General features: G+C 46.1%; 1 protein-coding gene across 1 annotated transcript; it reads right to left on the bottom strand.

Moving 5' to 3' along the window:
- Window positions 1–47016: 47016 nt before the first annotated feature.
- LRRN1 (leucine rich repeat neuronal 1) lies at window positions 47017–112003 on the bottom strand. The gene is made up of 2 exons (XM_078661660.1): window positions 111740–112003; window positions 47017–50486 (listed from the first exon to the last, which is right to left on the bottom strand). Exon 2 carries the CDS (start codon window positions 50256–50258, stop codon window positions 48108–48110), a length of 2151 nt encoding a protein of 716 aa, XP_078517786.1. The 5' UTR covers window positions 50259–50486; window positions 111740–112003; the 3' UTR covers window positions 47017–48107.
- Window positions 112004–144179: the final 32176 nt, after the last annotated feature.

Below are 144179 nucleotides of genomic sequence, written 5' to 3'. Positions count from 1 at the left end.
ATAGACACAAGGTATCCCCCAACAAGTTACAGTACTGCCTATCTGAAGTGCAGTATCTGGGTCACAGAATAGAGAAGGGAAAGAGAAAGGTGTCGCCTGACAGGATTGAGACGATCATGAGAATGACGGTGCCTTCGACCCAGAGAGAGGTCAGGATGTTCCTAGGCATGGTTGGCTACTGCCGACAGTGGATTGCTAACTTTTCTCTGAAGGCGAAACCATTGCAGAAACTGACGCACAAGGACGTGAGTGATCTGGTACCATGGGACACAGATTGTATGATGGCCTTTCTCGAGCTGAGAGAGGACTTGTGTCGCGCTCCGGCTCTGGGAATGCCCGATTACACCAAATCATTTGCATTATTCTGCAGTGAGAGAGAGGGGTGTGCTTTGGCAGTCCTAGTGCAGGATCATGGAGGAGTCCATAGACCAGTTGCATACTTCTCGGCTACCTTAGATCCAGTAGCCGCAGCGTTGCCCGGATGTCTCAAATCCGTTGCTGCAACAGGTGTCAGCATTGAAAGATGTGAAAGTATTGTGATGGGATATCCACTGACAGTGCATGTACCCCATTCTGTGGAATTGTTGATGACCAGGACCAAGACGCAGCACTTGACCAACAATAGGCTCACACGCTACGAGCAGGTTATACTTGCTGCGGAGAATGTGACTCTCAGGAGGTGCTCTGTCTTGAATCCTGCTACTTTGTTGCCATTACCAAAGGATATAGAAGATGATTGGGAAGACCATGATTGCCTTGATGTGACTGAACTATGCACCAAACCTAGACCGGATATTGTTGATGAGCCATTGACGGACCCTGATGAAATTTACTTTGTAGATGGCTCATGTGTAAGAGACAATACTGGTCAGTTGAGAGCAGCGTTTGCTGTCTGTACTATTTCTGGAATAATGGAAGCAGCCTGCCTGGAAGGAGTACACTCCGCGCAGGTGGCTGAGATAATTGCGTTGACGCGTGCCTGCCTGGCAGCCAACGGGATTCGGATCACCATATTCACTGACAGCCAATATGGATGTGGGGTGGTTCATGACTTCGGTCAATTGTGGTCTCAAAGGGGCTACATGACATCATCGGGCTCCCCAATCAGGAATGGCGAATTTATCAGGTTATTGCTGGAGGCCTTGCAAGGTCCTGCCGAGATAGCCGTGGTAAAATGCACAGCCCATACCAAAGGTACAGATTTTGTGACAATGGGGAATCGTTATGCTGATGAAGTTGCACGATATTGTGCGGAGCAGGGATACTCCTTTACTGAACAAACAATTGAGGGACCAAAGGAAAGAACCGAACTAAGCATGATGCTTGAGGTGGCAGACACATGGGAAGAGTTGAGAGACATGCAGGGACAGACGTCAGACTATGAAAGGAGGGTGTGGGAATCGGCTGGTTGTGTTAAAGGAGACTTGGACATGTGGGTTTCGGCTGACGGAAGAGCTGTGTTGCCGAATGAGTTGGTGAGTGCCATGGCACGACAGATACATGGGCCTGTGCATCTGGGAAGGGATGCGATGATGCGTGTGTTCAGGCAAACGTGGTACAATCCGAAATTTAGACAGGCTGCGGAAGCAGTATGTCAGAGATGTGTAACCTGTCAGCAGATGAATGTTGGGAAAAGAACACCAGTTACATTGAGTCACATTGGGAGGTCCGGAGGACCTTTCTATAGGATGCAACTGGATTTCATTGAGATGCCGAGGTGTAACCGCCTCAGATACGTCTTAGTGATTGTGTGTGTGTTCTCTAGATGGGTTGAGGCATATCCCACTCGTAAGTGCGATACACTCACAGTAGCGAAACTATTGTTGAGGGAATTGGTGCCACGATTCGGGGTACCGACCTCTTTGGAATCGGACAGAGGAAAGCACTTTAATAGCGAAGTTGTGAAGATGCTCTGCTCTGCCCTGAACATTGACCAGAGACTGCATTGTAGCTACCGCCCAGAGGCTTCTGGCATAGTGGAGCATATAAACGGAACTCTCAAGGCCCGAATGGCAAAAGTGTGCTCATCCACATCTCTGAAGTGGCCCGATGCATTGCCGTTGGTACTAATGAGTATGCGTAGTACCCCAGACAGGAGGACAGGGCTCTCACCTCATGAAGTACTGATGGGGAGGGCTATGCGACTGCCATCTATTCCTACAACTGCCTTGCTGAATATCACAGATGATCTGATTCTTGATTACTGCAGGGGACTTTCTGATGCCATCCGTTCTGTGTCCCTTCAGGTGCAGGCTGCTGAAATCCCGGCTTCTAGCGACCTTTGTCACGACCTGTGCCCGGGTGACTGGGTCCTGGTGCGGAAACACGTTCTGAAAAGTTGCCTGGATGTGCGTTGGAGAGGACCTTTCCAAGTTATTCTGGTAACAACCACTGCTGTGAAGTGTGGCGGATTGCCAAACTGGATCCATGCTTCTCATACCCGACGAGTCCCAGCACCCCTGGAAGGAACAGCTCCTCTAGAAGAGAGAAATTCTGACGAGGAAGAAGATCCACAAGAGGGGTCGAGTCAAGCTGTGGGGGTGCCAGTGGAAATTGGGGACTCCCCTAATCAAGCTGAAAGTGACCACCACAACAGTGACACTGAGTCTGCCTCAGAAAGGGGAAGTGGCGACGAAGGTGATCTGAGCGCAGAAGAGGCTGACAGTGGGGACGAACAGGGTGTGCAAACGAGAAGCAGAAGAGCCAGAAGTGCAGAGGCTCATTGGCCCGAGAGACGGAGGCTTCCGAGAGAGATCTTGCTCCGGTGTCCGAAGAATCAGATCCGGAAGAGGGAGAACAAGAATCAGAGCAAAGGGGTCCGAGAAGGTCAAGGAGGGTAAGAGTACCTATACGAAGATACGCCACTCCTGAGTGGACCTACCCTTTTACAAATGCCAGGTGTACTGAGGTCCGGGAGGGTGAGGTCAGTGGCTGTGACCAGTACGATCCCAAACGTTAAGCTGGAAGTGATACTGTTGGTACCTGGACTTGAAATTGAAGGCGTACTGACACTCACAATTCCTAATCCCCCTCTCCTAAGCAAGATACGTGATTTACTCCTGGATAGACTGATTTTTCCTACATTTGGTCCGGACGTACCATCTTATGACGCAGTTGTGCTCCGCATGGAACTTTTAGACTATGTGCTGCAGGCAATTGGAGCAAGTGTGATCATAGACTATTAAAGACTTTGTAAATAGCTGTTTAACCTAACCTAGAGCCAAGTGAAAGAAGAACAAATTAAGGGACTTTCCACAGAGGACGGAGAAGGGTTAGGGTTGTCTGCTGTTGAAACAAAAGAAGAACTGAAACGGGAATTTCTACTTTCCGAGGTGGTTCAAGAGACTCAAATAACAAAGAAAGAGACTTTTGGGTGCTTTCCGAGAGCGAACTACTTTGTGCTGAGACCATGGCGCCTGGAAACCCGAATCGTAGAGCCAAGTGCATAGTAGGAACTCTTTTAGGAGGAGTGATACTCCTTATAGCTATAGTAGTTTTAGTTTCCTATTTTGCACCACACGAACAGGTAGAGAAGGCTGAGGGGACACGACACCTACCACCCCTAGCCAGAAAGAAGACAGAGCAAGAAGAGAGAAAGCTTTGCTGGCTGCAGAAAGTCGCAGGCTACATACAGATCTGTCTAAGGGAAACTTTAGACAGAATGCATATGCAAAGTTGTTATTTGAGTACATTGATGCAATGGATGCGAAGGACTGTTATGTGTGTATGCAACTGCCAGCTTCAGTAGATGAGGGCATTAGATACCATCACCTTCCATTGACATATGGAATTTCATGTAGTTTACTGATCAGTATACTTTATGGGCAAAATCATTTTGAATATTTCTTTTCGAATTATGATGCTGTGTTGCCGGAAGTCCCGAATTACAAGCACTTGAACAAATGGGATTATTATCAGTCAGAGGACAGACTTGGATATTTTTTCATTCCCACACAAGAGCTAGACACCCCGTATGCACACCGACACAACTTGACCTGCTCATTATCTGAGACGGAGAAGAAGTTCATTGAACAGGTGGAAGACAGGTACACGAAGCAAAAACAGCTGCGAGATTCAGGGCAAGGCAAAGTAGATTGGACGGAAGAAGAGAAGCAGCATAAGTCAAGAGGGAGTTATGGTCCAATAGCTCTAGATGAAGTGCAGAAAGGGAAGTTGTGCCTTCACCGACCACAGACGTATTATGAAAATGTGTATGTGGGTCATACTACATGTGAACACACCTTCACATTGGAATATTACACGAAAGATTTCTTGAAGAGCGTGGTGCAGTGATTCCTACTGTGTATTTTGTTTGCGGAAATAATGCGTATGTGAGATTGCCAGAGAAGTGGTATGGAACATGCTATCTAGCCATTATTTTTCCCAAGATTTATCATACTGAAGATTTTGCGCTCTTAGAGGGAGAGCCTCAAAGGAGGGTAAAGCGAGGGGGAAGTGCTGGAGCAATTGTGGGAGATGTGTTTGGAGCAGCAATACCTATGTTGGGAGTCATTTTGAATGATGTGAAAATACGGCGATTGGCAACTGTGGTGGACGAATTGTCAATGAATACAGCTAAGTCACTAGTGTTGGTTGAGGGAGAGATGTTGTCGATCAGGACGATGGTTTTACAGAACCGTCTTGCGCTAGACGTCATCCTAGCGAAAGAGGGAGGAGTCTATAAACGATTGAAGATTCAGGAATGTTGCACTTATATCCCAGACAACTCTAAGGATCTGGAGAAATATATAAGCAACATTACGGCAATCCATTACGAAATAGAGGATTTGACTCAAGAGAATGTGTGGGAGACAGTTGGCAAGGGGTTTGGAAAAGTTGGAAACTGGTTTGCAAGTTTAGGGAGAGGTTTCCTTGGGTTTGTACTGAAACCCCTCATCATAGCGGTGGCATGTGTGATTGGATTGTGGGGTTTAGTGAGATTGTACAAGTGGTACAGGTCAACCAGATTGGCGAGATCAATGAGAGCGCAAGAGATACGAATGGAGAGGCTGCAGGACAGTCAATACCGCAGCTTGAGGGCGTTGGAAATGCTTAAGTGAGGGAAAGTGGCCACAAGCTCGGTTTAGATCGGTTCTTACCCCGAGGAAGGTGTAAGGGTGGTGATGACACGGGTCATCAAAGGGGGGAACTGAGAGAGCGCCATTTACAGTGAAATTTGTAGGGGTGCATCATATGTACAAGTAGTCAGCACCCGTATATATAGAGGACTTTAATCATGTTTAGATGCCATGTGGGATGGAGAACTAGAGTAACTGGTATTAGAAATCTGAAGAGCCAAGGTTATGAATTACATCCACATTTGCTGTTTAACATAGAGATGTAGTTGAAATGAAATCTTTCACTAATGAGAAGCGTGTTTAAACAAGCACTTTCGTGCATTCAGATTTGCTTATTGAAATGTATAACTGTGTCATTTATACTCGATAACTAGCAAAAATAGAAAATGCATTAGCTATGAAGGTTAGAGGCCTAGGGAACCAAGGGATTGCTCATGCAAAATGTTGGGCCTATAAATCAAGTCGAGGCCTAGTCTATGAAACTCGTGCAGGCCTGTTTGAAAAAGTCTTGCTTAGCATTTAGCTGTGGAAATGTTTTATAAAGATGCTTTTAGAAAACTTTGCAACATTTATGGAATGTGAGCCGAATTGTATGTATTCCTTTGCAGGTGCACCACTGTGTAGGCATCAGAGTAGAAGGGCCCATTGTGTATGAGAGTTAGAAATGCTAGACTCAGACATGGAGGAGTAGACCAGGAATTTGAAGATACAACTTGAAGCGACGGAGAGTCTGAGACCCAAGGACGTTTTAACGGACAAGGATGGAAGAATGCCATAGTGGAAAACTTTGGAAACCAACACCTTCGAGAGGGGCGTACCGAAAGGCGTGTCGTTCACATTTTGGGGTTTCGTATTAGGGACAGCACCCCGAGGGTGGAGGCAGAGCAGATGGGCTGAGGAGTTAGAGAGAGCAGTTGGCTTGGCAGGGAGCTTAGCTAGGATTGATGATTCTCTAGTCTAAGAGAGAAAGTGAGTGAACTTCTTGGGAAGTCACCACTGCTGACACCTTTGGTTAGGTCAGGCCATTGCTGAGTAGGAATGTCACTTAAGCATAGTGTAGGGACAGACTAATCTGAATTTATGTCTATTATTCCAATGAGTACCAGAACACAGGTTATAGCAATCTTGTTTAGTCTGATGATTCTGGAATTGGTTCTCGTATTATTCATCAGTCGCCTGAGACTTTTCCGTAGAATTATGTTTGTATTAGTACCAGTGTATCTTTTGAACCTCTTGCTGAGGTGCTTGTACCTTCAATTGTTCTTGGTTATGTAATAAACCTTCAAATGTAGTCCTTAGTCAGTGGTTCTTTGGGGGAAGCAATTGGGAATCTTGGAATTAAATTGAAAATTGTGAACAGGTTGCTTTAATCACTCTATGACAGGTAAAAAGGTTCAGTCGACCTGTGACGGGATTCTGGAGAATGGTAAGCAGGCTCCAGAGTTGAAATCCCGCCTTTCCAGTTGTACCAGGGAAATACATCATTGGGATATTTCGGAATATTAGTGGCTGTGCATAAGCGTTGTGCTCCTGCTCCCACCAACCTGAGACACCCCCTCACTGCTCAACATCCTTGGTGTGTTACTGGTGAGGTGTTTTATATGAAATATTTTGCATTAATAAACATATAACACTTAGACACACCAATGTTACTTATAAAGAGAACTTATGTTTAGATTGACTGTAGTTAAAGTTGGCCTGAATTTTAAAATATCTAACGTTAAATGCCATTTTTGCTTAGCAACACGTAAACATTTTATTTCCAGGTGAGCTGAAGTTCTAATTATAGAATGAAGTGTTCTTTTGCCTTCTTTCCCATGTGAAGAAATGGTTCCTTTTCTTTGTGATAATTATGGACTATTTTAATGAATAGCGCATTCAAAATACATCAGGAAAGTACACCTATATACTTGTATCTCATCTCATATACTAATAGTGTAAGTTTGAAGGACGCATAACACAAATGTTTGTCTTGTTAAAACCTTGGGAACCTAGCAAGCACATAATTGTATTATCTTGGTTTAACCTGATTGAATAACCTTATGAGAATAACGTGTAGGTGAGACAAATGGTAGAATTGTGTTTTAATATAGTGAAGATTTGAATCGGCTAGCCAGTCTTTGACTTAGAATTCGAATAGAACAGAGCTGAGCAGAAGATTTTAGAGTGCTCTTCCAAGTGAGAGAACTGACTTTACTTTGTGTTTCCCTTTGAGGTGAAACTAGGCTGGTTTATTCCCTGAATTTAAGATTCAGATTTACTTTGAATTGAATATTAATTGAGGCATACAGAATTTGATTGTTAACTGATGCTAACCTGTTTTTGCTGTCTGTAAATCATTAGCATTTAATAAACCTTCACAGTTTGAAAACAAAATTATTCTCGGTACTTCTTGTAGGATTTAATGTGCTTCACATCAATTAAATGTACTGACTTGTTGGCCAAGCTCAGTTGTGAAACTTAATACATTTAATAGTGCTTAAGGTTTCCTGAAAGTTGAACAAGAAATGTGCTAACATAATCTGGTAGTAAATGATGGTTTCCAGCTGAGGCTTGGTTGATTTAAAATTGACTCCCAAACTTAAAATTTTACCTTGATTTAATCTGTGTTCTCGATCTGCCATGGTCCTATTGGGATTATTGAGGGCATTATAGTGTTCCTGAATGCAGTGTAGTATAATCAGCGTGTGAGTATAAGTAGGGTTATTGTCTTTTTGATTGAGAGTCTGGGTGTTTGTGATTTTGATGATTTGTCTTTATTTTGAGCTGCAGTGTCCCACGATGTTGAAGACGTCTGTGTGCTGAGTTGCAGATTTGAGTGTCGTTTAACGTGTATCACTTGTGCTTTAGGTTTAGGTCATCGGATGAGTCAAAGTCCAGGATCCCAGGATAGATATATTTAACTGGTATTTCACTTGACTGTTAAGGTTGAGGTGTTGGACTGTGAAGCACCATGGCCACACCAATGATAGAGACTTATTAAACTTCTGTGTGAAATTGTACTAACTGAGAGTGATGTTCAATTGATCCTTCACGTGCAGGAGTAGACCACACCAGTCAGAGTGAGTTTCCACAGGCCGAGAACTCGAGTGTGTTTGATTGTACTAGGGGAGTACTCTTTGATTATTTTCCCACAGTGATTGCCAATTCTATATTTCTTTAGGTGAGCAGACAAGGATAGTTTATGCGAAGCAAATAGAAATGTAGTAAGAATTGGTGTATACTGTGAGCCAAGTCATTAGGTGTTGCTCTGAAATTGTTGTTTAGCTTATGCGACGCAGTGGGATTGGTCATTACGTTATTTAGTGTTGCACTGCAATAGGTTGGTTCTGTGGAGTCGCGCTGGGATTGGGTGTTCTGCAAGAAGCTGAGGGTCATTTACGCTGAGACTGACAATTTCTGTTTATTTAATGTGTGCAGCGAAGACGAAGGTCTTTAAGAAAATAAGAGCTATGTTGAAAAACGAAGATGTACCTGTGTGACAGGATGAAGACAGTCCTCAGGAGGGCATGCCAGCATATGATATGGCCACTAATGTTGGACTTCACAAATATGTTTGGATCTAAAAATGGAAGAAGATCACATCAAAAAGTTAGATGTCTGCAATTTTCCCTGAATGTTACAGTCAAAGTGAGAACATTTGAAAATCTGAGAAGAGTGAGGTATGAGATGAACCCTCACCTGGGCCTTACAGTTTCAAGTGTTCAATGCATGGTAAAATGCTGCGCATGAAAAGGAAAACCAGAAACATAAAACACAAATGAGAAATAGAGTCAGTAACTTGATGGAGTGAAGATGGAATGTGAGACAACAGGGTATGTTGTGAGAGTGTGCTTGGTTGGGGGTGTGTGAGTACTTCTGCAATTGTAAAAGAAGAGACAGAGGCGAAAAGGTCAGGAAAGGGAGGTGGGGGTGACAAGATAGAGCATGAGAGTGACAGTGGTAGGAATTATGATTTCTTGGATGAGTTGCTGAATTCCTGACTACCTCCATACAATGTTGTCCCTCACCCTGGCGTGCAATCTCCACCACAGTTGGAGGTCATAGGAAATGGGAAAACCTCTGTAGGAAGTGCGAGTGACCCAGCTAAGCAGGGCAAGGTGAAAAGGAGGTTTAACCCCTGGGTCTCTGGAGATCATTAGTACACATCTGGCCACTGCAGTTTTAGTTGCACAATCCCAATCTCTAGATGGCCCTATTACATCTGTTGCCACTACAGCCACAGTTGCAGAATTGCCATCTACAGATGGGATGTATGACGTTTCAACGCATGCTTTTACCACGCATGCCTTTACAATGCAGGTTTTACAACGCAAGTCGTTACAACGACTTGCGTTGGGGGGCGCTGGATAGTGAATAGTTTAATTTACTATTCCAACTCAAGTCCCCGTGGATAGTAGGGAAGGTGTTGGATAGTAAATTAAACTATTCCCTATCCTAGAGTGCCCCCCAGCGCAATGTGTTGTAATAACTTGCGTTGTAAAAGTTGAATCGTAATGGTAGTGCGTGGTAAAAGTTGCGTTGTAAAGGATGTTCCCCCTACAGATGTCCTTGCTACACCTGTCGCCACCACAGCTTTAGTTACAGAACCACAATCTTGATCAGAAGGAGATAGATATAAAAAGATTAAGAGCACAATTTGAAGAGCTTGTAAAGGAGACTCTTAAACTGTACTTCATAAACATACAATGAGGCTCATCTTTTGTTTTTGAGTAGAGAGACTGCAAGATTCACCAGTGAGCTGCATGTTAGGTTGGAAGAGTTGGCTACAGTCCCGGGTCGCACAGGTAAACGGGACAGCGAGAAGAAGATAAATAAATAAATAAAACCACTTACCATGCGCTACACCCCCAGCCCTCCCCGCCTTTTCCTCACCGCTCCACTGCATTTACCTGTGCGAGCTGCAACTGGTTGGCTGAGGATTTTTTGATTGATTTGAATGTAAAAAATAACTTGTGGAAGAATTTTAGGAAGATGATGATGGACGCTGAATTAAAGAAAATGAGATTGCCAGGTTTGAAAGTTCATTTTAAAGAATTGATGGAATTCACTGAGGGAGGGAAAGTACAACAATATAAGCGCCGATGGTTAAAGCATGAAGGGGAAAAAATACAAAGAAAGAAGGCACAGGAGGCACAGGAGGAAAGGAAGAGCGACCATGTGTCAGTGCATCAGTAGCTGGTGAATTCTCATTGAGAGAGGTGTCCAAAGAAGCGTACATTCATGTACCCTGGAGTCATGGTAATCCCTTGTCATTCACAAATCAGTTTACAAAGTTGAGGGAGAATCCTGACAAGTAATACACTGAGGCGGACAAGATTGTGAAAATCTCGAAAGTGCTTTAGGTATATTTGAATACATTTTTCAAAATTGTGGTCCTCAAGGATTTGTGTTACATTTTGATTAATACTCTGGTCTTGAGCTATTAGGCAAATCTGCTGCGGCAAATTTAACTATTGTCACAGACGACGTGAAGTCACAAGGTCACAGGGGCTGCTGGCCCACCTCTATCCTGCCAGCATGACATCCCTAAGCCCTGACTTGGAAAAGATTGGTGCGTGTTCCACCCCTGACGTCTCATTTGAAGATACATGCTCTGATTGGTTACCCAGTGTCACATCACTGACCAACCTTGAGAAAAGTAGAACTTGTCACAGTGGATCAATTACCATGTCCCTTATCATTTGTGGGTTTTTGGGTCATTTGTTTACCTAATTTAAGTCCAATGAGTACAAAGCTTTTTTACTTTGCCCTTTTCTGCATTCATTCTTTATCCTGAAAATTGCGTTTGCTTCACACATCAATAATTAAATAATCTAGTCAGTCCCCAAAAGGCAGCGATGCACCAAAATATATAATTATCTCTGTTCTGCTTATTTACTCTTAATTAATATTGTGCATAATTTTTTCATCTTTGCCTTGCTAGTTCATTCAAAGATTGCATCCAATTAATTTTTTATATTTTAGTCTTCCGAAGGAAAATTTCAGTACTTAGGAGACAGTTAAGTTACTATGACTCTAACTATAGGAATTCCTGGTAAAGTAGCTCAGTAGGCTGTGTTTATTATTGAGATTATTTGCACCTTGAAGAAATTCCTGGTTTGCTTGCTTGTATTAAGTGGAGATATGATCACAAAGGTAACTTATGCTTTTGAGTAATTTTACACTTTTGAGTAAGGTTACTACTTTTCGGTATCCAGAAACTTCACTTTTGAAGAAACTTACACTTTTGTAGTAGGTCCAGCCCTACACATAGCCAACCACTGGTAGTGCAGCACCCTCCCATAAAAATAATGGAGTTACAGACTTACTACAAAAGTGTAAATTACTACAAAGTGTAGGTTACTACAAAAGTGCAATTTGTAAATCATGATAAGTAGCAAATGTATTCAAAAGTGTAAGTTGCTACAAAAATGCAGTTCGCGAATAGCACTTCATAGTAGGTTTTGTAGTACTACTGGAGTACTACAAAATGCAGTTGTGAATCAAGCAGATAGTGTAAAGGAAAAGAGAGTTGTGACTCGCAAGGAGGCATGACATCGTAGCAGACAGATGTGTGCAGTGGTAGAAGACGTTTCAGCATAGCAGGAGACTGGTGCAGTGTGATGGCAGCAGTGGTAAGAATGTTGTAAAAGCAGAAGATGTAGGCCCATGTTTAGACTCTGGCAGAGCGAGAGAACTGCAGTAACTTGGCAGTATACAGTATCATCAAACTTGAGTCAAGGAAAGTCACTCAATGTCCCTCCCATTAGCCCCTATACCAGGTGTGGAAGACATGGGAGGGGAAATATTTAGCCATACAATAAAGTGTGCTGAACAGGCGCTTTAAACATGGTACCCACTTGGCAAACCTTCAGTGCTGTGAATAGAGCTGCTGTAGCCATAGTACTGCCGTGGCCACCAGCGGGGGAATATTGTGTGTCCTGGCCCAAGTTGACCAGAGAATCATTCCACCTGTTGCGTTAAAGGTTGTAAATCTGGCCATCTTTGGCTGGAAGTCATGAGCTCCAAGTCAGCTGCAGGAAGTTGTGCAGGAGATCTGGGACAGTGCCCACTGTAACTTTATGGCCCTGAGTTGTTTGCAGAAACACCATGTTCCTTGCATACTAAGGAGGGTCTTTCTTAGTTGTTGAGGGATTGCAGGGGCTCAGCTACAGGATGAATACTGAGCAGCATTGAAAGTGGCGTTCTGCCTGCCACTGCTGAGGAGTGTGCCGTGCTGTAACAGCCACATACTCTGAGTGATGTCACTTTAGGATGTAGAACAGCATGATGCCTTACACTATAATAACGTTATGGTGTTTTCTCCTCCACTCTGTCCTCTGAGCCATCTATGCCTTCTCCTTTAAACATGCTATTGTCCTGCCTCTACTAAAGAAACTTAATGCTGACTCGACATCTAATAACTACTTTACTTCTCCCAGATGCTGGAATGACAGGAGTTCCAATTCTTCCTAATATTTATCTATTTATTTTGAGTTTTGGTCCACATCGTGGGCTGTGGGCGTGTGCTGGGGGCGTGACAAACGCTGGGGGCATGACAAACGCTGGGGACGTGTGTCCGTCCTTCGTGCCATGTGAGTCGTACATACAAGCGCCAATTACGTTGCTGCACAGCATCAAGGGGCATGCTGGGGGCGTGACACGCTGGGGGCGTGAGAAACGCTGGGGGGTGTGTCCGGACTTCATGCCATGTGAACGCAATTGTGCCGCATCAAGGGGTACGCTGGGGGCGTGAGAAACGCTGGGGGCGTGTGCTACGTTCCGCCCTTCATGCCATGTGGGTCATACATTAATACAATAATTACACGCGCCTGATAACATCAACCAGGGCTGCAGCTGGGCCTCAAGCGGGGGAACACACGCCTGCTAACATCAAACAGGCCTGCATCTGGGCCTCAAGCGGGGGAACACACAAATGAGCGTGTCTGCAGGGACAATTACTGCAGCCTCTCCTACTCGCTGTCACTCAACTCTCTCATTAAACGGATTTACCCGCGGCTGATAACTCTCTCATTCAACGACATTACACGCGCCTGCTAACATCAACCAGGGCTGTAGCCGGGCTCAGGCGGCGGATCACTGTACCAATTACACGCGCCTGCTAACATCAACCAGAGCTGCAGCTGGGCCTTCTCCGTCCCTATTCTAATGAAACAAAAAATGTTGTCTACCGCGAGATTTTAAAAAAAATTGCGCTTGCCAAATACACACATTACACACATTCTATTTCATACCCGGACAACGTCGGGACGGGCTGCTAGTATATTATAAAAAAGGTAATCATTTCACTTTCTAGGATTTTACATTATAACTAACATTGTTGTTGGCTCTTCTTGTGCACTTGTATTTTCTACTTCTTGTGACGCATGTAATAATAGTAAAGACTGTTAGATCTGTGAATTTATGTGTGCATTACATGTGCTCACACTGTTATTTAACTTGAACTAATACATCTTTGCTCCTATTCATTTCCATAGACTGGGTGTTCATTAGCTTTTGACAGGATGGGTAAGTCATAGTACTCACTGGACATCCCCCTCCATTTTTATTCATTCTTACCTTGGGCTACTGTAATGATAACAAAAAATTGGGTCTACCCACAAAGTAATTTTAACTATCCAGTATTACCTAATTAGGCACTCCCACCAGAAGGAGGCCGAGTCCATCCCGGTAGTATTGTCTAACCAGGACTGGGTAGGATTAACTATGATGAAGCATGCCACCAAAGAGTGGGTGACATTTCCTTATCAAGAGAAACTTGTTTGAGCGGGACAGTGCTAGTGCCCTATTGGTATAGTCTGCTGCACTGGTTGTGAGATATTATCTGTTTGCTTCCACCAATGCAGTGCGTTGCGTAAAGCATTTTTGTAGAATGTCTCTAATGTCCATGTAGGATGTGAGACTTACAGGGAGGCGACAACAAGAAGAGAGAGAGGAAAAAAAGAGAGAGAGAGAAAGAGAGAGAGAGAGGGAGAGAAGGAGCTAGAAATAAGATGAGAAGCAATAGTCCTCTTATAAACAAGTTATTATGGAAGAGTGTCTAGAAAACAATGAACTGAGTCTAACTACCTCAACATGAAGGTTTCTCGAGGCACATGCTGGCGAGGAAAATAGTTTAAATAGAAGCTTATCATCCCCTAAAGGGAATAAGGGGCTTTGCAGTGGCTTATCTTTCCTGTGCATGTTGTCCCTAGTGAGGTCACTATTGTGTGCTCTTGTCTCACTCCTCGGCAGGTCTGCAGTTAGATAAGCTGTCCACGGTCAGATCCCGTTGAACTGAAAGAGAAGCCGGGGACCTGTCTCCTGAGTGATACTACCGAGAAGAGAGGGAAGTCAGGTCTCTTATGAGTGAATGTCTTGTGCACTGTCTTTACAATTAAACAGATAGGGCCATATTATCAAGCAAGAGCGATACATTATCGCCGCGTTTATCGGCAGGAAACTGCCGCTAAAGCGGCGATAATGGGCTCGATAGCCCAGGTTAACACCAGAACCTGGGCTTCTATGGGAATTCACAAGGGCATATTATCAAGCCCATTATCGCCGCTTTAGCGTCAGTTTCCTGCCGATAATAGCGGCGATAATGTATCGCCCTTGCTTGATAATATGGCCCATTATCTTTTAACTGCTTGCATGAGTGTGCATCAGTACTTACCAGTGTTGGTTAAGTAAGACCGATGCTGCCATCATAACAGAGTGTTTCTGTTTTCCGATTTATTTTTACACATAAATACAGACAGAAACAATGTGTTTCCTGTCTGTATCTATTTTTAAAAGCAGAAAAATACTGAAAATGGTGCTTCTTGTGAGAGAGACTCCATGCTGTCTTTCGTGAATTCCAGGCAACAGTTGAGCAGCTAAACAGCATGGGGAGTTAAAAAACACGTATAACATAGGTTGAGATTTCCTTAAATACAGGCAGATGTCAACGTATATTTGTAGTATAACGCTAATATGTACATGAGTGTAGTTTGTTAAACGTGGATGCTTAATTTGCTAAAACGTGATAGGTATCCATGTATGAGTGCACATCCAAGAATTAAATAAATGTAGAAATATACCATTTTACAGATCCATTTATTCTGTAAACACAAAATAAATAAGGATAAATACCAATAAGAGGGGCAAAAAATAAATATGGATAAATAGAGAGGGAAAAGTAAAAAAAAAAAAATACCATAAAACCAGGGGCCCAAATTATAATGATGCAAAAAATCTAACGACTGTGTGTGCAGCCACATACCCCTTATTTATTCTAGAATACAAAGTGCTGCAGACTTCTTTGATGCCCACTGCAGTGCTTGTTCTTAGATTTACTACTCAGTGTAAGAAACTGATGCACATTATCTACAAGCGCATGCACTAAAGCATTACATTAACACGAGTTCATTTTTCAGTGTATCAGAAAATACCATCCAATGTATTTTTCTAGGATCGCAAATGGTAGTAGGAAATAATAATGCAGTAGACGTTGGGGTTTTAAGTCCTTCTGTATCGGAAATATTTTTTAAATTTTTTTTTAAATGAATGAATGTTTCTAAAAATATTGTTTTCATGCTTTGCCAAATGCCAACTTACATTGAGGAGATTTTGACACTTTCATTTAGATGGCTACAAGTTGTCACACATGCTGCCAGTCTCTTATTATCTTGCCTTTAAACATAGTATACTTGCTTATAGGGATCTTTATTCAACCTCTTCATCCATTAGTCTGTTACTATGTCAGTCACATTTTTCATCTTCCCCCACTACAGCCATTGGCTAACTTCACAGTGAGTGACTGCATTGTGTCCTTTCACAAAGAGCACCTCCACACACACAAAGTAGTTCCCTTCTGTGCCAGAGGCTATAATAGAAGTGAGTGTGTTTTGAAACCCAAAAATATTTTTGTTGTCAAACACAGTTTTTGTTTTTAGATTGACGAAGCCCCACACCTTGCTCAACAATAATGTTTTGCAAAACCCATGAACAAACAAAACAGACCTATGGGTATATTTACAAGGACTTAACACCACCAGAGTGTAATTTTATTGATGCTGTGGTTGCATTTTTTTGCCGCCTTATTTACAAAGTGTCTCAAAACCCCTTTAGCGGCATTTTTCCACAGTTTGCTCCTATTTTCAACAACGCAGTTCGGCTAGCATAACTTACCGAAAATGATATGCATGGTAGGCGTTCCAATGGCAAAACACCCACTAAACCCACTACGCCATATGTACAAGGAATTTCAGCTACGCCGCTAAGTAGCACAAACTGCTGCTAAGTCCGATCAGCAGCAGTTTTCTACCACTAGAAATTACCCGGTCTTAAAAATTACGCTAACACACTTGTATTAAAATTGAACAGACCCAAATCACCTTGGCAAGCTCAGCTACACCATGTATCTCCTGCTACTTCTGCTAGGAGCACCAAGGAAACGACTACCACCCCCAGCACCACCACAGAGGCAACTCCAGAGAAGGGAGCGGATATACCATCAGAGGATTACCCTCATTGACCTCAGGCAAGAGGAGTTCATTGCCCATTACAAGCACAAGAGGGGCGTCCATTGTCCACCTCCTGAACAAGATTGAGCCAAGGCTGCAGCCCACATCCCAGCCCTGCACCAACATCCCTCCGCAGGTCAAGCTACTCGCTGTCCTCCACATGCTGGTGTCAGGAACTTTTCAACCCACATCCTCCAGAGTGGCAGGAGTATCCCAGGCATCCTTTTCCAGGTCCCTCCCCATCTTCCTGGATGCCATCATTAACCTCACGCCATAATACCTCTACTTCCCCAACACTGCTCAGCAACAACAGGACAACAAGAAGGCTTCAATGCCATTGCTAGGTTTCTGCATGTGTTAGGAGCTACGGACTGCACACATGTGCAACTTGTGCCACCTGCAGAAATATTACACATATACTGCAACAGGAAGCACACCTATTCAATTAATGTGCATGTAATCGTATAACATCTGGGCCTATTCATTAATGTACTAGCAAAGTAACCTGGCAGTGCGCAAGACTCCTCCGTCTTCCGGAAATCTGTCATTAAGAAGCGTTTCGAGAATGGGACCTATGGTAACAGCCTGCTTGTCTGTAACGACATCTCAAGCACACAACTGACCAAAGGCACTCAATCATCTAGGAAGAAAATGTCAAAAAGGCCTTGTGTTGAATTCTACTGTGCATACGTTGTAGCTGTGCCACCATAAATATGTTCACACATAAAAAGGCAAAAGTACAATATAGATTTTACAAGTTTCAGATGTTGACAATAATTAAGCACATGTGGGCCACAATAAATCAATCAACCAATCAATCAGGATTCTTGTACAGTGCGACTACTCACATGTGAGGGTCTCAAGGCACTGGGGGGGTGGGGGGGGGGGGTCTGTAGTTTAGTAGAAGAGCCAGGTCTTGAAGTCATTCCTGAATTGCGGCAGTGATGTTGATTGCCTGATATGCAGAGGTAGAGAGTTCCAGGTCATTTCAGTGAGGTAGTGGAAGGTTCTTCCTCTAGCTGTGGACTTGTTAATCTGTGGGATCGTGACCAGGGCCAAGTGGGTGGAGCAGAGATGTCTGGGGAAGTGTAGGAGGAGAGGAGGTGGTTGAGCAGAGCAGGTCTGGCATTGTGGAGGGCTTAGTAGGCATGTGTGAGGAGCTTAAAGGTAATCCCTTTGTTGATATCCAGTGAAGGTCTATCAGGTGGCTGGTGATGTGGCTGCATGTGGGATATGCAAGATGAGTCTGGTGGAGGCTTTCTGGATGGACTACAGTTACTTTTGAAGCTTCTGGGTGGTGCTGGTATAGAGTGTGTTGCTGTAGTTGAGTCTACTGCTGATGAGCATGTGGGTGAAAGTTTTCCAGGACCGGGTGGGGATACACTTGAAGATATTGTGGAGAAGTGTGGCTCAGGGGTTAGAGGCAGCAGACCCGGAAGCTGAGATCGGTCCTGGACCAGGGTTCAATTCCCCGCCTCGGCGGGTCTTGGGCTAAAAATTCCACGGACTCGATAATTCTCGCTCCGGTGCCTCCTCGACTCACGGGTTCACACTCTGCGACTCTGGGCAATAGCTTGCTTAATCTCCACAACGGCCCCTCGCGGCGGGATGCCTGACTTTCACCTTGTGGATACCCTGCTATCTCACAGGGGAATACCAGGAAGGGTTCCCTAAGCAAGCGCCGGGAAACCCACTGCGGGTAGCTGTGCGCTATATAAGCTCAACTACATTTACATTTTATTGTAAAGCAGGCGGAGTGTGTGGGAGCAGGAGGATGAAACACCGTTGATGTGGTGGTTCATTGACAGCGAAGAGTCCAGGATGATGCTGAGGTTGCATGAGTGGTCCGGGATTTCCGAGCGCTGCAGGCCACCAAGTCATCCCAGGAAGAGTTGGTGGAGGCCAGGATGAGGACTACGACCTTGTCTGAGTAAAGCTTGAGGCAGCTGTCCTTCATCCAGGTGGTGACTGCCTCCATCCCTTTGTGGAAATTGCTCTTGACGGCTGTGTGTTCATTGGTGAGAGAGAAAATTAGCTGGGTATCATTGGCGTAGTAGACAAAATTGGGTCACTGGCTTCAGACGATGGCTGGAAGCGGAGCATGAACATGTTGAAGACTGTGTGGCACAGGGAGGATCCCTGAGGCACTCCGCAGCTGATCTCTGTGGGTTCTGAGTTTAAAGGTGGAAGCCTGACTCTCTGTGTCCGGCTGGTGAAGAAGACCAGATCCATTCTAGGGCTTTGTCGCGGATGCTGGCATCATGGAGTCTTGCACAGAGGGGATGGTGGGAGACGGTGTTGAAGGCAGCTGAGAGGTCCAGGAGGATGAGGGCAACATTTTTGTCTCAGTCAAGGAGGTTGTGGATGTCATCTGTAGCAGCAAGGAGAGTGGTCTTGGTGCTGTGGTTGCTTCTCAAACCCTATTGGGAGAGGTCCAAGATGTGGTTTGTCTTGATGAACTTGGAGATTTGAGGGCTTTCTCGATGACTTTGGCTGGGAATGGGAGCAGGGAGATAGATAAGTAGTTCTTGAGGACTGTTGAGTTGGCAGAGGGTTTCCTAATCATGGGGCTGATCTCTGTGTGTTTCCAGTCTTCCAGGAAGGTGGGCATCTCTACGGAGCATTTGATGGTGTGGCAGAGGTTGTGTGCGATGGAGGTGCCAGCTCTGCTGAAGATGTGGTGAGGGCAGGGATCAGAGGGCACTCCAGAATGGATCGGTGTCATCAGGGGTGAGGGTGGTCCAGTTGGCCAAGGTCTGCTGGGCTCTGGAGCCATTGGGTGCAGTGTTTTCGTGGGGTGGGTGGGTTTTGGATAGCTAACCTTTTTTTAGATATTCTTGATCTTGCGGTGCCCCTAGAAGCACAAACTATATCCCCTATGACAACTAACAACTATGTTTCCAGGGACATATTATGAGTAGTATTTGGAAAAGCTGCACTGTATCTACTAGCGCAAACAGACAATGAAATGATAATGATTATAGAGTAAGCTACGGCCTACACTTTACTTTTGATCATTTGCATAGCAGTGCACGTAGTACACTGGTTAAACTGTCATGATCAACATAACAATAAATCTACTAACTTCTGTATACTGTCCTCACAGTGGGTTCTGTGTATTAATATGTGTAGTTAAAAATGTCACAAGTACACAGTAATCCACTTACGTTTCTGACACATAGAAAAAGGAAGATGCAATGAAAAAGGTAGAATTGCTGTTTGGCACAAGTAAGATACTCCAACAGCTACTGTAAATTGTCATGTATTACAAAATATCAAAAACAAATTAAGGAACGGTACAAATACGTCTACACAATCAAAGCTTGTCAGACAATAGCCTAATCAATGGGATCGAGCTCCTTCTGGGGTGGTGGACTCCCACCTCCGGTCTGCAGTGCTGCCTGTCGATTGCTTGCCAGATTCTGCTTAGTTTTGCCCTTGGCATCGTGCCAGCGCTTCTTGCCTTCTGTCACTGTCCTCTTGACTTCTGTGATGGAGTTCACCTTGTTCACTATTTATTTATTTATTTATTTATTTAAGCAGTTTTATAACGCGCTCTATTACTACCAGAGTATCCTGGCGCGAGAAAAAAGAGAAGAACAAGCATGTGGCCAAAAAAGACAGAAAGTGGTCAGAGAACTAAAATGTAGATCTAAAAAGGTGCTTTTTCAAAGCTTTCTTAAAAGAGACAAAGTTCTGCATCGATCTCAAGAACAGCGGCAGAGTGTTCCATGGACTATGGACTGTCATATAGCGTTTTTGACTCCCAATGACACCTTAGAGTTGACGAAGAGCTGCTGTTAGATCTCATTCTCTTCGTGACTGAATCTGCATTTCCTCTTCCTCTTCCCCTTGTACTCTAGCTGGTCATACTGGCTGTGGGTTTGGGGGGGGTTGATGTCCTTTGCGAGTTTGGTCCTGGCTGCTCCATTCTGCACAAACAAAAATTAGGGCTACTGTTCTTAAAGAGAAAGAGGAGATATCGACAGGTTATGCAGTACTGGGGCATATGCACGCTGGCAGTCAGAAGGACTGTTTCATTTTGCCCTCACACATCCCAAAGAGATATAATGCTTCATCATAGGGCTATTGCTGCTCATTGGGCCGGCCCTGCAATGCCCAACAGGTCCCCGGACTGGCCGTAGTGGGCACTAGGCATTTCCATGGGGGCTGCCAGGGTGGGGACTGGTTAGGGGCCCCAGGGGGCCATTTTTGTTACCGGGAGCTGCCAATATAGTCCCCCTTTAACAAAATCGCCCAAAACCGACCCTTGCAAACCAGCCGCGGTCGGCAGTAGGAGTTCCTGCAGGGTGGTGACGTGGGGAGGGGGAGGGGCAGGGTGTGGGATAGTAATGTATGGATTACGGAGTTTAACAGGTAAGTAAACATATAAATAAATAAAACCAATTTTGTTGCATGCACTGCATCACCAATGCGATGCAGTGCAGGCAACGAAATCTGCCCTGCAGGAACTCCTACTGCCGAATGCGGCTGTTCCAAACAGCTCAGGAGCATCCCCTCCGGGGGACAGCCGAGCATTTAGCCAGGGCCAGTTTCGGTTTTCAGTCCGGCCCTGCCGGAAGGTCACTTTGGCGGAGATCTTTTAATGGTATGCCATATGATGAATGCAAGGTAGAGTCCTTGTCTTCATTTGTAACCTCCCATTAGTACTGACCCTTTTACTTCTGTTGTTACATGGTAGGTCTTATTTAGTCTGTAAGCACCATTTTCCTTAATAGTTTTTCCTGCTGCAAGCACAACATGCTTTCCGGCAACATTCAACGCGCCATGCAGCTTTCACTTTCCAAACAGCCCAGATCAATGGTGGGCGCTTCTTTGAAATGCAATAGGTCGTGCATTTACAGGAGTTTGAGCTATTGGCATTGTATATGACCAGGGCTGGACTGGCCGTAGCGGGCACCGGGCAATCCCCCGGTGCGCAGCACGGGTGGGGGCCGGTTTTCGGCCCCTGTAACAAAAACGGCCTTTTTTTACGGCCGAAAACCAGCCCTGGCAAAGAGCTCAGCGGCACCCCTAACCCCCCGGTGGGGAGGGGGGCTGGCCGAGCACTTTGCCAGGGCCGGTTTTGGTTCCCAGTCCGGCCCAGTAAATGACGATGCCTTTTATTTATGTATTAATTATCAAAACAGATAAATAAAATGCATTTTCATTTACAATGCCAATGGCTTTAAACTCTAGCAAATGCGAGACCTATTGAATTGTAAATGCATTTTGCTTTAGTGGGGACGTATTTCTAAATGCATGTTTTTTAGGATTTGCTCGTGTCTGCTGTGTAACTGTGAGTATGTGTGTATTTTTAGCGTGTCTGTGTGTGCCCTGCGTGTTTACGCACGCTTGTGTTCGCCTGCGCGCGCACCTGCCTGCACTTTATCAGAACAGAGCCTGTGTTGCTGTAGTAATGACCCCACATCAATGGCCTCTCTCGGCTCCTGCCCTGTGGGCTGGCGCTGCTGGGTTCCCAAGGACGCTGAAAGCTGCTAGTCGCCTCCTGGGGATCCGGGAAATAAAAGGCTGTTTAGTCGACTGTTTGAAATTATCCAATTATTCCAAGCAGAAAAAATATCTTTAAGGAGGTCAGCTGCAAAGCAGAAAACAGGAGCATTTGCAAATGTATTTAAGAGCTCCGGCGCCAGGGAAGCTGTGGGCGCATCAACAAAGAGCCCACATGGTGGAGGATGCTCTGAATGTCACGATGACATCATCCTGGCAATAGCAATGCATTTATTCTGATTTATGAAGAATGTCATAATAATAGAACAATGAACACGAAACAACACATAATAATTCCTGTTGAAAGCCCCAGAGAAGATTTCAGATCAAAGGGCATGGTGATCGTCTGTTCAAAGTGTCACTGTAAATTCCATCTGCTTAATTCCTGTGGGTGCAAGCCCTGGGCATTCCGCCACCATGTATAAACAAAATGATTCTACCCAATTTTTATTTTAGTGTTTTTTGTGATGCACAAGCTAGTGAGTGTTGCAGATCCCTGAAATGTCAGGGAGAAGCACTAGATGTTTTTAAAATACCCCTCACACACTAAGAATCCCATAGTGTCATGCTTCATCATAGGGGTCTTCCCGTCCCTCTACGGTGCGGGGCGTGCTTCATACTATGGATACGCGGGAGCACTTGATTTTATGTAAATAGGCTATGTGTGGTGTTGGTAGCGTGAGTGGTAGGGAGTGTGAATAATACAAAAATGGGGGTTTTCCTTAAAAATGTCCTGGCTAGTGGAAAAAACACATTTTATATATTTCCCTAGCTGGAAACGTTAAAAAGGGGAAGTATATTAGAGGGTATGTATTACGCCCTATTCCGTCACCATCTGAGCTACTTATTAATAGGCAAGGGGCAACTAGACCGCAATTTCGAGGGGTAGGAGCTGACATTTCAAACACTGGAGGTGTGTGTGATCCCGTTATTTATTTTGCAGTGTTTATATAGCGCAAACTTGTCCTGAAGGTATTGGAGCGCTTTACAAGATTTACATTTCTTTTTTTTTTGAGACATTGAGCTATTAAAGGCCACATTTACCATATATTCATGCAATGCAGCGACCCACCTTGCTGCACTGCCGTGCGTGAAATGGCAGGAATGCACCTTATTAAACATTGTATGGTGCAGTCCTGGCCTTTCCTAGCGTTGGCGTACTTTTGGCTGTCTAGCGCCAACGCAGGCACCCTTGCGCCATGGTGCAAGGGTGCTTGCGCTGTCGGCAGGATTGTTTTTGTGCAGGAAGGGGCATCTACCGGCACAAAAACAATCCTCAGAGGCATTTTCCTCTATCTATGTGGGCTTCATAATGCAGCACATGTAGAAAGAGGAAAAACAAAGAGGAGAAATAAACGTATTTCTCCTTGTTACGTTTCCTCTGGAGTCACGTAGGATTTTGACACAAAAATGGTAAATCTGAATATTGCTTGATAAAAATTCTTTTGAAGCTCACATGAGCTAAATCAATAAGTTTCACAATTGTTTTATATGGAAAAAATAAAGCGGCGTTCTCACAGTGAACCGCATTAGCAACAGTGCGCAGAGGTTAAGTGTTCCTCACACTTAAGATAAGTTCTTCAAGTTCAGGCACGGTCAGGACAAACGTGTCACCTCGGCAGCACGCATGAAAAAAGACTGATAAAGTTTTGTAAATCAAAATCAAGAATAAGTTTTAAAAAAAGTCTGTATAAATTCGAGTGCTCCTCTCATCCTTTGATACAAATCTGGGAATGTGCCAAAATACATGGGTGGATGCATGAGGATGCCCATGCTCCACGTGTGTAACGCCTCCCTGGGGGACAGTAACGCAGGAAAGTGATTTGCGCTGACTTGCGTTACTCCACATTTACCATGCCACGTCGGGCCGCGCAAGATGGCCTTTTGTGGCTTTGGAAATATCAATCAAGGTTTTGCATCGCCCTTGTGCCCCCTTGCAAGAGTGAAAGTGGCCAAGCCCCAACAGGCAACTTGGGCTCACACTAGCACAGCATTAAGGGTTAACATATATATCAACAGTTCTCTATATGCTTAACACAATTTACAAATGCAAGAGTACAGCGGTTACTTCATGCAATTTTAATCATTGCATCAGAATTAATTTAGCTTTTTTTCTTAAGCATAATCAGAAGAAACAATAGAGATACTTATTTCAAATTAAGTGCAAACAGTCGAAATACATTCAAATCAATGTACAAAAATAAGACACAAAGCCCAATGCATTTCGGGACTCCTGTCCAGTCGTCAGGGGCAAATCTGAAAAAATATTAAGACATGAATCATTGATATACATTCAACGCACAGAGAAAAGAATAAACATCAAACAACCGCAAATACACTTGTACTAGCGATGTTCAGGTTAAAAGCAGACCACGTGGTGGCCCATGCTGGGGGATAGGTGTGCCCACCAACAGGACAAACAATCCCTGTCATACAACTAACTAGACACGATAGCCCGTGGTACTAGTCCTTGCAAAAGTGACATGAAATATAAATATGGGCAAAGTGATTTGCCCAGATTCACAGGATGTTGATCGGATGCCGAGATTTGAACCTGGTTCCCCAACGCCTAAATCGGCAGCTCTGGCCTTATTACCGCATCCTCTCCTCGTTATAGTTATTGTAGTAATTATGCGTATAGGAGTGATTTTGTGGCAAATACATGGCAGATAGTGTATTTTAAAGCACACTGGGCCTCTAACAAATTTTACTGGAAGATTAGGCCTGTCATTCAAGGAATTTTAGTAGAACAAATTGTAACTGTTGTATTTTACTACACATTAAACACGTTTAGCTAGAATATTGTGGCAACCCTGGTTCTAATTCTAGTTTCATCAACAATTAGTGACGAATGGTAACACTCAGGGCCGGTCCTAGGCCTTCTGAGGCCCCGGGCGAAAGGGAAGATGCGAGGCCCCCCTTGTTGCATATTGCGTCACAAGAAGTGACATCACAGAAAGCGACATCGCAGTACTATTGATCTTATTTGGCATCACTGAAGCTAACTAATGTGGATATCAGTAACATGGACAAAAAGTAGAGGGGATTGAAAACACGTGAGCAAATATCAATTTATTATAAAAAGTAGATAAAATTAAATATTGCAATGAAACAAGGTTGAGAGAATGAACACAATGCTTGTTGCAAAATGCAGTGAGGTCACAAACTCCAAACCAGATCGCTTGTAACCACAAAAATGTTTGAACATCTGGCCCATGGCTCTTCTAGCTGACAAGTTAAAACTTTTTGATTCTGCTGGTTTTAGTTTGAAAGTGAAAATTACATAGATTGGTCCAAAGATCGCCGACCTTGCACCAGGAAGCTTAGCACCTACAACAGTGATTACTCAGGATCAGGCACGTTGCCCATTGGGCTCAAAGGGCTTCAGCATCTTTTTAATTGAGATTTTTCAAACAAAGAGTACAGGCACAGTATAGAAGAAAGAGGAGCAATCGCATAGTGGGGTATGAGGACTGTGAGACGGAACAGCATGCTTTGCTATCAAGTTGTAGAGTCAAGGTACCATCATGACGTAACATAACATAGTAACATTTAATCTTAGTATCCTAGGTCATAGGTGCTTGAGATGAGTAAGGAGCTATAAGAGGACTGGCGAGTGTTGAAGCACAGAGAATTCTAGAGGAGGCCACCTCACCTACCGGTAGTGAACAGCAATGTAGAGCAGACTTTTTGTGCAGTGGCGAGCGTTACTATTACGTAATCTTTAAGGGTGTGTAATATACCGACCTTGGAAGGTTAAAAGTGTTAGCTTGCCTAGGCACGATTTACGTGTAGGAACCGCAGGTCAGGAGTGAGCATCTGATTTACTGACACATCTTGCCAGTAACGCATAAAGAGCATCTTCTGGTCTATGCCGTAGTTCAGGACTAGAGGATAAAATGCATTTTGAAGCAATATGGTTGAGATGTGATAGCATGGCCATCGAAATGATCACTGCAAGAAGTCACTCAGCACCACCATAGCACCACTCAGCACCACCACAGCATCACTCAGCGCCACCCCTGCATCACTCAGCGCCACCCCAGCATCACTCAGCACCACCACATTATCACTCAGCACCACCACATTATAACTCAGCACCACCACAGCACCACTCAGCACCACCACAGCACCACTCAGCACCACCACAGCACCACTCAGCACCACCACAGCACCACCACAGCACCACTCTGCACCACCACAGCATCACTCAGCGCCACCACAGCATCACTCAGCGCCACCACAGCATCACTCAGCGCCACCACAGCATCACTCAGCGCCACCACAGCATCACTCAGCACCACCACAGCACCACTCAGCACCACCACAGCACCACTCAGCACCACCACATCACCACTCAGCATCACCACATCACCACTCAGCACCACCACAGCACCACTCAGCACCACCACAGCACCACTCAGCACCACCACAGCATCACTCAGCGCCTCCACAGCATCACTCACGACCTCCACAGCATCACTCACGGCCTCCACAGCATGACTCAGCACCACTCAGCACCACCACATTATCACTCAGCACCACCACAGCACCACTCAGCACCACCACAGCATCACTCAGCACCACCACAGCATCACTCAGCACCATTCAGCACCACCACAGCACCACTCAGCACCACCACAGCATCACTCAGCACCACCACAGCATCACTCAGCACCACCACAGCACCACTCAGCGCCACCATAGCATCACTCAGCACCACCACAGCATCACTCAGCACCACCACGGCACCACTCAGCACCACCACAGCACCACTCAGCACCACCACAGCACCACTCAGCACCACCACAGTACCACTCAGCACCACCACAGCACCACTCAGCACCACCACAGCATCACTCAGCGCCACCACAGCATCACTCAGCGCCACCACAGCATCACTCAGCGCCACCACATTTTCACTCAGCACCACCACAGCACCACTCAGCACCACTCAGCACCACCACAGCATCACTCAGCACCACCACAGCATCACTCAGCACCACTCAGCACCACCACAGCATCACTCAGCACCACCACAGCATCACTCAGCACCACTCAGCACCACCACAGCATCACTCAGCACCACCACAGCATCACTCAGCACCACCACAGCATCACTCAGCACCACCACAGCATCACTCAGCACCACCACAGCACCACTCAGCACCACCACATTATCACTCAGCACCACCACAGCACCACTCAGCACCACCACAGCATCACTCAGCGCCATCACATTATCACTCAGCACCACCACAGCACCACTCAGCACCACCACAGCACCACTCAGCACCACCACAGCATCACTCACGGCCTCCACAGCATCACTCAGGGCCACCACAGCATCACTCATGGGCACCACAACATCACTATGCGCTACCATAGCATCACTGAAAGCCACAGCATCACTCGTCGCCACCACATCACTCCGCGCCATCACAGCATCAATATGTGCAACCATTCAACAACAACTGGTTCAAATACATTCTCTCAATGTTTCAAGCTTTATTACAAATGTCACAAAACGATGTTAATATTTCACTTCTGTTCTTGGATTTTCTTCACAATAAAATACACTGAACATAATCTTCACAAAAGTTATTTACAAAAGTTTAAGCTGTTGCCATTATAAATTACAATCACTTTTATTTAAGTATTAATTAATTAAAAAATTAAAAGCCATTGTTATTTGTAATATCAATACATCTAAGTCACGTAAATACAAAACATGTTGCTTTACAAATGCTATAGGTGTCACATTTGCGAAAGTTATAACTATTGGCATTGTAAATGACAAAGCTATTAATTTAGCTATTTTCAAAACCAACACATAAATAATAAAATTGTCATTTACAAGACCAATAGCTCAAACTTTCCTAATGCGAGACCTATTGCATTGCAAATGCTTGTTTAAAAGGTCCACTATACTTAAACGGCAAGGTGCTGTTCTACTAGTAATTTATGAACGTGGTTTCCACTGCAACTGATTTTGCTTCACTTACTTTTTCACGTCTCTGCTTCCTGCCCAATAGCCACCGATGGCTACAATGCCCACATTACAAAGATGATAACAATTTTGTAGTCCAGGACAGGCTCATTGGAGGCATACATTGCCACCTTCACTAACTTGCCAAATGTATCACCAATATATAAATGAGTCCTGCTTAAAACCTACACTCTTTCTGCGCTTTCTGAAACAGACACCGAAGGCTACAAGGCCCAGGGAAGGGGGCCCCCACACCATGACCTTCCAGCTCGACACAGTGCTATGAGGCCCTGGGAGGGGGCCCCCCTCCCCTGGGCCTTCAAACCGTAACAAGGCACTTCCCAAGACACTGCAGAGAGCTCATCAGAGAGCAAAAAAAAAATAAAAAACTGAAGGGGTGTGCTTCAATTGTAGCTGTACCTAGCTTAGATGGCAACAGTAAATATATTTTCGATGTGTATGTAATATTGCCCCCCCTGTCAGATCAGTACAAGTCAAATATTGCTTATGCATAAATTTTAAGATACAAGACACTGCCCTACCAAGATTCGAAGTATAACAAAAGCCAGTTGATCTGGCTGCTCCCTCCTCCCCTCACCCACCTTCTCTTACCTGTGTCCGGCTGGTGCTCGAAAGAAACAAAGGGGCCTCTGTTGCTTGGATACAAAATGCCCAAACAGAGCCGAGAATGGCCGGTACTTAACCAAGGCGCCCGAGGCGCTGCCGGGGGCCCTGAAGTGAGCTGTGAAAGTGTGACCTTTCACAGGGGCGCGAGGCCCCCTGTGTTTTGCTGAGCGCGAGGCCCTGGGCGGCTGCCCACACTGCCCATGCCTAGCGCCGGCCCTGGTAACACTTAACACTTCCTAGTCTGTCAGCACGCATCCTGATTTCTCTTAATTTTCTCTATAACAGTCCACGTAGGCTCACAGTCCCCTGAAAAGCTTCATCTTGCAGCTCTGCCTCCCTCAGTTTCCATGTGGGAATGCTCATGGGCAACATACCACAGGCTAGAGTAACGAGGAGCAGGCAGGGGTCTGATATTGTTTGCCTCAGTGCTCAGCGACAGCCACTAGTCTTATCTGCAGTGACATTTCCAGGCATTACTGTGTCACCACCAATAGCCAATGAGCTGTCTCCTGAATTACTGTGCCAGTCAAGCTCAAGGATTAATGGAGTGCGACCACTGCTGCAGCATCCCTCGCTGCTTGTGGGGAGCAGAGGATGGTCTGCCAAGTAACTGCAGTTTTCTCCTTCATTGTGATCATAATCTAGGCCTGTAATGAGATTAGTGGGATGTATGTCGTTACAACGCATGCTTTTTCCATGCATGCCTTTACAACGCAGGTGGGGGGCGCTGGATAGTGAATAGTTTAATATACTATTCCAACTCCAGTCCCCGTGGATAGTAGGGAAGGTTTTGGATAGTAAATTAAACTATTCCCTATCCTACAGCGCCGTCCAGCGCAAGTCGTTGTAACAACTTGCGTTGTAATTCCTGCGTTGTAAAGGTACTGCGTGGGAAAAGTTTCCTAAAGGATGTTTCCCAGATTAGTGCACAGGTCTTCCACAGTTTGTCAGTGCTCCAGCCCATGTCCACTCTACTGATGCATCAGAGAAAAAGTGAGATTTCCTATTGTGCAGGACTTTCAGGTCTGCTGGGAATGATAACATATACTTGAGGCCTGATTAAAGGAGTCATTTCTTAACTTCCAGAAACATTGGGGCATATTTACAAGGAGTCAACGCCACCAGAACATTGCTTTTTTCGACGTCCTGGTGGCATTAAGTCCTTTGCCTTATATCAAGGCGGCATCTTAATGTGGCTTAACGCAGCCTTGTAAATAATGTCCCTATTCAGTTAGCGTGAAAGGGGCGTGCAATGGGTGTTTCAGTGGGCGCTCTGCTGCAATACCAATTGCTTTTTGATGTTGCCCCATAGTTAGAAGGTATGGGTCAGCACCAACAATACCGCCTGGGAATACCTGGTCTTAAGCAGTTGATACGAGGAGAAATGTTTAATTTCTCCTCGTATTTTGCTCTTTCCATGTGTGCTGCATTATGCAGCACTCATAAAAACATCAAACCACTTGTAAAGATTGTTTATGTGCAGAAAGGTGTCCCTTCCTGCACATAAACAATCACCCCTGCAGCACAGGCACCCTTGCAACATGGCGCAAGGGTGCCTACACTGGTGCTAGGTATCTTCTTTAGAGCCAGCGCTAGGGGAAACCCAGAGGTGCGCCACATTCTTGTCAATATGGCGCATCTCTGTGTTTTGAAACTGACGGAGCGCGGTGTTACCACTTTTGGCATAACACCGTACTGCACCAGTTTTTAGTAAATATGCTTCATTCTCTTTTATGATTGCATCACCAGACAGTTATCAGGAAAAATTAGTGCTTCTGAATCACGAATTGTCTAAGCAATCCAGGCTAGTTAGAAGCTTTTGTGGATCCCTAGAAAAACTAGTTGTGATGCCCTGACCAATGGTTCCCAGCTTGACCAAACTGTGTGACCCTGAAAATTGCTTTTCTTCATTGTTACTCCTATTCCATTATTATCACATTTAAGAGCACCTTGAGATAATTCAGTTCAGGATGCACACTGTACAAAGTCCTTTCTCGTACATGGTTTAATAGACCAAAATGTTGCTTCCGCTTTAACAACAATAAAGACCTTATATAGGAGGCAGAAGACAACTGGCTTGCCTTTTGGGTCAATATGTCATCAAAGCAGTAGATGAAAAAATGTGATAGCCATGCTGTGCCATAATTGCACAATGTGCAATAATGAAAAACATTTCAATCCCAGCTTCACAGCTTGACAAAATTATGTGAATCTAGGCAATTTATTTTTTTCCCTGGGCCTACTTCTCCATAAGCAAATAAATTAGTTTAGGATGCACATTGTCCAAATATTCCAGTTCTCCCGACTTACGCTGTCTGGTAGTGATGCAGGAGAACCTTTAATGTTGTACGTAAGGCCTAGGCATGCATGGCTCACATATGAGGTGAAAAAAGGGGCTTGGCATCGGACAACCTCTCTGCAACGCAGTCCTGTGGTGCTTACTGTAGATACCTGGTGGGCTAGTTGGCCCGAGGGACCCTCAGGATTCAAGGGAATTAATCCCCCAACTTAAAACCTGTCAGGGGGCGCGTTTGCACAGTGGTGAAGGGAGGGGGCGGGACTGATGTGACATGTTTTAAGTGGTCTGAGGCCACGCCTCTTTTACACCTCTCTGCAACGTAGATCTGTGGCGCTTACTGGAGATACCTGGTGGGCTAATTGGACCCCAGGGACCTTCAGGATTTAAGGGGATCCTGGTTTACAGAGCATGTATCCCCATTTCTTTCCTACCAATCCAAATGTTTACTTTCGAGATCTGGAAAGGTAGCAGTGGTGGTAGAAGTATTTTGACACCTCTTGTTAGCCTTTGACACAATTACCTGAGTTTTATCTAGATTGGATCTGTAGGGAACAACCTGTATTTCTTCTCTATCCTTCGTATCTCAGCTTATACTGTTGATAGAGTTTTAAACACCCACTTTCCTTGATTACGAGTCAGGCCGACCACAAATACCAGGGTGCGGGTACACTGGACCTGCAAAAGCAACCAAGCCCCTGTCCCTGACAAGCATTTTTTCAGCAAGGAGTATGTAATGTTCCCCCTCCAGGGCATCTTTTCTCCTTCTCATCCTTACCCTCCCAACCCCCTACTTCCCTCTCACCTCCACCCCCCAGCCCCCACTCGTTCTTAGAGCTTCTAAGAGTAAAGGTAAGCATAGTTTCCTATAACAGGGAAACTTTTCAGAAGTTTGCCCAGTAGAACAAGATCAGCAAATTTATCCCTGATTCCATGGGGATCGTCTCATAATTCCATGGTACTGGTGAGGTTTTACTGCATAGTAAGTTTAATGTCACACACTGAGTTTGCACATTTGCTGGGGCTGTGCAACTCATAATCATACCTAATTTTATGAGCTGTACTGTTTACAGCAGGAAACATGACCCTTCTTGCTCACCGTCTAGATGAACAGCACATGAATGTGATTCACTCTTAATGACAGGATGAAATAGCAGCATGTTGTCAGGTGGTGAAGGCAGGTTCTAATTCTGGTGACTCATTATATTGTTCATCTGTACAATGCACATTTGATGATGCTGGAGTTGGTCTGATCAGCTCACTTTCTAGATCCTTTCTCTGTTTTTTCTTTCTTGTCTTAGTTGGAATTTGTATTGACTGCATGGCTTTATCAAAAGATTTTTTCTTTTCAAGTATTGCAGTAGTTTTTAACCTGAGATATAATTTTTCTGTGTTAGGTGTTTCAACGTCAACATATGATGACTGCATTTTGGCTGTCGGTGTCAATGTTTCCTCACTGTCATTACCTGCATGATCATCTTTTTTGTTTCTGAGATGGTGTTTTATCTTTTGAGTCTGATCATCTCAGGGCTCAGGGCAGATCAGACAAAGGTGTTCTTGGCTCTGAACAGTTCATGGTCTACAACGTGCTGTGACGTTTCTATATTCAAGAAAACCCATTTGTGTCAGCAAATTGTTCCTCCTATGCCTTTCCTGCTCCTTCGTCATCATCTGGACTTCCCTGTTTCCTACTGAAGACCAATATCCCACCTGGATGTTTCCATCCTCAACCCCAATATTTGGCCAAGTCTTGGCGAGATACCTATTGCTTCACTTAATTTTACAATTTGTTTGGTTTCAGTTTTGAGGGCGGCCCAGACACTTCTCAATTTATGCCCACAAGGAAAACATGCACTATGTTACCTGTGTATGTTAAGCAATGCAAATTTGCAAAAGCAGTTTTGCCAAAACCTCAGTGGTGTTGTCACTGAAACCCTTAAAAAAACCTTTGCAGTGCAATAGGTCTCGCATTTACAAGAGTTTGAGCTATTGGCATTGTAAATGACAATGCTTTTTAGGTTGAGGACCTAAAGGCTGCGCTTGCGCAGTCTGGGGAGATTTAATGATTCTTAGTAGGGCTTTAGAACCCGCCTCCCTGGCCCGTCTCTCCCCCATTGGCTGGCTTCCTAAACGGAGGCCAGCCATTGGAGAAGAGATGCGTCACTCCAATTTAGCCCCGTCTTTTTCGGATTTGGGGGCGTAAGTTTTGCTGTTCTTTAGACAGTGACGTTGTCTGTCACTCAGAACCTCAAAACCACGCCCCCATTCCGAAAAAGTCGGAAGCTTGCGGCCGCCATTTTTTTTTGTCCCGAAGATGAGCTGCAGGACTCCCTTCATCCTCGCCTGTGCTGCCGGGCTCTATTCCGCCTTTTACCAATATCTTATTCACTGTCGGCGGGCGAGCGGGAAGCCAGCTAGGCAGGATCCCCTCAGGAGACAGCCCTAGCCCCCCCCGCCACCTTGCCTGCAGGGCCCCGGGAGGTATCCAGAGTCCCCATAGGATCAGGGCAGTGAGATCAGCGCAGCGGCGATGTCCGCCTCTCCGGGGTTGCTGCGGTCCGTTAAGAGAAAATGGCAGGCTCGCCCGCAAACGGCCAGGAGTCTCCCAGCCCGCGTGTTGCCCGTAAGCCTCCGACAGTTTGCTAAGCCGCCTCACCTCTCGACACCGAAAGGGCCGTCAGCATCAGATCTGCAGTGATGGAGCTCGGGGGCTCAGTCAGGCACCGTAGCTCTCGACCAGGCCGCAGTCCCTGCCTTCCCCGATCCGTGGTGGGTCCACGTTGTGAAGGCCTCCGGTTGCAATCGGGCAGAGCGACAGCGTGCATGCAGCCCTCCGATGCCGTTCTCGAAGTCCCCAGTTCCTGTGCTGCTCCAGCGTGACCCTTAGTGAGCCACTACCCTCCTCCAGGGGGGCTCCGCAGGATACCGACACTGTCCACTCACACCAGGGCCCAGAAGGCCCGATCTCCAAGATGGCAACCACGACCCGGCAGGGCAGCGCGCTCATCCGCTGGGTCCGATCTAGTCACCCCCCGCCGGTTCCGGGGGTCAGCATGGCTCAGCTCCGCCACCCAGGTACTTCCGCCATATGGGCTCCTCTCTCGGATGGACACTGCGGAGGAAGCGCTGTCCTGGGCGGTGGGAAGAGCAGCCTGAGCCCCGCTCTGTCCCGGTCAGCCGCCCAGCCCGTCCAGCCCCACCGCTCTCTGGGCTGCAGCCAGGCTCTACACCTGGGACATGGTGGTTTTCATGGGGAGAAACCTGTCGTTGCTCCTGTCCCTCTTCAAGAGGAGTGAGTACCACTCTGGTTCCGGGCAGTGTAGGCAGCTGCCCTGTCTCTGTGGCCCAGGGACCGGGCCGAGGGGAGCCCAGATCCCGGTCTTATTGTGATGTGCTGTTTGCATTTCCTTATCAATAAAGTTTTACATAGCGCCTCCGTGGCTTCGAAGCTCTGGGAAGGGTGGAATGAAAGGATGGGGTTAAACACAGAATGAGTAGAGTCGGAGAGATCGGGGGTGATCTAAACTTATGGGCGAGGAGGGCAAATGCATTTATGCGCTGCGAGTCTTCAGTGAGTGGGTGAGAGAGGCAGTGGGGTGGGGTATACAGAGGTGAAGAGTGGGAGAGGTAAATGTGGGAGGGCGCAAGACAAGGGGACTTGGGGTTTCGGACCACAGCTGGTGTCTGTGTGAAGGTGGTGAGTGAGAGGACTCCTCACAGGGGGCAGTATAGCGAGGGACTCGGGAGACGTTTGGTTTGGAAGTCGCTGTGCATAGCGCAGTAGATGGACACAGCACCTCTTAGCTCCATCTCATTAATGCTTCTGTTAATGCGGTTACTTGCAGGGTTGGGCCCCAGGACTGCAGCGAGGCGGAGGAGGGGAGAGCTGGAGCTGCCGGGAACCTCTGGGCTTGCGTGAGGGCAGAGGTCGCGAGGGAGGGGGGGCTCTGCAGGATGCCGACACTGTCCACTCACACCAGGGCCCAGAAGGCCCCGATCTCCAAGATGGCAACCACGACCCGGCAGGGCAGCGCGCTCATCCGCTGGGTCCGATCTCGTCACCCCCCGCCGGTTCCGGGGGTCAGCATGGCTCAGCTCCGCCACCCAGGTACTTCCGCCATATGGGGAGCCGAGTCGTGGGCCCCCCGCTGCTATCGAGCTGCTTAAGATCGCTAAAGATGCTGGCGGTGGCCCAGGGCTACCACGACGTGCGTCCTACTGCATTGTCAGTCAGGCCACGCCTCAAAATACTTTTTAAAATTGTGCCTAAGTGTATTATTCTCTTTAATTTTCTACTGTTTTATAGGCTTTGAGCAAAGCCCTTTTGGCGCTTCGTGCAGAAATGACTGCTCACGCTGAACAACCTATCTCACTCTCTCACTTTCACTACCTCACTCTCTCTCTATCACTACCTACCTCACTCACTCTCTCTAACTAACTCACTCTTTCACTCTCACTACCTCACTCTCTCAACATCACTACTCCACTAAATCTATCTCACTAACTCACAACTCACTCTATCAAAGCCTCAATACCTCACTCACTCACTACCTCAATCTCTATCTCACTACCTCACAACTTCACTCTCTCTCTCTAACTCAATACCTCACTCTCTCTTTCTATCTCACTAATTCACTTTCAATATCTCTTTCACTACCTCACTCTCTCTCCAGCTCACTACCTCACAACCTCACTCTCTATTTCTATTACACTACCTCTAACAACACTATCCCTCACAAACTCACTCTTGGACTACCTCACTCTCTCTGTCTCTCACTACCTCACTCTCTATCTACCTCACTCTCTCTCTCACTACCTCACTCTCTCTACCTCACTACTCCACTCTATCAATCTCACTACCTCACTATCTCACAAATTCTCTCTCTCAAAACGTAACTACTTCACTCTCTCACTACCCCACTCTATATCTCACTACGGGGGCAGAGTTAGCACAAGCCACAGAACCGTACACCACGCGGCTCTGCGCTTAAAGAAGCGTCATCCCCGGATGGAGAATCTGGCTTTCCACAAACAGATGATGGAGAGCAGGTTTTCATAACCAAGTGTCAAAAAGCGAACACTTCAACATACTACACAAGTAGAGTGAGTAGAAAATTTCATGTATCTTTAGTCCTGACGAAAGCTCCACAGACCCGTAGGGCCAAAGGGAGCTGAAACATGTCGACAAGCCTATTATAATACTCACAGATCCAGTAACTCGATCTTTTTGAAGTATCAGTATATTTTATGACGGCAGAATCTCACCTCACATTAAAGCATTAGGGTGACTTTCTCTTTTTAACATTTTTCCCTTTTTCCAAGAATTTTGGTTTTACACCTTTTTGTGGGGGGTAACCCTCAATCTCTGGACACTGCATTCTATACCAGAGGTGCCTCTGGATGAGGCTGGCACTTAGCACATATTGGAACATCCAATGATAACTCCCACAACGTCAATGTGGGGCGGATTAAACATATATACCGCTTTTCCAAACAACATTGAGTTTTTGAGGGTGTTTCATCTATTCTACTAACCAATGGTTTAGAATTGTTACAAGTGTCCTGTTTCTGCTTTTGATTAATTTCATTTTATATCTCACTACTTCACAACTTCACTCTCTCTCTCTCTAACTCACTACCTCACTCTCTCTCTATCTCACTACCTCACTCTCTCTCTTTCTATCTCACTAACTCACTTTCACTCTCTCACTACCTAACATCACTCTCTGTTTCTATCCCACTACCTCAAAACATCCCTCTCCCTCACTAACTCACTCTTTCACTACCTCACTCTCTCTCACTACCTCACTCACTATCTACCTCACTCTCTCTCTCACTACCTCACTCTATCTCTATTTCACTACCTCACTCTCTCTCTCTGTCACTACCTCACTCTATCTCTATTTCACTACCTCACTCTCTCTCTGCTAATGCAATAGGTCTCGCATATGCAAGCAAATAAGGTATTGCCAATACAAATGACAATGCCATTTATTTAGGGATACAGAAAAAAAATGAGCAATGCCAATAGCTCTACCTATAATATTGCCAAGACCATTGCATTGTAAATGCTTGTTATTTGTGTGCTGTTTTTAAAACAGGTAAATAAAAGGCATTGTCATTTACAATGCCAATAGCTTAAACTCTCGTAAATGTGAGACCTATTGCTTTGCAAATGCATACCGCGCCCGTGATATAAAGATTTTTTTAAAGCGTTAGGAGAGAACGTGTCATTGCAAATGTGCTTGGCGCTTGTGCTATAATTATTTTTTTAAATCATTAGGAGAGAGCGTGTCCTACCTAATGCTATTTGAGAAAATATTGCTCAAAGGCTGTAATTAAAGCCTACGGAGTAACAACACACGTAACAGGGGGTGTCGCTAAGGTACGTTGCAAAATGAGACAAGGTGATACTAAGGAGGGACTACTAATCCTATTGATCAATGAACAGCCACAGTTTACAGTGGACAGTGACACAAAGCCAATGAATAATATGGATGGAGTGTCAAGTCCCTACCTGAATACTCACAGAGCAGCACATGTGCTGCTCAGGCTTGACCTAAAAAGGACCCCAAAGAACACAGAGAAGGCTAGAAAGCAATAACACAGTAAAAATACATTCTCTGACTAGAACCACCATGGTTGATGACCATGAGAAGACAATGGATTTCTGCTGTCAGTAACTTCAGTGTTGTGCACTTCCAGGATAATAATCAGCTCTCAGATTTTCCCTAAACTTTTAAACTATCAGCATCTCTGATGCTTCCGAAAGCATCCGCAGCAGTAGTCAAAGGCTTGCTATCACAGAGCCAGGTGAGTGTCTGTCATCGAGAACCAGGCTGTTCCCCCACCCACAGAGGGTGGATCTGTAGTCCTGGCTGAGTGACAGCCTCACTGATTTATGGTGGGACACCGCCCGCCAAATTCTAAATGATCGCCACTGTCTTTAGGCCACTCCCCAGTTCCCAATCTGTGGCTAGTCTGCTACCCAGTGGTGGAACCAGCAAGCGTTTGCTCAAAGCTGTTCGTACAGAGCTTTATGAAGGCGGGAGCAGAAATGCATACGTGTGTATACAATGACATGACCACTTTTCTGTTGGGGTATACTTCCTTGCCAGGTCTCTATGAAAAAGGCGTTCATTGGTGTGATATAGTGGCTGTAGGCAGGGAAGTAGATCAGAGTGTGTTAGAATTATCCTAAGCGTAAGAAGTATGTGCATCACCCTAAAGATAACCATTTCCTTCTCTTATATTCTGTTTTTCTTATATTCCCAAACTATGGATAGATTTCACTACAAGAGAATGCAAGCATTGGCAAAGCTAACCGTATGGCCCCAGCAGGCTGGTTTAATAGTTAAAGTTTTGTATAATTTTTATGTTGCAAGCATTTGCCACAATAATAATGAAAAAGATGTGTTACCAAATACACAGAGCAGACAAATACTTGTACTACAATAAATATATATTTAAAATATTAACCATCCCATATCATTTTAGTAGAAACAGTATGGCGTTTCCCTAGTAGGCAGTGTACTTAAATCAGCCGTAGAAACGATTTTCAGTTTTAATGCGTATAAGTGGAAAAATGATTCTTCCTGGCACAAAGAGAATTTTTTTGGGCTGTGAATTACTGGTGCATTAAGTGAATATTGTGAGACCCATATATCATCAAAAATAGAGGATATGACATGTAAAAGTAAGAATATTGTTGTTTTCTTTTTTAATATAGTTGTATGCAATATCACTTATATAAAATGTTATGATTTTAGTGTGTTTTAGGTAATTAATATGTTAACTTTACTTGTTTGTATTTTTTTAGAGGTTGCTTCATTGTTTTAATAATATTTTAAAGTGTTGCTTTCAGTTGATTTTCTGCATTATTGGCATGCTGTTAGGTTTGTAGAGTGGTAGGGTGGGAAGAAATGTATCAATTTAATTTTTTTAAAACTTTTTTACAATAAAAATACATTGGTTAATCTATTTAGTAACTATGTATCATATTTAATTGTTACGTTTTCATTTCTTTTATTCAAAACTATTATTTATGGTACTGCCATACATTGATTGTGTTTTGGGTTCAGGTCCTGGCTCACCTACAGAGACCTAGAGAGGGTACGGGATGGGAAATTCCCTGTACAGATGAGCAATATATCTTGGGATTCCTACCGAAAAATCTGAAAATGAAGATCTGTAGACACTTTGCTGTGCTTGGACTAGTAGTAACGAAGAGACATATAGCCATACATAGGATGGGTGTGCGCCCCCCCTTCCAAGGGGCATGGGTGGCAGAGGTGATGGAGTGGGTGGGAGTGGAGGAGGCACACTTTAGGAATAAGAAGGCTGAGGCGGTCTTGTTGGCTTGGAATACAATGTTAGTGTCCATGACACAGGCCCCCACTCCAACTCCCAGGCTGATCCCCCTGAATAAAAGAGTAATAAAGTGTTCCCAATCGGTTGTACTAGAAATGTGCCGGCATAAGATGTGGACTTAGTAGACTGTGTAGAACTATTACAGGCTCCTATTGTGTTGTTTCTGTGGAGATATGTTGTTGGGTATAGGGAGGAGGGTGGGTATGGGGAGTGACCCCATGACTGGTTGTCTGAGGGGTTCCTAACAATATTATAGGATGCAGTGTGGTATAAATGTCCTTATTGTAGCCTGTGTAGGGACAGTGATAACTGCTGCCCAGTTTGTTTCAGTATTGAATTTTTCTTGGAACTGCTAATAAAGAAGTACATTTAAAAAAAACTATTATTTCATTTTTTAAATTGGTTAGTTATATTTTTTATGTAATTTAATTTATAATTCATTTAATGTTTGTTAGAATTGTTAAATATGTGTTTATAGTTTTAATTTTATTGTTTAATGGTGTCATTATTTAAATGATTTGATTGATTTTATTAAAGCAGTGAAGTGCGGGGGCCTAAGGTATAGTTAGCTCATGTAACTATACCTGTTGAATTTGGCTGGTTTTGTACGAGTGAAATCTGAGCTAAATTATAATGTCCCTGTAACCTTTGCTTTTTCAGTGAATTTCTAAGGTTTTTTAAAATTCTATTTCCTAACTTTAATGTCCCTGTAACCTTTGGTTTCTTAAGATAATGGCTAGGGTTTTTCAAATTCTATCCCCTGGTGCTCCTGGCCTTTTTTCCCCAATATTTGTGAAAGGAGGGTTGGGGACACGTGCCGCCCCTGCCCAGGCCGATTTCGGCCCCCAGGGACTCCATTCCCCAGGGCCCGGAATCTACTGTGGGGACCACAGTGGGAGCCTGAATGCCCCTGCGGTCCCTGCCGGGTGCCCACCTCCTTTGGGAGCCGGCATTGCTTTGACACTCAGGGAGCTGCTAAACATGCAGCTCCCTGTGTGTCAAAGCATGGTCCTCTGTTTCCCTGCCGCCATGCGGGCAGGGAAACAGAGGACGCCTCAGCTCTCAGCAAGCGGGAACAGCAGAGTGTTTGCTCTGACTTGGTAGGAGCTGTCAGAGCTTCCGCCAAGTCAGAGCAAGCTGCTATGATCCGGGGGTGGGCACTCCAGGACATAGCAGGAGCAAACCTGGGGGTGGCTCCAGGAGGGGGGTGGCACGGCTCCCCTCCTTTCACTTTAACAGGCCGCCTCGGGCAAGTGGTGGTACCCGGGGCTGAAAATGGCCTGAGAGGGCGGCATTGCGGCCCTCCTCTGCCTTTAATTAAAAATCTTGCCCCTGTGAGGTGGTGGTACCCCAGCCGTGGGGTGTGTATGTGCTGCACCCTGCTCCATTTATAAGTGAGCCCCAGGGAGGTGGTGGTCCTCAGGGTTCTGGGGTCTGCACAGCCCCCAATTCAGATTTGGCAAATCCCTGGGGAGGTGGTGGTCCCGGGGCACCGGGGGTTCTGTGCGGGCAACCCTGCACAATGTACAACAATATCCCAGGAAAATGGTGGTCTCCGAGGTTTTGTTAACCTAGGAGGGGGCTTCATGCACCCTCTCCTTTATATTTATATGCTCCTGGGATTTGGCCAACCCTGGGCTTCCTTTAAAAGAATCGAAGGAGCCCGCACATTTTTTTCTTCCAATTTGCCACAGATCCACCCACGAATTTGCAGCAACATTGAAAAACAAAATCATTTTTTTAATGCCGGGCGGGGTCACTGTGGGACCCGCCATCACTCCTGGAGAGCCAGGGTATTCCTATGTTGTTCCCTTTTCCTTATTTTGTATGTTCTTATTTGGACTCGGCTTCAAGCTGAGTCCCACGACAGCTGCCAAAGTTTACTGGCAGAAGTGTTGGCAGTCAATCAGGTGTCAGCACGGGGACTGTGCATCAGCGAGTCCAATGAAATGGATCGGTGTTCCCTGATATCTATATATTTTGCACTTTACAATCTCGAAAACTTCTGAAGAAATTTACACCAAATCACAAAAAGCATACTTTCTGGCACATTTGGCATAATTCCGTTCAGTGGTTTGGGCTGAAGTTGTGTTCAAAATACCTAGGAGAAAATACATGGGGAAAATGTGTTTTGAGACCCCCCTTTTATCTCGGTCCCCACTTGATGGATCACCTTAATACTTTCAACACAGCAGCTGAACCGACTAAAGTACACATTTTGTAAATTTCGTCAAGATTCATCAAGCGGCGCAAAAGTTATTGGCAAAACAAAATATGCTCTTCCTATGGATACTAGGGTTGTAACTAACTACCTCTAGCAACTACCAGTAGGTAGTATATATATATATATATATGTATATATATTTTTTTTTCCCAACTATCTCCTTCTGAAGATTAAATGAAACGCACTCACGGGTAGTTTGGTTCCCAAATCCTCATATTTGCATACAAATTAGCCAATAAAAACGTTTACACCCCATCATGTGATTAGTAAACAAAAACCTCCTTTCTGGATGCCTTATGGGAGATGTAGTTAAACTTATTTCCCTTCGATTCATTTAGGGAGATTTTTTATTTTCAATCCAACTCATATTGTACTAATATTGGTTTATCGCCCTTCTAATGTATTGAGAGCTCTTTTGGATTTCTTAACACAAATCGGTTTCATTACGATTTTACATAACATCCACAGTTGTTACATTTTCTCGGTGTCTTGTGTAATTAAAGATGTTAATGGAAAAAACATGATGGGGTGTAAACGTTTTTATTGGCTAATTTGTATGCAACCATTATACCGTGATCAAGCTATCTGGCATAGCGAAACGCGTCGGTTGTCTCCGTAACCTTTTTTGCCAAATGAATTAAATAGGAGGATTTGGGAACCAAACTACCTGTGAGTGCGTTTCATTTAATCTTCAGAAGGTGATTGTTGGGAAAGATAATCGCGGCAAGGCTCTACCGCCGATTACGCACCGGATATAGAAGCGCCCGCAGTCTGTGCGAGACAGAGCCATCTTCAGGGATATATATATATATATATATATATATATATATATATATATATATATATATATACACACATATACACACACTGTCCCCGCAGCAGTGTGCAGTTGTTGGGCCCTTTAGGGATGGGCAAGCGATCAAGGGATGAGCAGGAGTTAAGGGGTGAAAGTGATATTGAGTGGACTGGAGAGGGAGGAAAATTAAGCAACCCCATGGAGTACTGAATAAAAAATAAAAAATGGTCCCTTCACGTCAACAGCAGAAGGATACAAGCCAACCAATCAGCAACATGGCAAACTTGAAGTGCTACTGGGGTGGCACAAACATAAGAATCAGGAGGAAAACCACCAAATATGGATCAGAGACAGACAATAAAGCCTTCCAACCACGAGCAAGGGGCTGGCCCAAAGCCCACTCTGCATATATTCTATTGTAGACAATAAATCTTTGCCAACAGGCACTTCTATCTGTCTGTAAGGCGAGACCTAAAAGCACATTAGTACACACCAATAATTCAGAATATTCATGGCTGAGTTCTACTTCCACAAAAAAACAAGCCTGCCTTCTCATGAGTGGCTTTGCAAGAGCCAAGGCTGTGAGGTTTGGTTCATGTGTTTAACTTGAATTTGGAGTCTGTTTGTGAATGTTAATATAAGGTTGTGCCTACAGTGGTGACTGTTTGGTGTGTCAATGTAGTACCTATCTTCCAGTGTGGAAGGTCTAACTCCATATCGAGATCCATTTAGTGGGAGAGGTGTGGCGCCGCGGCCAGGGCGACTGACGCTGGAATCTGGGGATCAGGGTACGATCCCCGACTCCGGCGGCAGGTTAGCCCAGCACCATGTGACTCTGGGCAATAGCTTGCTTAATCTTCCCGACGGCCCCCCAGCGCCTAGAGACCCTAACGGGTGATTGTGCGCTATACAAATGTCGATTATAATTTACCTGGATGTCTCAACAACTTTCCAACCAGGATTCAACCAAACCTGTATTCACCATCTAGCTTTCCCGCCACCCATGAGCAGGTTAGGAAGGCACAAGGCTAATGTTCCGCAGCATGCAGGAAAGGCCAAGCTTATTCCTTACGTAGAATGAATGTTCTCTGTTACATCTTCAGTCATTGTCCCTGTATAGCTGTCTTGGCAGATAGGACAACAATCTGAAGCTCTGGTCTAAAAAAATGACAGACCAAGGGTTGGTGTCACCAATGAAACTTGTGGAAAGAAAAAGGAGACTTAGATGGTTGCATTGCATGTATGTATGTATGCATTGGTATAATTATAGCACAAACCCAGTTAGGCAGCAACAGAGCTCTGTACATTAGATGGGGTGTTGGAAAACGATCTGCAAAATTGTGCACATCAAGAGGAGATAACACAGATACATTTCACACATAATATATTTAACCTTCTAATTATCTCGTTGCAGCATTTATTAGTAAGAAGAGGTCTCTCAAAGCTAATACTCACCATACTACTAACAATCACAGCCTTAGCAGCCATTACAAACCAGTCTTCATTATTTCCACCTTTGAGAATCAACTCAATGTGGCCATTGCCATATTAGAAGTCACAACTCAATTATGAAAACAGCCTGCATGCTACATTGTCAGCTTTTAACTTGATCCATCCTTGGTAATTCCATAGTAATTATTTTTCTTCATAAATTCCTACCCTTTGCCAGATTCGCACTTGAAACGCCCCTATTTTGCAACTGAGGGGAAAAAGCGACCCCCCAACACAACGTTTAAGAAATAACCTATGAGCAATCTTTCAGTGCCCCTGCACTGCGGCTAGGTGAATAAAAGGAGAAAATGCAGAAGGGAGCTTTTCACTTCCAACATCTCCTGCATGTTCAGTGACTCCTCCAGGAATCTCCCGGTGGGACCTGGCTGCAGCCCTCTTCGCAGAAGTGATGGCCTGAGGCTCGCTTCAGACGCTGCACAGCCAGGAGAAAAGACACACTGATGCAGTAGAGACCCGGAAGCCGCAGATATGAGTCCTTCTCTAGCCTCCTATATGACCTCTGACTTGCTGCTACATCCTGTTGTTCCCACCAGCATCCCTTCCCATCCTGTGCCACCCTCACCAGGAGCGCGCAGCCTCCTGTGTCCCATTTCCCTGTGGCGCCTATTTTTTTCAACGCTCGCTTATGGCACTGAGCTTCCTGTGTCTACCTCTCCCTACTCCTCATTTTATCCAGCTTACGGTGGCCTCTTCTGTATCATGTGGCTCTGGCATCCACATCAGGCACTGGCGAGGTGCTCTCAATGTGACAGCTGCCTTGGAAACCCAAAGCAAAGGTACACAAATATTTAAAGTTTGCTTTAGTAGGGCACAAACTGTGCTTGTTTAGGTCACAGAATTTGCCAACCCATTCTGCTACATCATGGCGTCCACACAGGGCTTCCACAGTACTAGCTGTAGAGTGCACTCGCTGTGATTATGGTGCGGTATGTTTCCAGTACTATTTAAAGGTCTTCCTGCAAGTGCCAACTACAGTTCAAATTCCATCTTGGTTACCAACAGAGGTTCCCAAGGGATCATCCAATGTAAAGAACAACAGTTCTCTTTGCCCAGAATTGAATCTCAAACACTCACCAACATTATGTGCTCTAGTATATTTGTTTGTTTAATGATGTCAGCTTGGGTTTTGAGATCTGTTCTGACATTGATTCCTGGATGTCCCCTTTAAGACCCATATGGATGAGCACACTCGCCCTAGGTGGATTCAATCAAACGTCCCGGATAGATTATTCTACACAAGATCCTTTGGAGGCACTTACCATCATGTTTCTTTCTACATACTGTCCAGCTCCTGTTTGTAGAGTGCTGCTATGCTACGATATGGATTATTTGGCTTTAAAACACTTCAGAAATGTAAGTACTCTTAGCCGATGTTACTCAGCTTAGTGAAGAGTCACAAGCTATGTGTAATCATCATATGTGAACAATTATATGACAAAACCTTGCTAAACATTAGTTAAAGCACAATGTATAGAGCTTTAAACTTTAGGCTGTCTTTCCATTAGGGCAGGATCAAATGTGATCACATTTGGTAAGTAATAGTTGAAAGTGTGCTGCACCGGTGTGCACTTTCTGAAGTCTAGGAATTAGACAAGCAAGGGTGCTAAAATACAAGTGATTCTGTTTTCCGACCATTAAAATCCAATAGCCGTCATAGCAGACTCATGTGAGTATGTGAAGGATCAGGTAACATCTTGACTATTTTCAATTGAAAGCCAAGACTTAAGCTTAGCTCTGAGCAGTTGGTACAGAGATAAAACACAATCAGAAGAGGAGACCACATTTTACGAATGAGAACTCACGCAGCCATAGATGGGGAAGCCAAAGAAGGTTGCAGCACACATCGGTTTGGGCATTCATGGTCAATACCTCAAGTATTTCTCTTATTTATCTTTTGAAAACTGAGGATCACTCAGAAGATTCCTTGCTCCAGGAAGTATTGAAGCGGAAGAGTTTCCACGTTTTCAAGCATCTCCAGCCGGAAGAGGACCTGGGTATCATCATCAAACGTGCGCTTGTGTGAGTACTCAACGGGAGGGACCCCATCAGGTCAAAACAAAGGGCTGAATATTGGCATGACTCCAAGAAAGGATTCAGAGATCATTTAATTTTGGTCAGAATCTTCATTCTATCGTCTAGATATGTAGTGTTGTCTAGAGGTAATTTGCCGTCTTAGGGTAAACACCACAACAATGGCAGAACGTATCCACTGATTAATAAAAGGGGACCTGGATAACCAATGGACACCTGTTGACAGGCACAGATTAAAACATGAAAGGAGGTACTGGCACAGTGTGAAAGCTGTACACTGGAATGGAAGGGGGTCTTAGGGTTGTGGAGATGCAGTGCTGCGAAGAATTGGGGAGTTCTCTACAAACTGGCCACATGATGAGGGTCCGATTTTGAAAAGGGTAGTAATGTATAACCCGCCGTATAACAGTGGAAACATAATTTCATTTCATTATAATTTCTGTCCAAGGAATTTCCTGCCAAGTAGTGTACATCTCCACGGTTCTTCTTAATTAGTGCCTTAGTAGCTTTGAAATCACATACACCAGCATGTGAAAAACAGAAGAAACCGCATTGTGTGTGTGCTTATACAGTTCTGACACAAGAGAACCATCTTGTGATTGTGCCATATGATATTGTATCCATAGCTATGGAGGCCTGTGACATCAAACAAGAACATGCCTTCATCCTCGTCCGCGGTGCCCAGAACTCCTACGTAGGTTGCTTCACTCTAATATTGGACATTTATCTAATCACATATGAAATTACTTTTGAGGTATTTTTTTATGTAGTGTACTGTATTGACTTTCACGGTTCTTCTTGTTTTTTTTTTTTTAAGGATTTGTTGCAACATCTAACTTAACGTGCCATATTATTGCTGTTTTGAAATATCCAAAATGCCACTTTTTCTTGGTGCTCATACAGTATGCATTACGATGCAGATTTCTTTTGTGGTCTGGCAATTGATCATCATTTGCTAGCGAAATATTTTAACATCTCTTGAGAAGCAAGAACTTAACAGTCTTCCAATATTTTGTCATCCCCAGTATAGAACAGTGTAATGAAAACACAGAATTTTACAATAAATAAGCAAGTTTTATTACTTTTTAAAAAAAAACTTCTATGCAGAAAACGTTGTACACTAAATATAATTCAAGACACTAGTTACGTCTTTTAGTGATGCACTATCTGACATTACCTGCAGATTCTCTAAGAACGTGAATTCCTAATAAAAAATTGCACAGATTTGAAAAGGGTTTTTGCACGGGGAAGGGTGATAGGCATATTAATTCGTGATAACTGGTAATACAAGAATATAGACATACAATTATTTTGAAAAAAATGCAAAAATTGGGAAGGAGGCTGTAGATTTCGTATTTAAAAATCAAAACAAATACTTTATTAAAGTTCTGCTATCGTCCTTCACCAGGCACTGGTGATTTAAGCACAGCTAAAAACTTAATGTATATACTAAATAGAAGAGACAAATGCATGTTTAATTTATTTTTTCATTTTATAAAAAAACTTGGCTATACATTGTTCTATTCTCTGTTCGCTTCTAGTTAAGCCTCCTAATCTACTTCAATACAAAAGAAACAACTTGTCTATTTAAAATGAGAATGTTCTGCATCAGTTGATACAACCACACAGAAAGGTTGGGCAGCCTCTTTCAAGACACCACGAGTGCATGTGCTTCCGGTCAATTCTCACAGGGCCTTGTGCTGCATACGGTAGGGTATGGCATGGAAAGAATAACACCATCCCCCCAACCTCCAACCTCCGCCTGCAGTCTTTCATAGAAAACGTGGAAGGGCGTAGGGGGGGTTGCACTAAATATGTCTTGAGCACTACCATGAGAACAGAAGAGTTTTTTGACTAGGAGCACAGATGCAAAATACAAAAAAAAGGGAAAAGCCAGGTGGGGCTGCTGCAATGCGTGTCAAAAAGTGTTTTGCGATACGCTATACTAAAACAAAGAAAAAAAACATATTTAAACTGTCCACCCGTGAATCTGCCACAGTCCAGCACGGCAGAAAAAGAATTTTTTAAAAAACACCATCTCCAAACTCATCACTTTTGCAGAATAAAGCAAAAAAAGGTCTTAGAGCTTCTTATTACCAGAAGCAAAAACTGCACTCCCAGAAATGAGCACGCAAGCTCTTGGAAGTGTCCCCCGGCAAGGAGGGAGCACTAAATGTCCCAAAGTTAGCACATGTAATAGCTCCTGGTGGTGTCCACCTGGCTGTGCTTCCCCTCGGCGGCAGCGTCTTTGTCCTTCTCGCTATCTGCTTCCCAGAGGTTGATCAAGGGAGGGTACAGTTCATTTAGGGGGATGGAAGAGGTTTTCTGCATGTACTTTTTCAGGGAGTGGTGGTAATTCTTCCTCTTGAACCTCTTGGCAAGGTAGACGGCAACAGAAGCGAAGCTGATGACTGCAAACATGGAACCCATGACGGCAGCAAGGGCTGCGCTCGTTTCCTGGTCCGAGATGTCGAGTGCAAAGGCAGCGCCACTGGTGGTGACATTCACACAAGACTTGCGCATCTGCTGATGGATGTTGGACACTGTGAGGCAAACTTCATACTCTGTGGCCGGCTGAAGGTGTGTGAGGTTGTACTCATGCACATCCACAGGAACGCGGGCCGTGTACGTGATATGCGGGTTATCGATCTTCATGGTTGCAGAGGACCATTTCAGGTTGGAGGCCATCACATTGGAGTTCACTTTCCAAGACACTAGAATGGAGTGGGCCTCTGCTTGCTTGACATAGATTGTCAGTAACTGTGTGCCATCCAGAAGCGTTCCATTCACTCGTAAAGTGGCCACTCTGGTATCCGCACCCTCTGTGTTTTGGGCGACACATGTATATCTGCCAGAATCTTCCACTTGAATGTTGGAGATTGCCAGGGTGCCTTCTACACTTAACCTATATTTCTCAGAGAAAGTTTCCACAGTGATTTTGTTTCCCATTGGGGTGACCCAATAAATCTCTGGGTCTGGCTCAGCCATGGCCCGGCAGTCCAGGAATACTGTCATGCCTATGTCTAGGTTCAAGTGATTGGGGAATGCTTCATGAGAGATCATTGGCAGGCACTGTTCACTGGAGTCCTGCAGGAGCACCTCCTTCACCTGCTGCCCTCTGTACTCTGGCGGCATGGCACAGAACATTGACAGTGGCTCCATGAAGCGGATGCTGGTCTTGTTGGGGTTCATCCAGTGGATGACACAGTCACATCGGAGTGGATTGCTGTGCAGGCTGATTTCGCGCAGGTTGGGAAGGGAGTCCACGGTGTTCTGGTACATGGCATTCAAAGCATTGTTGTTTAACATCAGACTCTCCAGAGTAGGGATGTTACGGAATGCTAAACGGTGGATGTATGATAATTTAGGATTATTAGTAGCTTCCAGCTTCGTAAGTTCAGGAAGGTTATCAAGAGCATACTTGTCAATGCAGACTAGTTCTGCCATATTGTTGATACCAAGTTCTTTCAACCTCAGCATATTTTTGAAGTCACCTTCTTGGATTTTGTGGATAGGATTTTTGTTCAGATCGAGGAATTTCAAATTTGGAACTTTCTGAAGTGCCAGCTGAGGCACCTTGGTCAGTTTATTATCGTAGAAGGAGAGGCTCTCCAGGTTATCCAGTCCAACCAGAGCATTCCCAGGGATGTCAGTAAGGTACATCCCTGCCAAAACCAAGCTTCTCAAATTGGCCAATGGCTGGAAATTCATGTCCAGGATTCCAACCACAGGGTTCTCCCCGATCATCAGAATTTCCAGGTTGGGGGTGGAATCAAACCAGCGGCTGTCAAGAAGTTTAAGTTTGTTGGAGTTGAGGTGCAGCCGCAGAAGGTTCTTCAGCCCGTAGAAGGCTTTGGGTGAGATGGTGCTGATCTGGTTGTGATTGATGTACAGCTCCTGCAGGTTGCTGAGGTCTTGCAGACAGTAGTCTGTCATTTCTGAGATCTGGTTTTCCTCCAGATGCAGAGTCGTGAGTTGTGTGAGGTTGGATAAGCCGGTGTCCTTGATGGTGCTGAAGTTGTTCTGAGAGAAGTCCAGCTCGGTCAGATTGAAGAGACGCTGGAGCTCGTCTGCAGTCCGACCGATGTTGTTGCTCTGAAGGAGCAGGACCTGTGTATCCAGGGAGAGGTTGGTGGGAATCCTTGTGAGCCTCAGGTCGTTACAGTCCACCGTTGTGGCTTCTCGGTAGGTGGACTGCGGAGTGAACCACGGACGTATTTCGCAAACACAGAGCTGTGGACACTCATTCGGGGCAGAGGACTCCGTAAGCGAATGTGTTAACAATCCGAGCAGCAGCTGGCATGCTGCCAGTACAAAGGCATTAATTCGAGCCATGCTGAGCTTGGCAAGCAAGTCCCAGACAACCCTGGAAGTTATCAGCCAACTGGATCCAAGTTATGAAGCGGAGAATGTCAAATGCAAATATTAATGCAACGCTTTGGCTGCGTGGGGAGCAGCTGATGGCTTCCAATGGGTGTCCACTGATCCCAGGTCGGTTCCAGGTTCTCGCACAAAGCTCCTCTGCTGGGCCTGGTTTGCTCACATCAATGTCTGCAGACGTGTCTGAAAAGCAAAGTAGAGCAGCTGTTAGAATCAATCAGTGCACTGTGCTGGGAACAGTAGTCCTACTTCCATTTCCCCTTTGTCCCCCTTCTAAAAAGAAATAATAGCCGCACATTCACCAACGAGGAACGCTGCGCTCCTTTTGAAAAGAATCTACAATGCAGCTACTCTGAGTTTCCAGCCCCCTCCCATCTTAATTACCCCAGCTCTGAATTTACTGCATGAAAATTGCTTCGGAAGGCACAGAATACACATATAATTTGCGCTGCATTTGTTCTGCAAGGAGCCGAGGAGATGCGTTTACAGCCGTCTTTTCGGATATTGAGCTTTTAAGACTAAAGTGGGCCCACGACATCTCCCGAGGGGTTTGTCCTGTTTCTCAATCACTGAACGTGCAAACATTGCTTTGGAAGGGCGGCCTCGCTCTGATCACAACCACGCATGCGCGCACACAGCTCTCTCCCTCTCTCTCTCTACTCATTGGGGTTTGGAATGTGATTATTCACCTCAAGCTTAATTATTAAGTTGAGGTTTTTCTGTAGTACAAACCATGTCTTCTTTGATGTCAGAAAGTTTTACAATTCGAAAGTATTGACAACTAAAACATTAGTTACATAGATAGAACAGTGTGCCATTGTTGGGACAGCATGGTGTCTACTGCATGTATCATTGGGTTCCCAGAGCAGCCTGCTGCCCACGTTAAGCGCTTAAATGCCTCATCGGTGTAGTAAGCACTATATAAACAGTGGGCAATTGTCCCTGACGTAAGTTTCGCAAATGGGGCAGTGGTGCCAGTGTTCTGGGTTTAGTTAATCCATAGTTGTGGCCAGACCTTTTCACCTGTATGATGGGAGTGGAGGCCTACTGGCCCACTCATGTAAAGGGGTAGTATGATAGAGGCACGCTTGGCTAGACCACGCGTACCTCTACAACTCAGCCCTAACGCAGCCTGAACAATGCACTGCTTTACCACAGATGCCTTTACCATGCAATTTTGAGGTAAAGGCATGACTGGTAAAGGGATGTGTGTGGTAAAGTTCACACTGAGTCCTCCCCCCTGAGCTCTAAAAATTACCCAACCCCCCTACCCCCTCCAGTGGGCCCCAAAAACTACCCCACCCCAGACCAAAAAACAAATCCAACCTAATGAGCCTAAAAACTACCCCAACACCCCAGAGCCCTAAAAACTACACCAACCGCCCCAAGCCCAAAACACTACCTTGCCCCTCCGAACCCTAAAAACTGCTCTGAAACCCACCCAAGCCCTGAAATCTACCCCAAACCTCCACCCTTAAAAACTACCCCGCCCGAGACCTCAAAACTAACCTGACTACCCCTGAGCCCTAAAAACGACCTCGATCCCCCTGAGCCCTAAAAAATACCCTGACCCCCCCTTAGCCCTAAAACCAACCATGTCCCCCTGAGCCCTAAAAACTTCCCTGACCCCCCCCCGAGCCCTGAAAACAACCCCAACCCCAGCCCTAAAAACTACCCCAACCCTTTAAAACTACCCCCCACAACCCTAAAACCCAGCCCCACATACCTCACTGTGTCCTCTCTCAACACTTCCTGTTCCTAGGCCTGCCCATTCTAGCATCCAGACCCACACATGCCTTAAACAAGCATATGTGTGGTTAAAAGCATATGCGTGGTTAAGGCATATGCATGGTTAAGGCAAACATGGTTGCGCTTGCGGGGAAACGGCACACGTGGCTTAGCCCACATTGTAAAGGCTGTTTCCCATGTAGAGGTAGGAGAGTCAATAATAACAGGACGAGCTGAGCCAGAGGCGAGCCATGGGTCTAGCTTGGCTCCGAGAGCCCGTGCACAGCCCAAGCCCTGGAAATGGTTGCCATGTAAATCGTAGAAGAACATCATGTAAATATAATAATGCCTCTTTGAAATTCATAAAAGTGTATTCCTTTAACATGTAAGCTTTGACATTATAGCACTGCACTGAGAAGTACTTATTAAAAGTGGGGTGTTAAACATGATCTTAGAACCATCCCTGCCCCCACCCTGGCGACAGTGCTATTAGAAACTAAGTGACAAGACAGTTGTCATGTGAATCCTGTATGTGGCCCAGATTCTTGTAGATAAAACAACATTACAGGCAATTAAATCAAACCCAGTAGGTTTGTGCACAGCTATTATTATGAATTCACATATTGAAGGTGTTTGTATGTTCTAGTGAAAAAGGGGGATTAGTAAAATAAAATATTTGCCTAAGATCACACAATTTGATAAAGCGGAGGAGCCACATTTAATCCAGGCTTTCTGTTTTCACATCGTACAAATCAGCCACTAAATTTGAATCTATTTGTCTCTGATTTTAGCTCAAATGTTAATGTTTTTTTACCTCTTTACACATAAGGATCCAGAGAGGGTGGCAGATAGAAACCATATGAAAGCTCGGCTCGTTATGGGCTCGAGGTTCCAATCGAACCACATGCTGAGCCAAAACCAGGCTTCGGGGTCAAGCCTGGCTCAAGCTTTCAGCACCTCCGCCACCTCTACCTACACAACTCCTAATGCCAACATCCTAAGTGTATGTTGTGCATTTCTGTGTGCGTAGCCTGTGTAGTAAATGCATGGTGTGTGTAAATTAATAAAAGTAAAGCAGGCCTATGGAATCTACTTTGGACACCCACAGCCTGACCTTTTACAAAAGATGGGGGTGAGATTGTTTTCCCAATCAATGGAAATCTCTTGCTGACATTTCTGAAGCTGAAGGGAGGAGACCTAGACACTTATGTGAGGGGAGAGGAGACAAGACTCCTTTAGAAATTCAATTAGGCCCTTTAGCAGAGCCTGGGGCCGAGGATTAGTCTTCCAGGAGTATTGCCATTTATTGGATAGTAGGATAGAGGTGGAAACTATTTTATGCAAAGTGCAGGTGACCCCTTAGGTGAGGCCCGGCCTTTTTTTTTTCCCTGATCACAGGTTCATTTGGCTCAACATCTTTGGGACCCTTGAGATAATGGAGCTGGTTGTGATAGTGAAGTCAATGAATACACTTCTCCTTTCTGCTGTTACATTATAAAAGTGGGACCCCACTACACCACCCCACATTTGGTTCCAGTTCCATCTTCTCTATGACCACAGAAGTGAGTGCTCTGCAAAGTATCCACTTGACAGCCAGCTTCCCAGGGGTGAGGGAGCATCACTTGAGGTTACCCCTTGCTGGTAGAGCTATATACATGACACAAAGTGCCTAGAATGAAACTTGTCAGCAGAGTGAGGAAAAGAGCATGCTCACCATGCAGGACAAGGCACTGTCAGGGCCAGATGGGAACCCAAAGCAGACCTGGGAATTTTGTCAGACCAGCCTCCCATGGGAGGGAGGGTGCAAGTGTGAAGCAATGCTGCTTTTGTTACTGGGGACCGATATTGCTGCAGCGCAAAAAAAACGGCCCCTAGTTGCAAAACCGGCCCCTCAATGCTGCAAAACCAGCCCCCACTCTCCAGAGGAAACGCCCGATGCCTGTTAAGGCCAGTCCGGCCCTGATAAATGTCCAAGAGGAACGAGGTGCAGGGTGATCCTGGAGCTGGTGGGACTTCCAGACGAGGAGGACTGCAGCGAGCAAGGTATGTAGCTCAGTGTCAATGAGTTACAGTCACTCCAACAGTGGTTCCTGGTGGTGGCTGTGGGGACCTGACCTGAAGATAGTTTAATCCCAGTCGGGGCTGTGATAAGAGTCAAGCACATCCTGTACAATGCGGTAGTGCCCGGAGGAAACATGGCCTGTGCTAAGCCATTGTGCCCATCAGGATTGTGACCTGACTAAATCGCATTGCCCAAAAGACGTTAGGCCAAGTGGATGGCCCTGCTGCTCAGAGAAGATGCGTTTTTGAATAGCCCCGCTACCAGTCCGAGATAGGTGTGTGCATGGCCGCACCGCCAGGAGGAGATCATCAAGTGCAGGGCTGCGCTGACCCTCGAGCACCTGGCCATCTATACCGTGTGTGATCCAGTCTTCTGCAAGGCCCACCATCCTACCACCTACAGTCAGAGGAGACTCCGATGGTGCTGCCGGTTTATCTGCTTTACCTCTCAGAAGTGGGAAGGAGTAGATGCATGGAGACAAATCTAGACGGCTGCTAGAATGAAGTGGTTCACAAAGAGTGATGAGAACAGAGTGACTAGCAACATTCCCTAGTTGCGTTCCCTTAAGGCACTCCTGAGGCAATTGGGGTGGGAAACATATTGGACAGAACCGAAGAAGATGGACCAGATTTCCAGAGACAGGATCAAATAAATTTACTGGGAATTTACCAACGTGGAAAGTGTGACCAAAGCTGTGGGACCACTCACCTTAGCATTTATAGTTTTTGAACCCTATCCCCAATACTAAGACACTATTGAGGAAATTCTCCAAGCTATGGCGAGGAAATTGTTCCTCCAATTTAGATACAAGACCCTCCTTACAAAGGTGTTCTGCGGTACATGGTGATCCCAAGCACCACTTGATGATCAGTGCCCAACACGCAAACGAGGACCTGAATCCCTGGTTCATTTATTATTCTTTTACCCTTACTACAACAATTTGAGATCTAAGTGGATTATCCCCCTATGCAGGTGTATTGGTTACAGACACCACCTAGAGGTGTCCCGAATGCTCAGTACTGACACTAGGAGAGTTGTAACATTCAGCTTAGCAGAATTTCTGGTGGCGTCACGAATTAGACGCTAGAAGTGTATTGTGTGACTATTTTATTTTATTTAAAACTGTATGACGGTTTTTGTATTATTTTGTCCTTTGAGATGTAAGTTCTTAGGCGTTAGGCCCTTTGTTTTAATATTTATGTACGGGCTTGGTCGCCAACTTTGTTTTAAAATGTTATAATTAAAAAATGAATGGTATGTGTGCTGCTCTAGGAACCACTGTCCATTTACAAGTCTACATATGAAGCACTGTTGTGTTTTACTGTACTTTTGTCTTAGTTTAACCTAAAATATGATTGCTATGTTTGTAATAATCCTGACATGCACTTTATAAGATTCAAGTGTCGAAAATAAAGATTTTGATGATGAGCAACTGAACTGAGTAAGAACTAAGCAAGTGAACTGTAAAAGGGGGAGTGAGCATCCTAAGCTTGTGCAGCCCCACAATACCTTCCTAAGAATCCTGCCACTACTCACCCTCACAACTCCTGGGAGTCTAGAACTGAAGGGGTTGTATTCGGTCCAGTTTGTAGAGCAATAGTAGGACAGACCCCAGGACATCAGAGGCAAAGTATCCCACCTTCAACTCTTGACACCCTGTAGCCCCTGCTTGTCCAGTGGCTCCACGAACGGGGTCTGACAGGTATCAATACAAATATTTGCTGTGCTGTATTTTTCAGTTCCCAAGAAAAGTAAAAGCTTTTCCACAACTTGCCATGCAGGCTTTTTTTCTACATAAACATGTGTGCATTTGAGAATGTGCTTGTGAATATGTCATCCCACAAACATGTACAGCGGTAGCTTTTAGAACCTAAGTGGAAGGCACAAGAGTTTTTTATGGAATGTTTATTTATTCCTTACGAGGTCTGGCCTAGAGACAGCCATAGATGTATTGCCAGTCTGCTTCCAAATAAATCATATAAATATACATACATACTTGACCTTTCGCTCACCCTTTTGCATTCATTGGTCATATGTTAACATATCTTAACATATGATAAGGGGCTATGCATCAGCCCTCTTCATCCACTGGGTATTTTGTACTGTGTGTAATAGCATTTTGCCTCACAGCATGTACACAGCTGCCTGAAAATGTATGCCTTTCAATACCAGGGCTGGTGTACATGGCCTGCTGGGCCAGTATTTTATTTTCATATTTTAAATTTTTACATTTTTTTCTTAGGTTTGCAAACATAAAAATAAAATATAGCCATTGCACGCTTGCAAAGGCCTGGCCCGTTGGTTTAGCTTCTTTTCATTGTCTGGTTTTGTTTCACAAAAATGTTTAAAAAAATTGCAAACTCTTTGCATTTCTTTTCTGAGAGGTCTGTTATAGCTGATTGCGAGGGGTCTGACACAGCAACTAGGACATTTTTGGTGTATTCTTTGATGTGTTATATTTAAAATTTTTGTATTCATCACATTTTTGTATCTTTTCCTTTCTATTTTAAATGGGCTCAGATCTGGGAAGGATGGTCTCTGCAACCATACCCTTTGCAAACATCGGAAGACTTTGGTGTCTGAGTGAGCGTTAAAAATAAATTCACCTATAAATTGAATTGGAAATCGAGGAAGGAGTGGCGGTCGTTCAATAAGGGCGGAGGGTGTGGGGTAGCTGCTCGCAAACAGCCATCCGCCGTAGCCTCCAGAATCTCACTTGGGAATTCAAAGCCAGAACAATGCAATTGCTTTCAAAATGGGACAGCTCGGTTCAGCTCCTTTGATGAGCTACACACACATGTATTAAAAGATGCACTGAAGCACACGAACAGCTACAATGACCTTCAACATGGGCAGACAACATGACAGTTAAGCCAAGGAATAGAAGCAATTGTGATGTGGCTAATGAACTGCAAAACATAACTACACCCGTAAAACAACAAAGAGCCGATAAAGAGAGGAATTGCTATTAAAGCCAAGAATCACATTTGGACAATACAAATGATGGTCTGCCAGACCGCAACAATACATTGTCTTTAGATTAATTTACAAGTGGTGCTTGTACCCGACTACCACTTTGATGCTGGAAAGATTTCCACTCATAAGCACTGGAAAGAAGGTGAGCTTCACACACCTTTCCTGTTGACTCGGTGGCCCTAATTCTGTGTCCTAGTGATCCACAGTGGATTTCATGGGAAATGCCACAAGTCGTCATGAAATCGAAACCCCTTCTTCGAAGAAAATGAAATTGCCATATACTGAGTCTAACACTGGACGCAGGTGTGTGCAAAGTATGTGAATCTTAAACACTACAAGTCACAGACAGGTTTTCACAGGTAAGTGACTTCTCTCATTGCTTTTTTGAGGGATACTGGTCAGGCGGGACTATAAATAGTTAGGAAAATGAACAATATTGGAATTTGGGTATAGGCAGTGTAAATTTTTGGGAATTGGAGTGTGACTTGGGTGAAGAGTTAGAACCTTGACTGACAAGCCCAGACAGTTCTGCCAGGCAGTCTGCTTGGCAGACAAGTAAATAAGGAATGCCTTGTGCTCACATATGAAGAGTTAAACAAGATAAACAGGCAAAGGGCAGCCTAAGAACCCCTTGTGAGCTTGGGTCTATATCTACAGCACAAACGCAAATAGCAAACGAGGGAATCATTAAAAAAAATATACAAACAAAACAATTAGGCACAGATCACTCATTCAGTTTTTGATTGAAATGTGGTGTGAAGTTGATAGAAAAAATGAAAAGACTATCAGAGTCGTACATGTGAAAAGAGTAGTTTTACTAATTTCAATGACTTTGACCAAAAAGAACAAAGAACATACACAACTGACATGACATGACCTATTTCTAGTTCAACAGATGATGGGGGGAGCATGTGTTCCAGCACACCGCATTCAGGTGATCTGGAGAGAGTTCTGTGAGATGCAATTCTACAAAAGTCAGGTGAATGCTGATCCACTTCCACCAAACCAAAATCCTTTGCTAATGATTAAATAAGTCCGACTGTAGTGTTTTTGGTAGTCGATAGTGGAAACACATCAACGTTTCAGTCTCTTAGATAATGAATAAGGGATACTATTGTCAGGATTAAGCTAAGGTAATATGTAACATACCCCGTAAAATGCTGTCCTTACAAAGCTCCATGAGTAAATTTACAGGAATCTGACCAAGACTCTGGTTACCTAAAGTCACCAATCAATGCTGACTAGAAAGCAGAATTAAACCAGTAAATACAATAACTGGACGGCGTTGGCACAATAGCTCAGAAGCTACCTCCTGATGATGGTCTTGCTTATTCATTAACTAAAAGACCGAAACATCAACATGTTTCCACTGTCAGCCACCTGAATTTTCTTTTCAAGTCTGTCACCCCGTCAAACTAGGACACACCACCAGCATCACGAAGAAGGCAGGTCTGACAAGAGCCTCTTTCTAATTTAGGAGAGGTTATGAGGTGTGAAGAGTTCTCAATGTGATGAATGCTGTCAAAACCCAACAGCAGGGTTGCAACTCTGTGTCAGCGACCTGAGCCTACCCAGTCCTTAAGATACGCAAATCCATATCATGGACTATCCTTCATTCTATGCCTAATTATAATGTGTTGCTTATATCCTCATGCACCCTTATGTCTTGCTATGCAATGTATGCCTAATTATAATGTTTAGCTTATATCTTTATACATCCCTACGTCATGCTATGTAATGCACCTATGTATGTAAAGTGCTCTGATTCCCCCGGGTCGAGCTAGCGATATAAAAATCCTATAAAATAAAAAATATATATATATAAATGCCAGTTCACTACGCTCATTCAGCCCTTGTAGTAGGCATCGCTGTATGCGCTCAACAGCCTGAGTGGCTCGCGGTTTACGTCATTTGGGGATAAAATCCTGTCAAATTCACCACAATGCTTATTGTGCGGGCAGGGGCTAGCACTCAATCCCTATACCAGTAGACAACGCTGACCAATTCTATGAGATAAGTGACTTTGTAATCCTCTACTACCAAGACTAGCTGGCCCATTCAGTTGTTAAGGTCAAAAACTCTGTGTCCCTTTGCCAGTTTACCAAGACACCAAATGCTTAAGGTGGGGCATCCAATGCCAGTCCACTACGCTGATCCAGTCCAGGAGACATGTGCCTCTGCATTCCTGTCCTGTCTGGTCTGTTAAATTCATTCAACCCTTGAGGACATGGGCTGTCTATTCCTGTGCCAGTTCAATCAGGTATCCAGTTCTAAGGTCGAAATGTTAATTTTGCCTTGGCCAGTTTTATGTCCCAACACCTCCTCATTGCCCTGGCAGTCGAGGTCCTTGCAGTCGCTGTGCGTCTCTGTGCCAGCATCGTGATGCACCAGTTTGACGGGGAAGGTCACCTCTCCATGCGACCCTGTGCTAATAACACACCTTTCATTCACATCCAGCCACCTGCAGGTCTGCACAAAACTGAGAAAACACGACAAATGCCTCCGTAGTCCTCAGGGGCACGAAATGCCTGGCAGCACCAGCTCGGCGCAGCACAAGTTAATTGAAGACCAAACTTTTTTTCTCACACGAGATGGAAAAGCATTTTAGAGACGTTTTACCCCAGTCATTAAGCATCAGAAACAGACTGCACCCCATCGGGACAATCAAGGACTGGAGGTTAGAATCTAATTATGCAGCAGGCGACTGCAGAGAAAATAAAGGGAAACTGCCGATGCTCCAGCAGAGATGCCGAAAGGTGAAGCCAGCCTCAGCCAATGGAACAAAAAAACACATTAGGCACAAAAGCCCATCAGGATTCTTGCAAAGGCTTTGAGAGCATGTTGTGGCTCTATACAAAAAAGAAAATCGTGATTTAAAACCCAAAATGTCTACGCTAATACAAAAAAGAAAATCGTGATTTAAAATCAGAATGCCTAAACTAACACTCCCAAAAAAGCCCACATGTGACTGTGCTAGTGGGCACAGGAGTGGCCGCATATGTTGGGTCCTAGTGTACAGTGCATCCTTTGGGACCGTTTGGGTCCGTAGTTTTGAATGTGCCTTTTGGGGCCACGGGAAGCGGTAAGTGCTCCCACTCTTGAGCAACGCCAACCATTCTGGGCTGCCTCTAAAGCTTACGCGTGTGTTGTGCCTTTTGTTATTGAGTAGGAACGCGGATTTGGGTATGCCTTATGGTTCCAAGAGTTCCCCATTCCATCTCGGGGTGCTAGCATTGCTGGTGCCTTCTGAGATCAAATGCATGGTGGTGTCTTTTGAATATACTAGGAAGAGGTTCTGGCTGTTAGGCCACCAGTGTGTCTATCTCTATTGGCAATCCCCCTTGGACCTTTTGGTGTATGCTTGTGGCTGATGAGTACGGTTGTGCCTTTTGGGTCTTGAAGATGCGTATTTTTGGTGGTCTGCCTGTATACCTCTGCCTATTGAGCCCTTCACAAAGTCTTTTATGCCTGCAAGAATAGATTTGGCTTTTCAGCCTTAGTAAGTAAGGCATGTCTTTTGTGCCTGTAGACAGAACCATGCTTTCTAGATATCCGAATAGGGTGGTGTATTTGGACCAGAGATTATGACTGTTTCTTTTGTGCTCTAGCATAAGCCATGTCTTTTTTCTTCTTCAGGATGAGGTATTACTTTTGGTTCCCACACGTATTGCCATGCTAGGATATCAATTACTGGACTTGAATTGTGTCTCCATGAGTATGGGTTCGCATAGGTGCCTTAGGGTCTGCAGAGATGAAGATCTGTCTATTGGGTCTTCAAGCGTGACTGTGCCTTTTCAATTAGGCCAAGGGCCATATGTACAGAATTTAGGGATTGCAAATTCCTAATTGCGATTCTTTGCGATTTGCAATACAAGAAATCCCAATTGATAAGGTCCAAAAATGTGCAAGTTAGCAATAGTGATTTCTAATAGGGTCACAACAGACTTACCTCATGAATGTTAATTGGCTAGGTCGCAGATTGCGACTCGTTAGGAATTGAAGCCATCACAGGGGTGGTGGCCTGCTGGGGTCAGCAGACCACCATGTCTATGATTGTCATTTAATAAAGCAATCTTTTGTTTTAATGCAGCCTGTTTTTCCTAAAAAATATTTGTATCAACATTCACAAAAGAGAAAGGGTTCCATGGGGACACCTTTCCATTTGCGAACAGTTACCACCACCCTTGAGGTGTCGGTAAAAAATTTGTGTTTTGCAACCGTAATTTGGTCTCAAATCATTCAAACATACCACTGCAAATCGGTATTAGGGAGTGACAACCCACGCCCCTTTTAAATACCGATTTGTAAACCCAAATTGCGATTTGGTATCAGGTTACTGAATCGCAATTTGGCTTTTGTACATTTAAAAACCTTTGCGGCGAACCAGGCTGTTTGCAACCTCAAAAAAGGTTTTGCGCAAATGGCCGCAAATGTATTGTTATGCCTTGTGGGGTTCTAGAATAACCATTTATATTGGGCCCCAGAGGATTGCATGTGTTTATATCTGTATGTGCATGCCCTTTAGGTACACAGGTGTGGGTGTACCTTTTGAATACATGGGGATGTCATTGCCTTTTGAGGGTACCACTAGACATTTTGAATCTTCAATCTGGCCATGCCATTTGGGCCTACACGTATGGATGTGGCATTCATGCCTATAGGTATGGTGGTTGTACAATTTATGCCTACAAGCATGGTTGTGCTTTTGGGGGCCAACAGTATGTGTACGCTTTTGGGTCAATGGCTATTAGGATACAATTTGGTCTACATGCATGGCTCTGCTTTTTGTGCTTACAACTAAAGGCATGCCTTTTGTGTCTACAAGTATAGGGATGCCTTAATGACTCTGCTTTGTAGGCAGTGAGGAACATGCTTACAGCAGTAGGTGAACCTGTTGGATATACCAATAAGGTCTAGCGAGCATATATGTTGTTTTACTCTGGTGCCTGCTGGCTTCAGGCGGGCCCCCAGATTGTGCCTGTTAGGCCCACAAGCCCTGTTGTGTCACTGGAACTTAAGTGATGACTAGTTGCCATGGACTTGCAAGCATGCTTTGCATGTGACGCCCACCAGAATGGAGTGTTTTTAGACATGCAAGAATGGATGGGGGAACTTCTGAGTTCACAAATGTCGAAGTACCTTCACCTCTCGATGTAGGTAAAAGAATGACATGCCAGCAGTGCTAAAGGTCAGCATCCTTATGCAATGGAACAACGTGGAGGCCTGACCTTTCATCTGCACCGGGCATTGATTCTTACGGGATTTAGAGCTTTAATGATCGAAAAAAGTAATAAAGATGGAAAAGAAAAGCCGAAGTGGGTTGAAATGATCATCGTGTGTATACAGGGAAGGGAGGGCGACAGTGAGAATTAATTCATCTGTCAGCCTTCATCGCTGCCAGTCACAAGCTGTGCGCCTGGAAATGCTGCTGTCCTGGAGTGAACTTAACTATGCATCATTTCCATATCTGCAGCATCTCTCAAACAGCAAAATGCAAACTGGACAAGACTGGAGAAAGCGGTGGCGGCGCCCACACAGCAGCTGAGAAGCTCAAGAACACAGATAACACACACTATCAACATGAACAGCCTCAGTGTCTAAAGACATCATCTACAACATAAATATACTTTTGTATATTAATATATAATTAAACAAAGCATTTTGGCAGAAGTTGACCCAACTATAAAACTCATCTTTATCTACCATTCTCAATTAAATTGAATTTTTATAGAACGGCTCTGTATGGGTTCCAGGGGCTGCTTCAAAGCACACAGCCTACACATGCAGACATTATGTAAGTGATACAGACCATAAATATTCGCTCTTACGCAGGATCCTGTGGAATTGTTTTTTTATCAGTTTCTGGTAATGAGTCAATCTTCCAGCTCATGGGTACTCGCAAACAATCCGAGGGGCCAAAAAGTTTGGATGGTGGTGTGACCGGGAGCCACACTGATGTCGCAGAGTGGTGCTCGGGGTTTAGGTGTAGTGGAGTTAAGGTGGGTGTAAGGGAAGCAGAGCATATACATCTAGTGGCTGAATTGAACCACAAAACCTGGGATCAATTTTGGCTTCTCCAATTGACCAAATTGTGTCTTCCTAGGCAACTGTTTTATTCTATTTTCCCTCCTTTTTTTAGGTCGAGCATTCGAGACCTCTTGTATATACTTTAGTATATACTTATATGAGTATGGGTACTTTGGGGGCTCTGGAGATCAGCCCTAGGACTTGTCTGCTTCCGCTTAGGGACTTTTTTTCTGTTCAACTGCCTCTATGTAAATGTCTTGATAGAAAACGACCAGTAGAGGTCAGTAAAATACCAGAATTGCTTTCTGCTTGTTCAACTGCCTCTATTTAACTGTTTTGATAGAAAAAGATCAGTAGAGGTCAGTAAAATACCAGAATTGCTTTCTGCTGAGGGACTTTCTCTTTTTTATTTTCTGGCAACTATCTCTATTTAACTTTCTTGATAGAAAACGACCAGCAGAGGTCAGTAGAATACCAGAATCACTTTAGCATTCTCAAGATTCCAGTCCATAGAAATTGTCTTCCATGAGCATCTGTAGACAATAATATTTTTTGTAAATCTTGTATTTTCAGTGATATGACTACCAAAGGCCCTGCTTTTATATTAAAAACAAGGCTTTGGACTATACCATTTCCAGCTGAAAGGTAATATTTCTCTCCATGTGTTCTCATACCCGGCGTGTCACGCAGTTTGGTGCTTACTTTCCCTCTATAATGTTGTTCATGTATAACAGCAACCCAGGCCACTCAAAGGGTGCACATAACCACTGAATGCTACTTGTGACCAGGGGGTCACAAATAAAGGTTAGTGGGACCTCATGCGGCCCCCGGGTCATACTTTGAGTATTACTGTCTAACTGATCTCCACTAATTCCATAGGTCCCAAAAGCATCACCAGCATGAACCACCTGCATACCCGGAGTGCGGGTGGGGAGTGTGGAGGATAGGGAGGCTTAGCTGGTCTTGCCACCAGACCAATCAACCATCTCAAAGAAGAGGCAGCTTATGCAGAATAATGCAAGGCCATCCACCCGCACCTCTATGCCCAAGGGCCAATACCATAAAATGGACATGCTTGTACCAGCGTTCATATCTCTACCCTTGCTTCTTCTTTGAATGAATGCAAGCCTGTAATTTGCATAGCTAATGCTGTTGATTTGCCACTGGTTACATGCAGGCCACGTTCTTATTCTTGCTTCCTAAAAGAAAGTTCATTATCTATCCGAATCCATTGGAATTCCTTTTCCGTGGCCTTAGATGGTGCTTCTACTTGCAGACCTGGGCCTGCACATTGCGAAGTGCAACAGCGCAGCCGCTTCCACCTATGTAGCCATCATCTTGACCCTACAGCATGAAGCTCTCGCTTATCCTTGCATAGGCATCAGGGCGTAATATGTATGTTTCACCCAGAGGCAAAATATAAAATGATGCCCTCACCCCTAACATCACTGATATCCAGAAGAATAAGGATTAATGTCAGCAGGGGTGTGTGGGTCACCCTGCAGGACAGGGGCTGCAGAGAACTGTGCTACACCACTAGGTGTCACCTCACCCATTTCATCAAACAGGAGTTTCAGCTAAAAATAGGAGGCATACACACATGCCATAATGATCCCAGCCAGTATGTACCTTCTACACGTCACAAAGAATTGCAGAAAAGTCATTTATGATAGTAACATTTGTAGGTTCAATATGTTCTCTTAGCAGCTACTGATTCACTGTATGGAACAGTTGTAAAGGCAGTACAGGCCGTTCAAGTATTACCCGGCCCTACCACGTCCACCCACAAAATGAAGTAACCTCTGAAGTACAGGTCGTGATCAGCTTGACTGGGCGTCTGCTGAGCATGACTGGATGTTCCAGGTGTCTAGAGGCCTGAGCAAGGCAAGATGGTTCCAGTGTATACAGGTATCAACTCAGCAAGACTGGAAGGTCACAGTGTATACAGGCATCCACTGAGCATGGCTGGAAGGTCACAGCGTAAACAGGCGGCCACTGAGCATGGCTGGAAGGTCACTGTCTATACAGGCGTTCACTGAGCATGGCTGGAAGGTCACAGCGTATAGGGGCGTCCACTGAGCATGACTGGATGATTACAGCGTATACAGACGTCCACTGGGCATGGCTGGAAGGTCACTGCTTATACAGGCGTCCACTGAGCATGGCTGGAAGGTCACTGCGTATACAGGTGTCCACTGAGCATGGCTGGAAGGTCACAGCGTATACAGGCGTCCACTGAGCATGACTGGATGGTTACAGCGTATACAGACGTCCACTGGGCATGGATGGAAGGTCACTGCTTATACAGGCGTCCACTGAGCATGGCTGGAAGGTCACTGCGTATACAGGTGTCCACTGAGCATGGCTGGAAGGTCACAGCGTATACAGGCGTCCACGGAGCGTGACTGGATGGTCCCAGAGTAAGAAAGCATCCACTGAGCATCACGGAATGATCTCACTGCACAAAAGCCACTACTGAACATCACTAGGTGGTCTCAGTGTATGCAGGCCTCCACTGAGGATGGGTAGAAGTCCCAGTGCATAAAGGCCACCAGTTAGCATGGCTGGATGGTTCCAGGGTAAAAGGTTCATTTTAATAGCTTGTTTTATCTAGCTGCTGCAAGGATATTTGCAGACAGTCATAATTTTGTACAAAACCTACTTCAGCAACTTCAGCTGTTACCTGCATCCGGACGGTGCTCAGAACCCTCTTCGTGGTTCGAATGCACGGAAGCAGCCTTGCACATTTTCTTGTGTCACTCACTTACTTGATGCTGTGGTATGGAGTAGTGTGGAAGGGTTAGCATTTCCAACTGATACCACAGATACTGATCCAGCACACACAAGATGTGGAACTCTCTGCATACCTCATGTCTTGAAGCCCTTTCTTTGATGCACGAGAAGTAGCCCTTGCAAAGGTCCTAAGAGGTCCCCACAATGCCACGGTCTCATCAGAGGACCACTCGAGGAGTCAAGTCCTCCCTCAATCTTCCAGACAGGTGTTCTCCAAGAGGTTCCCATTAAGAATGCACCGTCTCTCGGTTTCTCAGACTAGTTGGTGTTACTAATTTCCCAAAGATAAGCTCAGCAACAAGTGAAAGGATCACCCTTACCTTCAGGGAGACTGGTCCAGACAGTCCATGGACACAAGGGAAGTGGAAGCCTGGGGTCTTTCCAACAGGCTAACATTTCAACTGGACTCAGCTGCCCTCACAGGCATTTGAAGTGACATCACCCCGACATAAGAACGCAGAGCCATCAACAAGCTACATGTTGAAATTGCTGAGTAAGCCGGTCTGAAAACCTTGAATCGTGCCCATGTTTAATCCCCTGAAACCAGTGCTTAAAATGGGCAGGTGCTCTTAGGCACTGAGTACATCTGGAAGGGAGAGTCCCAGCACTTCTCAGCAGGGGAGCAATGCTATGAATAGGGGAATAGAGACGCATCTCATCAGGAGTGCCGTACTTTAAATGAGGGAGTACCAGCACTTCTCACCCGGAGTGCAATACTTTTAATGAGGGAGTACCAGCACTTCTCACCCGGAGGACAATACTTTAAATGTGTAAGTACCAGCACTTCTCATCAGGAGTGCAATACTTTTAATGAGGGAGTACCAGCACTTCTCACCCGGAGTGCAATACTTTTAATGAGGGAGTACCAGCACTTCTCACCCGGAGGACAATACTTTAAATGTGTAAGTACCAGCACTTCTCATCAGGAGTGCAATACTTAAAGGGAGAGAACCGGCATCTCTCAAGAGCAAACAGCTGCTCTGGGACAGCGAGTTCCTGGTTCCTGCCTCTGTCGGTCCCTTTCAAGCGCCACCTGAAGCTTGAAAAGAGAGGTCACAGTCTGAACTCAAGGTCCCTCTGAAAACCAATCTCACTCAAAGACACTAAGCAATCCCGCATCTGAACCCAAATTTCCCCCAAAGCATCGATCGTTTGACACAAACCCTTTACAAAATACAATGTCACGTCTCTTCTAGTAGAATAGAATATACTCAGCAAAGGCTGCAAGGTAAATGAATCCGTCTTACTCGCCTCCTGACAGCTCCGCAGCGCAGACTTCGAAGCATCACTTGGATGCAGCACTTCTTGCTGCTGGAGACAAGGCAACGCACTTCTGGAAATGCATCCCTCTCTGTCCACAGATACAGCCTGCAAACCTGTCATGCTGCCTCTGCCTTCAAATATCATGTAATGTGCGCCCTGTGCAGTGCATAAACCACCTCCGTACAGCAGGCTGCAGAGTATTCCTTTTTGCAGGCACAAAATGTAACACTCTTTTATTTTTATTTTATAGAGCGTGGCAGTTACCCGAGGGCATCAAGGCGCTGTACCCAGCCGTCCAGAGCTAGACCTTTTCTGTAAGCCCACCAAAGCAAATGCTGCCTATAGAGTATAGAGGCAGGTTTTTAGTGCTTTTCTGAAAGGCAACAGCTCTGGGATAGACCTCAGGCTTTGCGGAAGAGAGTTACAGAGTCTGCTCAGACAAAGAAAAGCCTACAGGCCTATAAAAATGATCAAAATAGCAAAAAAAACATACATTTAGGGCCATGATTTCAACTTTGCAGGACAGTGTACTCCGTCCCAAACCAGTGGCGGCTGGTGACATTTGAAAGTGGTGTGGCAGAAACTCATATTCGTACTGCACCGTAGCGAGCGAGCGTAGTGAGCGAGCCCCAACCCCCCAAGGAGGGTTCGGGGGGATTTCCCCCCGAGAAAATGTTGAAAAAATAGTGGTAAAATGGTGCATTTTCAAGCAAATTTGAGGAAGAAGGAAGGTTAATAAAGCAATTGTGAAAGTGCAGGTATTACATTATTAAAGAGCTGTCATATAACATAGGTAGCTGCTTATTCAGTATAACCACAGAGCTTTATAACAGACTTCAAGATACAATGCTGAGAACCTCATACCAGGAGTAATTGAGTCAACACAATAAATGGAGGGCAGCCACTGGTAACAGCTAGAGATCTGATATTGGTGGGTTGGTTGTATATGGCATGGCACTCTACTCACGACTCACCTACTAATAGAGCATAAAATAATTGTTACAGAAGTTAGGATGGCCTTTTTTTGCCGTTTTACACAGAGCGAACTGGACCAGCAGGTATCAGGTATCAGACTCAGAGAACTTTACATGAGCACCAGTTGCATTACAGACGGATAGGTTCATATTTTTTTGTTAGGTAGGGGGGGAGATTAAGTGATTTGCCCAGAATCACAGAAATTGTTTCAGCCAGTTGACAGACTCGAAGATAGTTCGCCAGCTGCCAAGTCGGCCGCTCTAGCCCTTAAACCACATGATCGCAAGTTGATGCAACTAATGTTGTAACCTGGTAGGACGGTCAAGTAGAGCTGTGAGCCTGTGAGCCTAGCTCTCTGGAACACTCGTTGAATGTGGAAATGAAATTGGAAGCAACCCAGGAGAAGCAGTTGGAGCTTTTCACGGGCAAGGCCAGGGCAGATAATATGCATGTATTGGTCCACTTTCTCCCAGAGGGTGTGCACTGTGTTTTGTTTTAAAACAAGAATAAAATACATACTTTAAACATAATCACCTCGATGGTCATTTTCTTATGAGAAATCCACCCAGAGCAACTGACTCAGTGTGAGTTTGCTTCCTAATGAAGATTCTCTCGACTGGTGGAAGTGCTTTTTTGTCTTCCATTGCGATGTTTTGACATATTTTTAAAGTATGCACTCAAAATACTGCAAACGTAGGTGCAACATGAATTTGATTGAATCCCCCACTAAAATCGCTCGCTGAGCACACTTCTGTTGCTGTGAAATGGTGCCACCTAAAAAGATAAGCTGCTCTGACAACAGAATAAACCACTAACAGCAGCTTGCAAATGGAGTAACAGCCACGCCAGACCTCGCTTCAGGGAAGCAGGGCCATTGGAACCAAACCATTAAAGCTGATGGAACTGCTGATGAAAAAGCTTGACAACTGACTGTGCCTGGTATGAACCACAAATCCCTCATTACTCACTGTGCTTTTGTAGCTGGCATCTGATCAGACCAACCATCAACCAGCTAGTGAATTAAAGTATGCATGTGATTGTTGTAAAGCATTTTTGATTTGCGAGAACTGTCATTGTAGAGTGACTGAACTCAATGACAAACCCGTCACCTCAACAGCTAGCATTATTGCTTGGCAAATGTGGGATCGAAAGAGCTTGATGCCTGCCGGGAATGAATACACATTTTTTGGCAGTTCCTCTACATTCGACTCCGATTGGATTTCCCGGTGAGGGGGAGTTGCTTTTCAATGTAATGAGGTCCCGCCACAATGTAATGAGGTGACGTCCCGCCACACTGCCTGAATACAGAATGACCAGCTGGCTCCCTGGATAAGCACACAGCAAACGTGGAAAATCATTTAATAAAAGAATGTGGGTCCCCTAGAGTCCAGCTGAGCCCTTCCAGAATCCATACACATAATGGTGAAAAAATGCACGTATTCTCCTAACATTATATATGATCTTTTTGTGCTAATGGGAAATGGAACACAATTACGGGTCCGAGTCACAAAAGTGTTTGCTTTTCTCTGTTCTGAATAAGCACATGAAAACAGTAATTATGATGAGTAAATCGGAATCTGTGTATAAACAGTCATTGGCAAAGTCAATAGGTGTGTGTTTAATGTGGTAGGACATGCAGCATGAACACATCGGAGTGACACACATCGGAGGACTCCAGCAGGAGTAGAAAGAGGGGGCTATAGCTGAAACTTTGTTCTTCACACAGTTTAATCAGGGGCGGCTCCTCCAATAGGACGGAGGAGCGTTGCCTCACTACTTTCTCGCAGTGCGAGAAGCAGAAACATAAAATGGTAATAACTACCATTTTATGTTTCTCCTTCTCACACTGCAAGAAGGCAGAATGGTTTGGTTGCGGATGGGTGGGGCTGCTCTGCGAGCAGGGCGGGGGGGGAGTGGTGTGCCCACTCCTGAGTGCACATGACTGGTCTCTGGGGTCGACCAAACCAGTCTTGCACACTCTGCCCTTCTCCATGTAGGCTGCAATGCAGCCTACATGGAGAACATGCTGGGCCATTAGCCACTGGCTATGTGGCATACCGACCAATCATAACGTTGCTGGCAGTGTTGTGATTGGCTTAGAGGTGAGAGCCTGGCTGCCTGCTCCCTGTTCCTGCCAGAGGCAGGAGAGCAGGTGAGGAGCAGGGTTGACGCTGGACCCGGCTGGCAGGAAGGTACGTTTTTTTCATTTTTAAAATTATTATTTAACTAACCCCCGCAACGCCCAACCCGCGAGTCATGCCGGCCACTACAAAGTTTAATGCAAGCAGGAGAGAGTAGGTGGAGGAATACACCCAATCAGCCAATAACATTCGGTGAGAGACGTATACATTATTGGGCTGAGCCTAGCTCTGATTAACAAAGTCTCAAATCAATGCATGAGGGAGGCTGATGGAAGAAGCTAATGGTTGAAGGAGATGGGGCCAAATCCCATTTTATGTATATTGTTAGCAATAGGTCTCTTAGACAGCTGTGCTGTCAAAATCAAGGGCAAAAAATCAAAATAGATGTTGGTATTTTATAAAAGTCTTTAATGAATTTAAGGGCAAAAAACCAAAATGTGCCTTTACCTATCTAGGCTTCGTTGGATTGCTTCACTGTAGCACCGTGTTCTTCAAAGTCGGTCCTGGAGGGACGGATCCATGCCGGATTTTTGAGATAACTACATTTATCTAAATGTGGATATGCTAAAAGTCTGGCATGGATCCGGCCCTCCAAGACCGAATTTGGAGAATCCTGTATAGCAGACCTTGCACACTCGCTGAACCCAGGATGTGATGCTTTTCACCCTTCCATGGAGAAGCCTGTATTATCAGGCCATCTAGTTATGTACGTGTTGCGGTGTAGTGTCTTGGGCTTGTTTTAGCATGAGAACACTATTATCCAAGTGTTCTGTACTGTGGGGTTCTAGGAGGGACAGTTGACAGTTCTACACAGAGGCTGCAGCTGCTCTGCTCTCATGGCCCAGCTACATGTGGAAATAAAGAGTTAATCTGACTTACCTCTTGCTGCATCGTCCTCTTTTACCACATCATTTATGGCGACAGGCGCTGGGCCATCCACAAGAACCCACAAAGCCTTCATCTGTTGATCCGGTCATCAAAGGGCTTGAAGAAGATTGATCCCATCCTCGTCGCCATAAATGATGTGGTAAAAGAGGACGATGCAGCAAGAGGTAAGTCAGATTAACTCTTTATTTCCAGATGTAGCTGGGCCACATGCGGCTGTATGGCCATACATTACAACTTGGGCTCTACACTCATAGATCATAGTTCAGGCGGCATGGTTAGCCTGGTGCCTTCCAAGGTCGAAGCCTGAGCTCCATGGAGGCATCATTTGCAGACATGCGCATGCAGCATCGGTGCTCTGTGTCTCCAGGAATCAAGTCCCTGTTGTGACGGGTGGAGAGCGGCCATCTTTCTGAAACTCTGCCCCGACTCTGCGGGATGGATTCCGTCCTGCTAGATTACAGCTCATCTGCCTGTCGGCCTCTGTACACATCCAGTTTTGTCCTTGTACTGCATGTGACATCTCACAGTCGCGTGCCTAGGGTGATGAGCCGTGTTTTAGTCAGGCTGACGCAGTGGGTGCCATTTTTCCTCTCGGTTTCCAAACATACTCTCCCTTGCACCACAGAAAAGGGAAGATGCCGCGAACCTGAGTAAACACTGGTGAGTCAGCAAACGAGATACACACACAGGAATTTTATGAAATCCAGAAGGCCATAGCTATTATTTCATAGGCCAGGATATTCTCCTCAGGGGATACCATTGCTGATTCTATCATTCCTTGTCCAAAGAAAAGGCCTTGTTGTGCTAATCTTAATCCCTCTCACACACTTATACTGATGTAAACCTGCCCAGCACTTTACTTGTACGGGATTAGTCTGGGGAATGCACACAGCAACATTCCACCTACCATCTGTAAAACCGAGTAGGGGAACAGATCTGAGAACAGGCAGCTTTCACTCATTTCAGAGCACCACGACAGCACGGATGTGACATAGGGCATGCTGCACAGACCACGCAGCATGTACCCTGCACGGATCTGACAGCATGCCCCCAAACTAGTGTCGAGAGAATGCATGAATCGGACTACATAAAGCCTGCATAGACCTGACAGCATGCAAAACTAATGGATCTGAAAGCATGCACCCTGCACAGATCAGAGATCCCGGATACATCTGAGAGCATTAAGCTCACAAAGGTCTGAACACCTGCATCCTAACCTTCACAGATGTGTGCATTCTGCTCAGATCCAAGAGCGTGCCGGCTGCGCATACCGGGGAGCATGCAGCCGGCACACAACTAGAAGCATGCACACATGTGAGAGCATGGAGCCGGCACACAACTAGAAGCATGCACACATTTGAGAGCATGCAGCTGGCACACAACTACAAGCATGCACACATTTGAGATCATGCAGCTGGCAGACAACTAGAAGCATGCACACATTTCAGAGCATGCAGCTGGCACACAACTAGAAGCATGCACACATTTGAGATCATGCAGCTGGCACACAACTAGAAGCATGCACACATTTGAGAGCATGCAGCCGGCACACAACTAGAAGCATGCACACATTTCAGAGCATGCAGCTGGCACACAACTAGAAGTATGCACACAGTTGAGAGCATGCAGCTGGAACACAACTAGAAGCATGCACACATTTGAGAGCATGCAGCCAGCACACAACTAGAAGCATGCACACATTTGAGAGCATGCAGCGGGCACACAACTAGAAGTATGCACACAGTTGAGAGCATGCAGCTGGAACACAACTAGAAGCATGCACACATTTGAGAGCATGCAGCCAGCACACAACTAGAAGCATGCACACATTTGAGAGCATGCAGCTGGCACAGAACTAGAAGCATGCACACATTTGAGAGCAAGCAGCCGGCACACAACTAGACGCATGCACACATTTGAGAGCATGCAGCTGGCACACACCTAGAAGCATGCACACATTTGAGAGCATGCAGCTGGCACACAACTACAAGCATGCACACATTTGAGATCATGCAGCTGGCAGACAACTAGAAGCATGCACACATTTCAGAGCATGCAGCTGGCACACAACTAGAAGCATGCACACATTTGAGAGCATGCAGCGGGCACACAACTAGAAGTATGCACACAGTTGAGAGCATGCAGCTGGAACACAACTAGAAGCATGCACACATTTGAGAGCATGCAGCCAGCACACAACTAGAAGTATGCACACAGTTGAGAGCATGCAGCTGGAACACAACTAGAAGCATGCACACATTTGAGAGCATGCAGCTGGCACACACCTAGAAGCATGCACACATTTGAGAGCATGCAGCTGGCACACAACTAGAAGCATGCACACATTTGAGATCATGCAGCTGGCACACACCTAGAAGCATGCACACATTTGAGAGCATGCAGCTGGCACACAACTAGAAGCATGCACAGATTTGAGAGCATGCAGCTGGCACACAACTAGAAGCATGCACACATTTGAGAGCATGCAGCTGGAACACAACTAGGAAGCATGCACACATTTGAGAGCATGCAGCCGGCACACAACTAGAAGCATGCACACATTTGAGAGCATGCAGCTGGCACACAACTACAAGCATGCACACATTTTAGAGCATGCAGCTGGCACACAACTAGAAGCATGCACACATTTGAGAGCATGCAGCTGGCACAGAACTAGAAGCATGCACACATTTGAGAGCAAGCAGCCGGCACACAACTAGACGCATGCACACATTTGAGAGCATGCAGCTGGCACACACCTAGAAGCATGCACACATTTGAGAGCATGCAGCTGGCACACAACTACAAGCATGCACACATTTGAGATCATGCAGCTGGCAGACAACTAGAAGCATGCACACATTTCAGAGCATGAAGCTGGCACACAACTAGAAGCATGCACACATTTGAGAGCATGCAGCGGGCACACAACTAGAAGTATGCACACAGTTGAGAGCGTGCAGCTGGAACACAACTAGAAGCATGCACACATTTGAGAGCATGCAGCCAGCACACAACTAGAAGTATGCACACAGTTGAGAGCATGCAGCTGGAACACACCTAGAAGCATGCACACATTTGAGAGCATGCAGCTGGCACACACCTAGAAGCATGCACACATTTGAGAGCATGCAGCTGGCACACAACTAGAAGCATGCACAGATTTGAGAGCATGCAGCTGGCACACAACTAGAAGCATGCACACATTTGAGAGCATGCAGCTGGAACACAACTAGAAGCATGCACACATTTGAGAGCATGCAGCCGGCACACAACTAGAAGCATGCACACATTTGAGAGCATGCAGCTGGCACACAACTACAAGCATGCACACATTTTAGAGCATGCAGCTGGCACACAACTAGAAGCATGCACACATTTGAGAGCATGCAGCTGGCACACAACTACAAGCATGCACACATTTGAGATCATGCAGCTGGCAGACAACTAGAAGCATGCACACATTTCAGAGCATGCAGCTGGCACACAACTAGAAGCATGCACACATTTGAGAGCATGCAGCGGGCACACAACTAGAAGTATGCACACAGTTGAGAGCATGCAGCTGGAACACAACTAGAAGCATGCACACATTTGAGAGCATGCAGCCGGCACACAACTAGAAGCATGCACACATTTGAGAGCATGCAGCTGGCACACAACTACAAGCATGCACACATTTTAGAGCATGCAGCTGGCACACAACTAGAAGCATGCACACATTTGAGAGCATGCAGCTGGCACACAACTAGAAGCATGCACACATTTGAGAGCATGCAGCTGGAACTCAACTAGAAGCATGCACACATTTGAGAGCATGCAGCTGGAACACAACTAGAAGCATGCCCACCTTTGAGAGCATGCAGCCGGCACACAACTAGAAGCATGCACACATTTGAGAGCTTGCAGCCGGCACACAACTAGAAGCATGCACACATTTGAGAGCATGCAGCCAGCACAGAACTAGAAGCATGCACACATTTGAGAGCATGCAGCCGGCACACAACTAGAAGCATGCACACATTTGAGAGCATGCAGCCAGCACAGAACTAGAAGCATGCACACATTTGAGAGCATGCAGCCAGCACAGAACTAGAAGCATGCACACATTTGAGAGCATGCAGCCAGCACAGAACTAGAAGCATGCACACATTTGAGAGCAAGCGCCTTGCACATCTCTGACAGCACCAGGATGCACAGTTGTGTTTAAGGCAGCCTCTCCGGAAGTCTGAAAGCACCCATCAGAGCGCACACAGACAGAATGTGACTCTGAAGATAACATCCTGCAGGCCACTGCCTCTTATCGTCTTCGACGGAACAGAATACTGCAGTGGAGATTTTCGCTTTTGCAGAATGCAGCAGCTTTCGAAGCCCTGCAGTCTGCTCATTTCAAGCGATAAAGAAAACATGTATTATAGCAAACGCACTAAGCTCATATTGAGATTCAGTAAGAAGAAAAAGAACATTAAATCTAAACAACTACTTGCATTACAAAATATTAACTGGGATTCGCAATGTTTGGACTAAGGCTGTGCTGCAGATAAAGCAACTCTTCTCAGCGTGGACCGACAAGCAGCCTGCCTGTTCCCAGAAGCCTCCACACCAGGGTGTATGCGTGGGTCCTAGCTGAATCAAGCACCTAGCCTTAGCTGGGGTGTATAACCCAATCAGTTGAGGCACTGGCGGAAGATCTGATCAATGACCACTTGTAGGGAGCTTGGGTATCACTCAAAGACTTTTAACGCGATGTAGGTCAGCTGTAGGGTGAACAAAGGCACCTTACCTTCGACCCGCCCAATGAGCTATTTAGTGAGCTGTACGAATCCTTCCTCCTTGTGCGCTGTCTTTTAAATTCTCCACTCAAGACACCCCATCAGCGACTTGGAGTTCCTGCTTGATAGAGTGAGGAAGACATCCCTAACAATGTAGTAACCTCTTTACAAGGAGCTGGGCCGGTTCACTGGAGGATATCCCTTCCTCCGGAGACAGCTGGCACCACTGTATTTGAGGCAGTGTGCTCTGTACAAGCTGCATCACGATGGACCACTTTTGGCGCAGACCTCTCTGCAACCGTGTTGAGAAACGTAACATTAACAAACACCAATGTATATGTTGCGCCTTGTCTCGGCAAGGAGTCTTGCATGTAAGTGGCACTGGTTGTTGGGGTTTCTATGTAGAATTGTTCCCTAGGGAGGTTACCTACCTGCCCGAGTGTGGAGGGTTGCCTCCAGTTTTGGGTCTTCCTTGGATGAGGGTTCTGTAGGGGGGGGGGGATATTTGGATTTCTGAACTTTTGGTTGCAAGTAACTTCCACTTTCTCCAAACGGTACCAATGGACATTAAAGTTAGGATTTTTCTCAGTTTTAGGAGTAGTAAAGTTAGGACTCCTAACTTTAGAACTCCTAAATGCCTTCTGTGAATACCAAAAGACTTAAAGATAGGATTTTTCTCAATTTAGGAGAAGTAAAATTAGTACTCCTAACTTTAATACTCCTAAACTGAGAAAAATCCTAACTTTAAGACTTTGGGTATTCACAGAAGGCATTATGGAGTCTTAAAGTTAGGACTCCTAACTTCTGTGAATACCGAAATGAGTAAGTGCTTTTTGTGAATACCGAAATGAGTAAGTGCCTTCTGTGAATACCAAAATGGTAGTAAGTTTAAGATTTGTCTTAAGTTAGTTCTGTGAATCGGGCCCTCCTTTCTTAATGTTCCTAAAGGGTGGCCCGTCCGCTGTTCCCCCTCACTCACTCCATCAGCTGCCCTATTCCTCCCACCCTTCTGGTGTAAGAGTGTGCCTTGTGGCAGCAGTTTCCTGGGCCAGCATTCAGAGCCATTCAGGTCCTGGTAGGAGATGGGAGTTACCCACAGGCAGGGTGGATAGAATAACTTCTGACCCTACCTAAAGATGTGCAGGGACAGGGACCCAGAGAAGACCACAGATAATGAAAGAAAACATGAAGTCCAACATGAGATAGCATCTGACAGAACACTCCTTAAATACTAACACGAAAACCCTGATGTCTTTCTGTTCAAAGTTTTGGTAAGAACATGAAACGGAACAAAATGGTGTTCTCGACACGCAAAAAATTGTTATCATGTTATGTTGTCTTGTTAATATTAATAGGGTGCAGCTGATACCCAGAAAGGTCCTGGCACCAGAACTGAAAAGAACAGTATCAAGCTGGGAGGCAGAACAGCACTCAATAATGAAGTGAAACATAAAACAAGAAAATGGAGTCAAGCCTCGAGCACACTAGTGGGCTTATTACCCAAAGTAAAACAGGATTTTCACTAGACATGGCCCCTAGAAACCAATCAGACCAAGAAAGTTCACATTGAGAATTAACTTATTCCCTTAGGGAAGAGTTTGCCCTCACACAAGCTCCACACAATTCAACAGCACAAAACACAATCAGAGGCAAGAGGTGATTTGCAGGAGATGCTTGACTTGCCCAATTATATTCAGAATATAAAGCTCGGTAATTGCACGCTTAGAGCCACCCCAATTATTCCAACTACCCCAGGCAGTGAAAGAGCCAAAACAAAATCGGTAAAAATGAAAAAACAGCACTAACACGTATAATTCCAGCTAAACAGAAACAAAGGGATGCCGTAACATTTAAGAATTGTATTAGGACATCAGCAGATCACACAGTTGAAAGGGAAGAGCTGCGTGACAGTGTCAGGGTGTGGAGGTATCCTTATTATTTCATTTTAAAGTCGAGTAACAAAAAACAATCGTTTATCAACAAAGCTGATAAAAAGCACAAAAAAGAGAGGAAAGAAAAAAAGCAATAAACGCTTCAATATGAAATATATGAAAATGGTCCAGTGCCCAAACGAGAGTCACTTTGCATCCATTCCTTTCCTAAAACATGCACCTTATTTTCCATTATTTTGTGTGTATGTCAAAGTGTGCCCTGACTGCTTACCTAAAAGAAATAAACAAAGTGATTTAGACGATTGATTTAATAATGTCTACTCCCAAAATCTGTTTATAACCTGTTTTTAGCCATTAGTGCAAATATAAGTAAGGATAGCTTAAATGTGTATTTTATGTATAGATGTTTTTTATGATTCTCTGCGGTATTTTAAATTATGCACCTCTGTAATGTTTTATTTTTTGTACTGCTTTTATGATATGTACCGTATCGAAATAAAGCTATACTACTACTACTACTATTTAGACGAGGAGGTCTCTGCTAAGAGATCCCTGTTAGGGCTAGTGAGAGGTCTGTGGTAGATCAATGCTGGGGTCTCCAATAAGGCTAGGTGGTGTCTTGTTTGGGGCTACAGTGGTCTCTGCTAAATCTATGTGGCAGTGTCTGTTCAGGTTATATATAGGCTCTGGCAAAACTATACAGTGGGGGCGATGCATCCGCGCCTCTTGAAGGTACTGAGGGGTATCTGCTAAATGTGTCGCGGTTTCTAATGAACTATAAAGCAGGTTATGTTAACGCTTCAGTGATGTCTCTGGTAAAGCTACATACAGGTCTCTGTTATTTATTTATTTATTTGAAAGGTTTTATATAGCGCTGGCTAGACCCGGGGGTATAAGAGCGCTTTATATGAGTATCAGAGGGATCTCTTTTTTTTCTAGTATTTCTACTCGCGTTCTTCCAAGGTTATGGAGAGGTCACTTCTAAGGCTATGAGTAGGGTATCTAGTATATCTACTCGCGGTCTTCCAAGGTTATGGAGAGGTCACTTCTAAGGCTATGGGTAGGGTCTCTAGTATATCTACTCGCGGTCTTCCAAGGTTATGGAGAGGTCACTTCTAAGGCTATAGATAGGGTCTCTAGTATATCTACTTGTGGTCTTCCAAGGTTATGGAGAGGTCACTTCTAAGGCTATGGGTAGGGTCTCTAGTAAATCTACTAGTGGTCTTCCAAGGTTATGGAGAGTTCACTTCTAGGGCTTTGGGTAGGGTCTCTAGTAAATCTACTAGCGGTCTTCGAAGGTTATGGAGAGGTCACTTCCAAGGTTATAGAGAGGTCACTTCTAAGGCTATGGGTAGGGTCGCTAGTATATCTACTCGCGGTCTTCCAAGGTTATGGAGAGGTCACTTCTAAGGCTATGGGTAGGGTTGCTAGTACATCTACTTGCGGTCTTCCAAGGTTATGGAGAGGTCACTTCTAAGGCTATGGGTAGGATCTCTAGTATATCTACTTGCGGTCTTCCAAGGTTATGGAGAGGTCACTTCTAAGACTATGGATAGGGTCTCTAGTATATCTACTAGGGGTCTTCCGAGGTTATGGGGAGGTCACTTCTAAGGCTATGGGTAGGGCTGCTAGTATATCTACTAGGGGTCTTCCAAGGTTATGGGGAGGTCACTTCTAAGGCTATGGGTAGGGCCGCTAGTATATCTACTCGCGGTCTTCCAAGGTTATGGAGAGGTCACTTCTAAGGCTATGGGTAGGGTCGCTAGTACATCTACTTGCGGTCTTCCAAGGTTATGGAGAGGTCACTTCTAAGGCTATGGATAGGGTCTCTAGTACATCTACTAGGGGTCTTCCGAGGTTATGGGGAGGTCACTTCTAAGGCTATAGATAGGGTCTCTAGTATATCTACTAGGGGTCTTCCGAGGTTATGGAGAGGTCACTTCTAAGGCTATGGATAGGGTCTCTAGTATATCTACTCGCAGTCTTCCAAGGTTATGGAGAGGTCACTTCTACGGCTATGGGTAGGGTCTCTAGTATATCTACTCGCGGTCTTCCAAGGTTATGGAGAGGTCACTTCTAAGGCTATAGATAGGGTCTCTAGTATATCTACTAGGGGTCTTCCGAGGTTATGGAGAGGTCACTTCTAAGGCTATGGATAGGGTCTCTAGTATATCTACTCGTGGCCTTCCAAGGTTATGGGGAGGTCACTTCTAAGGCTATGGATAGGGTCTCTAGTATATCTACTAGGGGTCTTCCAAGGTTATGGAGAGGTCACTTCTAAGGCTATGGATAGGGTCTCTAGTATATCTACTCGCAGTCTTCCAAGGTTATGGAGAGGTCACTTCTAAGGCTATGGTAGGGTCGCTAGTACATCTACTAGCGGTCTTCCAAGGTTATGGGGAGGTCACTTCTAAGGCTATGGGTAGGGTATCTAGTATATCTACTCGCAGTCTTCCAAGGTTATGGAGAGGTCACTTCCAAGGCTATGGGTAGGATCTCTAGTATATCTACTTGTGGTCTTCCAAGGTTATGGGGAGGTCACTTCTAAGGCTATGGGTAGGGTATCTAGTAAATCTACTACCGGTCTTCCAAGGTTATGGAGAGGTCACTTCTAAGGCTATGGGTAGGATCTCTAGTATATCTACTTGCGGTCTTCCAATGTTATGGAGAGGTCACTTCTAAGGCTATGGGTAGGATCTCTAGTATATCTACTTGCGGTCTTCCAATGTTATGGAGAGGTCACTTCTAAGGCTATGGGTAGGGTATCTAGTAAATCTACTACCGGTCTTCCAAGGTTATGGAGAGGTCACTTCTAAGGCTATGGGTAGGATCTCTAGTATATCTACTTGCGGTCTTCCAAGGTTATGGAGAGGTCACTTCTAAGGCTATGGGTAGGATCTCTAGTATATCTACTTGCGGTCTTCCAAGGTTATGGAGAGGTCACTTCTAAGGCTATGGGTAGGGTCTCTTGTAAATCTACTAGCGGTCTTCCAAGGTTATGGAGAGTTCACTTCTAGGGCTTTGGGTAGGGTCTCCAGTAAATCTACTAGCGGCCTTCCAAGGTTATGGAGAGGTCACTTCCAAGGTTATAGAGAGGTCACTTCTAAGGCTATGGGTAGGGCTGCTAGTATATCTACTCGCGGTCTTCCAAGGTTATGGAGAGGTCACTTCTAAGGCTATGGGTAGGGTCGCTAGTATATCTACTAGGGGTCTTCCAAGGTTATGGAGAGGTCACTTCTAAGGCTATGGGTAGGGTCGCTAGTATATCTACTAGGGGTCTTCCAAGGTTATGGAGAGGTCACTTCTAAGGCTATGGATAGGGTCTCTAGTAAATCTACTAGCGGCCTTCCAAGGTTATGGAGAGGTCACTTCTAAGGCTATGGATAGGGTCGCTAGTACATCTACTAGGGGTCTTCCAAGGTTATGAAGAGGTCACTTCTAAGGCTATGGATAGGGTCTCTAGTATATCTACTCGCAGTCTTCCAAGGTTATGGAGAGGTCACTTCTACGGCTATGGGTAGGGTCTCTAGTATATCTACTCGCGGTCTTCCAAGGTTATGGAGAGGCCACTTCTAAGGCTATAGATAGGGTCTCTAGTATATCTACTAGGGGTCTTCCGAGGTTATGGAGAGGTCACTTCTAAGGCTATGGATAGGGTCTCTAGTATATCTACTCGCGGCCTTCCAAGGTTATGGGGAGGTCACTTCTAAGGCTATGGATAGGGTCTCTAGTATATCTACTAGGGGTCTTCCAAGGTTATGGAGAGGTCACTTCTAAGGCTATGGATAGGGTCTCTAGTATATCTACTAGGGGTCTTCCAAGGTTATGGAGAGGTCACTTCTAAGGCTATAGATAGGGTCTCTAGTATATCTACTAGGGGTCTTCCGAGGTTATGGAGAGGTCACTTCTAAGGCTATGGATAGGGTCTCTAGTATATCTACTCGCAGTCTTCCAAGGTTATGGAGAGGTCACTTCCAAGGCTATGGGTAGGATCTCTAGTATATCTACTTGTGGTCTTCCAAGGTTATGGAGAGGTCACTTCTAAGGCTATGGGTAGGGTATCTAGTAAATCTACTACCGGTCTTCCAAGGTTATGGAGAGGTCACTTCTAAGGCTATGGGTAGGATCTCTAGTATATCTACTTGCGGTCTTCCAATGTTATGGAGAGGTCACTTCTAAGGCTATGGGTAGGGTATCTAGTAAATCTACTACCGGTCTTCCAAGGTTATGGAGAGGTCACTTCTAAGGCTATGGGTAGGATCTCTAGTATATCTACTTGCGGTCTTCCAAGGTTATGGAGAGGTCACTTCTAAGGCTATGGGTAGGATCTCTAGTATATCTACTTGCGGTCTTCCAAGGTTATGGAGAGGTCACTTCTAAGGCTATGGGTAGGGTCTCTAGTATATCTACTCGCAGTCTTCCAAGGTTATGGAGAGGTCACTTCTACGGCTATGGGTAGGGTCTCTAGTATATCTACTCGCGGTCTTCCAAGGTTATGGAGAGGTCACTTCTAAGGCTATAGATAGGGTCTCTAGTATATCTACTAGGGGTCTTCCGAGGTTATGGAGAGGTCACTTCTAAGGCTATGGATAGGGTCTCTAGTATATCTACTCGTGGCCTTCCAAGGTTATGGGGAGGTCACTTCTAAGGCTATGGATAGGGTCTCTAGTATATCTATGGATAGGGTCTCTAGTATATCTACTAGGAGCCTCTGTATAGCGCATAAGGCGATTTACGGCCATGCGCCGGCCTATATCAAAGCCCGCCTGGAAGTGTACAACCCGACAAGAGCACTCAGATCATCAGACGCTCAGTTACTGGTCTGCCCCCGCTACAAATTAGTGACTAAGGGAGGGAGAGCCTTCTCTGTCCTGGCCCCCCAATTATGGAACAAGCTGCCTGAGGGGCTACGCAGGGAGATGAATCTCCTACGGTGCAGGAAGTCTCTGAAAACCTTGCTGTTTAGAAGAGCCTTGACCACAGTGTAGTTCTGTAGCTGCATCTCTCTCAGGAGTGAACCAAGTTATTGTATGACATCGATTTCCAAGCGCCTAGAGGCCTGCAGGTGATTGGGCGCGCTATAAATCGAAATTAACAATAACAATAACAACAATAACAATAACTTCTAAGGCTATGGGTAGGGTCGCTAGTATATCTACTAGGGGTCTTCCAAGGTTATGGAGAGGTCACTTCTAAGGCTATGGGTAGGGTCGCTAGTATATCTACTAGGGGTCTTCCAAGGTTATGGAGAGGTCACTTCTAAGGCTATGGATAGGGTCTCTAGTAAATCTACTAGCGGCCTTCCAAGGTTATGGAGAGGTCACTTCTAAGGCTATGGATAGGGTCGCTAGTACATCTACTAGGGGTCTTCCAAGGTTATGAAGAGGTCACTTCTAAGGCTATGGATAGGGTCTCTAGTATATCTACTCGCAGTCTTCCAAGGTTATGGAGAGGTCACTTCTACGGCTATGGGTAGGGTCTCTAGTATATCTACTCGCGGTCTTCCAAGGTTATGGAGAGGCCACTTCTAAGGCTATAGATAGGGTCTCTAGTATATCTACTAGGGGTCTTCCGAGGTTATGGAGAGGTCACTTCTAAGGCTATGGATAGGGTCTCTAGTATATCTACTCGCGGCCTTCCAAGGTTATGGGGAGGTCACTTCTAAGGCTATGGATAGGGTCTCTAGTATATCTACTAGGGGTCTTCCAAGGTTATGGAGAGGTCACTTCTAAGGCTATGGATAGGGTCTCTAGTATATCTACTAGGGGTCTTCCAAGGTTATGGAGAGGTCACTTCTAAGGCTATAGATAGGGTCTCTAGTATATCTACTAGGGGTCTTCCGAGGTTATGGAGAGGTCACTTCTAAGGCTATGGATAGGGTCTCTAGTATATCTACTCGCAGTCTTCCAAGGTTATGGAGAGGTCACTTCCAAGGCTATGGGTAGGATCTCTAGTATATCTACTTGTGGTCTTCCAAGGTTATGGAGAGGTCACTTCTAAGGCTATGGGTAGGGTATCTAGTAAATCTACTACCGGTCTTCCAAGGTTATGGAGAGGTCACTTCTAAGGCTATGGGTAGGATCTCTAGTATATCTACTTGCGGTCTTCCAATGTTATGGAGAGGTCACTTCTAAGGCTATGGGTAGGGTATCTAGTAAATCTACTACCGGTCTTCCAAGGTTATGGAGAGGTCACTTCTAAGGCTATGGGTAGGATCTCTAGTATATCTACTTGCGGTCTTCCAAGGTTATGGAGAGGTCACTTCTAAGGCTATGGGTAGGGTCTCTAGTAAATCTACTAGCGGTCTTCCAAGGTTATGGAGAGTTCACTTCTAGGGCTTTGGGTAGGGTCTCCAGTAAATCTACTAGCGGCCTTCCAAGGTTATGGAGAGGTCACTTCCAAGGTTATAGAGAGGTCACTTCTAAGGCTATGGGTAGGGCTGCTAGTATATCTACTCGCGGTCTTCCAAGGTTATGGAGAGGTCACTTCTAAGGCTATGGGTAGGGTCGCTAGTACATCTACTAGGGGTCTTCCAAGGTTATGGAGAGGTCACTTCTAAGGCTATGGGTAGGGTCGCTAGTATATCTACTAGGGGTCTTCCAAGGTTATGGAGAGGTCACTTCTAAGGCTATGGATAGGGTCTCTAGTAAATCTACTAGCGGCCTTCCAAGGTTATGGAGAGGTCACTTCTAAGGCTATGGATAGGGTCGCTAGTACATCTACTAGGGGTCTTCCAAGGTTATGGGGAGGTCACTTCTAAGGCTATGGATAGGGTCTCTAGTATATCTACTAGGGGTCTTCCAAGGTTATGGAGAGGTCACTTCTACGGCTATGGGTAGGGTCGCTAGTATATCTACTAGGGGTCTTCCAAGGTTATGGAGAGGTCACTTCTAAGGCTATGGATAGGGTCTCTAGTATATCTACTAGGGGTCTTCCGAGGTTATGGAGAGGTCACTTCTAAGGCAATGCGTAGGGTCGCTAGTATATCTACTAGGGGCCTTCCAAGGTTATGGAGAGGTCACTTCCAAGGTTATAGAGAGGTCACTTCTAAGGCTATGGGTAGGGCCGCTAGTACATCTACTCGTGGTCTTCCAAGGTTATGGAGCGGTCACTTCTAAGGCTATGGATAGGGTCGCTAGTATATCTACTAGGGGTCTTCCAAGGTTATGGAGAGGTCACTTCTAAGGCTATGGATAGGGTCGCTAGTATATCTACTAGGGGTCTTCCAAGGTTATGGAGAGGTCACTTCTACGGCTATGGGTAGGGTCGCTAGTATATCTACTAGGGGTCTTCCAAGGTTATGGAGAGGTCACTTCTAAGGCTATGGATAGGGTCTCTAGTATATCTACTAGGGGTCTTCCGAGGTTATGGAGAGGTCACTTCTAAGGCAATGCGTAGGGTCGCTAGTATATCTACTAGGGGCCTTCCAAGGTTATGGAGAGGTCACTTCCAAAGTTATAGAGAGGTCACTTCTAAGGCTATGTGTAGGGACGCTAGTACATCTACTCGCGGTCTTCCAAGGTTATGGAGAGGTCACTTCTAAGGCTATGAGTAGGGTATCTAGTATATCTACTCGCGGTCTTCAAAGGTTATGGAGAGGTCACTTCTAAGGCTATGGGTAGGGTCTCTAGTATATCTACTAGGGGCCTTCCAAGGTTATGGAGAGGTCACTTCCAAGGTTATAGAGAGGTCACTTCTAAGGCTATGGGTAGGGCCGCTAGTACATCTACTCGTGGTCTTCCAAGGTTATGGAGCGGTCACTTCTAAGGCTATGGGTAGGGTCTCTAGTATATCTACTCGCGGTCTTCCAAGGTGTTAGAGAGGTCACTTCTAAGGCTATGGATAGGGTCTCTAGTATATCTACTAGGGGTTTTCAAAGTTTATGGAGAGGTCACTTCTAAGGCTATGGAAGAGTCTCTGATTACACTGCAGCAGTCTCTGTTAAACCTTTTGGTCGGTTAATTTAATGATATCTATTAATTGTAAATAGATGATTGTCTCTGTTAAGACTATGCAGCAGTCTCCGTTTAGGACACAGAGAGGTCTCTGGTAAATGTAAGGAGATGTCTCTGTTGAGGCTGTGCAGCAGTCTCAGTTGAGGATACACATAGGTCTCTGGTACATTTAAAGAGATGCCTCTGCGAAGGTTGTGCAGCAGTCTCTGTTGAGGATATGTAGAGGTCTCTGGTAAATATAAATGGAGGTTCTATGCAGCAGTCTCCCCTTAGGACACAGAGAGGTCCCCCTTAGGACAAAGAGAGGTCTCTGGTACATTTAAAGAGATGCCTCTGCTAAGACTTTGCAGCAGTTCTCTGCTAATGCTGAGGGAGGCCTCAGTTAACTCTATTCAGAGGTCTCTTAACGTCAAGCATCAGTCCTTGTAAAGGCCGTAGGAGGTCTCCCTTCTATATAGAGACCTCATCTGTATAGTGGCCTGTGTGTGAAGCTGTATAGCGCTTAGGTGCCCTCTGGTAGGGTAGCAGAGAAACTGTGGGACCAGGTTTCTGACATTGCCCGCATGTGGGGCAGCAACAGATAAACTGTGGGACCACGTGTCTGACATTGCCCTCAGGTGGGACAGCAGCAGATAAACTAGGGACCACGTGTATGACATTGCCCTCAGGTGGGGGAGCAGATAAACTGTGGGACCACGTGTCTGACATTGCCCTCAGGTGGGGCAGCAGCAGAAAAACTAGGGACCTCTTGTCTGACATTGCCCTCAGGTGGGGTAGCAGATAAACTGAGGGACCACGTGTCTGACATTGCCCTCAGGTGGGGTAGCAGATAAACTGTGGGACCACGTGTCTGACATTGCCCTCAGGTGGGGGAGCAGATAAACTGTGGGACCAGGTGTCTGAAATTGCCCTCAGGTGGGGCAGCAGCAGAAAAACTAGGGACCTCTTGTCTGACATTGTCCTCAGGTGGGGCAGCAGATAAACTGTGGGACCACGTGTCTGACATTGCCCTCAGGTAGGGTAGCAGATAAACTGAGGGACCACGTGTCTGACATTGCCCTCAGGTGGGGCAGCAGATAAACTGCAGGACCACGTGTCTGACACTGCCCTCAGGTGGGGCAGCAGCAGATAAACTAGGGACCACGTGTATGACATTGCCCTCAGGTGGGGCAGCAGATAAACTGTGGGACCACGTGTCTGACATTGCCCTCAGGTGGGGCAGCAGATAAACTGTGGGACCACGTGTCTGACATTGCCCTCAGGTGGGGCAGCAGCAGAAAAACTAGGGACCTCTTGTCTGACATTGCCCTCAGGTGGGGTAGCAGATAAACTGAGGGACCACGTGTCTGACATTGCCCTCAGGTGGGGTAGCAGATAAACTGTGGGACCACGTGTCTGACATTGCCCTCAGGTGGGGGAGCAGATAAACTGTGGGACCAGGTGTCTGAAATTGCCCTCAGGTGGGGCAGCAGCAGAAAAACTAGGGACCTCTTGTCTGACATTGCCCTCAGGTGGGGCAGCAGATAAACTGTGGGACCACGTGTCTGACATTGCCCTCAGGTAGGGTAGCAGATAAACTGAGGGACCACGTGTCTGACATTGCCCTCAGGTGGGGCAGCAGATAAACTGCAGGACCATGTGTCTGACACTGCCCTCAGGTGGGGCAGCAGCAGATAAACTAGGGACCACGTGTATGACATTGCCCTCAGGTGGGGCAGCAGATAAACTGTGGGACCACGTGTCTGACATTGCCCTCAGGTGGGGCAGCAGATAAACTGTGGGACCACGTGTCTGACATTGCCCTCAGGTGGGGCAGCAGATAAACTGTGGGACCACGTGTCTGACATTGCCCTCAGGTGGGGCAGCAGCAGAAAAACTAGGGACCTCTTGTCTGACATTGCCCTCAGGTGGGGTAGCAGATAAACTGAGGGACCACGTGTCTGACATTGACCTCAGGTGGGGTAGCAGATAAACTGTGGGACCACGTGTCTGACATTGCCCTCAGGTGGGGCAGCAGATAAACTGTGGGACCACGTGTCTGACATTGCCCTCAGGTGGGGCAGCAGCAGAAAAACTAGGGACCTCTTGTCTGACATTGCCCTCAGGTGGGGCAGCAGATGAACTGTGGGACCACGTGTCTGACATTGCCCTCAGGTAGGGTAGCAGATAAACTGAGGGACCACGTGTCTGACATTGCCCTCAGGTGGGGCAGCAGATAAACTGAGGGACCACGTGTCTGACATTGCCATCAGGTGGGGCAGCAGATAAACTGCAGGACCACGTGTCTGACATTGCCCTCAGGTGGGGCAGCAGCAGAAAAACTAGGGACCTCTTGTCTGACATTGCCCTCAGGTGGGGCAGCAGATAAACTGTGGGACCACGTGTCTGACATTGCCCTCAGGTGGGGCAGCAGATAAACTGTGGAACCACGTGTCTGACATTGCCCTCAGGTGGGGCAGCAGATAAACTGTGGGACCACGTGTCTGACATTGCCCTCAGGTGGGGCAGCAGATAAACTGTGGGACCACGTGTCTGACATTGCCCTCAGGTAGGGTAGCAGATAAACTGGGGGACCATATGTCTGAAAAACACACTCTGGTATGGTACCAGCAGATAAACTGTAGGAATTACATGTCCGACATAGATGCCCCGGTAGAGTAGCAGCGGATAAACCCTACTCGTGACATGTCTGACGACTTCCAGGGAGGGCAGCAGCACATAAACTGGTAACTATATGTCTGTCATAGACGTCTTGGTAGGGTAGCAGCAAATAACCTCCGGAAACCAGGTTGGCAAGCCAGTTCTGCATCTGTGGAAACCTGTTGACCCTAGTTTCATTCTCCGCATAACCTGCAGATTCACGTATAAAGCCTTATACTGGGGGCTTCACAAATGTAAGCCTTGACCAGGGGTGCAGGTATATGGGTGAAAAAATGACCCCTTCCAGAGCATCAAAACACGTTCAAACAATATTGTCTACGAGAGAGGCACCTCCAGCAATCAGGGAATTTGATCTTCACAACAATGGTGCTTTCCTTAGGAAGGTAAACATCTCTCAGGCAGTAGGCAGTGGTGCCTGTGGTGGGACACTCAGAAAGCAGGCCTTTGTGTCCCTTTAACTTCAAGCACTTTGTGATAAAAACATTTCCTGGCCCGATGCTGACAATTGTTACTCGACAGGAAGTGGATGACGAAGGAGGAAGGGCTCCAGCTCCTGATTTCAAAGGGGCTCTTCACACATTCTGTTCCCAGGGAAGACGAAAATAAAACAACCCTCTTCAGAAGGGTGCTTTCGTGGCCTGTGCGTGACTTCCTGAAATCCCACACACTGCCCCATAATTTAGAGGTTTTTTGTCACATTTCTTCCTCCATCCTGAATCAAGGGTCGGGGCAAGGGCTTCGGGCACCTTAGGTGAACCCACCTGACATACTGCCAGCTCCTGTGGCCAGGGACCACTTCTGGTACTAGTTTGGGCAACTGCGCTTCCTTGCTGGTGGTGCACTTTGTGATGATGCCTGGTATTTCTGTAAAGTGTGAACTAACCCTACCTGCTCTTTGCTACCCCTTCTTTCCTGCTCCTGGCTTAGAGGTCATGTAAGCAACCGAAAACAAGAGATGTGTATTTACGTTACTCCTACTCCACTTCTTTACAAGCAAACACAAATATGTCGCAGGGCTAAAGAGGAGTCAAGGGGTCAACTTTGTGACGTCACCGAGGGGGTAAGAGATGTGTGTTGTCCATGACTAATCCAGACCCAAACTTGCTTCAAAGCTTTAGGCAGATTTGGATTAGACCTGTGCCTAGTCGTGTAAAAGTGTGTGTTTTTTTGTGTGTGCCTATGCGTATTGTGTGTGTGTGAGTCTGAAATCCATGTGGTGTGTCTGAGCATGTGTGGGTGTATATGTGAGAGCATGTGTATGTGAGAAATAGAGTGTGGGTGTATGTGTGTGAGAGAATGTGTGTTCCTATGTATATTGTGTGTGTGTGTGTGTGTGGGGGGGGGGTCTGCGGCCCCGGTGGGGGTGTGCGCATGTGTGTTATATGTGTGTCTGTATGTGTTGTATGTGTGTAATGAGCGTGTGAGTGTATGTGTGTCTTTACCTAAGTGCATGCCTCTGAGTGAGCGCATGCGTTTGTTTTTATTTGTCTATGTGTGTTGTGTCCGAGTTTGTTTTGTGTGTGTATGTGTTTGTCAGCGTCTGTAGTGATTGCTTGTTATAGTTTACGTAGGTAGAGTGTAATAAACAAGTAACTCTGGAGTTAATGTTGTACGAAAGAAAGGAAAGAAAGAATAAAGTGCAGTCGGCGGCGTCAGGCAGACACAGACATTGCCCTTTTAGAAGCACTGCCAGCATTTAGCAACGAAGCTAAAAGGACAAACCATTCTCCATTTCCTCCATCTGTTCCTTCTTTTAATTAGTCTGAAGCTGAAACTAGCGACAACTTCGGATCTCTGACGACGACCACAGCGCCAGCATTTTCACGAGGCGCTCGTCGTCTTCAGGACAGCTTCCAATGGGAGCCCTCTCTGGGCACTTACACTCATACAATGTCTTTTTTTCGCAGAAGTGGACGCCTATTTAAGGAAACATCAGGGCATATTACCAACAACTAGCGATAATTATCGCTATGTTGGTTTAGCGGCGATTTTATTATCGCCGAGCTGCGGCGATTTTTATCGCTTAGGAACCTTGCTATTATCAAGGTATATCTCCTAAGCGATAAAAATCGGCCGAAATGCATGAATATCGCTGAAGAGTCAGCGATATTCATGCATTACCAAGCTAATGCTCTTAGCCATGTTATCCACCTACCATTGGATAACATGGCTAAGAACTGCTCAGGGGCAGGTGTTAGCTTTTGGAGATATTCGCGCTTAGCGCGAATATTTTCAAAAGTTGGTAATAGGAGATAGCGATGTTAGCGACTGTTTCCAGTCGCTAACATCTTGGCACGCCCACTTTGCATGTCATTAGTGATAAATATCACTGACATGCAAAGCGGGGCCCAAGATGGTCGCTATCTCCTTGTTAGCGACAGCTAGGTAATAGGGAGATCATTTTATCTCCGCTTTCTTGGCTTTTAAAGCCAAAAAAGCGGAGATAAACCCCCTTGATAATATGCCCCATCATTTCCATAAAATGCGTTTTTGTCGTTATGATTTTTTTTATCACGCCACCTTGCCACTGTTCGGAAGACACCCGACTTATAATCATGAGGCCTCTTTGAAGCGACTAATGCTCCTTGTTCATTTTACAATAAAACTGAATAATAGACTTCAGGCTTTTATTTTTGGTGGGATTATTCTGCTGCGAACATTTTTGAATTCTGCTAAGTATTCCTCCAATCCCCTACCCCCCCCCCGGGCAATGTACCAACAGTTCACCTCTCAAAGTACTTTTTTTTATCACACGAAGTATTTTTTTTTCTGCAGTTTTGTTTAGCGCCAACTAGACACGAAGCTACTGGAGCGCTTTACATGAACACCGGGTACACTACACAAGGACACATTCACATAGCTTGGGGAGTGTGTGTGTGGGGGGACGGTTTTTTACGCCACCCTAAAAAACTATTCTGTAGTGTATAGTTGGATATTAGTGGGTGCAGTCCTGGATGGTGAAAGGTCTGTCGAATTTCCCCTGGGATAGTTAAATTTTTTTTGTTTTTAAGACCTTAAAATGAGGATTAGTTTGAAAAATATTGTACTAAGTGCCCCTATCACTTCACCCTCCCCTTTCTTTCCACTGCCCCTTAAGTAAGTGGAAAGTAAGGGTCTCCCTGCCTTTGCGTCACATTGCCGGAAGACAGAGGGGACACTGCATGCAGGAAAAATAAAGACATGTTCTGCCTCATTCAGCACACACTAGCAGCTGACTTCACGCCGACTACACCCGGGCAGCAAAGCACCAACTCCGACCACGTGCACCAACAACATCCGCCCGGTCCTTGCGGCCCACCCTCAGCCTCTCAGACGTCATTTAAAGGGGGCTCTTAACTCTGCCGCCCTTTGCAGCAATCACTGGGGGACCCGTATCCTCACAGGCATTACAGCACACTGTGAGAGGTAGCAGTAGACTCCCAGGCATTGCAGCACACTGTGAGAGGTAGCAGCAGCTCCCAGGCATTGCAGCACACTGTGAGAGGTAGCAGCACACTCCCAGACATTGCAGCACAATGTGAGATGTAGCAGCAGACTCCCAGAGATTGCAGCACACTGAGAGAGATAGCAGCAGACTCCCAGAGATTGCAGCGCACTGAGAGAGATAGCAGCAGACTCACAGACTTTGCAGCACACTGAGAGAGGTAGCAGTAGACTCCCAGATATTGAAGCACACTGTGAGAGGTAGCAGCAGACTCCCAGACATTGCAGCACATTGTGAGAGGTAGCAGCAGACTCCCAGACATTGCAGCACACTGTGAGAGGTAGCAGCAGACTCCCAGACATTGCAGCACACTGTGAGAGGTAGCAGCAGACTCCCAGACATTGCAGCACCCTGTGAGAGGTAGCAGCAGACTCCCAGACATTGCAGCACACTGTGAGAGGTAGCAGTAGGCTCCCAGACATTGCAGCACCCTGTGAGAGGTAGCAGCAGACTCCCAGACATTGCAGCACACTGTGAGAGATAGCAGCAGACTCCCAGACTTTGCAGCACCCTGTGAGAGGTAGAAGTAGAGTCCCAGACATTGCAGCACCCTGTGAGAGGTAGCAGTAGACTCCCAGACATTGCAGCACAACGTGAGAGGAATCAGCAAACTTTCAGACATTGAGGCACTTTGTGAGAGTTAGAGGCAGACTCCCAGACATTGCAGCACACTGTGAGAGGTAGCAGCAGACTCCCAGGCATTGCAGCACACTGTAAGAGGTAGCAGCAGACTCACAGACATTGCAGCACACTGTGAGAGCTAACAGCAGACTCCCAGACATTGCAGCACACTGTGAGAGATAGCAGCAGACTCCCAGACTATGCAGCACACTGTGAGAGGTAGCAGCAGACTCCCAGACTATGCAGCACACTGTGAGAGGTAGCAGCAGACTCCCAGACTATGCAGCACACTGTGAGAGGTAGCAGCAGACTCCCGGACATTGCAGCACCCTGTGAGAGGCAGCAGTAGACTCCCAGACATTGCAGCACACTGTGAGAGGTAGCAGTAGACTCCCAGACATTGCAGCACCCTGTGAAAGGTAGCAGTAGACTCCCAGACTATGCAGCACCCTGTGAGAGGTAGCAGTAGACGTCCAGTCATTGAGGCACACTGTGGGAGGTAGCAGCAGACTTCCAGTCATTGAGGCACACTGTGAGAGGAATCAGCAGACGTCCAGACATTGCAGCACAACGTGAGAGGAATCAGCAGACTTTCAGACTTTGAGGCACTTTGTGAGAGTTAGCAGCAGACTCCCAGCCATTGCAGCACACTGTGAGAGGTAGGAGCAGACGTCCAGTCATTGAGGCACACTGTGGGAGGTAGCAGCAGACTTCCAGTCATTGAGGCACACTGTGAGAGGAATCAGCAGACGTCCAGATATTATAGCACACTGTGAGCGATAGCAGGGGTCTCTCAGACATTGCAGCACCCTTTGAGAGATAGCTACAGACTCCCAGATATTGTAGCACACTGTCAAGAGATAGGAGCAGACTTCCAGACGTTGCAGCACACTGTGAGAGGTAACAGCAAATTTCCAGAGATTGTAGCACACTGTGAGAGGTAGCAGCATACCCCCAGAGATTGCAGCACAACGTGATAGGAATCAGCAGACTTTCAGACATTGAGGCACTTTGTGAGAGTTAGCAGCAGACTCCCGGACATTGCACACACTGTGAAAAGTAGCAGCAGGCTTCGAGACTTTGCAGCACACTGTGAGAGGTAGCAGCAGACTCCCAGACATTGCGACACACTATGAGAGGTAGCTGCAGACTCCCAGACATTGCAGCACACCGTGAGAGGAATCAGCAGACTCCCAGACATTGCGACACACTATGAGAGGTAGCTGCAGACTCCCAGACATTGCAGCACACCGTGAGCGGAATCAGCAGACTTCCAGACATTGCAGCACTCTGTGAGAGTTAGCAGCAGACTCCCAGATATTGCAGCACACTGTAAGAGATAGCAGCAGACTTTCAGACTTTGCAGCACACTGTGAGAGGTAGCAGCAGACTCCAAAACATTGCAGCACACTGTGAGGGGAATCAGCAGACTTCCAGACATTGTAGCACACTGTGAGAGGAATCCGCAGACTTCCAGACATTGTAGCACACTGTGACAGATAGCAGTGGTCTCCCAGACATTGCAGCACCCTTTGAGAGATAGCAACAGACTCCTAGATATTGTAGCACACTGAGAGAGATAGGAGCAGACTCACAGACATTGCAGCACATCGTGAGAGGTAGCAGAAGACTCCCAGACATTGAGACACACTGTGAGAGATAGCAGCAGAATCCCAGAAATTGTAGCACAGTGTGAAAGGTAGCAGAAAACTTCCAGACATTGTAGCACACTGTGAGAGGTAGCAGCAGACTCCCAGACACTGCAGCACACTGTGAGAGGAATGAGCAGACTCCAAGACACTGCAGAACACTGTGAGGGGTAGCAGCAGACTCCCAGACATTGCAGCACACTGTGAGAGGTAGCAGCAGACTCCCAGACATTGGAGCACACTGTGAGAGGTAGCAGCAGACTCCCAGACACTGCAGAACACTGTGAGGGGTAGCAGCAGACTCCCAGACATTGCAGCACACTGTGAGAGGTAGCAGCAGACTCACAGACATTGGAGCACACTGTGAGAGGTAGCAGCAGACTCCCATACATTGCAGCACACTGAGCGATAGCAGCAGACTCACAGACACTGCGAGACTTAGCAGCTTCCATACATTGCAGCACACTAACCCACAGAAAGCACTAGAAGCCTCTACAGACACTGTAGCAGACTGTGAGATGTAGCAGCAGACTCCCAGATATTGAAGCACACTGCGAGAGGTAGCAGCAGACTCAGACATTGCAGCACCCTGCGAGACTTAGCAGCTTTCATGCATTGCAGCACACTAACCACTAGAAGCCTCTATAGACACTGTAGCACACGGTGGAAGTTGGCAGACAGACAATGTAACATGAACAGAAGGCTGGAAGCCTCCCAGGCATTGCAGCACACAGCGAAGGCTAGAACCCCCCGGCATTGTAGCACAGTGAAGGCTAGAACCCCCCGGCATTGTAGCACAGTGAAGGCTAGAACCCCCTGGCATTGTAGCACAGTGAAGGCTACAACCCCCCAGGCATCTCAGCACACAGTGAAGGCTACAACCCCCCTCCCCAGGCATTGCAGCACACAGTGAAGGCTACAACCCCCAGGCATTGCAGCACACAGTGAAGGCTAAAACCCCCAGGCATTGCAGCACACGGTGAAGGCTACAACCCCCCAGGCATTGCAGCACACAGTGAAGGATACAACCACCAGGCATTGCAGCACACAGTGAAGGATACAACCACCAGGCATTGCAGCACACAGGGAAGCTGCTGCCTCCCAGACATTGCAGCATGCTGTGAGGGATTTCAGCCTCCACAACACTGCAGCACAGTTAAGGCTAGGATCCCCAGACACTGTTGCACACATTTAAGGTTAGAAGCCTCCCAAGCATTGCTGCATGCAGTGAAGCTGCAACCTCCAAGATATTGCAGAATAAAGTATACACTAGCAGAGGGCACAGACACTGCAGTCTCCCAGACACTGCAGCACACTGTAAGGGGTTGAAGTCTCCTCTACACTGCAGCACACAGTTAAGGCGGGGTAACCCCCGGACACTGCTGCACCCAGTTAAGGCATGAACAGCCCAGGCACTGCAGCACACAGTGAAGAAGAGAAGCCTGCCAGTCTAACAATGCAGCACTCAGTGTCCACACATTCATGTGTGCACCCCATATCCATATGTCTAACTTTATTACCTGTACCCATCACCATAATGTGTCCTCAGTCTGAGACACTTTGTCACCTGTACCCTTCACTGCAATGTGTCTTATGTGGCAACCAAAGGTCTCCCAAAGCTTCACTCCAGAGACTGCCCTCACTTGCATCTACCTTTATCACCTAGGCCCATCACCCCAATGCCTTGGCAGGAGCATCGCTCTCAGGCCAAGGTTCAACCTGGGGATATCAAGCTGCAGAATCTTCTGTGCGTCCTCTTTTTTAGATAATAGTTGTTATTGGTGATCAGCTTGCGTACAATCTATTCGCGACTCTCATCTACCACTATGGGCAATTCAGGTCTCGGTATTTAGCCTCCTATCTTCTTCTCCCTCTCTGCCACCTCCTTCAACAACATGATCTGTTTTGGGGTTTCCTACCATCTCTTCTCTGACAATAGACATACACTGTCCATCTTCCCACCCTTTAAACCTAATACTGCAGGAATCCAAGAACCAGCTCTGAACTCACTCAAATGTCACTAATGGAAATGTGTTCCTGAAGATAAGCCCAGCTAAAACCAAACCAACTCTACACCTGCCACATCACCGAGTCTCCACCTCCGTTCTCTTACTGACTCAACCCCCGCCCCTCCAACAGCACGCTTGGTGACCACTATGAAGGCAACAAGCGTGTCTCCCCATTTCACCGCTACTGCCATCTACTTAACAACAGGGGTGTCTCTTATTGCATGTTCACCACGATTCGCCTGTGTATGCTTTTCCTCCTCAAAGTGCACATCAAAATAGAAATGAAAAGCAACCCCTGACAAAACCAATAGGCTTGGATTAGAAAGCCTTTAATATTGTTTAATTATTTTTGGTACGCATATGTACATGGCATTAAAGGTGCAAAAGAAATAGAAAGTAATAATGATGCCATCTAAAAGTGCATACATAAATGCATGGTGGGGGTTTGAGTTAGAGTTATTTGAAATAACTATAACTTGTGAATTTCAGTGGCATTTATATGCTTTAAATTGTATGTTTTAACTGACATTTTTCACCTATGACATCCCTTTAACCTTTATTTTGTTCAGTGAATCTATCTATCTATCTATAAGCATTATTATTGCTGTGACTGCGGAGAAAACGAAAGCTGTCTCTAGACCACCTAATAAAACCTGAGAGTTCTATTATGGATTACCAAGTGGTCAAATATGCAAGAGATTCTAAAACTCAATGGTCAGGCTACTGCATAATGTCTCCAAAAAGATTTTGCACACATTTTTCTGCCCTTCTTCAGCCTTGTCCCTGCTCCCGAAATTGATGACCGATACAACATCACTCGTACCCTTATTCGAACCTTCTCCTCTTGGGTGCCATCACCACTGTGAAGTTCCTTACTGAGTTAGACAGAAGTTCCTCTGACACAATTATATACAGGTGGGTTTGAGACTTCTTCCAGAGAAGCACTTTCTCCTAACTTTTTGCACCTCTCCACATTCCCAAACCTTTTGTCCCCAGCCATGTGTTGAGTGATTCAGACAGTGTTTGTGACTGTGTCAGGAGCCCTTTCCTTCTCACCGTTCCTAGTACAGCAATAAAAAATGATTCCATCTCCTTCCTATGCTACATTATATGGTTTGTTCCTTCTCAGTCTTTGTTTTTCCTTTCCAGGCAGCCTTCCCTCCAATACCCAGCTGTCCCAAATATAAGGTCATCTGTTTCTTCTGCTGAGGTTTCTTAGATCCTCAAATAAAACTTCACTTCACTGTTGTTACTTCCCAAACATAACATCTTGGACATTCAGAGCTCAGATATTTGCTTCCATGCTATGAAGACAGACATCCATCATCAAGAAAAGTGGCAGAGGTTGGAAAGGAGGGGTGAGAAGAAACCCACAGGTTCTACAAACCCCTATCCACCTCCTTGTTCAAAGGCTGACATCCTCTCTCAGGAGCAAGGTTACGGATTGGGAGGGAGGGGTAACAGAAGACCCACATGCTGTACATCCATCTATGCACCCGCACAGTCCAGAGGCAGAGACCCAACCTCAAGAGCAGGGGTATAGATGGGAAAGAGGGGTGGGAAAATACCCACTTGCAGTACATCAATCTTGGCACCTATGTAGTCTACAGGCAGACACCCAAGGTCAGGAAGGAGGTACGGGTAGAGACCGACAGCCTGTACATAGCTGCACCACTCTATCTGTCCTCATGCTACCAATATATAATAATTGGTTCTATAGGAAAATGCACAATTTTTGTTAATTGTGCATCCCCCTGCAGAACCAAATATTTCGTATTTATAAAGTTTTAATTGTTGTTATATACTAGTAATTTGGCAGGTTCTGCAGGTTATGGGTCGCCCCATTAGTATTAATGCTCACGCTACAAATGAAGAGATCTCTTTGGGCTCTGAACACTTATTAGAGGCTGGTGTTCTTGTCAATATACTTCCACTGGGACAACTCTTGGGAGAGACCATTGGAAAGGTCAGTGCTACCAAAGGTGGCAGGTGATGCCCGGGACTCGATTAGGAGAAGGAGCAGGAACAACACAGAGAAACATATGAATCTTGTAGTATTGCATTGTACTGTTGCCCACACACAGGACTTACACCCAGCGCCCAATGGCTTCCTAGTGCTACAAATAAACGTTACGTTTTTCTTAGATGTTAAGTTACTGAGATGCTTACAAGCAAATCTCTTCAACAGAAGCACTGACCTGATGAACACTATTGACAACTGCACAACAAATTAACAGAAAATACACTAAGCAATATCAGATTAAAGATTATGAAAACACAAACAGGAAAGAAATGTGGCTCTAGTTGCGCCTCTGGTGTGACGTGAGGTTTCCACTGTGTCAGTGACAAAGATGGCGACTGGAGAGGCGAAGGTTGAAGAGGAAGCCCAACCCTTCCATATAGGGGTCAGTAATGGGAAGTGTCTGCGGGGCAGAGAGAGGCCTTAAGAGCAGTTGAAGAAAGTAAAGAAGGACTACTCAGTTGGATTCTGGACGTGAGCTGTACTGACCAGGAGAGCAAAGCCTCAGACATTAGGACTGGGAGCAGAGCCAAGATGGCGAAGTAAAACCCTATTATCTAATCAAGACCACTGTAGAGAGCCATCCGGGCTCTCACCTACAATGTATCCTTTTACTGCACGCACGCACACGCAACCTTGGGGCGGGCTCGCCCCTTGGTATAAATAAACAAGCGGAAGACCGCTCGGGGTCTTTCCGGCTAAGTACATTGCTGGTGTCCGTGTGCTTGTTAGCTGTGTGTCCCCACGTGGTAGGCCCCGCATCACCATTCTACATTGGCGACGAGGCCGGTGTTTCCTGGATCCACGTGTGCCTGGGACCCCGGGTTGCCTGCCCGACGCCTGCCGCACGCTGCGGTGCATGCCGCTGTGTTGTCCCGGCCTCCCGCGCGCTGGAGACCCGCCCACGCGTCTCCCGTGAGGGAGCGCCTTCAGCTGGCGGGACTCGAGGCGGCGGGAGCCGACGTGCGGCCTGTTGCGGGTCCTGCGGGTGAGTGCTCATCTGCCCCGCTTGCGCGGCCCCTGCCTGCCACGCTCCGCTTGTCGCCGCAGAGGAGGCGCGCCTGCAGGCTGCAGGCCTGAGGAGAGGCCCGGCGCACCTCGCAAGACGGCCCGCTCTGGGCCCGCCCCCGCCCTTTGACGACGACGCGCATGAGGCGCCAGACCTGTAGCACGCGCGGAGACACGGCGCCAGGCCCCCTGCTGTGCCCCTGCCCTCACGACGCTCTTTGCCTGGAACACAGGGGGTGATATTAAACAAGCATTGGCCAATACAAGGGGACACTCATGAACAGTGACGCAATCAATATTAAACAAGCATTGGCCGACACACGGGGGAAATCGTGAACAGTGGCACGATTGTGGCCGTGCCCCATTGACTCTGCCACCACGTTTGGTCCCTGTAGTCCTCATCTTCGCCACTGCTGACTCCTCCTGCGCCACGCCATACAACGCCTCAACACGCAGCGCGGCCTACGCCCCTGCCCTGCGCCTCACGCGGCCGCCACCCCGGAAAGCACCATCAAAGACAGTGTGACGCCTCGCCATGAGCCTGGTTGCGCCAGGAGCGGCCCAAGACGGGGCTGGCCAGCCCCCCCAGCAAGCTGTTCAGCAGCAACCGGCTGCGCCCGCCGCCCAACCACAGGCCCTTGCCCAAGCTGGGGCGGGTGCCCCAGCAGGACCTCCCGCACCCGCGCCCCATGCGCATCAGCACGCCGGCGCAGCACCTATACCGCCGTTCAGCGAATCAGCAGACCCGGCAACGGCGGCCGTCCGCTGGAGGGCATGGGTCGGTCGCCTCAATCTGTACTTCAGGGGCACGAGAGAAACCGACGGTACGGTGAAGAGGTCGCTCCTCATTCTCTATGGGGGTCAGGAGATCTATGACTTATTTGAATCGCTCCCGAACACTGGAGCCGAGGACAACTATGACGCCGCAGTCGCGGCCCTCAACGCGCACTTTGACCCTCAGTTGAACAATGATTTTGAAAAATTCAAATTCAAGCGCGCATGGCAGCTGGACTCCGAGTCAGTCGACATGTACTACACTCGACTCCGACGGCTCGCGAGCACGTGTCCCTTCACCAACCCTCGCGACGAAATCAGGGACCAGATCATCGTCGGCTGCAAATCTAAGTTACTGAGAAAGCTGATCCTCCGACAGCCGGGGATCACCCTAGACGAGATCCTCATCCTGGCAAGGTCGCACGAGTTGTCGGATGCCCGGGCGGAAGAGATGGAGGTCGCACTGCGCACCCCGGTGATCGCCCCGTCTGGGGCAAGGGCCCCGGCCATCAAAGAAGAGCGGGTGGAGGCGATCCAAAGAAGATTCCCGCCAGCAAGGCCGCGAGGTGGCCCGCCAAGGGACAGCCAGTGCGGGTACTGTGGTGTGGACCATCCTTCCACGGCCACGTGTGGTGCCAAAGGCAAGACGTGCCTCAAGTGTGGGCGCATGAATCACTTCGCTGCTGTCTGCCGGGGAGGGAAGTTCAGGGCAGCAGGCCCGCGCGCCAGAACCGTGACCCAACGGGTCCGACAACTGTCTCTCGACCAGGAGAGACCCCCTCCCGACACGGAGGCTCAAGACCGCCGGCCCAGATATGAGGACGACGAAGACGATGAGGTGTATGTCATCTCCTACGTGAGCCGGGCATCCACGAAAAGACGACCGCCTCCAATGTGTTCCGTCTCAGTGGATGGGACGAGTGTCAACGCGCTGATAGACACAGGGGCGTCCGTGAACGTCATGGACTCGGACCAGTATGAGCGCATGTCCCCAAAGCCGACGCTGGCACCATCCGCGGCACGCATCTACACCTATGGCGGGACGGAGCCCATGCCTCTTCGTGGAGTGATTCAAACTACAGTGGTCAACGGAGAATATTCGACTGTGACCAGATTCCACATCACCGAGGGCAAGAAAGGCACCCTCCTGAGCTGCCACACAGCAGAGGATCTGGGACTGGTGTTTTTCGCCAACCAAGTACACCAGGCCCACGCTGACTTCATGTTAAAGGACTTCCCAGAACTGTTCAAAGGCCTTGGCAAGCTCAAGGGCAAAAAGTTTAAGCTACATATTGATGCGACGGTGAAACCTGTCGCTCTCAGACACCGGCGAGTACCTTTTAACCTCAGGCCCCAAGTTGAGGAAGAGCTTCGCAAGCTTGAGGAGTTGGGAGTGATCGAGAAAGTGTCGGGCCCGACACCCTGGGTCTCGCCCCTGGTGGTTGCCCCCAAACCGAAGCAGCCGGGAGCCATACGTCTGTGCGTGGACATGAGGCTCCCCAACACCGCTGTCAAGCGTGAACGGCACATCACCCCCACTATGGACGATATTATTGCTGACCTCAACGGGGCGAAATGGTTTTCCAAACTAGACCTCAACTCCGGCTATCACCAGCTGGAGCTGGAGCCGGCTAGCAGGTACATCACCACGTTTTCGACGCACGTGGGGCTGCGTCGCTACACTCGGCTCAGTTTTGGGGTCTCGTCGGCCGCCGAGGTCTTCCAGAACGCCATTCGCGAGGTGCTCTCCGGACTAAAAGGGGTGATCAACCTGAGTGATGACATCCTAGTTTACTCAACGACCCTAGAGGAGCATCACGCCAACTTGAGGGCGACCCTGCAGAGACTTGCCGATAGCGGCCTCACCCTCCACCGCGCCAAATGTGCCTTCTATCAGGAGTCAGTGGACTTCTTTGGTTATGTCTTTACAAGGGAAGGCCTTAAAGTTGACCCCAAGAAGGCCGAAGCCATTAAAGCAGCCAGCACGCCTAGGAGTCAAACCGAAGTCCGCAGTTTTCTGGGCATGGCCACATACTGTGGCCGGTTCATCCCGAACCTAGCCGACCTAGCGGAGCCCCTCCGTGCCCTCACCCGTGCTGATCAGAAATGGGACTGGACTGCTGCTGCGCACAAGGCGTTCCAGGCCGTCAAGGCCAGTCTGCTTGACAACACCATCATGGCCTACTTCCAGCCACGGAGACGGACCGAATTGATAGTCGATGCCAGCCCAGTGGGATTGGGAGCCGTGCTGCTGCAGGAGTACGGGCCGGAAGAGTGGAAGCCGGTCGCCTATGCCAGCAAGGCCCTGTCCGACACGGAGACCAGGTATGCCCAAATTGAAAGAGAGGCGCTGGCCATCAAATGGGCATGCCAGCATTTTCACCTCTACCTCTGTGGGCAGGACTTCACGGTGGTCACAGACCATAAACCCCTGTTGCCCCTCTTTGCGGGAACGTCCCGGCTTGCTCCCCCACGCATCGAGCGGTGGGCTGTCCAGCTGCAGGGTTACCGGTTCAAGGTGGTGTTCAGGCCGGGAGCACACAACCCCGCCGACTACTTGTCGCGTCATCCGGATGTCACCCCCCCCACCGGCCCTAGCTGCTGAAGAAGATGAAGTGGAGGAGATAGTGCACATGGTCACACAAGCGGCGTGCCCCGAGAACATGTCGCTCCAGGAAATTAGCGACGCCACTGCGACGGACGAGACCCTGGTGAAAGTTAGAGAAGCACTTGAAGGAAATCGTTGGGCCCACTTCCTTGATGGCGCTTCGTGCCTCCGGCCGGAGGTGCGTCATGCCAGGCAGCAGCTGTGGCAGATACGGAGTGAACTTAGCGTCGGAGATGAGGGGGTGGTGCTGCGCGGGCACCTCATCGTCATGCCCGAAAGCCTCCAGCAACGAGCCCTGAGCCTGGCTCACGTGGGACACCAAGGGATTGCAAAGACCAAAGCCCGCTTGAGGAGCAAGGTGTGGTTTCCCGCGATGGACAGCCAGGTGGAAGCCATGGTACAGGCCTGCCACGCATGTACAATCACGGGCGGAGACCCTGCCCCAGCGCCCGTGCTCACGGAAGAAGCGCCCCAGGCCCCGTGGGCTCAACTCAGCATTGACTTTGGCAGCTTTCCGGATGGTCGGCACATGCTGGTGCTGGTAGATTCTTTTTCCAAATTCCCAGTTGTGGAAGTCATCGCATCCACTGCATTCCCGCAAGTAAAGAAAGTCCTAAACCGAGTGTTTGCTACGATGGGGCTCCCTGAAGAAATCAAGTCCGACAATGGGCCCCCCTTTCAAGGGAGAGAGTTTCAGGCTTACTTGGAGGCTCTCCGGATCAAACATCGGAAAATCACACCCCTGTGGCCCCAAGCCAATGGGGAAGTCGAAAGATTGATGCGGACACTAAACAGAGCGCTCCGGATTGCGGTTGATAACGGTGAAGACCCGGAGTCCGCCCTGGACGACTTCCTTGGAGCCTATCGGCAGACACCTCACTCAACGACAAAGTGTGCTCCCTCTCATGTTCTGTTCAAGCGAGCTCCAAGAGATGGCATTCCCACTGCCAGCACGTGGGCGCCGGGAGAAAGGGACGCTGAGGCCATACAGGCCCGGCGACAGGCCACCAACATCAAAGCGAGTGCTCACAGGCATGCCAAAGAACCAACCCTCCGGCAGGGAGACACAGTCGTTGTCAAGGATCGCCATCCGGGGTGGAAATTTCGGACTCCCTTTGAGCCAGAAGTGTGGACAGTGGAGCGAGTGCAAGGGACTATGGTTACAGCTAGGAGGAATGGCCAAACTGTGACGAGGAATGCCTCGTGTTTCAAGAAGGTACTGGACAATGTCGACGTGCGTCAAAGAACTGAGAGAATGGAACATGGAGACCAAGAAAACATGGACTTAGATAACTATCCTGGTCCAGCACCTACTCCGCCAAGAATGGCCACTCCGCCAAGGCCAGTGTCACCAGGCCCCGAGGTCGGGCGGAGTCAGCCAAGGGTCGAGGATGCGAGAGAAGGTCCGAGGACAGCCCCGGCCGGGGTTGTCGAACTACCTCGGACCCAGGATCGTCGCTACAACTTGCGGCCCAATCCAAGGCCGAGTCAACGGTTGTTGGACTTTGCCTGTTCGTCTCCATGAGCAAGAGACTACAAGTGTGCCTGCTGGCAGTGACTAAAATAAAGGAGGGATGTAGAGAGCCATCCGGGCTCTCACCTACAATGTATCCTTTTACTGCACGCACGCACACGCAACCTTGGGGCGGGCTCGCCCCTTGGTATAAATAAACAAGCGGAAGACCGCTCGGGGTCTTTCCGGCTAAGTACATTGCTGGTGTCCGTGTGCTTGTTAGCTGTGTGTCCCCACGTGGTAGGCCCCGCATCACCATTCTACAACCACAAGCCCCACGAAGGAAAATAAAAACCCTACATCTGATGAGTTACTCGCGCATGGACCAGGCAAACTTAACAGCTGAAGTGCAACTTGATGGAACATTCGGCGAAAAGGACTTCTTTCGTGCAAATCTAATCCAAGCAGTGGGTTGATGAGTTTAATGCAGATTTGTACATATGCGACATACAGAACTTGTAGTGTTGGTAGTGTGTCATGGGCCCTCGTGCAAGGAAGGAAATGGGTCCCTTGGCTGCTGTTTGAACTGGGAAATACAGCAATATTAAGGGTTTCGTCGGCCCCGGTGTCACTGCACCTGCTGCACCAATGGAAGCTACGCTCCTGTACAGAACACAAATAAAGTGCAATCATGTACAGGAGTGCCTGTGTTGTATTTGGGGAAGGGGTTGGCCAGGTCTGGGGGGCGAGAGCGCACGCACCGCAGATCCTTTCTGAGGGTCTTTGTTCCCCGAACCCCTTGTCTTCGGGCTCGGCTCCCAGTGAATAGGCGGCCCGGGACATCTGCCAGCAGCAGGCCTGCATTAGCATGCCAATCAGGGGGTCTCAGGGGGTGGCGGGGCCGCGCGCCAGACGACGGACCCTCTGCCAGGGCGCAGACAAAGCGCCTATTCTGCCCCAGAGGACAGTGACAAGTGGCGTTAACTCTCTTTACAGCCACACGACAGGCTCCCCCGCCCCCTCCCCCGCACAGATTGCGAGGGTGGAGGGGGGTGCCCCCGGGCGTGTTTAGAGAATGGATTTAGAGGTGTCTTTAAGGCAGCATGTCATTGCAGTTTCAGACCCCGCGGCGCCTCTGAGCTAGTTTTCGGGGCTCCAACCTTACAAGGCAATAGACTGCCCATGGTGTGAAAGAACATTTCTCTCTGCTTTTTCCCCTGTATGAATCAGGCCAGAGAACACATTCCACCAAACCCCTAAAAGATACCTTGTCCCAGGAACAGATTGTTTCCGCTGTACATTTCAAAAGCTTCCTTATCCGATGTGCTAACACCATGGGGCTACAATGTAGAACACAGAGATGTTTTCCCCATTTATTTTATATTTTATGTAGCGCGAACATGGGACAAAGATATCAGAGGCTCTGAGCGCATTACAACAGGAGCAGGACACATGGGTTGCTTCAGGCGCGCAACACCCATTGGGCTCCCGGGGCTTTAGCCCCCATCCCCCGTCGTGTTTGTCATCCCCGGCTGACACTGCTTTGCGGGCTGGCGAGCATCTAATTGCAGCCGCACCCGAGTACTTAACCGGTCTTTAAAAGACCATTCACTCGTAAATTAGGCTTTTGTTGTGGTTTCATCTCTTCTTACAGTCACTCTGTCTATGGTTGGAAGAATTAGCCCCCCCCCCCCCCCCCCCGCAATATTTTTAACCCCCCCCCCCCCCCGAAATTTGTCTCCAGTTGCCCGCCTGGGTTCCAGTAATTAAACTCGGAGGTTTACATCGGAAGATGCGCGCAGGATTTACCTCACGAGACAATTTCCTAAAGTTTAGAAGATGAACGAAACCGGACGGGCACTGCCCCACATTTCAGCATCATATTTATATAGCGCTTCCTACCCCTGGCGATGCGTCAAAGCGCTTTTCGGCGAGCATCATGCTACTCCGGAACCCAAATGTATACAAAGATTCTAAAAGAAAAACTCTTGAAGAGACTGCGCATCACCTGTGCGTAACCAACAGGCCACGCGGTAAGACCAACTCATCCTTTCAACCTGTGGTGCAAAACAGACCTGGGCTATTCGAGCACAACCCCTTCTGGTTGCAAGTGTCTGCAAAAAACAACGTGAACTAATACACATCCATCCTAGTGAACAGAGGTTTGAATCTGCAAATATTTAACTGCAGGGCGTGCAATAGGCTATATTCGAGGTTGCACGGGGCGGGGTGGCAAGAGTAGAATATTTGTTTTCAAAATAAAATATACATTTAGGACAAACAATTAGACTCTCCGCTTTATAGCCATTATAGTGTGAAACATGTGTAAGCGAACGGTGTTTTCACCCCCAATACAGGTGTGAAGATTCTGCGACGGGCCGGTGGTACCCGTGATAATTAACTCACTAGTGGAGTGAAGGGGCCCCGGCACCAGAACATCCGAAATCCACACGTGTATTGTATTTCTTGGTTCAAATTGTGGTATAGCGCTCCGTGTGGTTGAGCGAAGCTGCGAAGCGCTTGAAGACACGACAGTATATAGCGAGAGAGCTCGTGCATCTGTACCTAGTTGCGGCAGATGGGGAAGGCGGGTTAGGGGGGCGCCCACGCGACACCCTCGGCACTGAAAACACCCCGAAGACAACATTTGCAGCGCTATTAATCAACACGAGAACGTGTGAAATTGTAAACCGTCTTGCTATAATGTCTGCAGTTTTGTGAAGCCAGCTGCTAGGGGTGACGCTGATAATCACGCGCTGTCCCATGACACCATCAAAAAGCCTGCACGACCCTTTATGCAAAGTAAGCGCCTCACGTGCCATGCAGCTCATTGCATACACAAAGACTGCGCGATGCACGCAGGGCAGCTGTCAGGCCTAGTGGTGTGAGGGAGTGTGCCCGGCCCTCCCCCATCAGATGAACATTCTTTCACACACCTCCCCATCTGCCTCCCCCCCGCCCGGAGGGCACAGGGGTCACTCCGCGAGCAGCCCTGGGGTCTGATCCCAGTGACTATGGGAACGTAGGACTGACTCACTGAGCCTGCACAGAGAGGCTGGGTGCAGCGCCCTGCCTGGCACCGGGCAGTGATGGCCAGAGGGCCGCCACCCTTCCCTCGATGGAAGGCTGCAGACGGAAAGTTCACTCGTAGGCTCTGGGGTACCCTCTCTGAAGTAGTCAAGCTCAAGGCGCCCCATGGCATATACTTCCAAAAGGCACATGTTGCGAACACTAGTGCCTAGAAAGAGTGCCGCCGAGAGACGTCTGAAGTGCCTTCAGACGTCTAGGCGCTACGTTGCCGGGAGTTACTAACATTCTCTGGCAGGCCCAGACTAGATGCCAAAACATGACCATGGAAGAAATGTTTAAAGCATCCCTACACTTCAGGGCCTCGCAACTAGAGTGGGAAGGGAGCTTAGCGGCGCTTTATTTGTGAAAGAAAGCACTGGTACCAAAACGCTTCTCAGAAGTCCGCGGTCTGTGATTGAATTTCAGCGGAGAGAATACCAAGGCTGCGCAGCCTTGAATCCATCACAGGGCTCTTTAATCCACTACCAGGAACTCCCTCCTATCTCAGCTTGCAGGTTCATGCTTCCTCTCTTTCCGACGTGTTTTCTGTCTTTCTCCTTCTTTCCGCTCTGTGTGTGGTCCCTCTCTAGCCTTCGGGAAATGTTCGAAGAGGAAAAATAGGGCCCGGGCTCTAAAAATCAGTGATTCAGAAAAGGGGGTGGTGATGAACAGAGTGCCTGAATTAAGCAGACCACTCTTACCCAGTCCAAAGATCAGGGCTTGATCCATCACCGTTTTTTAGCTCACTGCACCATCCCAGCTCAGAACTTGGCTATATGCAAATTAGTCTGTTCCTGTCCCAGTGCATGATGGGAACAGGGCAAACCAAACTACCAAGCCAATTCTTATACTGGGAAGGAAACAAATCAGTGCCAGTTTCCCCCACCGGCTCAAATTAAGCACTGATTAGGACATTCAGGGGTGATGGCTGCATATATTTCTCCGAGAGATGTACCGAGCCTGCAACCTGCTGGGTAAAGAATGAAGAGGCAGAACGGACAGTGCGGCTCAGGGCAGCAGCTGCCACGAGGGGGCGGGGCATCGAAGTACAGTGGACTATAATGGGTTCCATAAATGCCATACACCTTCCTTCTGGGTGAGGGCGTGAGTCCAGTGCGGTGACCGGAGGAGGTGGCATTGAGTGCCCCCCTACCCATCCCCTCCCTTGGGTAGTGAGGGTGCTGAGGGAATGACCTTGCAGGAGACAGGGCCGGCCTTAGGCATGGCTTGTTGTGCACCTGCACAAGGCCACCAAACCCCAGGGGCCACCACGCCAATATATATCCTTAATATAATAATCCTCTGAGGATGGATACATATTTGCGTTTTGGCCCCTGGCAGGGACTTGGCGCCTCCAGCTCTGTTCCACTTCCAAACACCCTGACCCCCCTTCGATGGCCTCCGCGCTCCATCCCGCCCAAACCCCCTCTTCCGGGCCCCCAACCTACGCTCCATGCCCAGGGCCGCCATGAGCCTAGAGCCGCCCCTGAGGAGAGGTGAAAAGTGGCAGGGGGTCCCTGGGCCACAGGAGGGGTGTCTGTAATGGATGTCAGGACGTTAGGGAGATGACAGGGGGCCGAGTCATTACATTAAAGGGTAGTTGTGGGTGCGCGGGGTGGGGAGAGGGAGTCACAACTGGGAGACACTTTCTTTGGTGTTTTTGAAGGAAACTCAGCGACAAACTGAAACACACCCAGCTGTGCCCCGTTCACTCTTTTGTGATCGCAGACCCAAATTGTTCCACAAGGTGACAAAATACAAGCCTCCCCTCCACCACAACCACAACAGCTGAATATGTCAGAAAACACAGAGGCCTGGACGCCAAGGTTACATCTAGGTCACAGACCAGGCACAGCAAACCCACTATGCACACTTGTTATTTTCTCCTCATGTAACGTTACTGTTTCTATGGTGAAGCGCTCTGACACCTTCGGGTAAAGTCCGCGCTATATAAAAACGCATAAATAAATACATAAATAAATAAACAAACAATCTGAGAGGCTTGCGGGAACCATCCCTGGCCCCTTTTGACCGACAGACCCTGGAGGAGCGAGTCTCCCCAGAAGGTACCAAGGATGCAGGGAACCCCCGGCTTGAAGACAAGCCTCAAGTAGCATCCTGTGGGCAGTCAATGAGAAACGTCTGTGCACAGCGCATTGATGCACAACTTCTGATGCTAGCGCAGGTGCCTGCCTTATACCACATGTAAAGACCAGGGGATCCACTGATCAAGTCCAGTGGTTTGGAGGCACAGAACCCCCACCAAGCAGCACAGATGACCCTGCAGCCGATCAATGACTTCAACAAAGTGGTCCCTGAGATCACCTCTGGTGGCCCTTGAACATCTCTTCCTTGGTTCTGATGTCCACATGCCCATGGGCCACAAGTAAACAAATACACGCCCCCACTTCTGCCTCAAAAACTCTGTGACCTTTGCTACTGGTGTCCTAACGCTCCATTAAAAAAAACAAAAAAAACACCTGTCTATTGAGTTTTAGATTTTGTTGCAATTACACACAGTTGCATATACAATGCTCTCAAAGCTTTGCAGATGATTGACAGTATTAGACCATTCACACGAGTTGTTACATACATCTTTTCTGGTGTCCCGATGCTCCATAATGTCATATGCTTTCACGGCCGCACACACACCTCTTGCCCTCTTCTTCACGGGGCAAACCACGCGCACACATCCACACGTTTTTAGACAGTTCTTCATTTAATCACACTGCCCGGAGGACACCCACACTTTGTGAAATCTCGATAAAGTGAATGTCAAGATTCTCCTCGTAGGCAGGACACACTACCCAACAAGAAGGTGGGGACCAAGGGACAGTGCTTAATTTGTGAAGATGCTCGCAGCACTAATTGTGGGGGCCCAAGATTTACTTTTCATCATCACAGTTTGACACAGAGCAAGAGAAAGACAGAGAAGGAAAAGGAATAGAAAAATAGGGAAACACAGCAAAACAACAACAACAACAAAAATAAGGCGTGAATGAAAGAGGAGTGAGGTAGACTAGGTATTCGGCAGCGCAGGCATTGTGCCATGCCGGTGGTGGGCTCCTAAGGAAAACCTTGCGCCCCTGCTTTCATCATTATTATTATATGCAGCTGGCATGGCTCTGGTCACTGCAGCTCTTGTCTAAAGCATTCATCTCAGCAGGGCGCATCGTGTTTGAACCAGCGCCTTGATACCCTCCTGGGAAGATGCGCTCTACAAATCTGCATATCATAATATAAGACAAGGTGCTGCTGGAACTAGGACGAAGAACTAAGAAAAGCAAACACTAGTGATATGCAGAGGGCTTGAATGCATCTCAGCCAATGGAAATTACTTGGAGCCACAATCTAGTACATCATTTTTGTTCCCACTGCCACAACAGACGAGCCATATACAAATGAGCCTCCAGTAGGAACCATCCGGTCCAAACTTCCAGGTCCTGTCTTCAAATAGGGAGATACAAGCAACCACAGGCAGGTTCCAGCTGTACATGTTCAGTCCCAGGCACAGTGAGGTGTGGCACCCATGTCTGAGCACGTCTGTCACACTTACGGAATGCCACCTAGAAACCGGGCGCCAGCGCAGCAAAGGGACAGGCCCAGTGGCAGTGGACCCACGTCTGAGGATACGCGTCCTACTTACAGCTTTTCACATAGAATCAGTGTCCCACGCTGCCCAGTGCACATCATGAACCACAGAGCCCGGATACACAGGTGGAGGGAAGATGCGTGGTTGTGTGGGACGGACCCCTTGTGCACAGCTTGGCCACTGTAGCGCCTATGAGTTGAACGAGGTGGGCAGGCGCGCTTTGCCCCAAGCTCCACTGTGCACTCTGCCGACAGCCACAGATTGAGGGGGTTTTATTGCTGCCGGCTATGGATGGGGTCCCTCGGTCTGTGGTCCAGGGCAGATGAAGCCCGCTTCTGGAGATGAGGTGTGCCTCTTCCTGCTTTAAGAGAAAGTATAGGGGGTTCTTGGGTTGTGAAGGTGCATAAGGGGTGGCTTTGTTTATATGGGTGAGGTGGACGGAGGGTTGTTTCAACTGTTGGTGGGAAAGAGTAGACCGAGTCTCTTTGTTTAGAGGTGTAAACCAGAGGGGCTCTTTATTGCTAGGTGCTTAGCGGGACGCATGCGTTTGTGTTGAGGGTTGGCTGGTTGTGTGCTGGGAGGGATGTTGTGTTGAGGGTTTCGCCTTGTTTGGGGTCTATATAGCGAGGACAGTGAGTCCTGTGTGAGAATGCCCCCTGCATTCGTTGAAGGGCAGTTCCTACATCACAGTGTGTGCTTCAGGGTGTTTGGGCAGTTTGCACTTGTGAGAAGCTGTGATTTTGAGGGAGTGGGTGCACACAGCTTTTGGGGAGGCGGAGCGTGCAAAGGTGGCAGGGGGCCAAACGCAAGAACGGGAACTTGCCCCTGCTTCCGGATGGTATGTATTTTATTCATTTATTTTTTATTTAATGCGATTTTATATAGCGCGAACTTTACCCGAATGTGTCAGAGCGCTTTCTGGAAGACATATCCATCGCTGCTGTGCTGCCATGAGCCCCTCACACCCCTCGCCCCGGTGCCACTGCACCTGCTGCACAGTACTGATAACTTCTCACCTGCCTCTGACCGCTCCTCCCGCTGGAGCCACACTCTCCTTGTTAGTTCCACTGCCCGCGGAGTGTCCTTTCTCCCGGCTTGCCTTCCTTTCTTCTCTCCCGTGAGTCTCCGGGAGCTCCACGTGGACTCCCCCCTCTCCTTTGGTAAGTCTGTCCCCTGAGCAGCGCCTCAGCCGCGTCTTCTCCTGCTCCACACTGCCCGTCTCCCTGCCCCCGGCGCCCCCGGCTTCCCGCTCCGCTCCCTGTGGTCACTCGCCTCGGTCTGAGCTGGTCTCGCGCCCGCACCTGCTCTAAACTGGCAGCCGGGGGCCACGTGACCGCACGCCGCGCCCTCTGATTGGCTGCTCATGCCCCAGCTGCCTTGACAGAGTCGTGAAAAAACAGGAGGGGAAGGGGGAAAAGCCATCTGCACCAGCAACAAAGCACGCCTTGGAGGAGGGCAGGAGGGAAGGGGGAGAAGAGGAGAAGGGTAAAGGATGCAATGTTGAAGCAAGAAGGACGTAAACAAAGAGCGCTTCGACTCCTCGTCAGGGTTAGTCAGCGCTATGTAAAAACCAATTACAGCTAGTAGAGAGGAGGTGAGGAAGAAGTAGCGTGGTAGTAGCAGCAGGAAAGGGGGAGACGCAGAAAATAAGAGAAGAGGGTGTGAGGGAAAACGAGGGGACAGAGAGAAACTGTGGTGTTGTAGTGGCTACATTTCAGGTTGTGGTGTCTACTTCCAAGTTCAAAGTAAAGCACCTACACGAGTACACGTGTCCATATTTCTTCGATCCTGCGATATGTGTCTGCGCGTTGGTTCCTTTACCTGCCAAAGTTGGACGCATCCACAACAAGCATTGCCAAAGCAAATAGGATTCACGTATGTGAGGTCTATTGGCTTTATTGGGAGTGGAGTGTAGAGACATGGTATGGTGTGGAGTGGCACTGAGTAGATAGTGTGGAGTGGCAAGACGATGAGTGGGGTGGAATGTTATTGAGTGGAGCAGGTTGGAGTGCACTGGAGTGGTGTGGTATGGAGTGGAGTAGAGTGGCAGTGAGTGAAGTGAAATGACGTTTAGTGGAGTGCCCTGGAGTGGAGTGACTTGGGTGTAGAGTGGGATGAAGGGGAGGGGCATTGAATGGAGTGGAATGGAGTGGAGTGACGTAGAGTGAAACTAAGTGGAGTACTGAGTAGAGTGCCATGGTGTGAAGTGGAGTGGCATCAATGAGTGGAGTGGAATGTTATTGAGTGGAGCAGGTTGGAGTGCACTGGAGTGGTGTGGTATGGAGTGGAGTAGAGTGGCAGTGAGTGAAGTGAAATGACATTGAGTGGAGTGCCCTGGAGTGGAGTGACTTGGGTGTAGAGTGGGATGAAGGGGAGTGGCATTGAATGGAGTGGAATGGAGTGGAGTGACGTAGAGTGAAACTAAGTGGAGTACTGAGTAGAGTGCCATGGTGTGAAGTGGAGTGGCATCAATGAGTGGAGTGGAATGTTATTGAGTGGAGCAGGTTGCAGTGGAGTGGTATGGAGTGGAGTGGCATTGAGTGGCGTGCCCTGGAGTGGAGTGACTTGGGAGCCGAGTGAAGTGGCATTGTTCGAAGTGGAATGGCATTGGGTGGAGTGACGTTGAGTAAAATGAAGTGGAGTGGAGTGTCATGGTATGGCATTGAGTGGAGTGGAGTGGCATTCGGTGGATTGGAGTGGCATTAAGTGGCGTGTTATCACATGGAATTAAGTAGAGTAGAGTGACATGGAGTGGAGTGGAATAGAGTGACATGGAGTGGCATTGAGTGGAGTGACCTCGAGTGGAGTGGCATTGAGTGGAGTTGCTTTGGGTAGATTGAAGTGACATTAAGTGGAGTGTTATGACATGGAATTGAGTAGAGTAGAGTGACATGGAGTTAAGTAGAGTAGAGTGCCATGAAGTGGAGTGGAATAGAGTGACATGGAGTGGAGTGGCATTGAGTGGAGTGACATAGAGTGGAGTGGAGTTGCATTGGGTGGATTGAAGTGGCATTAAGTGGAGTGTTATGACATGGAGTTAAGTAGAGTAGAGTGCCATGAAGTGGAGTGGAATAGAGTGACATGGAGTGGAGTGGCATTGAGTGGAGTGACATAGAGTGGAATGGCATTGAGTGACGTGGCATTACGTGGAGTGGAGTTGCATTGGGTGGATTGAAGTGGCATTAAGTGGAGTGTTATGACATGGAGTTAAGTAGAGTAGAGTGACGTGGAGTGGCATTAAGTGGAGAGGCATTGAGTGGAGAGGCATTGAGTGGAGAGGCATTGAGTGGAGAGGCATTGAGTGGAGAGGAATTGCATTGGGTGGATTGAAGTGGCATTAAGTGGAGTGTTATGACATGGAGTTAAGTAGAGTAGAGTGACATGGAGTGGAGTGAAATAGAGTGACATGGAGTGGAGTGGCATTGAGTGGAGTGACATAGAGTGGAATGGCATTGAGTGAAGTGGCATTAGGTGGAGTGGAGTTGCATTGGGTGGATTGAAGTGGCATTAAGTTGAGTGTTATGACATGGAGTTAGGTAGAGTAGAGTGACGTGGAGTGGCATTAAGTGGAGTGGCATTGAGTGGAGTTGCATTGAATGGACTGGAGTGCCATTGAGCGGTGTGGAGCAGCACTCAGTGGAGTGGCATGGAAGTTGCCAGAGTTGCCACTGAATTACGCTGTAGCACTTTAGAGCCTTGTGCTATATAAATGCATTCATAATACAATGCGATATCAATTATATTGACCTACAATCTATGTAAACATCTGATACCTTTTATTGAGTACTGGTTTGTTCACAAATTAATGCCTTATAGGCCATAAGGGGCAAGTGGGCGAGGGATCAACATATTGTACTGGTTGGGGATAAAAGAGAAGGAGCCTGGTGGTGGCAGTGTTGTGGAGCTAGATGTTGGGGAAGAGTGCTGGGAGGTGGAGAAGCAACACAGAAAGACCAAGGATGGGAGCAGAGGAAGAAATAGTATCTCAATTACAGCGTGAGCAGCGGACAGGCACTAATTAAGATGAATTAATCTGTGCTTGGTCCATGCACCACAGAAGGAAAATGAACTGACACCCTGCACACTCTGGCCAATTAGGTGGCAGCAAAGAAGTGTGACAATGATGTCCATGAATGGTAAGCAATGGATGGGCTCAAAGCCCTTTATAGTAAACAATACTCCTCACAATGACGGAAGCACATGTGCTATCGGCAGGCGAGACCTATAAAGGATGAATGTAATTTTTAAGTGCTATGTAGATTTTTAGCAGAATAAAACTTCTTTTACTTTCAAACTGCAGCTGCTCTTGCACTCATCTGGCTGCCACTGTACCCACAATAACCTAGAGACAGAAGTCTAATAGGATAAAAGCAAAGTCCTTCAGAAACCAGACAGTGGATGCACACACAATTGTCTCGACACCCTGTTCTCTCCCATTTCAAGTGTGCCCAAAGTCTTATATGTAAACCCAGCAGACTTGTCTAGCATAATTGACACTCAAGCAGGATTTGACACTGTAGTGTCAAAAAAGATGCCCACAGCCCCCCACCCAGCATATTCTCCAGAGCTCGGAGGAGTTAACTGTGCTATTTTATGCCGGATTACTGTTTTCTCCTGGGATGCATTTTGTGTCTACTCACATATGTTCAAAGCTAATTACTGGCTGGGAGAAGCTGGAGAACCAAGGCAAATAGCCCTCCAGGAACTTCATGCAAAGAAAAGGCAACTTTTTAAAAGTTGCTTTTCCTTAATGTTTATAAAAAATCTGACTTTACCAGGGAATTGGATTTTTAATAGCTAATACAAATAGTTGTTTAATTAGTTTTCCATTTGGACCCATTCCTGAGTTAGTATTAGTATTTTAATCTGCACACTGGTTTTCTACATAGGAAAGCTAGGCCTGCTACAGTGAAAATAGCTTTTGAGTGACAGTCACTGTAAGGACATGTTAACATTATATTTCTACAAGTCCTACTTTTAAATACCATGCACCCTACCGTGGGGTCTACATTGCCAATATGGGGTTGACTTATTAATATTTAAAAGGAAGGTTTTGGCCTCTGAAAAGCTTTTATTTTAACAAGTCGAATCACTGTTTTTAAACTGCTGCTTTCAGGCTACAATGGTAGGACTAACGCCATGTCACTGTCACTGTAGTGGATGGCACAATAGGTGCTAAAGTCCACAAGTGGCATTTAAATTTCAGGGCCTGGGTACACTTTTTACCATATACTAGGGATCTATAGGCAAGTTATTTATTGCTGGCTATTAGGAGTATGCCAATTCAACCAAGTTTTAAGGTGACACACAGGCAATTTACTACTGCTTATCAGGGGTAAAATGCAGAGTCCTAGACAGTCCAGAAAAGGCAAAAAATCAGGAGTGACCAAGCAAACGTTAATCTGGATGGTCAAAAATGTCTGATAGGTCCCAAAGGATATGTGATACCATGACATTAAAGCTATACCGTCCTGTTCCATTTTACAGTGACTATAGGCTGGGTCACTGGAATTATTACATTTTGGAGAGCAGTATTTTCCTTTCCAGCATAATTATGGATTTGAAACATCTGCTGCATAGACTGTAGATTTATGCAGCAAGAGATACTTCTGCTAAAAGAAAACCCCCCTCAAGCTACTAGCATATTTTGTCACTGTAAATTAGTAACTACATGACTACCTTAAGTAGGATTATCAGTGGTGACGACCCAAACATTTCTGGTGAGGTTACCAGAAGAAATGCCAGGATAAAGTTTATCAATATTATTAAATGCAGCCACTTGACATGTGAAAGAACAGCCAAGCCTCTGGCACAAAGGACATTACCATAGAAATATGTCTCAGCAGCTCATCTTGAATGATCATTCCACTATCAATTTGAAACGTGTTTGGGAACTGCAACCTGTTGGTTGTGTTCATCAGCATATCAGTTTATGACACAATATCGCACACATGCATACACACACACACATGCACATGAGTCTCTCAATTATCTCAACTCTGGATCCATACCCTGCTCTCCTCAGCTCTTGGGCAATACATTTTTACTCTGGCTCCTGCAGTACCTCACTTTGAAAGGTGGGTACTAGTTTATGTACAGGCTAATGCCGGCACTCTTCTTTCCTGGCCCATAGTTCACTCTTATGGAGTGATTGAAGAGCAGGGCCTACAACATGGCCAATATCCTTGTGACTTACTAGTTTTAAAAGTATCAACAGATGGTCATATGGCATACCTCATTGGCCAATACAGTGCATGGTTGAGGGTTATCATAAGGCCTTGTCATGGCTTGTTTGGCTGCCAGTCTAAGGACCTTGAGATGAGCAGTGATACTTTCTTTAATATGCATTGATCCTCTTGGCTGTCATGTTGATGTGTATATATGTCATGAGAGGATGCTTACGGCACAGGAGTCAATAATGAATGCCCCCCCCCCCCACGCCTAGAGACCGTTAAAAAATTAATATATATATTTTTTCTGGGCACTGGCAAACTTCAGCATGACATGATCCTATGCTCACTTCCAGGCTGTCTCATTCATATGTGTGTGAATTGATAAGAGATGCTACACACATATCGGATGGACCTGGTAGGGAATCCTTAGTCTCTTCCACATTCTTCATAGGATTGATCTGGTTGGTGAAGCTAAGTCAGCTATTACTGCCCCCAGCTCCAACTTAGACTTGCCCACTGGCTCAATGTACGTTTTTCTGGAGGTGGCAGATCCTTTGGCTACACCTCGAAAAGCTACTTTTAGGCTGCTGGTGAGATACTAGTAGCTTCCGAGCAACTTGTTGGAGACCCCTCTTCTAGACCCTGGGTTTACCATGGACAAACACAGGCCACGATTGACACAGTAGATTAGTGTGTTAGCTGGGCCGATGAAAATTCTGAATACCAGATTTACATGTTGTCGTGCCACTCAGGACAGAGGTACATGCCCATTTATCATGCAGGAGACACTCCCATCCGTCCATCGCATTGGCTAACAGGCATGCTCAGATATGGATCCTGAGTTCAGTGTGCTATAGGGGCCCTAAATGTACATCACCAATGAGGCCAAATAAGAAGTATGTGTCTGGGACTTTATGTTGCCCTTTCAAGAAGTTTTACTGAAGTGTGTGTTTTGTTAGTATTTGGAGGGGGGTAAACGTCTTCTTTACATATGGTTGACTCTTGTGTGTAATGGTGCAGACAAGCTAAAACGATGTAACTGAATGCTGTCAATAATAATTAGCCGTAATTGATGTTAATACAGGTATTTCCATCCTCAAATGTATTCCTGTCTCAGAAAGCTTTATGGATGCGTACACCTCAGTGTAAGGCGTATGGATAAGCATTTCATTGAAGAGAAATGCCTTTGAGAACTGATGGATTAGCTTATTAATATGATTTTCAAGAAGGTTAGTGAGTTAAATGCATAGTGGACCTGAAATAATTCTCATATAAATGTTGTATCATACAATTTAGCCATTGTATAATATCGTATTTGATAATCAATTTCTTAAGGACAGCATAGTGTTAACTATATATACAGAAATATTCACTGCCATAAGATCCATTGTTTAAAATATGTACATCGGAAGGTCCTTATAATCAAACATTCTCCTTATCTGTGCAGTTTTGCATATATCTCAAATATTGGTCCTATTATGTAAATTACCTAGCTATAAATATCAGACAACATCGTGCAATGTGCGACAAAGTAAACACGTCTCTAATAGGGCAGTAACACATTATTTCTTGCTTTGGCAGTGTCCATAAATACCCCTAAAGTATGGATAAACAAAAGGGTCCTTTTGCAACTTTAAATACCTGTTCTGCTTCATGTGGGAGCAATAGGCACTGCTGTGGGTTTCTGTAATTTTAACCCTTTTTGTAGCAACATCAAAGTTGCGTTGCCAAGGTACAGTGCATCCTTTGCCCTATCATTCACTGAAAGGGAATGTGTGACATGCTTTTCTATTACATTATATGTTCTGGAGAGATCATAGACAACAACTAAGCCCTCATAGAACTATGTTCTGTTTAAAGTTTTTTCAAATCTCTACTCATATCATAACTATCCATATAATCTAATGCATCATCTTGCTAAAAAGCGTGAATGGTAGAGTTAGGCACAGATAAAGAGGTCTGATGATTGTCAATTAAAAGTGGTTCCCATTTGATGGCACAAATAGGCAAATTCAGAGACAGGAAGACCTCCACATTTTGCCCCAATTTGGCCTGAAATCATTTAAACAGTAGTATACTGTGTCCGCTAGCACTGCCTACCACCCACTACCCACCACTGATTGTATGACAAAATATTGAAAGACAGAAAATCGACCTACAAAAATATCGAGACAGAAATATCCACGTCAAAAATATCAAAGTCCTCTCTACATAAAGGTAAGTACAAAAATATAGTTGTCAAAAATATCGATGTTAAAAATATCGTTTTTTAAAATATTTTAATAATACTGTAAAAATAAGTAAAAAAAATATAATTTACAAACTTATTGATATAAACATTACCACATATTTAAAAAACAATAACTAATACATATAATTTTAACATTAATTAAACATCTACATATAATTTAATATATATATACTTACTCCACATATTGCAACAGTAGGGAAAGCGTTGGATAGCGTTGGGGTAAAAATTACTATTCCAACTCCAGAGAGTGCAACAGTAGGGAAAGGGCTGGATAGCGTAGGGGTAAAAATTACTATTCAAACTCCAGAGAGTGCAACAGTAGGGAAAGCGCTGGATAGTGTAGGGGTTAAATGAACATTCATATCAATGAAATCATTTTTTATAATTTTTTTTACATATTAATAATTAATTTCCCAAAAAATATTAATAAATACCAATACATTAAAATTAATATTTACTTAAATAACATTAAATTACACCCCACACTACTTCCCCTGTACCACACAACACATACATATAAATGTACTAATTATTAAATATTAATCACCAATTAATAATTAATGAACAATTAATTAATAATAAATACCAATAAATAAAAACAATCTCATTAATACATTTAATTGATTTCCCACCCTATTCCCCTATAAACCCACAACCCACTACACATAACAAAACACATAAATATTTTAATGATCAATCATTCACTTAATAAAAATTAATCACCAATTAATTATTAATTAGGAATACATTAATTAACAATACCAATAAATACAAATTAATAATGCATACATTCTAAGAAATATAAATAACTAATTAATAAAAATAATTACACTTGAAGCATTAACAATTAATTAATAATCAATACCAATTATTAAACACATATTAATTAATTAATTACAATTAAATTACTTCCCACCCTATTCCCCTATAAACCCACAACCCGCTCTGATACTAAATCGCAAAATTTACTTTAACAAAATTACTAATTTCTAAACATTTATTTTAAAATTGATAAAAATACATGAAAACATGTTTAACATACATAAAAAATACATACTAAAATACATAACACTAAAAAAATTCGATATTATTAACAACAATATTTTTGCTTACGATATTACTTACTTGGATATTTAAAAAAGGACATTACTTGCCTTGGGGTCGATATTCTGGTCAACGATATTCTTGACTTCGATATTCTGTCCCTACGATATTAAAAACTCGATATTAATGTAGGTCGATATTTAAAATTTGTTATTTTGACTTCCCCACCCACCACTAACATATGTGAGTTTTCCATTAATGGGGACCCAACATGATTGCATCCACACATGAACTCTGGGAGCACTCAGTCACAACTAGATTCATTGGCATTTCCACTTTGGTGCATTACTTGATCTTGTCCTATATCCTAAACATTTTGGATTTGTCCGTCAGGGTAGCCCCTGGGCTGATTTTGTTTCATTGGTGTGATGTCAACATAAAGTAAGTGGCTGTTTTGAATGAACCATCTGAACAGTATTCTGTAGTTCACATGTTATTCAAGAATAATATGCATTACTTCAATTGAGACATGTCTCTGCTTCTTGAAGTACACTGTACAGCAGCTCACTTTACTCCTTTTTCTTGTCCAAGGCAACAGGAAGCACCAAAACAACACACTGTGGAGGCAAGCCTTGAACCAATGCATATGGAGTACCCAATGGAGTTCCAGTACTTCAATGCTTACTAAATTCTTAACATTGCAAAATAGTATGAAACCAACTCTCTTGTCTTCCAAAAGCCCTTCTGAAAAACTTTCAATGCATTTGCTCATATTAGTGTATCTACAACATGATTCAGCTATGTTTTTGTGCACAGGCGAACACTGTCCACAGGAAGTGTCCTTTTCATACTTGGAAGCCCCTTGCAATTTGTCTCTCGAGGCATGAAAAATTGAAAAAACATGCTCAGCCGAAAACGGATTACATTTTTGTTACTAGTGAAGGTCATTCTCCTGTTTTCATGATCTCATTGAGACACCTGCTTGTATTCTTTTTGTGGAACCATACCACGTGTCCTATGGCAGGAACTTGTTTGTAGCAGAGTATAAATTGGGGTCTTGTTTGTTCTCCCATCGATCTTTTCAGGGACTACCCTGACTGACTCACTGATCCGCAAACTATCAATTTTCCCTTTGTCAATAAATCCTTTTGGACTTACTTACTCAGACTCTTGATCTGGCCTTAGTGGCCATTCTAGTACCCAGCCAGCTAGACCTCCGGATCATACCGCAGCGTGGTTAGCTCAAGGATGGCTTGAGGATTTGCCTTCATCTTTGTCATGAGCTCAGCCATCTTCTTTCTGAGGCCCGGAACAGGGCTTTGAACCTACTCCATTACATCAAGGTAGATGAGTTTTATTTAATTCCTATGCTTGGAAGACATTCCTTGCTGTTTTCTGGGTTAGGCTTAAAGGCACATTATAAATGAATCACTAGATCACCTGTTAGTACCCAGCTGCTTCCCCAGTACAATGTACCTGGACCATCATTCTTGGTTTCTGTAGAGTAGAACACCACCTGTCCCTTTCAGGACTCCATATTGTCCATAAGATTTGCAACAGCCAACTACTGTAACTCTGGGTGAGCTCTAAAGTTGAATACATATGTTCCCAAGACCAGCATTTGATCTTCCCTTTGAAGGACAGTAGCTCTGTGGCTTCTATAGGCACCTCAGAGATGTCAGGTCTTCTCTGCATATTGTCAGTGCTGTCCTGTGAAGAACAGATATCATGGGATTTTCCCTAAGACTGCTTTTAGTGAGCCACTTATGGAAGACCATCACATCTCTACACCACACTCTCGCCACCATACTGTCTATCAGCATTTGCACCCAAGTCACTGAACATTCAACTGTATAACTTTACATGATTCCCATTGCATCTGCTTTCAGTCACTTAATGTACCTCTCTGTGGCTGTGGCTGAATGTCCCACAGTATTTATGTTAACTATGAAAGGGCAATCATTTACTGTCAACACAGTTAAATGGTACAGAGACATCTTAAGGTGCTTGGAGACGCTGGATAAAAAAACTTTCAGCAACCACCTCTCAGACTTTCTTTGACACCATCACTACTTCTGCAGTATTCCATTTGGATGCTTCATAAACTTGGAATACGAGGTTGGTGTTGGAATGTTCCTTGCATGGCATGTTAAACAGATGTTTACACCTGCCCTGAGTGCCTTACTGCATGGGAAACTGATATCCTGACTTTTATTTTGGCCATGGTATCAAAGTAATCTAGTGTATGTGCACAGTCCACGATCTGTCTAATGATCTAGAGGCACACAACAAGAACCCCGTCATATTAGGCAATGGACTACTGTCCTTGCCCTCGGTACACCATGTAGAGCGGTGTAACAGTGTACTGTGTTTTGTGAATTCATAGTTGACCAGATCATTTTCTCTTTGTCAATGAGAGTGTGGTTTACTCACCCCCTTTCATGTAAAATTCCGCAGTTCTGTCAAATGCAGAACATTGAGCCAACATACTACGTTGAGAGTGTGTGTATGTGCAACGCGTGTGTAGCACATGTATGGTAATGGAATTCTGTGTGTTATATGAGGCTGAATACCTGAGACCCATGGATTTCATTTTGAATGGTCATGGTTTAGTATGGCACATGGAGGGTGAAGATAACTGCCCCAGACAGTGGAAGTGTATTGCTTCATTCCTGTTTGCTGAAAAGTAGAGACTCAAACACTGAAGTGAGGAAACTAGAAACAGGGCTGCCTTTAGAAATTCCATGACAATGCTGTTAGCAAAAAGCCGCTAATTAGTACTTCCTCAACACTGTAATTGGGTGGATAGTATGGGGAGGGGCTATAGTTTCTGTTGTTCAAGGTGAGGACGTTTCTAGGTAGGGCTATACTTTTGTCTATCTCTGCTCCTTCAGGAAAATGATGATAGCTGGCTGCACAGAACTCACATTTCATTGTGGCCATGTTGTATATACTCCTGCTGGGACCCAGCCCCAATGCTACTTGCTGTGAGAGCCATCACTTCTCACAAAATGGATTTGTCTGGAGAGCAGCTTGGAATCAACATTTGCCAAAGAACAAACTCAACCAGTTCTGAAGATTGAGACAATGGTTCCAAATAACCTGTCTGAAAAATGTTTATACAACTGGGTTACATTCATCTCACTGGGTTCCAATTTCAGGTCCTTCAGGGCAGAGGAAGGGAGTGCTCCTCACAATAGTCAGAGGACTGCTGTATAAACAGAGCTGATGTCTGCATGGGTTCCAGTCTCACAGAGTTAAGCTTCTGCCTAAGTGCCCAAAAGCCTGCCTGCCTGCTGAAAGAGGGAAGGAGAGACTGTCCAGCAGGAGAACCCAGAATGGTCCAAGGGTGTGGGGCACCAGAAGTAGCCAACTGCTGTGAGGGGGTAAAGCGGGCCGAGACCTGAAGTCTGCAGAGTCTCCTGTTCGCAGGTTGCAGCTCTCACCATGGGATTACTAAAGAAGTACTCACCTAATTATCATCATACAGCATGTTTTCCACCATCCGCCTGGAGGACCTAGTAAAGCCACTTAAACCTGAGGGGCCCACCTTAGAGAAGATGCTGCATCAGCCTCCATGGCTGTAACAGCAGAAAATAAGCACCCACCAGCACCACACCAAAGTAGTGCAACTGTTGGAGATGAATGCCAAAGCTCAAGCGTGTGAAGAAGCTTATGGCACCATCCTGCACCTGGTACTCAACACTAAGCATGTACAGTGGTACTGTGTCTGCACAAACTGAGCGACTGTGCCCGAATGTGAGCAGATTGAAAATGTTGTTGCTAATGCTGCTAAGTGTTGTCGGCACAGACTTGTTGAGCCAAAAGACAACTGAACAAGCCTATGGCATTTGCAGTAATTACTGGTGATCTGCACCACTTCTCCCTTGCCTATGCTTGTGCCTATATCATATGAGAGAAAGAAGGGGAGGAAGCAGACACAATGGGGTCGATTCCAATCCAGTTAAAAGCGCTCCGAATAGCCGTTCGGAGTGTCTTTCCCGTACGAATCGTACCCTGCAACGTCCCCCGTAGGTACGACGAAGTACGATTCGTACCAGGAGCTGGACTCCGTACGAATCATACAGAGACCGTATGAATCAAATCCCTATACGAATCTCCCTCGGAACCCGCTGTACGCGAAATCTGTACGGTTAGTGGCTGCTTTTTCCGACCCGGCAAGTACGATTCATGTTGGGTACGCACCGTACGACCCTTTTTCTACGGGAGCTGAAAACAGTCATAAAAGCAGAGTTTGCGCCGAAACAGGAACGGAACGCCCCCCCGGGGTAAGCACTGTACCCCATGTACGCTGGGTGTACGGTGAGTACCCCATGTACGCTGGGTGTACGGTGCGTATCCGCCATGATCGCAGGGGTACGGTGCATACCCCTGCGATCATGGGGGGTACGCACCGTACGATGTGTATGTGAATGTGCGCTTTTCCGTACGAATCGCCCTTACCTGACGTGGACCGTACGAACCGCGTCCTGATACCCCGGTCCGGATCGTACTCGTCGGGTCGTACGGTGTGTGTACGAGTCGTACGGAGATGGCTCCGGATGCGAATCGTACGGACGGTAATTTTACCGGATCGGAATCAACCCCAAAATGGATATATGAATTTCTTCAGCTTTTGTAGAGGGATAAACCTAGCAACTAAACTATCTATGGAATAGTATCTAGCACTGCTGTGTGATTAGCACTGGAATGGACAATAATTGCTGTGTGAACTAGCATTGTGCTGGATCATACTTTTTTGTGTCTGTTATTTGACTGTTGAGTTTGGACCCCTTGCCCCCCAGTTTACCTCCCTGAGAATCCTTTGACTGCTTACCCTCGCTAGCCAGTCAATTGCAGAAAGGGTTGTACTTATCCCAGTTTTTAGATCCAGAGTATGAGGGACACCATTGGTCAACTACCTCAACCACCACGGTTGAGGCCCAGCAGCCCCTTTTTGCCTTGTTCTTTTGATACAGGGTAAGAATGCCAGCGACGGATTTATTTAAACCTGTATATAAAGTTATTTGTACAATTCAATGTGTCATACTTAGACATCAAACTTACTTGAAAGTTATTTAGGAATCAATTCCAGAAAACAAAATTATTTTCAAGAGAACAGAGGAAATTCTAAAGCAGGTGTGTATATCCATAGTTTTTTATAGTGAAAAATATGAATTTCTATACATACAAATGAATCTCAGAAATACATTGACAACGGTTATTGTTAAACTACATACAACTTTAAGAATCATATGACAATGTATCAGATGTCCAAATCCTATTTATAACACTTTGACCTGTCCAGCAAACAGTACTGGGCTATAAGTAACGTATTTAGCAATCACTTTAGAGGAAATTGGATAGTCCGTCAAAGTTTCAGTCTCTGTCGCTTCAGGACTATGTATTTTTTTAAAGATGATGATAGACCCCTCTCTGAGGTCCAAGGGGAGAAAATACAAAACTCGGACTGTAGAGACCAGCTCGAATTAAAGTCACACAATCTATTGTCACAACCAGTTGTGATGATGGTGGAGGTGTTCCTGTGGTTTATTTCACTAAGATACAGCTGTCTGGCGAGCAATTATAAATGATTATGAGACAGTAAGTAAGTAAGTAAGTAAGTAAGGTTTATTGTACAGTTAATAAAAACTCACAATGTAAAACATACAAATGTATAAAAATGCAATCATGGTTACAGTTAAGATAAGATATAAAAAGAGCAAATGGACTTGCTTATTAAGGCCATAAAAATCACAATATTTTTTGTTAAAAACCATAGGGATAAAATAACAAGGTACTCCAAGATGCTTAGCACAGCTTTGGGTTGGCTGGTGCTAAGTGTGAGCTAGATGTCTGGTTCATGAGTCTTCTGGCCACTATGTCAAATAATTTAGTTAATCTACAGTTTAGCTGAGACAGAAATTTAACAAGGTGAAATATCACTGATGTCTGTCTTCAACATTAATGTCTTCTCGTGGACCATGGGAAAAACGTCTCTGCCTCATGATGTTCAAAATTAATTGTGCCCTGTTGCTTACCGAACAGGGTCTGACAGTTGGTCATCTGGATGTTGGGGTCTTTCCTTGGACAACTGGGACCTCTGTGCTTATGGGGATTATCCCAGAAGTTTCAATATACATATGTATACTGGTCTTGGGTGTCTGTACCACTTTTAACCTTTGGCTCTAAAATTTGGACCCAGTTTACAGATAGAGCCATGGGAATTTAGATCAACTAGAGGAGGTTCTCCGGTGGCTGTTTGGACCATTCCTCCTTTATGTTTGGCTTTCCATTTGATCCGTTTCATTGACCCTCTTTCCAACCCACCTGTCAGCAACCAAAGCGGAAGCACCACATGAATGTTGTGGCTTGAAGCACCATGTGAGTGTGGTGGCTTGAAGCACCATGTGAGTGTGGTGGCTTGAAGCACCATGTGAGTATGATAGCTTGAGCCACAGGCAATCCGAATTAAACACTGTTCTACTGGACATTTGCTCAAGTAGAGGCCAAGCAGACTCTTGGTGATAGTCACATATGAATGTGTGGCTGATCCACTCAGGTCTTTGCTCACACCATGCACCCAAGTATTACAGTTAGCATGTAGTTTATTCTGTGTCTCCTTAACGTTTTTCATATGCATTCACATGTCCAGACTTACTCTCACCACAAAGCTTCTTTCTTCTCATCTGCCAACTTGTGCGAGAAAAAATTTCTCCTTAAAACCTAAGACCTGGAATTGCTCATGTGATTTATGTAGTTTGATAATAAATGACTGATGCCATTTTAACTCAACTTGTTAAAAAGTACACAGTGGTACATTCTTTGTGCAATAAGAATCACATAGATGGATGTGCTGGTGGGGAGGAGGGAAGAATATGTTAAGGGTTGTTGTCGTTACCAAACCATTTGACATATCTAACCTTGTAAATACTTTCTCATGTGAATATCAAGTTGACACTCAGAGATTGCAGTAAAAGGGCAATACAATGTATATCTAAAGGAAACAAAGGCTGACATAATGTGCTGCTGGAAACCATGAAAGGATGAACAAAAGCTTGATTAAATTTAGAATCTTGTAGGCTTATTCTTAAGAGCATTGCTCACACGTGAAAGGCTTGTCACAAAGTAACCCTCAACTTTGTATGTTCTTTCAACAACATAGGTATAGCCAGTCTCCTGTATCACCTCCCCATCCATTTGAACACCTCTGCCTGCATTTCTGCATCTAGCATTGGATGGCCCTCAGGTCTTAATGCTAAACTATTTCAAGGCTGAGATTCAGAACTGTTTTTCCTCCTCTTTCTAGCCCTATCCACTTTTCTCCAGACACAAGTCCGCCTGACATCATAATAGGGCCCTTAATCTGGCTTACTCTTCTAAAGCTGCAGATCATCCTCTGTATCCATATAGTCAAAAAGTGCAATTCACCTAAAAGTGGGAAAATACTTTCAATAAAGCCTAAAGAAAATGCAAAAATAAAACCAATCCAACGAAGATCAATTGAAGCAATCCAAAGTATCCAGAAACCATAAAAACAACAGAAAAAGTGTTTAAAAAAATGAAATGCTCCTGGAAACCTGAAAAAAGGAAATCAAAGTAAAAAATATTGGTTTATTAGAATCAAAAACAGAGTTCCTCTAGAAAATGTCCATAGGACACGTTTGTAAAGAAAACCATGCAAAATAGAACAGAATACCCAACTGCAAAAAACTGTACAATCAAAAATGACATTTACATTACACTTAATCATCAAAAAGCAGGTAACATTACACAGTTTAATGTAAGATATTGATACATTACTAAATCACTGTATGAAAACCTAAACCAGCCCCCAAATGAAAAACACTACAATTACTACACCCAAATGTACTAAAAATCCACAAACACTGTAACTAATCTCTAGATCCCCATAGAACCCCATCACTAACCTTAAAAAATAACGTTTAACAGGACTTACTTGTTCTGACGAACAGCAGCCCTTTCCCGTGACCTGAATCCTAGAAAATAGACAAAATGTAGACAAATAGACTACAAAATAGAAGGTAGGGGTACACAAAATGGCAGCTAAATGAAACTATCTGCCCATAGAAATAAATGGGAATATAAGTAAAAAATGTTTAAAAATTGTTTTCAAAATTATAAAAAAAATTATTAAACTGTAAACATGTAAAACATGTAAAAGATGTTGTCAAAATATGTAAAAAAAATATAAATTAAGTAAAAGAATAAAAATATACAATTATTAGTATATACTGATTTTGTTTGTAAATGTATGTTAAGAATATGTATATGAAACAACAGAATTAATGTTAAAAAATGTTCAACAATAGAAAAAACTCTGAAAAATGTACAGCATACAATACTATTTAAGTATGATTTACATTGTTTATTTAATAATAAAAATGTATTAAACGTTTTTTATTCATCAATATATCAATAATTTTTATAACTTAACTATATATGTTAAAACATAAAAAATATAGCTTTAATAATATTTGAAAAAATAAAGAAAAACGGAAAATGTGTTACATATCTTATTCTATAAAAATATGTAAAAATGAATGTTATTTGTTACAAATATACAACCAACTACTATGGAACTGATAACTATATCAGCGGTCAGACCACCGCCCGCTAGCACAGCAGTCAGGAGACAACCGACAGGCAAGCTCTGGTCCAATCGCCCAATTAGGATGCAACCGTCGGGCTGGCACTTGCAAAGTGCTCATTTACACAATAGCTTGTGCTACGCCTCAGGAAAAGAGCTGTAGCACAAGCCGCAGTGTAAAGGAGTACTTTGTTCACATCCATGCGCTGTGTGCCATGCACCATATCCCTCTATGACAGCTTTTCCATGGCAGTTGGACTGCCATGAACAGGCTGCCAGAAAGGGATATCGTAATCCCAATGATGGTGTCTGCCTCGGCTTTGCAGACATTCTAGGGTTACAAGTATGACTGCCTCCCAGCCTCCGATCCTGGTGGAGCTGTTGGTTTCCACTCCAACCGCTTGTGGTCCGACCGCCTGCACCATAATGCAGTGGTCGCACCGAAGGGCTGTCTGTCGGTCAGACCACCACCAATGGCCTGTTGGTGGCAGTATGACCAACATCATAATCAGGCCTTATGTTATTTATCTTCCTAAACATCAACAATGATAATTAACACCTTGGATGCTCATGCCACGGTGCTCGTGTGCTCATGACGAGCTGAGCTCGTCATGACTGTTGGAACGCTCGCAACCTGGGCTAATTCCCCTGCTGTGCGAGTGTTCTACACAAACGGGTGTGATCATGACGAGCTCAGCTCGTCATGAGCAAACGACCACCATGGCTCATGACAAGCTCAGCTCGTCATGAGCACCGGGGTGCTGCGCGCCCCCCTTCCCCCAGCACAGCGGGGGAATTTGCCCCGCAGGGAAGGGGTTAAATGACATAAACTACTGCAACTACATAGAAAAACTTCTTTACCGCTTCGCCTGTGTGTAAATTCCGCCATGGTGTGGCGGAATTTGACGCGAGCGCAGACCGGACGGCACCTGGCCTTTCGACGCACACGCCCACTGAGACGTCGTACCACGTCAAAGAGGTTAACAAAGTAATTCAACACTTAGGGCCTTATTACGATGTCAGTCAGGAAGGCTCTGAACGGTATTCGGTTAGTTCAAATCCGTGTTGTGAGCCTTGTTCAGGACTGACTCGGAAAGATTTCCAACTGACCGATTACTATAGTCGGAAATCGTTTAGTCGTTCTGAATCAGTTCTGGCCAGCATTTGGAGAAACAGAGTTGGTCGAAGCCAAATCATACAGATTCACAGACAGCGTTTCTGACTGAGCGATTACGATGTCGGATTCAGACAGCCATACTGAATCGATTTCTCTGACACTGACGGCTGTCGGAATCTGACTTTGGGGGCCCATAGCAGGCCCCCTTTACCCGGAGGCCCCCGGTTCGAACCCGTGGGGGCACCCATAGGACCCCTCCTTGGACCCATGCATAGTGTGGCAGGCATCATGGTGTGCCCGCCACAGGCTGCAAGGTTTTCCGCTCCCACCCCTTTCTACAATGGGAGCCTGTGTAGTCGGTCGAATACAGGCTCCCATTGAAGGCAATGGGAGTCCGATCGAACACTGTTCAGAAACATCGTAATTGGTTGGTCGGACTCCCCAAATCTGATTCTGTTGGAAACCATTCCGAGACCTAGTTGGTCGGAATACTTTCCGACTGACATCATAATGAGGACCTAAAAGTGTTACATTGAATATCCCACTCCAACGTAAACCATGTTGGAGAAATGGTTAGACAATAAAGGGGTGACACTTTCTATTCCCACTCCAATCTAAAACATTCTGGGGAAGCTGTTGGACACTAACGGGGCAACACTTATTATTTGAACTCCAAACTACATAAATTTTGGGGAAGGTGTTGAATACTAAAGAGGCTACTTTTACTATTCCAGTGCCAATTTAAACCATTTTGGGGAAGGTGTTGAACACTAAAGGGGCAACATTTACTATTCCCACTCTAATCTAAACAATTTCAGGGGAGATTCTGGATACTAAAGGGGCGAAATTTACTATTGCAACTCAAATCTAAACCATTTTGAGAAAGGTGTTAGACACCAAAGTTGTCACATTTACTATTCCCACACTAATCTAAACCGTTCTGGGGAAGGTGTTGGACAATAAAGGGGTAACATTTACTATTGCCACTCCAATCTAAAAACATTTTTGGGAAGGAGTTGGACACTAAAGGAGTCACAATTACTATTGCAACTCCAATCTAAAGCATTAAGGGCAAAATGTTTGATACTAAAAGGGTGATGTTTACTATTCCCGCTCATATCTAAACCATTTTGGGGAAGGTGTTGGACACTGAAGAGACAATATTTACTATTTCTAGTACTTAGAAGTCACAATAACCCAAAGTAAAAACCTATAAATGAAACACTGACGTACAAAATAATGTTTTAATCACTGTTTAAAAATAATATATTTTTATTATTATTTATTAATATTCCTACATTTTGAAGCATAACATAAAATATTCGATTCATAATCCAAAGTTAAAAAACAATTTAATATATAAAAATCATTGAAAACACATTTTATAATTGTATAATAAATATAAATATTACATTTAAATTATCAAATATTAGAATATATACTCCCAACCACAGATCTTACTTCCATAATATGAATAATAAAAATTAAATTACATATTTTTTAAATTTAAATGAATAAGCATATAACATATACCTATACAAATAAATCTGAATGAATACATCATAAATAACAAATATTTATTGTATTTTCATAATTTAACTATACATAAGTGTGAATATTTTTATGTATAGTTTAAAATGAAAAAAACATGTAAAACAATGTATTAACAATGCCATTATATTTTCAAAATTAAAAAAAATATTAAATTATAAAAGTTTAAAGAAAAATTAAATAACAATAAATGTATTACATTAAAAATATGTATTAAAAGTAAATTTTCAAACCTTGTTTCACTATATATTTTAAATTTAAAAACATTAATTTCTTTAAAAAATGTCTATGATTAAAATAATTATTTTAATATTTATTATATAATGCATGTATTTTATCATTTCATTCAAATTATTTATAGATTATTTTAAATATTGTTAAAAGCTAAACATTACATTTAAATTATAATATTCATTTTTTAATCCCCCCACCCTTTTACCCCAAAAACCCAACATCACACTACTAAAAAAAATACATATACATTAATTTTACAACTGAAAATAAAAAGGATAAATTATCCTCTTAAACACAAAAATTAAAACAATTGCTAAAAACATAAAATAAACACAGTACAAATAACTATATATATAAAATAACACAAACAGTATTTCAATACCGTACACAACAATATTTTCTAAAACTACAACAATGTTAAAAACAACTGTTTAAACCATATTCTTATCGCCGATATTCCTGTCTTTGATATTTTTGAGCTCTCGATGTTCTTGAAACAATATTTTTGTATCACATTATTTGTATTCGATATTTTGTCCAAACACCCCTAGGAGTGGCTAGACTGATATCTGTCCTGGGTGTATTGAATTCCTCTAAAAATCTTGATAACCTAACATAACATTCAGAGAAAAAATGCATATAAAGTGGTTATTGAACTTCCTCAAACTACTCTCTACGCACCTTCAAGGAATTCACTGTCCATCAATCTGAACCTGCTAGTCACACACAACCCATCCTCTGCAGCATCAACATTCAGATGCTTCGGGCTTCCAGGATCACATCAGTGGAATGCACTATCATCTGATATCTGAACCTGTCCCATCCCAATGAGTTCATATTACATTGAAATTCTAACTTAGGACAGTGGAACAAAGGAACAACTAAATGCACAAGCTGCACCGGTTCTGTAAACAAGTCTAGCCTACCCTACTAGGCAGCATATTTGATTTGAGATTTCACACTAATAATGAGTTCCTGACTTCTCATCGCAAAACAGCTTTGTTGCTCAAAAGCGTGTATTGCCAGCTTAGATAGAGTAGTTCTCATGTCTTGGTTATGTGCCTTAATTTGATCTTATTTAATACATCTCTGGTAGAAATATTATGCCTCTCACATTTAAATAAATGAATAAGTAAATAAATTGCATCATGACCATTTTGCTCTCATAAGAACAATGAAGCTGGCGAAAAAGCATTGCATTGACAATAAACCTGTGTTGAAGAGCAAGAGCATCCATGAGAAGCCAGTACTCTGCAATCCTCACATTGCAAGATCATCTGTTTGTGGAAATGTACCCCTGTGAGGGCACACTGGTGCAGGGTCACCCTCTCATCCAGGGGTCCGAAGACTAACAAAAGAGAGATCAGCACTGGAGTGAAGTAAAACCAACCAAGTTTAATAAACACTTATGAGCAGGACTGCGTCTGAACAACACCCTCAAGTGCTGTTGGAGGAAGTACATTGAATGCAAAAACCATCACCCATATATATTTTTTGTTGCAGTGTAATCGTATGGGAAGGTAAACTGGAGGAAACAGGTTTAAGCATGGAAATATCTATAGGCAAACAAGAGCAGATGGGTGACCAGGTGGACAGGAGATGAGGAAGGGGCGTAAGGAATGTTTATGGCGGCATTAAGCAATTATTTGATAACATCGGAGACCAGGGGCACCGGCAGCTGCAGCTCGCCAGCACGTATACCAGATTGACCATGTCAGAGAGGTCAGCTAAGGTTGAGGACACAGGCTGGGTGAAAAGGTGAACAACAGAGAGCAAAATGAACACAACAGAAATGAAATGGACACAACAGTAAAAATGGCTGCCGCTTATGCTAACATAGAATTTACACTTTTCCACATGTTAAATGTCCAAAATGGTGCATGGACTTGTATTTTACTCCACAATGTGTCTGTCATATTTTGCAATGTATCCGGAAAACATTTAAACACATCCATTGTCACTGGGTGGAAACAATGCCTGCTTGAACATCTCATGTTCAAAGAGCTAAAAAGCTCTGCATCGTTGCTTTTAATACATCCAATCTGCATAGCATCATTAGGGATAATAAGATACATTTAAATCTGAAGTTGGAAACCTGACACATGGCCTTCCTGATAGGACAGTATGTAATTCTGAGTTGTGCTTCCATAGAAGGCAGAAATGGAAGCTCAGGTACTGCAGAGGCCAGGTTGTCCAACCGTCCGTGAATTGTTGCTAATATGCTAGTGGAGCAAACTTATTGTATTGTTGTTTTATATAGCACTTACTACACATGTCAAGGTCTTGAAACTTGTTGTGGATAAGTAGCATGATACTCAAAGCTAGTCCGTTGCTGTAGCTGTTGTATTTTATGCAACATTGTTGTAGTTGTTATACCAACTAGTTGCATGCGGTTTGTAGTCTACCAGAAAGATAGTTGTTCATTGTAATTATTGTTGCAGATGTTTTTGTTATGTAATGCTTATTAATCCTTATTGTGTCTATGTTGTTAATAGGAACAAAGGGCATGTTGTATAGAATGTATAGTATTGTATTGTTTGTTTTAGCATACTCTTTTATTGGTTGGCAATAGTGTAATCAGAAAATACAAGACCAGGGGGTCGATTCCGATCCGGTAAAATAATCCGGCGTACGAATCGTATTCGTAGCCGATTCCGTACGAATGGGAAACTACCGTCCGACCAGCGAATTCCGATCCGTTTCCGTCGATTTCCGTACGATTTGCTGCGACCCGTACAAATGACATTCGTTTACCCGTACGAATAAGCCTCGTGCAGACCACCGTACGAATCGTGATCAGTCCGTACAAACTCACTATTCCAATTCGGAACGAAATGCCTGAGCGACATACGTACGGGCCAAAGTATTCACGCTACAACATTGATTCGTTCGGGACATTCGCCTCACTGCAAGCTCCACCAATACATACTACACGCACACCCCTCGGCCAAGCCTAAGCGAACACCCCCACCCGCCAACGGCCCGTACCACTCACTCGCACGCACAAGTACGACACGCACACCCCTCGGCCAAGCCTACGCGAACAACCCCACCCGCCAACGGCTCGTACCACTCACTTGCACGCACAAGTACGACACGCACACCCCCCTACGCGAACACCCCCACCCGCCAACGGCTCGTACCACTCACTCGCACGCACAAGTACGACACGCACACCCCCCTACGCGAACACCCTCACCCGCCAACGGCCCGTACCACACACTCGCACGCACAAGTACGACACGCACACCCCTCGGCCAAGCCTATGCGAACACCCCCACCCGCCAACGGCCCGTACCACTCACTCGCATGCACAAGTACGACACGCACACCCCCCCAACAAGCCTACGCGAACACCCCCACCCGCCAACGGCTCGTACCACTCACTCGCACGCACAAGTACGACACGCACACCCCCCTACGCGAACACCCCCACCCGCCAACGGCCCGTACCACACACTCACACGCACAAGTACGACACGCACACCCCTCGGCCAAGCCTATGCGAACCCCCCCACCCGCCAACGGCCCGTACCACTCACTCGCACGCACAAGTACGACACGCACACCCCCCCAACAAGCCTACGCGAACACCCCCACCCGCCAACGGCTCGTACCACTCACTCGCACGCACAAGTACGACATGCACACCCCCCTACGCGAACACCCCCACCCGCCAACGGCCCGTACCACACACTCGCACGCACAAGTACGACACGCACACCCCTCGGCCAAGCCTACGCGAACCCCCCACCCGCCAACGGCCCTACCACACACTCGCACGCACAAGTACGACACGCACACCCCCCCAACAAGCCTACGCGAACCCCCCCAACCCGCCAACGGCCCGTACCACTCACTCGCACGCACAAGTACGACACACACCCCCCCTCAACAAGCCTACGCGAACACCCCCACCCGCCAACGGCTCGTACCACTCACTCGCACGCACAAGTACGACACGCACACCCCCCCAACAAGCCTACGCGAACACCCCCACCCGCCAACGGCCCGTACCACTCACTCGCATGCACAAGTACGACACGCACACCCCCCCAACAAGCCTACGCGAACACCCCCACCCGCCAACGGCTCGTACCACTCACTCGCACGCACAAGTACGACATGCACACCCCCCCAACAAGCCTACGCGAACACCCCCACCCGCCAACGGCCCGTACCACTCACTCGCACGCACAAGTACGACACGCACCCCCCCCCAACAAGCCTACGCGAACACCCCCACCCGCCAACGGCCCGTACCACACACTCGCACGCACAAGTACGACACGCACACCCCTCGGCCAAGCCTACGCGAACAACCCCACCCGTCAACGGCCCGTCCTACTCAAACGCACGCACAAGTACCGCACGCACACATAACGCCAACACCTAAACGACCACAAGGACCTTGCTAACGAGTCGCACTACCACACTGAACATGTCTCCTCTGTACACACCTTTGACAATCAATGTCCTGGTCACAGCCAAGCAGCCAAACAGAGGACAACACCAACACCCACCCCATATAACACCCACCCCAACAATTCAAATTAAGCCACACCCACCATTTGACCAATAAAAGGGACCACACATACAACCCATCATCCTTTGCAACATACCCATTCTTGCGAGGAAACTGAGAGCACACAAACTATTGCAGACACATACCTTCACACATACACCCTATCTCACCTACACCCACACCACCCCTTCACATTCTGACCCAAACACCCTCATTCATACACACCATCAACCCCTCAATCACATACACTACACACCATGACCGCACACAAGAATCCAAAATTCATTAACCCGGAGATGGAGATACTTACTGATGAAGTCATCAGAGTCGAGCCGCAGCTGTTTGGCGCATTGGTCAGACAGACCAGCCTGGCAGAAAGAACACGCCTGTGGGAGAGGATTGTAGACCGGGTCAATGCTGTTGCACCCATCAGGCGCTCCAGGGATGAATGCCAGGCCAGGTGGTACGATCTGCGGAGGATGGTGAAGAAGAAGATGGCACAGGATTACGCCAATGCAAACCACACTGGAGGCGGTGGTCCCCGCAGACCTCCTGTATACCAGCCCTGGGAGGAGAAGGTCATGGTCCTACTGCCAGCGGTGGGAGTACATGGAATAGAAGGAGCCATTGAGTCTGGTGAGTGTACAAAAAACACTAGTTACATGGGTAGACAAACAACAGTGCCCAGCAGCATGGGGTGGGTGGCCATGAGTCCAAGCAGTACACTACCAAATGGTGGTAGTTGCAAGGGGGAGGCACATAGGGTGCAATGTGTAGGGTAGGAGGCTGCTCTCATGCCATATGTCCCAGGGACACAAACAAGCATAATGACCAATGCACAGGGATAGGTAAATATCACACAAGATACTACACCACAGCTTCTAAATATTTACTATTTGCTGACACACCTTACAGAGAGGCATCATTTTGTGACAAAGTAAGGCAGTGTAGCAAGAGACCAAGCACAATCTACCTGTCTCCATCCCTGTCTCGCCCTCTCCCTCTGGCTTCCTCTCCCTCTGTCTCTGTCTCCCTCTGTCTCCCTCTCCCTCTGTCGGCCTCTGTCTCTGTCTCCCTCTGTCTCTGTCGCCCTCTCCCTCGGTTGCCCTCTCCCTCTGTCTCCATCAGTCAGTGTACGTCCCTCTGTCACCTCAACGCATATCCCTGGGGCACACACACAGTTGCACACAAGCACTGCACAGGCCTCACAAACTCCATAGAGCAGAATGTCAAGGGATGTCTCACAAGTACCAGCAAACATCTGCTATGTGCCTGTAAGACACCCACCATTTGCTGTCAACACTGTACTGTGTCAGGACACACATCTCAGAAAGCTCTGTCGTACACAATGGGCACAGGTGTAGGCAGCACAAGTCCCTCCTGTGCTCATTGCAAACACAAACACCAGGACAAGGTCACACATCCTGTGCACCAACACAAATCCACCATTATGGCAGCATGCCACATGATGGGACAGCCAAATCATGAACAATGGACGCTCGCAATTCACAAACAAAGTAATAGCATGGCCTGTTGTACACACCCCTTACAGAAACCCATCCCCGGGGGACAGGCGTTGTATTGCAACACTGTCCCAATTGCCATGTACCACAACAAAACACGTACTCATATGAATATGCATACAACTCATACATGCACATAACAGAAGCTCCAGTCCATTGTGCCCCTCCTCATTTCCTTTGTGGATGTACATATTACCAACATGGACATGGGTATTGACAATGTGATGCGTCTTAGAGAAGTGCCAAGTTCTAAAGCCATGATCTAGAAGTGGGTGTACAGGTCCAGCGGTGTTGGCATTGTTTGGACAGCATGGAACAGCAAAAGACATCCATAGTAGTAGCTGACATGCTAAATAATGATGCTCTGTCTCTTACATCAACATGCTGCATCTAAAGTCTGTGCATGCTTGACGCACACATAAGAATTTTCACCGTATCCAGGATGTTGCGTGTAACTTACAAATGCTTTACACGTGTGGTGCCGGCAACACAAGACACAGCAATGGCTGTGTCAGTCATTGTCAAGAGATTGGAAGAATGTAAATACCCCATTGTACAATTGTTTTTTCTACCACTAAATACACAACTGTACAATGTCAACAATGTATAGCTTGTGGAACAGTGATGCTGATAATGGATAACCAAACCACATGTCACTTGATATTGCCTTAACAGTGTCTGTCTCTCCCACACACAGGGCAACGTGCGGATCTCCCCCCCCCAGACAGGGGGGCCAAGGATCCCAGTCCCAGGCTCAGCAGGACCCAGACCCCACCGGCAGGGCCGTCCCTCAACGCACTGTGGATGACCCCAACCAACCTGGCTCCTCTGGATCCCAAACCCCTGCAGCAACTGTACCAGCTACATCTCTGCCAACCACCGGACCTATTCCCACCACATCCCAGCAGACAGGTCAGAGCCCTGCCCATGATTCACAAGAGAGCCAGTCTGAAAATGAGGGACACCCTTTGTCGGGCGCCCCTGAGGTTGGTGACAACCTCCACCCTCCCAGCACTCGGGGGCCCGTCGATCGGATGTGCCCACAAGCGCAGGCCGTGCTCATGTGGGTCAGGGTGGTGGGAGTGGCGCAAGGCGGAGGCGAGAATCTGGCCAGTCAGCTGCAGGGACCGGTATGGCTGAACTCACTAACATCCTTGAGGCATACCGGCGGGACACCAGTGAGGTAAGCCAGCTTGCGGAGACCCTCAACCAGCTCAGAAAACAGCAGGCAGAGCAAATAGCCAGGCAAGACCTGCATTATGGACGGGTGGAGGCACACCAGGCTCAGCTCTTGATGGTGCATAGGGACATTGTCCATGTGCTACGTCAGATGGCTGGCAACATGCAGCCCCCTCCCTGTGTCACAAGGCCAGCAACATCACGGCAAAGTGCAACACCAGCCACAGGGAGGGAGGAGAGGGAGGAGGAGGAGGAACCCTCTGACGTAGCGTCCCATGCACCGTCCATGCCTGCACATGAGGGTCCCCCAAGGAAGGTGGGTCGTCCACGGCGAAGACGTTGAGGGCCTGTGGCACATGGACTTCTCCCAGGACACTGGACCTGGCATATAGCCCCTGGGTGCAACAGCATCCCCTATGAGACTCTCCCACATGGACTTGCTGGTCCCAGTCTGCCCAATGATGTCAGGCACTGTGGGCTGGACTCTGTTGACTGAAACTGTAAGGCATCTCATCTCCAGGTGTGAATTTTTGGATTCCCCCCCTTTCTGTACAGCACCTATTCACGTTTCATGCACAAGATCACCCAATAAATAATGTAAACATCATACGCATTTGGTGAGTAATCTTTGAAACAGCATACATGTATATGTGTCTGCAAATGTCAAAATTGCAAGGTATACAACAAACAGCAGTCATCCACACACTTGGATCAGAATCTGAGTGAGGACACACATTGGTCAGAAATTTCAACAAACTACATACATGGATGGTAAGACACACCTGTGTGGGACAGTCAATGCTGGAGGGGGGATTGAATCCCAATACTGCTAGCACAGGCAGGCCCAGGAGAGTCACTTTGAGGAGTACATGTCACTGTCACAAAAGTAGTAGTCCATGTAGGGAGTACCTACAACTGTGTCCTCAGGTATGTGAGCTACCATCAGCATGATGCATTACTGTGTATGTGATTAATGCCGCACAGGATAATGGTGGCAGGACAGACTGTGGCCAATGGGCTGGAGCACTCTAGACAAGCACACCTGATTAGGTGACCTACCCCTATGGAGCTACAAGTACTATACTTCTGTAATGGGAGCAACGCATACAGAACAACGACACACATCAGACAAATACCTACCCCTGAATGGCCAAATCACACCACACCCAAGAGACAGGGTCATGGTGTGTGTCCCATGTGCCAACTTGACTGACTGTGACAGCAATGTTGAAGTGGTGTGAGCATGTTGTGTTCCGGCACGTGACTGTAAGCTAACAGTTTTCTGATCTAGTGGTGTTGACAAGCTGACACTGTACAATATTGTGCCTATGTAAGGTGTGTGTGTGTGTTGGACACGGCACATGACCTGGTGGTATGTAGACCCAATGTCATGTGAATCTGCATAGTCGTGCCAGTATGTGTTCCACACACACGCATAGCAGCAGCTATGGCTGAGTACAAAGCATTTTTATAGCACGAGGGTGAATGTCTGGTGTTGTCTGTGTGTAGGGTGGCAGGAGCATGCTCTATTAATGGATGGAAGGAGGGTCATCCTGTAGGTGTCTGTGTTCCTGGATAGTGTGCGCTGCATGTTGGCTGTGTATGCAGCTGCAGCAATGAGTGAAGACATGACGGCAGGAGGGGTGTGACTAATTGCTAAACAAACACATAACACAAGGGCAACCGCAATGCACAAAGTTACATGTGGATGTGAAGGCAGGAGTGTCTGCCTCAGTCAGGATCACTGACAACAAAATGGCACAGTAATCACCACACATCACAGTCACTGGATCAGGGCCCTTACGGTCAAGTGGGGCACAAGACACACAGCGTCAGCAGGTGTATACAAGAGCTAGTGTGTTCAAATCCAAACTCCACCAACAAAGACATCTACCTCACACACAACATAGTATTCTAGCCTTCACCCACCCCATGCGTGTGGTCAATATACAGTTACACACCTAACAAGCATGAGGTAACTACGTTCAAAATAGTATATGTGCACATTAGACGGACATGTGTGTTGAGCCCCAAGCAGGCACTATATTCTCTAGGAGTCACACGTCATGCACAACATGATAATTTACATTGTGAGCCCATGGAGCTTTCACAAACATACATGTGCATTGTCAATACGTCCAATTTACAATAATCATGATGTCACCTGTAATGCCGCTTTACGAATACCTACAAGGCTGTTAACGACTGGCCGTACCTTTCTTCATCAGAGTGGTGTGATGCTCTAAGGGTTCCACCTCCAAATAGCCCATTGGTCTGAGTACAAACAACAGACACAAAAGGGTGATCAGGCGAGGGAAGGAGAGGATGGGAACTGCTGGGAGGGAGACCTGAAACAGAGGCAACTAAGCATTAGGACAACATTCTCATGTCACAGACACTTCAAAAACCTCATTAGCTACACTGTACCAGTCACACCTGTGAAGTGTACTGTCTGGTGAAAAATAATGATGATTAATCATGCCATCACATGAGATACGATGCTGTGACACAGACACATAAAAACTGGGACAGTCTGTCATCCATTAGAGTCATGTGTAACGCTCACAAGTGAGCACCCATGCAAAAAAATCTATGTAGTATAAACACATTCCCAGGCACAGATGAGGTGGACCTCAGTAACAAATGGAAACATATGGAAATCCAACTACCGCTAACTGTAAAGTCTGTATCTGATATTGGATAGCCATAAGGGCCATGTAGGCTAACTTGAGCAAATCCACTACAGCTGTTAGTATCACATATGATGAGGAAGCTAATGATCGACATGCAATGAAGGCACTCTGTAGCCAGTCTTTTGGTGTGTCAAGTATGCATCACAATGCTAAACATTAAATGCATGTACAATATATATTAAGTGCAAGTGATGTCCATCCAAGCTACATAATCAGACCCTACCATAGCACAGTAATGGTGCCGGCGACCAGAGATTCATGTGAATGACCGCACTCCACTGGTGCAACACAAAAATTCACATATGCATCTTTCACACTTTTTACTTAGTCATGCTAAACATACATGGCATCATGTGCATCTAAACATCACTGCTACTCACTGTGAAGGCTGGCGTAGCAGTATTCTCAACTGGCACTGAGGTAACGACATGACAGTGACATGATATACTGCTGCAAGGGGCAATGCATCCATGTTAACTGATTCACAGGACAGTTGTCTTAAGATGTGGAACATACACTGGGCAACACCGACACCACATGGTTTCAAGGTAATCACACTGGACTGCCCCACAAGCTGGAGGTGAGGATCCAGTCACATTCTAATGCACACAGTGAGGCTGCAATCCCCCACAGAGTCCGTGGTTGTGACCTCTGACACAATGTCATGCCATGGTATGTGCAATGTTGCTGTGGCAATGTCTACACACATTGATGCATTCACCAGAGTATCAAAGTACAACAGATGACAGAAGGGGTGACTATCCTATCATGGGAGTGGCCATACATGTCATAAGGTACACAATGGAGTAGCATGTATGCAAGGTGACACTACATGCACATGAACATGTACCACACGTTTCTACACATACCAACGGTAAACAGCCTCATATGAGTCCTTACCCAAATTGACTTCTCAACATGTCCAAGCATGCTCCGTTGATGTGGCTGACGTTGCAATCATAATGAGCAGTAGCAGGATGACCACGATGTACCCCAACGGACAACAGGCAGGGCGAGCTGTGGATGAGAGTGGCACACAAGGGGTCAAGTTCTGTATAATGTCATTTTGTCAATGTCTGTTGAATAGCCAGATGTAGTATGACACCTGTACATTCCAAGTGCACACATAGCACGTATGTGTGTAGCATTACAACTGAACATGTGACACAGCACAACACACATCCAAGTGATCTTGCTTACAGTCTGTTGCATACACAGCATGCTACCCATGCAACTCTATAGTCCATCTTTTACATAAAAGATGAAATGACTCACCATCATGAAAAGAAGTTGCGGATGAGGTGACCGCGGATATCATCTTCACCCTCCTCGTCACTGGCATCCTGGCCAAGGCCTTCATCCTCAACGGGCGGATTTTCCAGCTCATCAGGATCCAGGTAGAGTGGCACAGCCTTCTCCACTGCCATGTTGTGTAGCATGCAGCACACGGTGAAGATGTCACACACCTTGCGTGGGCTGTATTGGAGGGCTCCGCCTGTCTTGTCCAAGCACCTGAACCGGCTCTTCAGGAGTCCAAAGGTCCGTTCGATCACCTGCCTGGTCTTCACATGAGCATTGTTGTAACGCTGGTCTGCAGCTGTCCTGGGGTTGCGTAGCGGAGTCATTAGCCACGGCATGTTTGGATATCCAGCGTCTCCTGCAATTTGACATCATGTACAAGAGTGAATCATATGATGCAGATCATGAAGTTGTGACATACTGACATACAGAGCTCACAGTGTATACTCACCAACTAGACATGCCCGGTGGTTGTGCAGCTGCAGCATCATCTGTGGTACCCTGCTACGCCTCATGATGAAAGCATCGTGGCACGATCCTGGATAACGTGCACAAACATGTGAGATAATCATGTTGGCAAGACACACCACCAGGGCATTTATCGAGTGGTAGTGTTTCCTGTTGCGATACGCTTGCTCCTGAGCCTGTGGTGGGACAAGAGTAACATGTGTACCATCAATTGCACCAATAACATGTGGCATGCGGCCCAGGGCATAGAATTCCCCCTTGACATCTGTCAACTCTTCTGGAGTAGGGAATGTAATGAATTCATCAAGGTGGAGCAACATTGCTCCCAAAACATCACCCAATACCCGGCTAAACATGGTCTGAGACATCCCTCCCACATCAGCTATGGTAAATTGGAAGGTACCTGTGGCAAAGAAATGGAGGGCTGCCATCACCTTTGCCTTGGGTGTCAGTGCAGTAGGATACCTGTGGCGTGGTTGTAGGTGAGCCTCAAGCCTGCCCGTCAGGTCCTTGATCAACTGTCTACCAAACCTATATCGACGGATGCAGTTGCGCTCCCTCATGGCTTCCAAGTCAGGCAACGGCCTTTCCAGAGGGGGTGCCCTGCAAAACACAATTTTAAGGAAATGTCTACAACTGTCTGACTAACACTATAACAATGTACATGGCACAAGCAACACTGCTTCAAATAATGTAGACAATTTGGAGTGTGGCGTGGGATACACACTGATGCCAGCTCCCACACACTCCTCCGTGGAGAAGGAAAATACCTGTAGTGTGTGGAATGG

The sequence above is a fragment of the Lissotriton helveticus genome, chromosome 9 (genome assembly GCF_964261635.1).
Source record: "Lissotriton helveticus chromosome 9, aLisHel1.1, whole genome shotgun sequence".
NCBI lineage: Eukaryota > Metazoa > Chordata > Amphibia > Caudata > Salamandridae > Lissotriton > Lissotriton helveticus.
This window is presented reverse-complemented; position numbering and strand designations above follow the sequence as displayed.

Excerpts from the sequence above, each read along its gene's own strand:
- LRRN1 (XM_078661660.1), bottom strand. The coding sequence starts at position 50,258 with ATGGCTCGAATTAATGCCTTTGTACTGGCAGCATGCCAGCTGCTGCTC.